Here is a 131,891-nt window from a genome sequence, read left to right on the forward strand (position 1 = left end):
GGTAAAGCATAGGGAAGCATTGTAAAGCACAGAGAGGTGTGGTAAAGCACAGGGAAGCATTGTAAAGCACAGTGGTCTGGTAAAGCATAGGGAAGCATTGTAAAGCACAGAGAGGTCTGGGAAAGCAGAGGGAAGCATTGTAAAGCACAGAGAGGTCTGGTAAAGCATAGGGAAGCATTGTAAAGCACAGAGAGGTCTGGTAAAGCATAGGGAAGCATTGTAAAGCACAGAGAGGTCTGGTAAAGCATAGGGAAGAATTGTAAAGCACAGAGAGGTGTGGTAAAGCATAGGGAAGCATTGTAAAGCACAGAGAGGTGTGGTAAAGCATAGGGAAGCATTGTAAAACACAGAGAGGTATGGTAAAGCATAGGGAAGCATTGTAAAGCACAGTGGTCTGGTAAAGCATAGGGAAGCATTGTAAAACACAGAGAGGTGTGGTAAAGCATAGGGAAGCATTGTAAAGCACAGAGAGGTGTGGTAAAGCATAGGGAAGCATTGTAAAGCACAGAGAGGTCTGGTAAAGCATAGGGAAGCATTGTAAAGCACAGAGAGGTCTGGGAAAGCAGAGGGAAGCATTGTAAAGCACAGAGAGGTCTGGTAAAGCATAGGGAAGCATTGTAAAGCACAGAGAGGTCTGGGAAAGCAGAGGGAAGCATTGTAAAGCACAGAGAGGTCTGGGAAAGCAGAGGGAAGCATTGTAAAGCACAGAGAGGTCTGGTAAAGCATAGGGAAGCATTGTAAAGCACAGAGAGGTGTGGTAAAGCATAGAGAAGCATTGTAAAGCACAGAGAAATAAATAATAATAATAATAATAATAATAATAATAATAATAATATTAATACCTTCGTAACAGATGTATGGAAGCTCAGTTTCGCAGGGCTGGTCGAACCAGGGTCCGAAGCTCAGGAACTTCACGCAGGAGTCGTCCGAGTTGTTGCTGTCGGGCCGGGCTGGGTACCAGTTCTGGAAAGTGAGCGGATCGCCGTTGGACCACTGGGACCAGTCCATGGGCCCGTCGAGCTGCTTGCGCAGCCCGGTCCAGGTGTCGTTGGTCAGGCCTCCCACCAGCAGGGCGGCGTTGTCCGGAGTGACACTCGCCAGCTCCCTGAAGCAGGAACGGCAGTGGTTCCGAGCCACAGCCCACTCCGTCGCATTGGACTGGAAGAAATACATCCTCTCCGACCCGACCGGGCCCAGAGAGAGAGCTGGAGGGAAGAGAGAAAGACCACAGTGTGCTCGACTGGAACAGAGCCCCACCCTGCTGTGTTGAAAGCGGCTCTTACAGTATTATTATTATTATTATTATTATTATTATTATTATTATTATTATTATTATTAGTCATTTAGCAGACGCTTTTATCCAAAGCGACTTACAGAGACTAGGGGGGGTGAACTCTGCATCATCAACAACTGCTGCTGCTGCTGCTGCAGAGTCACTTCCAATAGGAGCTTGTTTGTTTGACGTCTCACCCGAAGGATGGAGCACAAGGAGGTTCAGTGACTTGCTCAGGGTCACACACACACACACACAGGGAGTCAGTGGCTGAGATTTGAACCTCCTGGTATCAAGACCCTTTCTCTAATTCTGAGTGGTTCATATTTGTGTGTTAAATTCAAGAGCTGCTCTTCAGTACTAGCTGGCTGCCATAGACGTGTGTATCACAGGCTAGATCAGCCAGCTTTTATATTAGTGAGCAACAGCGCCATCTAGTGCACAGCTAGTGTATTGCCAGCAAAAGCCAAATTAACCTGATCCAAAGTGGCAGATACTGTACAGATCCTTCTTTCTTTATAAGGTACCTCTGGGTTTATTTTATTAGAGAGAGATTTTTTTTTATTACTACAAATTATGCATTAAACGATATGTCAATGTTACATGTTTGAGAATATTTCAAAACATGAAGAACACATGTTTCTCCAGAACTACAGCTGTGGCCAAATGTTTTGCATCATCCATAGAACCAATTTTGCTTCATAAAGTCGACTGAAACCTGCTGAATAATGTTACCTTAACATATTGAATTACAGACCGCTTTGTAGTTTTCCAGATACTTCACGAAAAACAGACTTGAAAATTGTGACATTTCGAAATCTAACATGAAATACTACTGTACTACTGTTATGGCTTCCGGTAGACTTTTTTTGCAAGATCATTTTGTAGTTTCTTTGATTGCATGATGTTAAATAAAAGATCTAAATTATGTTCATAGAGTGGTTTTATTTATTTTTATTCTGTCTCAATCCTAAAATTCTAGGTGATGCAAAACTTTTGGCCAGGTGTGTTAAGGAAATATCCTCTCAAGTTTAAAATCTTTATTTTTGTCCATTAGAACACAGAAGGAGCCGTTCTAGTCGTGTAAACTCACCCAGCAAAATGAAAAGCATCTCGCCTCAAGGCTTCTATTCAGCGAACTGGCAGAATCTACAAGGAATCGAATTGATATGGTTAGAAAAAACAAAACAAAACATCCTGATTCATTTCCTAAACTTTTGCATTTTAAAGCACAGGGAAGCATTGTAAAGCACAGAGAGGTCTGGTAAAGCATAGGGAAGCATTGTAAAGCACAGAGAGGTCTGGTAATGCATAGGGAAGCATTGTAAAGCGCAGAGTGGTCTGGTAAAGCATAGGGAAGCATTATGAAGCTCAGAGAGGTCTGGTAAAGCATAGGGAAGCATTGTAAAACACAGAGAGGTCTGGTAATGCATAGGGAAGCATTGTAAAGCGCAGAGAGGTCTGGTAAAGCATAGGGAAGCATTGTGAAGCTCAGAGAGGTCTGGTAAAGCATAGGGAAGCATTGTAAAGCACAGAGAGGTCTGGTAATGCATAGGGAAGCATTGTAAAGCGCAGAGAGGTCTGGTAAAGCATAGGGAAGCATTGTGAAGCTCAGAGAGGTCTGGTAAAGCATAGGGAAGCATTGTAAAGCACAGAGAGGTCTGGTAAAGCATAGGGAAGCATTGTAAAGCACAGAGAGGTCTGGTGAAGCATAGGGAAGCATTGTAAAGCACAGAGAGGTCTGGTAAAGCATAGGGAAGCATTGTAAAGCGCAGAGAGGTCTGGTGAAGCATAGGGAAGCATTGTGAAGCTCAGAGAGGTCTGGTAAAGCATAGGGAAGCATTGTAAAGCACAGAGAGGTCTGGTAATGCATAGGGAAGCATTGTAAAGCGCAGAGAGGTCTGGTAAAGCATAGGGAAGCATTGTAAAGCACAGAGAGGTCTGGTGAAGCATAGGGAAGCATTGTAAAGCACAGAGAGGTCTGGTAAAGCATAGGGAAGCATTGTAAAGCACAGAGAGGTCTGGTAAAGCACAGGGAAGCATTGTAAAGCACAGAGAGGTATGGTGAAGCATAGGGAAGCATTGTAAAGCACAGAGAGGTCTGGTAAAGCATAGGGAAGCATTGTAAAGCACAGAGAGGTCTGGTAAAGCATAGGGAAGCATTGTAAAACACAGAGAGGTCTGGTAAAGCACAGGGAAGCATTGTAAAGCACAGAGAGGTGTGGTAAAGCATAGGGAAGCATTGTAAAGCACAGAGAGGTATGGTAAAGCATAGGGAAGCATTGTAAAGCACAGAGAGGTGTGGTAAAGCATAGGGAAGCATTGTAAAGCACACAGAGAGGTGTGGTAAAGCATAGGGAAGCATTGTAAAGCACAGAGAGGTCTGGTAAAGCATAGGGAAGCATTGTAAAGCACAAAGAGGTGTGGTAAAGCATTGGGAAGCATTGTAAAGCACAGAGAGGTCTGGTAACATAGGGAAGCATTGTAAAGCACAGAGAGGTATGGTAAAGAATATAAAAAAATACGGCAAAACATTCTGTACATGCGATAGCATAGCCGTGGGGAAAGCATAAGAAAACTACCGTTCAGATCACCGTCTCCTCTTTAAAAAATATGCAAAGGATTTGAATGAGCGAGACATCTCACGAGTAGAACGCTCCCCCGAATATTCTCTCCTGTTTCCAGGACAGCAGCATCGCTCGGGACGGGGAGTTTGTTGCCGGATAACTTCACACAGACTCCTCGCTCACTAAATCTCTTGCTATCCCTGAATAGATAACTGTCTCCTGTTTAGAAATACGCCAAGGATTTTAATGAGCTGTCTGTCCCGCAAGCACAGCGGCACCCGAAAATATGACCCACTTACTGTACCAGTGCAGAATGATCGGACGAACGCGTGTTCTGTAGTTCTGTGGATTAAATAAACTACATAAAAGAGGTATTAGAACTGTATCAATCTGTAAAGAAATCAAATAAGATGAAGATATCATATGTCTGTTTAATTGATTTTTATTTTGAAGCACATTGATGGTGTCGATGTATCTCTCTGTTTTTTCAACAAAATAAAACTTGGTTTCTAACCGCTTCATTTTATGACTGGTATTTACCATATATATATATATATATATATATATATATATATATATATATATATATATATATATATATATATATATATATATATATACACACTACAAAATGATATCGCAAAAGTATTTAATTTTAGATTTCAAAATTTCACTTTTCAATTCAATATGTTAACATTATCCAGCAGGTTTCATTCGACTTTATGAAGCAGCATTAGTTCATTCTACATACAGGGTGATGCGAAACTTTTGGCCAGAGCTGTGTAATAATATCCTGTCCCGGGACAGGTTTTTGACAAGTAAAGCAGAACATCGACGCTACCAAACATCAGCTGCAGGTTACCCGACATTGTCAGGGTCCGACCCTGCACAGCACGCTAAAAAACCTACACACGATGATCAAATAAAACTACACACATTTTCTAATTCAGCATTACAAAACACGCCAGTGTAATCCATTTCAGATATCTAGCCGGGACGCCCTTGCAAACGAACAATTTGATAATTCTTGAACCTTACTTGTGAGTTTGGTTCTGCCAGATTTCCTTCCAATCTATTTAAAGAAATATTGAATTCCAATAAAAGCTAGAAGGAAAAAAAAATCGTCAACATAGCTATATAAACCGCGTGCGTGTTTACTTTTACCATATATGATGCGGTAATATAGGAAAATTAAACATTAGGGATAACTGTACCTCTTAATCCGCTTCTGTTTTCTGCCGAGCTGTTGAGAATCTCGCTTGATTTCCTGGTGAATCTACGAGAGGAACGCAATAAAAGCAGTTGATTTGCATATCACTGATTATAAAGGCAACGGAGCCTTTTTAAAAGCGGGAGGGATGAGCGTTTAATTAACTTCAGATCAAATTAAGATGATGACCGCGCAAAAGCATTTGAATCGAGAGACTGCTGCTTCGGACACAAATGATATTATTATCCACAACATTATCGCCATCTCTAAAGCGATCGTTGAGGGATTTTTTTTAAATTATCCAAGTTCTCTGTATATTCCCCGTTTAAAAAGTAGTCTGTTTCTCGAGCTGAAAAAAAACCAAAAACATCATAACTTTATCGATATAATTTTGTTGTTTCTTTGATTACACGATGTTAAATACACTGTCTAAATTATGTTCATATAGTTTTGTTTATACAGAATTCTAGTTGATGCAAAAATTTTGCTCGGTTTCCCTATGCTTTACCACACCTCTCTGTGCTTTACAATGCTTCCCTATGCTTTACCAGACCTCTCTGTGCTTTACAATGCTTCCCTATGCTTTACCAGACCTCTCTGTGCTTTACAATGCTTCCCTGTGCTTTACCAGACCTCTCTGTGCTTTACAATGCTTCCCTATGCTTTACCAGACCTCTCTGTGCTTTACAATGCTTCCCTATGCTTTACCACACCTCTCGGTGCTTTACAATGCTTCCCTATGCTTTACCAGACCTCTCTGTGCTTTACAATGCTTCCCTATGCTTTACCAGACCTCACTGTGTTTTACAATGCTTCCCTATGCTTTACCAGACCTCTCTGTGCTTTACAATGCTCCCCTATGCTTTACCACACCTCTCTGTGCTTTACAATGCTTCCCTATGCTTTACCAGACCTCTCTGTGCTTTACAATGCTTCCCTATGCTTTACCAGACCTCTCTGTGCTTTACAATGCTTCCCTATGCTTTACCAGACCTCTCTGTGCTTTACAATGCTTCCCTATGCTTTACCAGACCTCTCTGTGCTTTACAATGCTTCCCTATGCTTTACCACACCTCTCTGTGCTTTACAATGCTTCCCTATGCTTTACCAGACCTCTCTGTGCTTTACAATGCTTCCCTATGCTTTACCAGACCTCTCTGTGCTTTACAATGCTTCCCTATGCTTTACCAGACCTCTCTGTGCTTTACAATGCTTCCCTATGCTTTACCAGACCTCTCTGTGCTTTACAATGCTTCCCTATGCTTTACCACACCTCTCTGTGCTTTACAATGCTTCCCTATGCTTTACCAGACCTCTCTGTGCTTTACAATGCTTCCCTATGCTTTACCACACCTCTCTGTGCTTTACAATGCTTCCCTATGCTTTACCAGACCTCTCTGTGCTTTACAATGCTTCCCTATGATTTACCAGACCTCTCTGTGCTTTACAATGCTTCCCTATGCTTTACCACACCTCTCTGTGCTTTACAATGCTTCCCTATGCTTTACCAGACCTCTCTGTGCTTTACAATGCTTCCCTATGCTTTACCAGACCTCTGTGCTTTACAATGCTTCCCTATGCTTTACCAGACCTCTCTGTGCTTTACAATGCTCCCCTATGCTTTACCACACCTCTCTGTGCTTTACAATGCTTCCCTATGCTTTACCAGACCTCTCTGTGCTTTACAATGCTTCCCTATGCTTTACCAGACCTCTCTGTGCTTTACAATGCTTCCCTATGCTTTACCACACCTCTCTGTGCTTTACAATGCTCCCCTATGCTTTACCACACCTCTCTGTGCTTTACAATGCTCCCCTATGCTTTCACTGTGGTGAATGTTTAGATGGGTTGTGCCTTATTTGTATCAGCTGGCTAAAATCTGATATAAATGACATCAATATACTATTAAATTACCTATATATAAATGCGCGCTGCCAGTACTGACTTAGGAATGCTTTCATCCAGCAGTGGATTGAAAAAAAGGATGATGATAAATATATAGAAAATCTATTTTCCACCCCTTCAAATTGACGGTATTACTGTGTGCATAAGAACCGGAAAGCCAAGCTGAATCCGAAGCAGGTTTCAAGGGGAATGGCTTAAAATAACAGAATGCAAATAGTGTTTATAGTTACTGTGCAGCTAAACAAGATCAACATTATCAAGTGCGTGCGAAGCACAAAGGGACCTCTTTACAGCCCGTCACCGGCTCATTTGACTGCCTTTGTTTTATTGACCGTCCGACACAACAACGCAGTCAATTCATAACTACCTGCGGCAGCAATTTAGATACAGAACACACTGCGTCAAAAACAGGCAGGCTGGTCAGTCCAGCGGTTTAAGAAAAGGGCTTGCTACCAGGAGGTTCAAATCCCGGCTCAGCCACTGACTCCCTATGTGTGACCCTGATCGAGTCACTGAACCTCCTTGTGCTCCGTCCTTCAGATGAGACATCAAACAAACAAGCTCCTATTGGAAGTGACTCTGCAGCAGCAGCAGCAGCAGTTGATGATGCATAGTTCACCCCCTAGTCTCTGCAAGTCGCTTTGGATAACAGCGTCTGCAAATTGACGGATATTTAATAACTGCATTAAACTAGGTTCAATTCAGGTTCCAAAAGGACACTGTGACCCTGGAGAGAGTTTCCTATCTTTTGTCCTAAACGCTGGTCTGCTTGACTCAGTCTCTTCTAGTTTCAGTAACACTGATGAAGGCACTGGAGCCCAAACGTTGGTCTGCTTGACTCAGTCTCTTCTAGTTTCAATAACACTGATGAAGGCGCTAGAGCCCAAACGCTGGTCTGCTTGACTCGGTCTCTTCTAGTTTCAATAACACTGATGAAGGCACTAGAGCCCAAACGCTGGTCTGCTTGACTCAGTCTCTTCTAGTTTCAATAACACTGATGAAGGCACTAGAGCCCAAACGCTGGCCTGCTTGACTCGGTCTCTCCTAGTTTTATTTTGGAATTTGAAGTCAGGACAACACAATAGTTTCCAAGGTAACTTTATTGTTATTTGAATAGACATTTCATAAAAAAAAAAGTTTTTCTTTTATTAAAAAGTTACAAAATCTCACCCCTCCCCCTCACAGAACAACGGATGAAACAGAACTAATTTGAATAGTTACAAAAGGGAGGGGAGGAGAGGGCTGTATAAAAAAAACAACATATATAAAAAGGCAGTTTTCTGTTGGGGGAGGGGTTTAACTCAGCCACACCCTGTGGAGCTTAGCTCCACCTCCTGTTTTGCATAAGGGGCGTGGTTTAATCAGAATCGCTCTTGTCTTCCTTGATGAGCAGTTTTTTTCCTCTCTTGGGCGCCAGGCCCTCCCTCTCCTTGCGGCCGTTTTTATGCCTGCGAGAAAGGGTATAAAACACAATTTAAAAAATAAATCAATAAATCAAAAAAAGGATTAATTTTTAACCTTAAGTTATTTATTTGGCAGATGCCTTTATCCAAGGCGACTTACAGGGTTATAATGCAAGATTAATATTAAAAATAGTGTAGTTTACATAAAATTCAAATAATACCAAGTAAAGAACTAGGATGCAGCAAGTTAGGATTACAGCAATTTATATCTACAGTGAGAGATTAGCATTGCAATAGTGCAAGGATCAGATGAGGATCCAGTAACTAATCTGATAAGGAGCTAGAAATCAAAGCAAGCGGGCTAACATTCAGGCTGTGCAGAGATTCAGATTTTCCAAGCTGTTCCCTGCATGAAGTTTCAAGTTGTTGGGTTTGAATTAATTAAATGGAAACTAGTTAAAAACTTGCCACAACAATGCGTTCCCCTCAATTGCCCTCATTAATTAATCTAATCAATACCGAGCCGACAGTGCGATGGAATACAGAGCTTATCGTAAATCAGACAGATCCACTCATCAGATCATTTCTCTTACCCATTTGATATAACATTATAACACCTTTTCCTCAGAAAGGGGTCATCCCTGCAGTGAATTGTGGGATTGCAGTTCCCAGACCACATATCCTCAGATTAGACCAAAAAAAACTACATATCCCAGCATGCACAGCGGTAGGTCTAAGGAGATGACAGATCACTTGACATTTTCATTTTACAGCAGCAAAACGGTCAGTGACTTGGGAGAAAAAGCTACGTTTGCTTGCAATCCGCTTTTAAACCTCTCAGCGCAGAAGTTGATTGCCATGGATTGCTACTCCGTTGTAAAGGTGAGGGAAGGACGGCGAACGTGCTTGTGGCGTCATTTTACTGCATAGTTAATGCTGTCACGATCTACCATTCCTTTCCATTCAAACCTGCAGGCATCGTGGCACAGAGTCTATCCGTGTATCTGCCTGTATTCCTCTATAGTAGATTATCTAAGTTTCATTTCATGTTCTACTCATTTAATATTTGACTGGCGATTCTGTGTTTTTTATATAAACGCTGTCTCTCCTGCATGTTTCATTTTTAACAATTTTGGCAAAATCTACCATGAACGAGGTTGCTAGTTTTTGGATGACAGACAGGTCATGTTCTGTTCATTTTTTCGTAAAGCGTTGAACTATTACCGTAAAAACTAGTATATAAGTCACCTCGGTGTATAAGCCCCCCTTCCACAAACAAGCCCCCCAATTTTTGAGACAGCAATTACATGAAAAAGCCTATAGGTCACACTGGTGTATAAGTCGCTCCCCCCTTTTTAGGACCCCCTAAAATACCTAGAAAACAGACTTACAAAGGTTTTTACAGTAACTATTGGTTCATTTACATGAAAGCATCTTCAAGGGAATTGCTGTGAAAGCTGAGTCATATGGCAATGGGTTACCCCCCCCCCCCCCCCCCGCACTCACAGCTTCTCTCTGTACTTCTCCTGCTCACTCTGGGGAACAAGGTCTTTCAGCTCCAGACTTTCATTGATGCGTTTCAGCATCTCATACCGCTCCCTGCCGTGGATCTGAGAGAGAGAGAGAGATTCAGGACAGGTGCAGTCAGTCCGGCGAGATATCTTACCCAACCCAACCCGCAGAGCTCCAGTCTCATCTGTGGTTTTGTACAAGGGGAATTTTTCTACTGATGCAGATGCAGAGATAATCCAGACAGGGAAACTAGACACAAAACAGCATGTCCAGTATCTTTGAATAATAATAATAAATATATATTTTTTTAAATATTATTTCAGGACATTTCAGACAAAAGCCCTTCAGATGTGTAGAAAGTAAAGTGAAATCGCAGTAAACCTGTTATTTCTGAAGTGTACTTGTGTACACACACTTAAACAGGAACACACAAATAGGAAAGTGCAGGCACACACATTATTTCTGCAATTCCAATAAGAACCGTGCAGAATGATTTCAAATAGTATAAGTAAAAATGTAACTGATCTTCATTAATTTCAGTGTAATTTGACATGATGGAATACAGAGATGGAAATAAGACTCCTATTGCAGGTTCTACTACCAGCTTGATCAGCCCCAGTGTGTCTAGGTAACAAGCTCAGATGTGTCTTATTATTAAACTCCTAGTGACACCAGGACTGGATCACACTGCTGTGCAGCGGGAGTCTTGTTCTCAGCCCTGTCACATCACAGCATGCCAGGTTGCAGCCTGCACTGCGGGGGGAGGGTAGTATATAAGTCCGGGGGCAGTACCTGCAGAGTGAAGACTTCCTCTTCAGAGCCGGTCCGGCTCTTCTTGCTGGACCCGGGGGCAGGCAGGGTCACCTCCTTAATACCTGTAGGGGGGGGGTGAAACAAGGGGGCAGGGTGCGAGAGAGGGATGAGAAGTCTGGGATGGGACAGCTGGCAGAAAGGGAGCTTTGTACCGAACGTGAAGCCAGTATCTCAACGCTTATGATCTTTACCAGGGTTTATGTGAAGGCACTAGAGCAGGGGGGGGGGCAATTCCGGTCATGGGGGGGGGCCGGTGTCCCTCCTGGTTTGTGTTCCAACTGTACCCTAAATTAATTAATTGCACCAATGAAGTGCTTATTAGAAGCTGTGTTTAACATGCCTGTGTCGAGGGAAAGCGTGTTTGAAAACGACCGCTGGAGGAACTAGGATTTTGACGCCATGGCAACCACACTCCCTTATTTCTATTGAAATGTATTCATGCGTTTACTACATAGTTAATGATTTTTCAATCTGCTATGCCATTCTGTTTAAACCCGCAGGCATCGTGGTACTGAGTCTATAAATCCATTGAGATTTCTTTATTCTTCTGTGTCGTACGTTCTCTCATTGAATTTCTTCTAAAACTACCAATTGGAGGTTCACGTTAGTGTTGAACTCTTGGTTCATTTTCTTTATTTCTTATGCTTGACAGGGGACTCTGTATTCTTTTACAGAACGCTGTTCCTGTCTCGCCTACACTTGACATTTGATATGTTTGATTTCCACAAACAAGACTGTTAGTTTTGCATTGCGGGTATCCTTAAACTTCTGTTTGGGATTTTACCTTTACAAATATATTTGCATGTGCTCTTAGGGTTTTTAAATGTCCTTTTAAAATACATGTGTCCATGATCCACAGAGAGAAAAAGAGGAAGAAAGAAAAGAGAGAAAAAGGAGAGAAAGAAAGACAAAGGGGAGATAATGAGAAAGAAAGAGCAACTCACACAACTTCCTTTTAGATTTGGGTGATGGAAGAGACTCCCGTTGCATTGCAGTTTGATCCATTCCTGGTTTTACTTGGAGTTTAATATTAAGACACACCTGAGCTTGTTACCTAGACACACTGGGGCTGATCAAGCTGGTAGTAAAACCTGGAATGGGTGAAACTGCTATGCAATAGGAGTCTGATTTCCATCCCAGACTGCTGGAACTTACATGGCAGAGAGAAACACACACACACACACACACACACAGAGTCTGTAGTTCACAGGCCTAGCGATCCCCAGTCTCGGGTGAGGCACTCACTGCGCTTGGTGCTCCCTGCGGTGGCCTTGCTGCCAGCTTTCTCCAGCTGCTTGCGGCTGTTCTCCTCTTCGCTCTTGAGATCCCGGCCGGGACAGGCGCAGACGCGCACCTCAAAACAGCGACGCCCCAACAGCCGACCACTGCGCCCCAGAACAGGAGGAGCGAGACAGAGAGAGAGAAACAAATCAGCCCATCAGTGCTCAGCTGGTTCCTAGCAGCCGACTGATCTAAAAACTGTCAAGTGTCCTTTCTGTGTTGAGGAGGGAGCAGAACCGAACACAGTATTGTAAGAGTCCTCAGCGCGTCACACAGCCTCGCCAGTGCTCTACACTGCAGGGTGATTGGCGGTACTCACTCGCTGGTCTCCAGGGTTACGATGGTGAGGATGGGCCGACGGTTCATCCCACCCATGCAGCTGCTGTTGCACATGTAGTTATAGAGCACCGTGGTGCACTCCGAGCCCACCTGCGGACAGACAGACAGACAGAGACAGGGGTTAGGAGCTGTCATTGCAGGAGGGAGCAGATAGAGGGTGCTGAAGAGTAGTATTGAAGGCAGGGATTCATATTATTATTTATTTGGCAGACACCTTTATTCAAGGCTGTATTGAATTAGCTGGCTCTCAGATCCCCAGTACAGCACTAAGTTCTCTATACTAGACTGTATTGAATTAGCTGGCTCTCAGATCCCCAGTACAGCACTGAGTTCTCTGATACTAGACTGTATTGAATTAGCTGGCTCTCAGATACCCAGTATAGCACTGAGTTCTCTACACTAGACTGTATTGAATTAGCTGGCTCTCAGATCCCCAGTATAGCACTGAGTTCTCTACACTAGACTGTATTGAATTAGCTGGCTCTCAGATCCCCAGTACAGCACTGAGTTCTCTACACTAGACTGTATTGAATTAGCTGGCTCTCAGATCCCCAGTACAGCACTGAGTTCTCTATACTAGACTGTATTGAATTAGCTGGCTCTCAGATCCCCAGTACAGCACTGAGTTCTCTATACTAGACTGTATTGAATTAGCTGGCTCTCAGATCCCCAGTACAGCACTGAGTTCTCTATACTAGACTGTATTGAATTAGCTGGCTCTCAGATCCCCAGTACAGCACTGAGTTCTCTATACTAGACTGTATTGAATTAGCTGGCTCTCAGATCCCCAGTACAGCACTGAGTTCTCTATACTAGACTGTATTGAATTAGCTGCTCTCAGATCCCCAGTACAGCACTGAGTTCTCTATACTAGACTGTATTGAATTAGCTGGCTCTCAGATCCCCAGTACAGCACTGAGTTCTCTATACTAGACTGTATTGAATTAGCTGGCTCTCAGATCCCCAGTACAGCACGGAGTTCTCTATACTATAAAGTGTGTGTAATACATATATATCACACACGTTCCATACATACATAGAGTCTTCAATTTACATTGCCTTTTCATTATTTCTCAAATACTTTTTGCCAAGTCTGTTGAATGGTGTTTAGACTAGGAGTTCAGCTCTTCAGTTCCAGCTGACTGACAAACGCAATGCAGGCAGCCAAAGTGCCTTCATGCATTAGTAAGCACCAGCACCCTCTAGTGGCAACAGACATTTTTTACATATTATAAACAGTACATTCAGTGATGTAATTTATGATACAAAGGAATTTCAGACCGCATCCCATAATATTCAGGGGGTTCGGAGTGAATATCCACTGAAAGCGGTTGAAAATCCGAGAACGTTCTCTCAGTGTAAAACAAAACCTGGCGCTGTGAATGATTCAGCTTGGAAAGGGGTGGCATTGCCCTGGAATTGATCAATTATACAGCAATTACAATTACACAGGTGTGCCCGGGATCAATTACAATTACACTGCAATGGCGTTTCATTACAAAGGACTCTATTACAATTGGAACTGACCTCAGGCCTGACAGGAATCACGTTTTTGAAACGGGGTTTACCTGGGGCGACTCGTAAGGCACAAGGACGCTCTGCCTCCTGGTCCGCTGGTCCTCCACATACTGAGCCAGCTGGTTCCCCTCTATCCGGATCAGATGCCCGGGCGGGACAGGGCCTGGCACAGCAACAAGAAGACATTAGCACCCCTGCCCCGGCCGTGTTCTCTACTCCGCTCCCGGGCTTGAAGAGCAAGAGCGGGCCTTGCCTCAAAATCAAACTGCCTTCGGACACGGGGACAAAACCACAGCATGAAGACAGGGGATCGACACCAGGGGTCTCCAATCCCGGTCCTGGGGGGCCGGTGTCCCTTCTGGTTTTTGTTCCAGCTGTACCCTAAATCACTTAACTGGACCGATTTAGCGCTTACTAGAAGTTTAATTGGTCAAATTAAATTAATTTAGGGTACAGTCGGAAACAAAAACCAGGAGGGACACCGGCCCCCCAGGACCAGGGCTGCCCACCGCTGGTCTATACGGAGTAAGGGGGGGGGGGGTTGTTTTATAAAACACAGCTAAGGGGTGGAACGGGTCACTGCGTATCGACCAATCAGAACCCTTTCTTTACATGACGTAACGTAATAGGTGTGTTTGTATCGTGCTGGAAGAGCAAAAAAGCACAGCACAGCACAGCAACGCACAGCAACACACAGCAACACACAGCACCACACAGCACAGCAACACACAGCACAGAGCAGTTCGCTACTTGGTTCTTGAATGAAGGGTGTTTTATAATGAATGAATCCTCCCCAAACTCTCTCAAATCACTTTACAACAATGCAAACTCAAAAGCTCACTCGGCCTGATTGTCGTTACTTACCTGTCAGAGCAGGGGTGTCAAACTCAGCTCATGGAGGATCCGCAGTGGCTTTCGATCCCCCAACCCCCACCCCACCCCACCCCCTGAGCTCTCAATGATTTAATTCTTCTAATTATTTGATTAATTGGACACATGTAACACTTCTCTCCAGGCAGCGTACCTTGAAATGAAGTGCATTTTAAAAAAATCATCTGTGAAAGACCTTAGAAATATTAAAACACGTCCAATTGAGCAAATGAGATCAGTTACGTTAACCGAGAGCTTAAGTTGGAATGAAAACCAGCCGACCCCGCGGCCCTCGAGGGCTGGGGCCCGACACCGCTGTGTTAAAACTCTAACATTTTCCATGACAATGCTCGCGAGCCACACCGTGCCACTTTAAAAGCGACTATGCGCTGCTGTTAGGAATTTTTTTTCCAAATCTCAATGCAACGGTTCTGTATCACGCCGTGGTTTGGGGCGGGCGTCGTACCTTCGTTGTTCTCGGGGGTGCGCTCGTGGTGGGGGCAGCGCCTCACCACCTCGGCCACGTGCTCCGATTTCTTGTAGACGGCAGTGGCCCGGACGATGGCGCCGGGGGGAGGAGGGACCCTCACGTGCATCTGGACCGGGCAGGTCTTGGCGAGCTGGCAGAACAGCTTATTGAGGCCCGGAGAGTACTGGAGAGAGGGAGAGAGCAACACAGCCTGTGTGAGACACTGCAGGACGGGGCAGACGCTCTGAGCGATTCTCTAAAACAGACCAGCTTGACCGAGTCTCTTCTGGTTTCAATAACACTGATGAAGGCACTGGAGCCCAAACGCTGGTCTGCTTGACTCAGTTTAGTTTCAATAACACTGATGAAGGCACTGGAGCCCAAACGCTGGTCTGCTTGACTCAGTTTAGTTTCAATAACACTGATGAAGGCACTGGAGCCCAAACGCTGGTCTGCTTGACTCAGTTTAGTTTCAATAACACTGATGAAGGCACTGGAGCCCAAACGCTGGTCTGCTTGACTCAGTCTCTTCTAGTTTCAATGACACTGATGAAGGCACTAGAGCCCAAACGCTGGTCTGCTTGACTCAGTCTCTTCTAGTTTCAATAACACTGATGAAGGCACTAGAGCCCAAACGCTGGTCTGCTTGACTCAGTCTCTTCTAGTTTCAATAACACTGATGAAGGCACTGGAGCCCAAATGCTGGTCTGCTTGACTCAGTTTAGTTTCAATAACACTGATGAAGGCACTGGAGCCCAAACGCTGGTCTGCTTGACTCCGTTTAGTTTCAGTAACACTGATGAAGGCACTAGAGCCCAAACGCTGGTCTGCTTGACTCAGTTTAGTTTCAATAACCCTGATGAAGGCACTGGAGCCCAAACGCTGGTCTGCTTGACTCAGTCTCTTCTAGTTTCAATAACATAAATAAACAAGTTTTAAGTTAACAACTTAGCTGCACACACACAAAAAAACCCAGATCCATAATGATTGAACACTCAAACAGAGCTGACATTAGAAACACCAAAAGCAACTTAAAATCAGTGACAAAACATTCAATAAAAGACTTTGTCAAAAAGTTTGTCATTTTGAATATTGCATGAAATCAGACTTGTCTCTTACCTCTCCCACCATGCCTGCAGATTAACCCGTCTGATGATGTCCCTTTACAGGGCTCAAACTGCCCCCTCCCCCTATCCCACGGCAATATTAAAGCACACAGGCAAACAACCTCCCTCCTACTCCCTCCCCTCCCTCCTTAACCAGTAACATGTCCAGGCTTGTTCCTCCACTCCCACAGGTGAGCTTGTGGTACAGGAAGTGTGTGTGAGAGAGAAAGAGATAGAGCGCGAGAAGAAGCGAGAGAGGAGTGTGTGTGTGAGAGAGAGAGAGAGAGAGAAAGAGAGAGCGAGAAGAAGCGAGAGAGGTGTGAGAGAGAGAGAGAGACAGAGATAGGTGTGAGAGAGAAGAGTGTGTGAGAGGTGTGTGAGACAGACAGAGAGAGAGACAGACAGACAAAGAGATCTGAGAGAGAGACAGACACAGAGAGAGACAGAGAGATATGCGAGAGAGAGACAGACAGACAGAGACAGAGAGACAGACAGACAAAGAGATCTGAGAGAGAGACAGACACAGAGAGAGACAGAGATATGCGAGAGAGAGACAGACAGACAGAGACAGAGAGAGAAAGACAGGTGTGTGTGTGTGTGTGTGTGTGTGTTTCTCCTCATGATATTAACCACTGAAGCAGAGACTGAAAGGCTCCCCCCCCCTATAATACACTCAGCATGTTGCCTCCCAGGCCACCCCCTTTTAATTTTAAATACACACCCCCCCCCCCCCCAATCCAGCTCTCCAGTCTCACCCCCCTACTTCAAACCCTTTCATACCCCACAGCCCTCAAGTGCACGGTTTCAGATTTGAAAGCGGCTGCGTTTTAAACAGATTCATTTTTGGGCATCGTTCTGGAACAAGGACCTGACCAAAGGTAACGTTTCCTCGTTTTTATTTTTAGTTTAATGAATGATGGTTTGATTTTTTTTTTTTTTGGGGAGGAGAAATATTTGAATGATAAATGATGGTTTATATTAAATATATTGATTATGATTTCATTTTATATATATCTTTTTTTTTTAGTCATAAAAATAGTGAATGTTTTCATATTTTATTTCCACACAAACAGCATCCTCTTTATAATCTAAATAAAATGCTTTTTACATTGTAATATACTACAATATTGGAGATTATAAATAAATAACTTTTTGTAAAATTTCATAATTTTTTTGTAAAATATTTTTAAAAAAAAGTCACTTCTCTTTTTAAACAGCTGAAGGGCTTTTGCCCAAAACGTCCTGAAAATGAGATTTTTTTAATATTTTAAACTTTGTGTACATCTTTTAAAAAACCTTTTCTTTTATATGCCTTCAATTTTGTACACTGCAGTTTTATATATCGTTTTTTTTTTAAATTTAATATATAAATAAAACTGCAGTGTACAAAATTGAAGGCATATAAAAGAAAAGGTTTTTTAAAAGACGTACACAAAGTTTAAAATATTTTAAAAAATCTCATTTTCAGGACGTTTTGGGCAAAAGCCCTTCAGCTTTTTAAAAATAAATGTATATAAAGTTTTTTAAAGAGACAACATTTCGGTTTTCAAACATATAAGACATTAATAACTACAATGTTAAACACTTGTTTTAAATATATTGGCTAAAACAAAAATAAAAATGTTTAGTCTGTAATGTCTCTGTACAAACACACCTTAATAAATATACCTTCCTTCTAACATACTAGAACATTTAAGATGTATAGTTTAATATGAAATAATTTATATTTTAATACAGCGTGGGCAAAACCTGATGTCTGAACTATCTTTGTGACTACTGTCAGGACTTCAAGATCGATTTCTTAATTACAGAAACTCAATATTTATATATATTTAATCAATTCCGTTATAACATTGAAAAGGACATTTTGAAAACTTAACATATTTCATTTTCCAGCCAGGAATTCGTGTTCGTAATATGAACAGAATTGTATGATATTTAAGAAGGTTAAAACAAAGTCAATTAAATATACAAATGCGGACCGATTCAAGTTTGTACAAAAATAAAAAAAAATAACATTTTGAAAAATATTTTAAGATGAAGTAAATCCAGTTCTAGCGTTTAATTTCTACAGCTTAAAATAGGTTTTTGAATTTCATTTTTCAGCGCAGGCAGTATTTAATAGAAATCGGATCTGCCGCCGGGTATATTTTACAACACACAGCTGCAAACATTTACAAAAACTGGCCGATTCTCTCAGTAATTTTTAACAAAAAAGTAAAAAAGGATATGAAAATGAGTGTTCTGGTTACAATGCTCCCAGATTATGAAGGAAAAAAAGTACCACTTGATTAGAAATGCAGAGAATCACATTTTTAAATAAAACAAAAAAAAAAAAAAAAAACACTTTTAACAAGCACTTTATAAAAATAATTTTTTTTTGCCTCTAATATTAGATTTTTAAATTAATTTTACCATCACTTCTTCCTATTTATTTTTATTGTCAAAACGCTTTGGTGTGAACGGCACTATATAAGAAAAAATTAAAAATACAAACTTACTTAAACCCAGTTGATCTTCAGAAACTTCATAAATTCAGAGGTTTGGGTCGATAATTGAAAGTTTAACAAGCTTCCCACAGTGTGATAATCTCATTGAGGGGACATGTCCGGACATGTCTGAATCGAACCCCAAGCTCAATTCAAATCAAATTCGAACCGCGTTTACAACGGCTGACAAAAATAACCGCCAAAACAACAGAGCAGGAATTCATCAGAAACCACGTAAAATAAATAAATTAAATAAAATATGGAGTAATACAAGGCTTCAGTTTGTGAAGAATTAAAAACACAGGGGAGTCCTTCCGGTTTGCTATTTTGTATTCACATTTTGTTGTCATTTTTCATGTTTTAAATATTTTTTTACTATTTTTTTTATTGACAGCACAGTCGTGTACTATTCAAAAATAAAATAAACGTACGATGGTTTGTTTAATGACTCTGATTATGTGTGTTTCATTATTAATATTCGGTTTAATTTCCTGTATCATGGATATTTTTATTTATCATCTTGGAAGTGCCACCAGCCAAGTTAGCCTTTTAAAGTTACACTCTAATGTGTTTTAATTAATACCGTTAGTTTTATAACTGATGTCAATCATTTATTTTTATTTAAATGCGTGTGTGTGATATATATACACACACACACGTACCCCGTCTTTTAAATTACGACTGCATTCCTATCAGATCCTTTTTGAATAAGAAAACTGCATTTACGAGTTCCCAACTTTATTTATTCATTTGTTGGCGGGACAGAGATTAAAAACGCAAATCTAATTTCAGCTAAACCAAGCGTTAATCTTAACCAGGAGTTAAAACACACTTGTAAAAAAAATCCGCCAATGCGACTGGAGCTCAAATTAACCGACCGCCCGCGTCCCAGCGAAACCTCTGCCGTCTCCGCAGTTTAAATACTCGAGAGAAACTCAAAACAACAATATATATATATATTTAAAAAAAAAACAACAAAAAAATCCCACTGAATTTTAGTTTTTTTCAGTATTTCTGTCTATAGTGAAACTTCGGTCATTGAATGAAGTCTCGTTTCTGTATTTCTGTCTATAGTGAAACTTCGGTCATTGAATGAAGTCTCGTTTCTGTATTTCTGTCTATAGTGAAACTTCGGTCATCGAATGAAGTCTCGTTTCTGTATTTCTGTCTATAGTGAAACTTCGGTCATCGAATGAAGTCTCGTTTCTGTATTTCTGTCTATAGTGAAACTTCGGTCATCGAATGAAGTCTCGTTTCTGTATTTCTGTCTATAGTGAAACTTCGGTCATCGAATGAAGTCTCGTTTCTGTATTTCTGTCTATAGTGAAACTTCGGTCATCGAATGAAGTCTCGTTTCTGTATTTCTGTCTATAGTGAAACTTCGGTCATCGAATGAAGTCTCGTTTCTGTATTTCTGTCTATAGTGAAACTTTGGTCATCGAATGAAGTCTCGTTTCTGTATTTCTGTCTATAGCGAAACTTCGGTCATCGAATGAAGTCTCGTTTCTGTATTTCTGTCTATAGCGAAACTTCGGTCATCGAATGAAGTCTCGTTTCTGTATTTCTGTACCCCGCGCTGTTTTGGGGAGGTTCTAGTTCTAGAATAATTCTCTTCTGCACACGAGCCCGGGCTCCCTCGTCACTGATAGGACCTCGCTCTGGCAGGGAGGCGGAGCCACACTCACTGGTCACTGCAGCAGCCGCCCGCTTCTTTTCACTCTGCAGGCTCACCGTGCAGCCGCCTCAGAGATACAGCGTCGGAGGACCACGCAGCTCTGTGCAGCTTACAGGCAGGCACCCGGCCAGACCACAGGGGTCGCTGGTGCGCGGTGAGCGGAGGACACCCTGGCCGACCTAAACTCCGCCCTCGGGCGACGCTCGGCCAATTACGCGCCGCCCCCTGGGAGCTCCTGTCCACGGAGGGCTGTGGAATAGCCTGGACTCGAACATAGTGCCTTTACCAGCTGCGCCACTCGGGAGCCCTGGAATTTATTTACTTAATCATGTAATCGAAGAAACTACAAAATCATATCGCAAAAAAGTCTATACCGGAAGCCATAACACAAGCGTTTAATGTTAGATTTTGTTGAGTATCTGGCAAACCACAAAGCCGTGTGTAATTCAATATGTTAGCTTAACATTATTCAGGAGGTTGCATTTGACTTTATGAAGCACAAGGAGTCTGTTCTATGGGGGGGATTATTATTATTATTATTATTATTATTATTATTATTAATTTCTTAGCAGACGTCCTTATCCAGGACGACTTACAATTGTTACAAGATATCGCATTATTTTTACATACAATTACCCATTTATACAGTTGGGTTTTTACTGGAGCAATCTAGGTAAAGTACCTTGCTCAAGGGTACAGCAGCAGTGTCCCCCACCTGGGATTGAACCCACGACCCTCCGGTCAAGAGTCCAGAGCCCTCACCACTACTCCACACTGCTGCTAAACTTTTGTCCCGAGCTGTGGAAGGATGTGTGTTCTGGCAGACTCCTCCTCCTCCTCCTCTCCCTTACCGTGCAGGTGACAGACTTGGCCGTGCTGGACTGCTGGAATCGCAGCTCGAACCCCAGCTCCCCGGGGTAGTCCGTGGTGGAGGGGACGGTGGAGGCAGTGGTCGCGGTCGCAGTCTCCGAGACGTAAGGCAGGGGGTGCTGTTGCACAAGAGTGGGACCCCCCAACAGCACCTCCGCGCTGCTGCTGCTGCCGCCAATTGCATCAGTCTCCAGGCCGTCCAACTCAGGGAATATATCATCCTACCGGGGAAGAGCCAGGGAAATGCATGTCAACGCTGGGCTAATCACAGAGCCCAGACCGGGCTACAGCCCCGCCCACCACTGGATCACCCCTTATGTAGCTAAGAAACTCTTGGGTTTAGGGAGGGAGGGAAGCAGTGTGGCTCTAGTGGAGCTGAGGAGGGACTGGGAGGGAGGGAAGCAGTGTGGCTCTAGTGGAGCTGAGGAGGGACTGGGAGGGAGGGAAGCAGTGTGGCTCTAGTGGTTAGAGCTGAGGAGGGACTGGGAGGGAGGGAGGCAGTGTGGCTCTAGTGGAGCTGAGGAGGGACTGGGAGGGAGGGAAGCAGTGTGGCTCTAGTGGAGCTGAGGAGGGACTGGGAGGGAGGGAAGCAGTGTGGCTCTAGTGGAGCTGAGGAGGGACTGGGAGGGAGGGAAGCAGTGTGGCTCTAGTGGAGCTGAGGAGGGACTGGGAGGGAGGGAAGCAGTGTGGCTCTAGTGGAGCTGAGGAAGGACTGGGAAGGAGGGAAGCAGTGTGGCTCTAGTGGTTAGAGCTGAGGAGGGACTGGGAGGGAGATGTTCTGTGTTAGGTTGTCTAAACAGGGTGAAAATTAATAAAAAAAGTTTCTCACATTTTCCTGCCAGAATTCATTGCCTCTGGTTCCTCTAAAGAAAGAAACAAAAAGGAATTAATAGAGCCTTCAGTATGGCATCATGGCTTTACAATCAACGTTCTTACCTCTTATTAGCCCTGTTGGCATGATCACTGGCCTCCCCTTTAAAGCTGTGCTGACCAAGGCTCTAAAAAGCCATCTCTTATTATTGAAATTGAAAGAGAGTGGATGTGGCCAAGCTTGCAATAGAAAGCTGTGTTTAACATCACTACAAGACCCTAAGCACAAGCTAGCTGAAAACACTTCACGAAACACTTCCTGAAGGAAGAAATGCTTTTTATAAATTGCTATGAACACACACTCCCTGAAATCACGTCTTAACAAAACAGCTCAATTTCATAAACGCAAAAACGGCTAACGATCATTCAAAGCCAATTCTCATCATCAGGACAAACCCGGGGTTCTAAATGAATTTCATTCAGCACCCCTTTTGAAACGAAAACCGCCCTAGTTCGAACAGCCGCGTGCAAAGGATACTGGGAAATGTATTCACTAGCATTCAGATTAGCGCCTCTGTGCTGTAGCGCTGTTTGGGGACTACAGATCCCATGATGCACTGCGTGTCGCCATAGTTCCATGACGCACAGAAATGAGTGAAACGTGCTCTCATTACAGAGAAGAGGAGGTGTTGAAAGCTAATGCACCTCCGTAGAAGAGAAAGAAATGCTGCTGCAGATTAACATCCCCACAAACACTGTGAGCCGTTCTGAAAAACCAGGATACAACGACACAGGCCTACGAACAGCAGACTGTGGATGCAACTCGCCAGCGTTTCTGATCTGCTCAGTACCCTGCTGTTGAGAACGCCTCGCTTCTGTGGTTTAGCAGCGATCAGAATGCGACACGCAGGTTTCCAGTTGCAATGCATACCTTTTTAAAAAGAGTTCACTTCCCGTCACGCATTTTCAATAAACCGCACAGCGCTTTTAAAAAGTAGAATACTTTTCACAGCTCTGCAACTGAAATTTGATTTCAGCGTTACTGTAACTTCAGCGTGGTGGGCTTGGCTTCAGATTTCTGATAAGAATTACTGATCAGATTAATAAAAAAAAATAAAAGATCCATTCTTATTACTTGAGAGTCGACTATTTTGGCAGTTGAGTTATTATTTAGTAGATGCTTGTAACCAAAGCGACTTACAGAGACTAGGGGGTGAACTATGCATCATCAACAACTGCTGCTGCTGCTGCTGCAGAGTCACTTCCAATAGGACCTCGTTTGTTTTGCGTCTTATCCGAAGGACGGAGCACAAGGAGGTTCAGTGACTTGCTCAGGGTCACACACACACAGGGAGTCAGTGGCTGAGCCGGGATTTGAACCTCCTGTTTATTTTGAAATTCACATGAACGAGAGTCGACTCACGCCCTGCCAGGCGAGTTTGAAATGCACGCTGGTTTGTAAAAAGGGGCTCCGACTCTCGTTTCCTCTCCCCTCAGATACTCACACGATGTTCCACAGCTCCTGGAAGGACTCCTGGCTCAACGGTTCCAGACTGTCAGACACGGGGTCGGCCATCTCGTCTTGGAAATGAGTGCGGTTACCACAGTGACAGGCAAGCCACTCTGCACTGCTGAGGAGGGAGAGAGAATTCAGATCCCGGGATTTTAAAAAAACAAAACAAAAAAAACGCTTCACTGCCACAGAATTGTCAGGGGTGTGGCAGCGAGACTCTCGTTGCAGAGCAGTTTGATCCATTCCTGGTTTTACTAGGTTTTTCAAATCAGGCACGTATAGAAGTTTAAAAAAGGACAATGGGTAATTTGTACATCGATTTGTGGGCCCCTCCGATTCAATTGCTCCCCGTTCAGCCATTCGTGTACCTCAATCACACACAGAGAAACGCGTTCATAACAATATTGATTTATTTTACAGCTTTTAAATCGCAAGTCTGACTTTTTCACTTCCAAGCAGAAGCGACTCCTGAATGTAAATACAGTCACGCTGCAGAAGGACTGTTAGAAAGCGCGTCCCTCCTCAAATACTTTATTTTTCATTATAACTTTAATAGGAGTCGCTTACTAACACGTTTGTATGTCCTGCCTGTAAATGAAAAATTAAGACTGGGTCGATTTAAAAGCCAATTTAGTTGTTATACTTTTTTTTTAAATGAAATCAATTTTGCTATGAACGCGTTTCTCGGTGTTATTGTATTATAACTTGCAATGTGAATGTATTTTTGTTTACGACTGTAAGTCGCCCTGGATAAGGGCGTCTGCTAAGAAATAAATAAATAATAATGATAATAATAATCGGTGTGTGATTGAAATAGACGAATAGCTGAACAGGGATCAATTGAATTAAGGATAGTCGGTAAAACACCGAAAATCAGAATCAGTAATCGGAACACATCTATATATTAGGTACCGAAACCATTTAAGGTTTGGGAATTGTTTTTAAAACACCGGTTACTTGGTGTTTGGATCTTTAGAGAGGGTGACTATGTTTCTAAAGTGTTATTTGTTTATTTTTAAATAGGGATAAGTAGATTTTAAAACACACATTTTGTTAACAGCCGACTCGTCTCTCCTTCAGAGAGAAACGCTCGCTTGTCGTCCATTCGCGTGTACTGACCTCATCGGGTAAAACCATTAACCGTCAACATGGCATACCCGCTTCCACAGCATGAAAAATACGGTTTAAAAAGTTATTGGAGAACGAATGATGAAAAAAAACGCATTTGTTTTTCTTTACTGGAAAAATAAACTTTAAAAATTAACTGTAAACTAATTAACAACCTAAAAGAACTCCCCCGTCGGAAAATACAAATACACTCGTCCAAGTGAAGAGAAAATAGGACGAAACAAAACCAAGTTCACGAAAAGGGGAGAAAAACAGCGATACTTGATTCCCACGCCGTTAACAATAAATGTGTTTTAACCGCATTGGAATTACGTGTGGATTACTGCTGGACTGTTTAAATGACAGATATGAGAATTTTATACCCAAAGAAAGGAAACCAGAAACCGAAAAAGCGAGTGATCCGCCCCCCCCATCACAAAAAATGATGTTTCCCCGGGCAGCACCAAAACAGGAAAGGGAAGGAGGCGACTAGATAGACCAATTGAAGACGAAAAAAAAATAAAATAAAATCAAAACATTTGAATAACGCGAAGAAATTCGATTTTTATTTTGCATTTGTTTTAAGTCTGGCAAAGAAAAGACTAACTTCGGTTTAGAAATATACCGTTTAGCTTTCAACATACCTCCCTCAATATATTTTTTTGGAACCTTCTCTAAAGTTCAAGCCCCGTGCATTTTATTTAAATTTCTTCACATTTTGGGTGAAAAAGTTCGTAATTAAAAAAAAAAAAAGATAAAAACTTACCGAATTAAATATTAAGACGTGATTTATACACAGGCTCTTGGGTAAATAAATAAAAACACACTCCGTAAAAAACTAATAATTAGTACAAGTTAGTAAACTTTGCAACTATCAACGATACTGAAAGAAGCAGATAATTATATTCTTGAAACAAAACCAGCCCAGAATGTGTAGTTCAAATAAATCCTTGAACAGCTTTTATTTTTAAAGTTAGCTATAAATCAAAACTAGACGATATATATATATATATATATATATATATATATATATATATAATTTTGGTTATCACAATCGAACTAGTGATAGTGCGAGATTAATGGATCACTAAACACAGGAAATGTCGGTAAACAGAAAAAAAAACCAAAAAAACAACTTGATATCCGCTACTTTGCGCTGTTCTAGAATAAATGTCAGTGGAAAATTATCACTTGTCCAGTTAAAAAAATAAATAGTTTATCAATAGGTACATTTGCTACAGTGTTTCACACACACACAGACAAAAGTTGCAATGAAAAAAAAAAATCGACGTCCTTCAACTCAACGACTTGATTTTATATTAAGTTTTTTTTTATTCGTACTTTGAAAACAACGAATTAATAAAACAAATACAAAGTCGGTCCCCTCCTCCCCCCCCAATCTGGTGCCGTGCAAATGTGCTGAATAATATTATTACGCGGATACGGTCGGTTGCATTAAACGGGACTACAAAAAGAAACATTCTTAATTAAAAAATAAAATCAAGAAAAAATAACGTAAATGCCAATTAAACCCGAGCTGCTACCAACACACTGTAAAATTAGCAAGTTATGTTTTTACAGCTTCTTCATATTTCGTGGTGCTGGTACACTAGCAGTATCCGCATTATCTCAGCTGTGTTAAAACGAAACGATTGCGATGCAATTTTAAAACATATCGCATGTGATTCTGCTTGAATTAAACACTCACTCAGACTGTTAGGAAATGACTATATTTTTTCCAACAATATGACTCACTCTGTGTATCTCTGCTTCAAAGCGCTGCTTACCGTCAGTCCTGTCCCGCTTTAAACACTCGGGTCAAATGCCCAGGCGAGCTGGTCTGCTACAATGTGTTTGTATTTTTTTCACTCTGATTTTTAGACAGACCTCCACGTTTTGGGGAATCCCCGACTTAAACCGGAGGGGGAGGGGAACCTTGAAGCCCGCCACCGGTCATGTGATTTGGGTTGACCGTATAATCGCGAGAAAAAGCGCAAATGTTTATCCCTAAATAATACACCCCTTTTAATCTCTGCCTGTGTAATGGTGCCATTTTACATACGGGACGCAGTATCGACACAAACAAATGCACACCGATAATGAATCATTCTCTCAACACTACGACGCAGCTTGTTTGGCAGTCCAGTTTGTTTACATATCCATACACTTGTACTTTGCTTGAACAAAAGTTATTGTATTTCTTGCTCTTATTGTATTACTTGTATTGTAACACTTGAAATGTATTTGCTTACGATTGTAAGTCGCCCTGGATAAGGGCGTCTGCTAAGAAATAAATAATAATAATAATAATAATAATAATAATAATAATAATAATATCCTCTGCAGGTAGTGCCCCCTGTTCAGACTGCGCTTGTAGATCTCCTGATCCGCCCCTCCTACTCTGCACTGGACTCGCCTGACCTCAGCACCACGTTACTGGATCCTCAACTGATGTGCTATCCTTGCACTGCTAACATGTCACTGTAGATATAACTTGCTGTAACCCTAACTTGTTGCATCCTAGTTCATATTGTATTCTAGTAGTGTTATTAGTTGCACTGACTGTAAACTACACCTGTATTTAAATATGAAGCTTGCATTGTAACCCTGTGCTGCCCTGTAACACCTGCGTGAGTCGCCTGGGATAAAGGCGTCTGCCAAGTAAATAATAATATTAATTCCAGACGGTTGGCATGGTGATGCGTCAGAGGGGCCACGTTTTGATTGATCCCTGAAGCCAGCATTACACTTCAGCCAAGGCTCGCATTATAACACAGCAAAGCTAGTCCTTGGTTGGTCTCCACCATGCCTCTCTCACAATATTAGCATGCAAAGAACAGTCGCTCTCTTGCAAGGAAAGTCATCATGACCTGCTTTTATAAGCCAGCTCTCACAGAATCAGTTCATTCTAAAAGGGGATGCAAAACATTTCGCCAGAGCTGTATTATCCCATTTTATCTGAGTCCAATATGAAGTGAGCTACCCTCCTGTTATAAAAATCATACAAGCCATCTCTCACCCACTAAGGCTGTAGGCAGGCAGACGAAGCCACTGAAACAACTTGACCTGACAGGGAACAAAGCCAGTCAGAACAACAATGAATTGATTCATCCCAGATACAGGGAGCCCTGGAGACCGGAAATGACACTGAGAGTGATTCATGAAATCTGCTTTGCTGTAATCCTAACTTGCTGTATCCTCTTAGTTCATATTGTATTTTAGCAGGAGGCTGTGTGGTCCAGCGCTTAAAGGATCTTGATACCAGGAGGTTCAAATCCTGGCTCAGCCACTGACTCCCTGTGTGTGACCCTGAGCAAGTCACTGAACCTCCTTGTGCTCCGTCCTTCGGATGAGACGCAAAACAAACGAGGTCCTATTGGAAGTGACTCTGCAGCAGCAGCAGCAGCAGCAGCAGTTGTTGATGATGCATAGTTCACCCCCTAGTCTCTGTAAGTCGCTTTGGATAAAAGCCTCTGCTAATTGACTAAATAATAATAATAATAATAATAATATTGCACTTATTGTAAACTACACTGTATTTAAATATGAAGCTTGCATTGTAACCCTGTGCTGCCCTGTAACACCTGTGTGAGTCGCCTGGGATAAAGGCGTCTGCCAAATAAATTAATAAATAAATACTAATAATATTAATAGAGAGTTAAACCTCCCTCAGTAAAAACGCCATTTGACCCCTAATAAAAGTTTATTTTTTGAATTTGTGTGTGTGTGTGTGTTTTATTTTAATTATATCCCACCTTGTTGACCAGGTCTCTTGGATAAGAGATTTTATTCCACGTGGGGATGTTAATCTGCAGCATTTTTCTTTCTCTTCTATGGAGGTGCATTAGCTTTCAACACCTCCGCTTCTCTGCAAAGATAGTGCACGTTTGCGCTGGTCACTCATTTCTGTGCGTCATGGAACTATGGCAACTCGCAATGCATCGTGGGATCCGTAGTCCCCAAAAACAGCACTACAATACATTTCCCAATATCCTTTGTACTCAGCTGTTCGAACGAGGGCGTTACGTTTAATTCAAACTTTCCTTCCAAAATAATTCGCGCAAACTGGACATTGGTGTCGAGTGAATTGTAATTACATTAAGTCATTTACAATAAGCAGCTGTGAAACGACCTGGATCGTGTAGAAAAATCTTAGTATCAGGAAATTAATTTAATGCGTGTTCATTTTAATTAAAATACTGCACAGCTGTGACCAGAAATTCAGCATCGTCAGCCTCTCTCTCTCTCTCTCTATATATACTGTAGATTGAAGTAATTCTGCTTCATACAGTCGAATGAAACCTGCTGAATAATGTTCCGTTAACATATTGAATTGCACACCGCTTTGTAGTTTTCCAGATACTTAACTAAAAGACTTGACATTTCAAAATCTAACATGAAATACTACTGTACTACTATTATGGCTTCCGGTATGGACTTTTGCGAGATCATTTTGCAGTTTCTTTGATTACACGATGTTTATATATATATATATATGAAGGCACTGGAGCCCAAACGCGTGACTTTTATGAGATGAGAGTTTTGATTGTATTAAAATTATTTCATTAGAATTTCAGTTTAATAGATGCATCGTACAGTCTATTTGAGGGCAGTTTTTAACATTGCTGGAATTATATTAATTGTATTTGGCAGTTTTTAAAATGGCGCCATAATTAATAGTAATTATAATGATAACATGAATTATGAATAATATTACAAATTATCATAATAATAATAATAATAATAATAATAATAATAATAATAATAATAATAATAATAATAATAATGGCCACCTTGGATTAAAATGTTAATTGTTTTTATTACCATATAACACAAGACTGACAAAAATTGAAAAATGTGACATTTCGAAATCTAACATGAAATACTACTGTACTGCTATTATGGCTTCCGGTATAGACTTTTTTGTGAGATCATTTAGTAGTTTCTTTGACTACATGATGTTAAATAAAAGATCAAAATTATGTTCATATAGGTGTTTTTTTTTTAAATTAACGTCTCAATCTTAAAATTCTAGGTGATGCTAAAATCTTGTCCAGAGTCATTAAAACGACTTGATTACTACCCTGCTTTGCATCCAGTTTTTAATGCGAGCGGCGTCTTGAAACAGCTTCAGCCTTCAGTATATTGTTTAGCACGATCTGTCACATATTATACTCATATAAACACACAACTCTCCACTACACTGGACTATATGGCACCCAGCTGTACCAGCACCTGCATCATCTTGTACTCACACTGAAGGCTCCACACTTTGCTGTATTCTATACTGCTCTCAATCATAATTCTATCCTCTGTATCTTGTAGTTGATTTTACTCTTGTAGGTATCCGTATTCACATGGTTTCTTTGTAATCGTTCTTATTTGAAATCGTTCTCATCCATTTATTGGACTGACTGCTTGCTCTTAATGGAGTTTACTCAATAAGCAAATATTTGTACTATAAGTTTAACTGCTGTCAGTCAATATCGCTCTCAAATGTAATTATTTACTGTATTTTTTATTTTCTCTTATTTGATATTTATTACTGACTTTAATGTATTTTCTAACAGCTTTAATCTGTAATGTGATATTTTGTAACAACTGTAAGTCGCCCTGGATAAGGGCATCTGCTAAGAAATAAATACATACATATATATATATATATATAAAGAAAGCTATCGTCTCTCTCAGTTTATGCCAGCCAGCCTGAATGTTCCAACACACCTTTATCCTTCCGATTCAGGACTGCAGAGAGAACCTGGGCTCACACCTGGCGGTTTTTCTTAGTGATCCACACTATTCAAGTTATCCAAGATTCATTTTATTTATTTTGTTGAACTTCAAACTTCTGATCCACGTCCGCAACACGTTTCAACTTTTAGTTTTCATCAGGCGATGAAATACATATATATTTAGTGTGGAGTCGTGGTTAGGGCTCTGGACTCTTGACCAGAGGGTCGTGGGTTCAATCCCAGGTGGGGGACACTGCTGCTGTACCCTTGAGCAAGGTACTTTACCTAGATTGCTCCAGTAAAAACCCAACTGTATAAATGGGTAATTGTATGTAGAAACAATGTGATATCTTGTAACAATTGTAAGTCGCCCTGGATAAGGACATCTGCTAAGAAATAAATTTATATTATATATATATATATATATATATATATATATATATATATATATATATATATATATATATATATATATACACATGATGCTGTTTAAGATGACACATTAAAACAATGATGCAAATTAGGCAACACCGTTTCAAAACGAACAAAACTGTGGGCCTGCACAGGATTCAGTACAGGAAGACAGCAGGCAAGTTTTGCAGAAACTCTCCCTGAAGCAGCTCCATTAAAGAAGAAACATCTGTATTTACATAGTAGTTACACAGTAATTACACGTGTGCAACTTACACAGCATTACAATGTTATTATGCATGTAAATCTGCAGTATATAGGTGCACAATTGCATCAAAAAAAGGTTTAGGGCCAGTGTTATAGCATGCAAAAAAAAATGTACACAATTGTTCATTGTAACTATGCATAATAACATTGTAAGTACACGTGTATTTACTAAGTAACTACTATGGAAATGCATTAAGGGTCTCTCATACTGTGTAAGTGTCACTGTGGATCTGATATTGTCAAATCCAAGTCAGTCATTCTGAGACGCACACTAATTCAGTGACTCGAGAATATACAAATCAAAGAAACTACAAAATCATAGCGCAGAAGCCCCAACAGCAATACAGCAGTATTTCATGTTAGATTTCGAAAATGTCACGTTTTTCAATTGTGGTCACTTTTTCCTTAAGCCTATGAAAAACTACAAAGCGGCGTGCAATTCAATATGTTAACGTAACTTTATCCAGCAGGTTGCATTCGACTTTATGAAGGAAAAATGAGTCAATCCTACATGCAGGGCGATGCAAAACTTCTGGACAGAGCTGTAGGCTCCATTTCTTGTGCAAAGCACCCCCCCCCCACCCCCCCCGTCTGGCAACACATAATGCACTGGATATGAAATATTCTGGTTTGTGAGGCTGGATTAAAAAAATAACAATACAGAGTGCTGGATCAGGGTCGCATCACATGCGATACAGAAATGGGCATCACAGGGTTAAGTATTGATTACATCGGATTGATATTAGGATACCAAGCGTGTAATAGCTACCGAAACGCGACTGTATTGATTGCTTTCGTCTGCTTGACTGTGTTGCATCTAGTTTATCAGTAGCTCAGTAGCTCTGATGTGTAGTACCACGTTAAGCATGTATCTGCAATGATTTTAATGCAGCACAGCTTTCCTATACCACAGCTGACAAAGTTTAAACACTTATAAAAATCAAATTAAAAAAACCGGTGATAGATATATCTTTTTTCTCTGCTATACAAATATATAATTTAAATATCTTCCTTCTTATAAATATATCAAGGACACTTGCAACATTTGTGTCCGACTAATATATTTAAAAATATATTTCGACATAACAACAAGAAAAAAACAGATCATATCTTTAATATAATCGAACGTGGATTTGAGTTCAGTTTGAATATTTTTTTCATGTTGGTAAAATCATTCTGTAATAAACTCGTGCACATGCCTCTGTAAAAACACAAGCAACTCTCCCCCACTTTCCATTAAAAAAAAAAAAAAAAAAAAGGACAATATTTTTAACCACGTGAATTACCGCGTTTATAACGGCGCGAAGTCGCGGGTGAAAATACGGCCGAGAAAAACCAAAAATTCGGACCAGAAAAACAAAATCCAGTTATTTCAAGACTGGAGTGTTTGAGGAGGACAGGCAAGACAGCAGCTGAATTAGAGACCCACCTGCTGCAAACGAAGTCCGGACTAGCCCCAAAACCGGGTTCGAATCCGCCGTAGTCCGTCGAAAATAACGAAAACGTAGCGTTGTCGTCCGCATCCATCTTTAAAACGCGTGATAAATGGCGAAAATAGAACCCAAGCCGAATTTATACCAGAAGAGAAAGGGAGAAGGGAGGGAGAGAGGAGGAGGAGGGGGGTGTGCAGGGAAAACAAGCAAAAAACGTCTGAAAAACGTAAAATAATGTATAAATTACGTCGACGCCGCCAATCGGAAGCCGGAGAATTCTACCGCCGAAATTGGGGTCTTTTTCCCATTGGTTGGTCCCCCCAAATACTCAAATGACATCCCCAGAGTTGTTGTTTTTTTGCACTGCTTAGAGGAAGGCAGAGAGAGGCCTACCATTCAAGAATAAAAGCCTCAGATCCAGCACCGAAATTCCAATTAAATTAAAAACGATTTTATTTAAAGCTTAAAAAAAACACACACACACACATTTTCAGCCCTTCGCTATTCAGAAGCACCTCATTCATTAAAGACAAGGAAATGAGACAAACAGCTTGCGTACGTACCTCCTGTGATCCAGTTGGCTTCATTGAAACAGTGACAAGCTCTCTGACTGAAACGCAAGAGCCTCACTAAACTCAACTGCCTTGCTGTTACAATGTCTTTTGGTTTAGGGAAGATGGCAGCTGGGATCTGCTGACTAAGTTGGGGGTTTTTTTGGTATTCATTTTTTTTTTTTTAATTAGCGGCAGTTAGAAATGCATTGTCACAAGGCAACCCTCCCACATCTAAACGGAAACAGAAACACCAGATCACTCCCTCTCTCTCTCTCTCTCCTTCCCTATCTGCCTCTCTCTCTCTCCCTCCCTTTCTCTCTCTCTCTCTCTCAGTCCCAAGCTCTCTTTTAAACAGCCATGTAATCCAACAGCATTACACCTCGTTTGAAATATGCCTTGTTGAAATTCCCCTTCCGACACATCGACCGTGGTTCAGACCGACGCAGCCACGACACACAGACACACAGCCCAGCCTTGTCAGAGTTTGCTGTGCCGAGTGCAGCCAAGGTAAAAGCTCTTCACAGTGCAGTCAAGCGCAGTTTAACCTTTTGTAGCCAGCTGACGTTGAGGCACAGCTCAGGTGAGCAGAGCAATCACACACACACACACACACACACACACACACACAAAGACAGGCAGACACACACACACAGACAGGCAGACACACACACACAGACAGGCAGACAGGCACACAGGCACACACAAACACACAGACAGATAGACACACAGGCACACACACAGACACACAGACAGACACACAGGCACACACACACACAGAGGCAGACACACAGGCACACACACACACACACACAGACACACACACAAACACGCAGACTGACACACAGGCACACACACACAGACTGACACACACACACAAACACACAGACAGACACACACACACAGGCAGACACACTTAAAACCAGAAACACACACACAAACAAACACAAGCAAACACATACACACTGACTGACAAACACACACCACACACCACACAAACACACACACACACACACACAGGGGGAAAAACACAGACTAACAAACAAGACACACACTTAAAACCAGAAACACGGTCACATAAACACAGGCAAATAGAGACACTGACTAACAAACACACACACACACACACACACACACACACACAGACTTTACCTTTGAATAAAAACCCTGACCTTTTCATTTCTATTGACAGTTAGTTTCCAGAGCTTTTTCGTTTTCAGTTAGAAGTTTTAAAAAAAAACACACAGCGGTGATAACGTTTGACCTTTAAGTCTCCGACTGTTGTTGCATAATTAATTTCGATTCTGGGAATTAAATTCGTTTGCCAGAAAAAAATTTTCACTGACCACACTGATTATCTTAGGAGAAAAAAAAAAAATGCAATAAATTTTTTTAATTAACAGTGCCTAATTATTTTACACCCAATTTTGCCTGTCCAGTTATGTTCCCTCACCCAAACTCCCCACAGCAGCTCAGCAGAACCAGAGGCTGTCCTCCGATCCCTAAGCCAATCGCCTCTTCACACTCCCCCGCAGCGCAGGTGAGCCAGCGCCCCCTGGAGGTCAAGCCCTGCAGGGGCGGAGGTCACCGGGCGCCACTAGGGGTCGCTGTAGCGTTTGTGTATTTAGCAGACGCCTTTATCCAAGGCGACTTACAGAGACTAGGGTGTGTGAACTATGCATCAGCTGCAGAGTCACTTACAACTACGTCTCACCCGAAAGACGGAGCACAAGGAGGTTAAGTGACTTGCTCAGGGTCACACAATGAGTCAGTGGCTGAGGTGGGATTTGAACCGGGGACCTCCTGATTACAAGCCCTTTTCTTTAACCACTGGACCACACAGCCTCCTATATATCGGTGCATTACTGACTATGTGACAGAGCTGCAGATGAACGCTGATTAATATTATTTGTTTGTTTAGCGTTGATCGGATTGGCTCTGGCTCTGGCTTAGAGAGGCAAACTGGGACTGTTTCTCCTCACCGCACTACAGCGACCCCTACTGGCACCCGGAGAGCTCAACACCTGCAGGGCTCGACCTCCAGGGGGCAGTGGCGCGCATGCGCTGCAGAGTTTATAAAGAGGTGATTGGGGATCGGAGGACGGACGCTGACCTGCGTTCTCCTGAGCTGTGGTGGGGAGTCGCCGAGGTGAGGGGGCGTCACTGGACAGGCTAAACTGGGGAGAAAAAGCGACAGTTCAAATTCCCGAGTATACTGTGGGCAGCAGCAGTGATGAGTAGTGGTTAGGACTCTTGAAATAAATAATAATAATAATACAGTAGACCAAATATTCAAAAAGAAAAAATATATATATATTTTTTAATAATGAACACTATTGCAAATAACACCATACCTAACGTCATAGTTTATGTTCTAGAGCACAAAAGGCATCTCTCTCTCAACACTGTGTTTCAAAGCTTATTTTTTTTCCAGATTAGTGGTGAACTATCCCTGATATCTTTATTACCGTGGCCCCTTTCACAGTGATATTAAAGCTCCTGACTGTAATATCAGTTTCATACAGATTTCATGACACATTGCAGTGAAAAACAGAACACTTGTGGCTGAAAGTGGAAAATGAAAGCAAGACACGGAACCTTGAGTCACTCCAGGCCCCGCCCGCTGCCTGACCGCTGCCCAATCAGGAAGCTGTTGCCGAGGGCCGTGGTTCCAAGAAAGAAGATAACAAAAAAAAACTGGGTGACAACAGCACTCTCTCGGACGATAAACCCACAAGCTTCCTTTTCCTTTGAGGCTGGCTTTCTCGAGTGTCCTGAAATAGAATTAAAATAGGTAGCGCAATTGCCAGAGAAACTGACTTCCCCTTTAGGGTTGCAATAACATTTTTTAAAAAGTAGTATTTATTTAATTTTTTTGTTAATTTTCATCGACTGAAGCCAAACATATACAGGGCATTAAAATGAAGTATTTTTCTGTCAGATTTTATGATGACACAGGCAATCGTTTAACTCTGCATTGGTTCAGACAGAGAGCAGTTGAAAGGTCACGCTGTCACATGATTTGAATGGACCGAGGCAGGCTAACGCTTAAAGGCTATATAAGGACCTTTTTATTTGATTGTGTTTCATGTGCCCATGTGTTGCTACAACTGTTTACATAAGGTGTCTGTATTATTGTAATTATTTTTGACCACTTTTTTAACTTTTGAATTGCATTCCCTGCCTCAAGATGGCTTCCCATGTACCCGCATGGACCTCCTAAGAACTACATTTCCCATCATCCTCCTGTCACTGGAAGTGATTTGATTTGCCAGCGCTTTCACTCTGCTTTGTACAAAAGTAGTTTTCTAACTCATTAAAGGACAGCTAAAAACAACCTCTGGAGACCCTAAACCAACTGGACAGGGCACAGAACCCGCAAGGCTGAAGGGAAGCGCTAAACAAACACCAGTGACTTGAAGTTAGTGTCAAATAGAAAATACTTGAGGGCATTAAAATGACCCTCCCCCTCCCCTCCCTCCCCTCCCTCCCCTTCAACTGTTGTTAAATCTTCACTGTGAAATAAAACGTCTGTCCACAAGGTGGCAGCATTTCACCAAATGTTAAATGACAGCTCAAAGCGAACACAATACACTCCATCAATCTTCCTTTCGTCAGACAGATCGCAGATGTGCAGGTTCGCAAAGGCGGGCGAGCTTGTCTGAAACGTGGTCACTGCCAAATTCCAGCCCGGTCCACGGCCAGCGCTAATGCAGCCTGACCTTCCGGAAGTCACTGGCAGAAAACCAGTTCGACCAGCGCAGCCTGTCCCTCTCTCTCTCTCTTTCCTGAAAGGGGCTTCAGCTTCTACACCACATGCATCCTGTCTGAAGAATCCCAACATCAGATTTCATGCGAAAGTGCGACACTTTCAATATGCTGACAAACTACTCCGGTCTCCTCTGGTTTCCCGTAGCGAGGTGGGGAAGCATGTTAGCGTTGCGCCGTGCGCTAAAGCATTGTTCACTGAAGCTTGTGTAACACTGATAAGCTTCCCCACCTCCCTCTACCTCCTCTCCTCCTTCACTCTCTCTGTTCTTCACTATCTTAACCCCTCCCTCCCTCCCCTCCACTCCCCCTCCCTCCCCTTACTTCTCTCTCTCTCCCGTTGTCCCTCCACCTCCCTCCCCCTTTCCTCTCCCTGCTCCCTCCCCCACCTCTCTCTCCATCTCCTCTCCCTCCCTCTCCCCCTCCACCTCCACCCCTCTCTCTCCCCACTCTCGCCTCACTCCCCCTCCCCTTACTTCTCTCTCCCCCTCCACTCCTCTCTTCTCCTCCTCTCTCATTAATCCACATGACATTTAGGAAATGACTCAGCAATCATGTTTGAAACAACCAGCCACATTGTTCCACGACACCCTTTGGCAGGTCCTCTCCCCCCCCCACCCGGGAAGCTCAGTGGTCCAGCCTGCCAACACACAGCTCTTAGAATAGAACAGGGTATTGAAACCCCTTTAGAAATACTGATCCACAGTGCTTTAAATCCTGAGCAATCTGAGCATTGGAAGAGGGTGTCCCTAATAAAGTGGCCACCGAGGAGTAATAACTGCGGGTGTGTTAAACAGCATAGTGACATCAGCACTGTACCCCCCCATTGGAGTGAAATTGACCTACAGCACAGGACGTGATCGGATTCTAGAAAGCAACTACTTTAATTTCTGCTGTGCTGTATTGGGCGTGCACATTCTATCCTCAGTATGGTAAAGCACAGGGAAGCATTGTAAAGCACAGAGAGGTGTGGTAAAGCATAGGGAAGCATTGTAAAGCACAGAGAGGTCTGGTAAAGCATAGGGAAGCATTGTAAAGCACAGAGAGGTCTGGTAAAGCATAGGGAAGCATTGTAAAGCACAGAGAGGTCTGGTAAAGCATAGGGAAGCATTGTAAAGCACAGAGAGGTATGGTAAAGCATAGGGAAGCATTGTAAAGCACAGAGAGGTCTGGTAAAGCATAGGGAAGCATTGTAAAGCACAGAGAGGTCTGGTAAAGCATAGGGAAGCATTGTGAAGCACAGAGAGGTGTGGTAAAGCATAGGGGAGCATTGTAAAGCACAGAGAGGTGTGGTAAAGCATAGGGAAGCATTGTAAAGCACAGAGAGGTGTGGTAAAGCATAGGGAAGCATTGTAAAGCACAGAGAGGTCTGGTAAAGCATAGGGAAGCATTGTAAAGCACAGAGAGGTGTGGTAAAGCATTGTAAAGCACAGAGAGGTCTGGTAAAGCATAGGGAAGCATTGTAAAGCACAGAGAGGTCTGGTAAAGCATAGGGAAGCATTGTAAAGCACAGAGAGGTGTGGTAAAGCATAGGGAAGCATTGTAAAGCACAGAGAGGTGTGGTAAAGCATAGGGAAGCATTGTAAAGCACAGAGAGGTGTGGTAAAGCATAGGGAAGCATTGTGAAGCACAGAGAGGTCTGGTAAAGCATAGGGAAGCATTGTGAAGCACAGAGAGGTCTGGTAAAGCATAGGGAAGCATTGTGAAGCACAGAGAGGTCTGGTAAAGCATAGGGAAGCATTGTAAAGCACAGAGAGGTGTGGTAAAGCATAGGGAAGCATTGTAAAGCACAGAGAGGTCTGGTAAAGCATAGGGAAGCATTGTTAAGCACAGAGAGGTCTGGTAAAGCATAGGGAAGCATTGTAAAGCACAGAGAGGTATGGTAAAGCATAGGGAAGCATTGTAAAGCACAGAGAGGTCTGGTAAAGCATAGGGAAGCATTGTAAAGCACAGAGAGGTCTGGTAAAGCATAGGGAAGCATTGTGAAGCACAGAGAGGTGTGGTAAAGCATAGGGGAGCATTGTAAAGCACAGAGAGGTGTGGTAAAGCATAGGGAAGCATTGTAAAGCACAGAGAGGTGTGGTAAAGCATAGGGAAGCATTGTAAAGCACAGAGAGGTGTGGTAAAGCATAGGGAAGCATTGTAAAGCACAGAGAGGTGTGGTAAAGCATAGGGAAGCATTGTAAAGCACAGAGAGGTGTGGTAAAGCATAGGGAAGCATTGTGAAGCACAGAGAGGTGTGGTAAAGCATAGGGAAGCATTGTGAAGCACAGAGAGGTCTGGTAAAGCATAGGGAAGCATTGTGAAGCACAGAGAGGTCTGGTAAAGCATAGGGAAGCATTGTGAAGCACAGAGAGGTCTGGTAAAGCATAGGGAAGCATTGTAAAGCACAGAGAGGTCTGGTAAAGCATGTTAATAAACAAACTATTTTTGCATTCCTATATTTGTGGGGACTTCTCATTGGCTCTCACTATATTTTTATTTACCATTTCTAACTCCAGTTGGACAAAACTCCACACAGGATGAAAGTCGACAACAAACTAAAGCGTGTTTTTAAGTGGGGACGTTCCCACAACGTCGGTTTTTCAGGAGTTTCTATAAAAGGGACATTTTCTCAACTTTTGTCCGCATATTGATAGGAATACTTTACACACTTCATACTTCTCAAAAGTTTGGACCAACTTTTAAAACCAGACGGAACTCCCTTTACAACAGGGCCTTAATTATTTTCAAAATTAAACAAACAAACATACCTTTTTGATTCCCTTTGAAATGTGTCATTTTCCAAATACACCCGCGGTGCTTCACTTTCAAACCGTGTTTGAATGAGGGGATGACGTCAGCCGGGGCTGTCACGTGTGTACAATCCCTACTTTTGTCATTTCTGTGTGGTGTGAATAAAGTTAGTTTTGCATCAATACTACTACTGCTACTATTAATAATAATAATAATAATAATAATAATAATAATAATAATAATAATAATAATAATAATAATAGATAAACAGAAATACAATGAAACTGTCCAGGTGTGGGTGAATGTGGACACAATAAGTGTTATTGAATTAACTTTCTCTCTCTCTCTCTTCCTCTCCCTCTCCCTCTCTCTTCCTCTCCCTCTCTCTTCCTCTCCTCTCTCTCTCTCTCTCTCTCTCTTCCTCTCCCTCTCTCTCTCTCCCCCTCCCTCTCCCTCCTCTCTCTCCCTCTCTCTCTCTCCCCCTCTCTCTCTTCCTCTCCCTCTCCCTCTCTCTCTCTCTCTCTTCCTCTCTCTCTCCCTCTCCCTCTCTCTCTCTTCCTCTTCCTCTCCTCTCTCTCTCTCTCTCTCTCTCTCTCTCTCTCTTCCTCTCCCTCTCTCTCTCTCCCCCTCCCTCTCCCTCCTCTCTCTCCCCCTCTCTCTCTTCCTCTTCCTCTCCTCTCTCTCTCTCTCTCTCTCTCTCTCTTCCTCTCCCTCTCTCTCTCTCCCCCTCCCTCTCCCTCCTCTCTCTCCCTCTCTCTCTCTCCCCCTCTCTCTCTTCCTCTCCCTCTCCCTCTCTCTCTCTCTCTCTTCCTCTCTCTCTCCCTCTCCCTCTCTCTCTCTCTCTCTTCCTCTCCTCTCTCTCTCTCTCTCTCTCTCTCTCTCTCTCTCTCTTCCTCTCCCTCTCTCTCTCTCCCTCTCCCTCTCCCTCCTCTCTCTCCCCCTCTCTCTCTTCCTCTTCCTCTCCTCTCTCTCTCTCTCTCTCTCTCTCTCTCTCTCTTCCTCTCCCTCTCTCTCTCTCCCCCTCCCTCTCCCTCCTCTCTCTCCCTCCTCTCTCTCCCCCTCTCTCTCTTCCTCTTCCTCTCCTCTCTCTCTCTCTCTCTCTCTCTCTCTCTCTCTCTCTCTCTTCCTCTCCCTCTCTCTCTCTCCCCCTCCCTCTCCCTCCTCTCTCTCCCTCTCTCTCTGTCTTCCTCTCTCTCTCCCTCTCCCTCTCCCTCTCCCTCTCTCTCATACTCTTTCACTAAATGACTGTAGCACTGCACTGGTATAGTGAGTGGCAGCGCTGCGGTGTGTTTTTTTGTAAGGGTATACAGCTTGGTGTGTTGCTGAAGCTCTCGGCTGATCTCTGTGATATTGAGACTCGCACCGCGCCCCTCCCTCTCAGCCAATAACATCTAAGGTCATGTCAACTTTCTGTTTTTTTTCCTTCTTCACTCACACCCTCCTTGGACCCCCCCAAGGCAGATTAGGAACCTCCCAGCGTGACCGTTTCGCTCTCTTTCTCTCTCTGTGACTCACTTTACCAAACCGAACCGAACCGAACCGAACCCGGCGAGACCCGAGACTTATTAAATAGCGTCTCCCGACCCGCCTAAGAACACTGGCTCGAACTCGCTGGTTTTATATTCGCGTGGTTTAATCTGATTTATGTATTTAAGTAACTGATCTTGGACTAACCCTTACAGTTCTGCGTGTTACCACCAGCCCAGGGCTATGCCGGCAAGCTTTCAACAAATCGGAGGCGAGGTACAGTAATATTTATCATCGCTATATCTTTAAATGGTATTATTAGTTTATTTATGAACTGTTGTTTGATTCTGTGTTCTGCTTTATCTTTATTTAAAGTGTGTTTAAAATTCACCGTAAAACTGGTTCAATTTTTCATACAAGTATCGCACGTTTCAGTGGTGATTTTCACTATCCCTATTAATAATAATAATAATAATAATAATAATAATAATAATAACTAATATTATTTTATTCGACTGCTTAGTGGTAAAATAAAACAAAAACATCATTTCTTATCGTTATTAGCAGCAGTGTGGAGTAGTGGTTAGGGCTCTGGACTCTTGACCGGAGGGTTGTGGGTTCAATCCCAGGTGGGGGACACTGCTGCTGTACCCTTGAGCAAGGTACTTTACCTAGATTGCTCCAGTAAAAACCCAACTGTATAAATGGGTAATTGTATGTAAAAATAATGTGATATCTTGTAACAATTGTAAGTCACCCTGAATAAGGGTGTCTGCTAAGAAATAAATAATAATAATAATATTATTATCAATTTATAATTACTTTATGCTATTCGTTTTGTCATTTATTTTTCCTCAAAGAAAATACCAAAGCTGAATTATTATTTTTTAACGGTACTTCATAATTTTGCACTAGTTAATGGATAAAACATCTTTAAATATTTTGTTACGATCATTTTTAAATAGGAAATGAAAACTACAGACCTACAGTTTTTGCATTTATTCATAATCATAAATTTGAAAATAAATTTAGCCCAATAAAGTATATCTTTAAGGTAAAGTCACTTTCCAGTAGGCAATCTCCGCTGTGTTGCTGCGTTGCAGGGTGAAGTATAGGAGTTCACAATGCCGCACTAAGCTGCAGTTTTATTGCATTGCTGTCCTTAAAGGTCGGGAAGGACAAGCGTGTAGTTTACTACGCCTTTACCACGCCCGCCTGTCATTTACTGTGCGGTTACGCTTGTGATCTGCTCCAGTCTACCGCAGCGAACCGCTCTCTCACAACAAACGCAGCGGTACGTGTTGCTGTAGAGAACTGCGTAAATATATATGGAGGGGGCGAGAAGCGTCCAAAAAAAAAACAAAAGTAAAACTTTTTTTTAAAAATTTAATTTAAGAGACACATTTCTCCTGGATTTTCCCTTATAAACCTTCCCCATAGTAAAAGCACAGCAAACTGTAATAAAGCATAGGGAAGCATTGTAAAGCACAGAGAGGTCTGGTAAAGCATAGGGAAGCATTGTAAAGCACAGAGAGGTCTGGTAAAGCATAGGGAAGCATTGTAAAGCACAGAGAGGTCTGGTAAAGCATAGGGAAGCATTGTAAAGCACAGAGAGGTCTGGTAAAGCATAGGGAAGCATTGTAAAGCACAGAGAGGTATGGTAAAGCATAGGGAAGCATTGTAAAGCACAGAGAGGTGTGGTAAAGCATAGGGAAGCATTGTAAAGCACAGAGAGGTCTGGTAAAGCATAGGGAAGCATTGTAAAGCACAGAGAGGTCTGGTAAAGCATAGGGAAGCATTGTAAAGCACAGAGAGGTCTGGTAAAGCATAGGGAAGCATTGTAAAGCACAGAGAGGTCTGGTAAAGCATAGGGAAGCATTGTAAAGCACAGAGAGGTGTGGTAAACCATAGGGAAGCATTGTAAAGCACATAGAGGTCTGGTAAAGCATAGGGAAGCATTGTAAAGCACAGAGAGGTATGGTAAAGCATAGGGAAGCATTGTAAAGCACAGAGAGGTCTGGTAAAGCATAGGGAAGCATTGTAAAGCACAGAGAGGTCTGGTAAAGCATAGGGAAGCATTGTAAAGCACAGAGAGGTCTGGTAAAGCATAGGGAAGCATTGTAAAGCACAGAGAGGTCTGGTAAAGCATAGGGAAGCATTGTAAAGCACAGAGAGGTGTGGTAAAGCATAGGGAAGCATTGTAAAGCACAGAGAGGTGAGGGAGGGAGGTAGTATTTCACCACACATAGTTCCTGGGTCACACGTATTCACTGGGCTCAAAACTGTCAGTCACAGGAACAATTAGCAGTGTGATTGGATTTCAGGACAGAGTACTGCTTGAACCCGGCAGCTGCTGGCTTGAACTCTCGAGTTGTCCTGCGAAAGCCAAGCTGTCTCCTGACTGCCCGACACAAAGCCGTGTCTTAACATTGAGCAACAAACCACAGCATTAGAGCCACACTGCTTCCCTCCCTCCCAGTCCCTCCTCAGCTCCACTAGAGCCACACTGCTTCCCTCCCTTCCAGTCCCTCCTCAGCTCCACTAGAGCCACACTGCTTCCCTCCCTCCCAGTCCCTCCTCAGCTCCACTAGAGCCACACTGCCTCCCTCCCTCCCAGTCCCTCCTCAGCTCCACTAGAGCCACACTGCTTCCCTCCCTCCCTCCCAGTCCCTCCTCAGCTCTAACCACTAGAGCCACACTGCTTCCCTCCCTCCCATTTCCCTCCTCAGCTCCACTAGAGCCACACTGCTTCCCTCCCTCCCAGTCCCTCCTCAGCTCCACTAGAGCCACACTGCCTCCCTCCCTCCCAGTCCCTCCTCAGCTCCACTAGAGCCACACTGCTTCCCTCCCTCCCAGTCCCTCCTCAGCTCCACTAGAGCCACACTGCTTCCCTCCCTCCCAGTCCCTCCTCAGCTCCACTAGAGCCACACTGCTTCCCTCCCTCCCAGTCCCTCCTCAGCTCCACTAGAGCCACACTGCTTCCCTCCCTCCCAGTCCCTCCTCAGCTCCACTAGAGCCACTCTGCTTCCCTTCCTCCCAGTCCCTCCTCAGCTCCACTAGAGCCACACTGCTTCCCTCCCTCCCAGTCCTCTGTGTGTGTTTACAAGCCCTTTGCCTGTCGGCTGTAACAGTGTTTGTTTTTCTTGTTGTGTTGCAGAGGGTGACGGCGACGCTGGTTCTGAGTGTTTTCTCAGCAGTTTTGGGGTCCCTGCAGTTTGGGTACAACATCGGAGTCATCAATGCACCCCAGAAGGTAAGCTAATGAAGCCGGGGTGACCCCGTCGATGAGAGCCCCACAGCGTGGCAGGCCTTCGTGGACAGGACGCTGTCGCTATTGCAAAACCATCTGTCTCGTTCTGTCCATTAAAACAACCCTTTTCAAAACCCGGATTTACCTTGAACTTGTAACGAGTCAGCAGCTGGGAAACGTTTTGAGGAAATGTTCAAGCACGCTCACATACAATACAAGAGAAAAAAGCAAACCGCGTTATGAAACAGCTAACTTTTTACTTGTCGGAGCTGCTTGTAGTTTATCTGGACAGTGGCAGATCTCTGTGTGCAGGAATGTTACTCTACTGTCCGGTTCTCGGTTTGCTGTTGTCGAAACAGGACGTCTGGGGCTGTGATTGGCTGACTCGACAGTTTGCCGGTACACGATTGGTTGCTTTCGTCGGTGCAGACTATTGGCTGGTTTGGGTGGCTGATAAAAATAAATGTGGACCAATAGTGTCTTTCTTTAGTAATTGCTGTCCAATAGATGTGAACTGAGCGTTTAATGAAAAAGCTGGTACTTGCGCGGATTGATTTTGAGTTTGATTCACAGTCCATGCCGTGACGGTCCAGCGGTTTCTACTGTCTGATAGAAGCCAGCTAGAGCTGGAAGCTGATGGTACTGAGTCGTTTTCTAATCTGTGTTTTAAAGCGATCTACTGGTTCTAGTGGTGAGAGCTGAGGAGGGACTGGGAGGGAGGGAAGCAGTGTGGCTCTAGTGGAGCTGAGGAGGGACTGGGAGGGAAGCAGTGTGGCTCTAGTGGAGCTGAGGAGGGACTGGGAGGGAGGGAAGCAGTGTGGCTCTAGTGGAGCTGAGGAGGGACTGGGAGGGAGGGAAGCAGTGTGGCTCTAATGGTTAGAGCTGAGGAGGGACTGGGAGGGAGGGAAGCAGTGTGGCTCTAGTGGAGCTGAGGAGGGACTGGGAGGGAGGGAGCAGTGTGGCTCTAGTGGAGCTGAGGAGGGACTGGGAGGGAGGGAAGCAGTGTGGCTCTAATGGTTAGAGCTGAGGAGGGACTGGGAGGGAGGGAAGCAGTGTGGCTCTAGTGGAGCTGAGGAGGGACTGGGAGGGAGGGAGCAGTGTGGCTCTAGTGGAGCTGAGGAGGGACTGGGAGGGAGGGAAGCAGTGTGGCTCTAGTGGTTAGAGCTGAGGAGGGACTGGGAGGGAGGGAAGCTGTGTGGCTCTAGTGGTTAGAGCTGAGGAGGGACTGGGAGGGAGCGAAGCAGTGTGGAGAATGGAAATATCTCATGCTCTCATATGCAATAGAGGGCCTGTTGCCCGTGTATATGTGACGTGGGTGTGGGATTTTATTGGAAAGCGAAGGCCAGGTCCCCAGAGAAAGGTCTGATGAGAATCCTGCCTCAGCCCGGCCCGGCCGCTGGGTCTATTTGCAGACTGTGTGACCCACAGCAGAGCTCACGTTCGAGGGACACGGTGTTCCCTTTCACTGCTACCCTAGGACACACACGCTGGGGGGGTGGGGAGGGGTCAGGTGATCTCCCGAAACTACCCTGACTCGCTGGCAGCTCACACTGTAAACCAAGGCATTCAAACCAAGGCATTCAAACCAAGACATTCAAACCGAGGCATTCAAACCGAGGCATTCAAACCGAGGCATTCAAACCGAGGCATTCAAACCGAGACATTCAAACCGAGACATTCAAACCGAGGCATTCAAACCAAGGTATTCAGACCAAGGCAGGCTGAAGGATGACAGGCCAACTGAGAGTCCAATACTGAGCTCAAGACTGAAAGCAGTTCTCAATTCCAACACACACACACACACACCTACCTTAACATGGAGGTTGGGGGATGAGGTTGTGGGGATGGGGATGGGGATGGGGTTGGGGTTGGGTTTGAGGTTGGGGGATGGGGTTGGGGATGGGAATGGGGTTGGGTGATGTACTTGGGGTTGGGTTTGAGGTTGGGTTTGAGGTTGGGGTTGGGGGATGGGGTTGGGTTTGAGGTTGGGGTTGGGGGATGTACTTGGGGTTGGGTTTGAGGTTGGGGTTGGGGGATGGGGTTGGGTTTGAGGTTGGGGTTGGGGGATGTACTTGGGGTTGGGTTTGAGGTTGGGGTTGGGGTTGGGTTTGAGGTTGGGGTTGGGTTTGAGGTTGGGGTTGGGGTTGGGTTTGAGGTTGGGGTTGGGGGATGTACTTGGGGTTGGGTTTGAGGTTGGGGTTGCGGGATGGGGTTGGGTTTGTGGTTGGGGTTGGGTTTGAGGTTGGGGTTGGGGGATGGGAATGGGGTTGGGGGATGTACTTGGGGTTGGGTTTGAGGTTGGGGTTGGGGGATGTACTTGGGGTTGGGTTTGAGGTTGGGGTTGGGGGATGGGGTTGGGTTTGTGGTTGGGGTTGGGGGATGTACTTGGGGTTGGGTTTGGGGTTGGGGGATGGGGTTGGGTTTGAGGTTGGGGTTGGGGGATGTACTTGAGGTTGGGTTTGTGGTTGGGGTTGGGTTTGAGGTTGGGGGTTGGGTTTGGGGTCGGGATGGGGTTGAGGTTGGGGGATGGGGTTGAGGTTGGGGGTTGGGGTCGGGATGGGGTTGAGGTTGGGGGTTGGGTTTGGGGTCAGGATGGGGTTGAGGTTGGGGGTTGGGGTTGGGGGATGGGGTTGGGGCCATAGAAGAATTGCATTGGGGTGTGAATTGAAAAGCCTGAACTGCCCCAGTGTGCACGGAGTCATGTGGTAACCCTACTTAAAGGGGTATAAATGAAGGCTTGTCACAGAATACTAGAAGCCTGGCAAACACAATGCAAACTGGGCTTCACTTTCACAGTGCGGGCTCGTTGCTGTTGATCCTACAGTCCTGAACCCATTAAGAACCACATTCATTTATCTTTGAAACAAATTCACAGCCCGGTGCTGTATTGTGATGCATTTAAATCCGTGTGCTGCCATTCTAGAAGTTTTCCCATCTTTCTGAAGTGTTTGTTTACAGCATGTATTCCCAGCGTCCTGTTTTGAGGACAGTCCAGTCAGACGTGCTCCCTTAAGTCAGAGCCGTGAAATTTCACGCCGCCTATGAAGCTCAATGCATAGAAAACGGAGCCACTCTATCATCATTGCGAGGACGGGGAAAAAACGCCAAGAAATGGATCGTTTTTAGGCTTCAGTTTATTTTATATTGAGCTGTCATAAAAGCATCAGGGAGGGAGGGAAGCAGTGTGGCTCTAGTGGAGCTGAGGAGGGACTGGGAGGGAGGGAAGCAGTGTGGCTCTAGTGGAGCTGAGGAGGGACTGGGAGGGAGGGAAGCAGTGTGGCTCTAGTGGAGCTGAGGAGGGACTGAGAGGGAGGGAAGCAGTGTGGCTCTAGTGGAGCTGAGGAGGGACTGGGAGGGAGGGAAGCAGTGTGGCTCTAATGGAGCTGAGGAGGGACTGGGAGGGAGGGAAGCAGTGTGGCTCTAGTGGAGCTGAGGAGGGACTGGGAGGGAGGGAAGCAGTGTGGCTCTAGTGGAGCTGAGGAGGGACTGGGAGGGAGGGAAGCAGTGTAGCTCTAGTGGAGCTGAGGAGGGACTGGGAGGGAGGGAGGCAGTGTGGCTCTAGTGGAGCTGAGGAGGGACTGGGAGGGAGGGAAGCAGTGTGGCTCTAGTGGAGCTGAGGAGGGGCTGGGAGGGAGGGAAGCAGTGTGGCTCTAGTGGTTATAGCTGAGGAGGGACTCAGAGGGAGGGAAGCAGTGTGGCTCTAGTGGTTAGAGCTGAGGAGGGACTGGGAGGGAGGGAAGCAGTGTGGCTCTAGTGGTTAGAGTTGAGGAGGGACTGGGAGGGAGGGAAGCAGTGTGGCTCTAGTGGTTAGAGTTGAGGAGGGACTGGGAGGGAGGGAAGCAGTGTGGCTCTAGTGGAGCTGAGGAGGGACTGGGAGGGAGGGAAGCAGTGTGGCTCTAGTGGAGCTGAGGAGGGACTGGGAGGGAGGGAGGCAGTGTGGCTCTAGTGGAGCTGAGGAGGGACTGGGAGGGAGGGAAGCAGTGTGGCTCTAGTGGAGCTGAGGAGGGACTGGGAGGGAGGGAGGCAGTGTGGCTCTAGTGGAGCTGAGGAGGGACTGGGAGGGAGGGAAGCAGTGTGGCTCTAGTGGAGCTGAGGAGGGGCTGGGAGGGAGGGAAGCAGTGTGGCTCTAGTGGTTAGAGCTGAGGAGGGACTGGGAGGGAGGGAAGCAGTGTGGCTCTAGTGGTTATAGCTGAGGAGGGACTCAGAGGGAGGGAAGCAGTGTGGCTCTAGTGGTTAGAGCTGAGGAGGGACTTGGAGGGAGGGAAGCAGTGTGGCTCTAGTGGTTAGGGAGGGAGGAATGTCAACATTGTGGCGTGTGATCCTCGGAAGCAGTCTGAGCCAAAAATAGCTATCCCATTCCGAGGAATCCCTGCCCAGCTGACCGGGAATGTGGGCTCCAGTAATGAAAGGGATTATTTTTAAGGAAAGGTCGCGGGGTTGAATTCAGGCCAGGTCAGCTAGCCCACATGAAACTCCCCTGAGAAGAGTAGACTCATCCTGTATTAATCATGTCATCCTCCAAGAAAACCTGTCCTTGAGCTGCCCTATACTAGCTGCATTGCCATTGAAGATCATTTAAGGTATAGTTATTATTATTATTATTTATTTCTTAGCAGACGCTCTTATCCAGGGCGACTTACAATTGTTACAAGATATCACATTATACATTATTTCACATTATACAGATATCACATTATTTTTACATATAATTCCCCATTTATACAGTTGGGTTTTTGCTGGAGCAATCTAGGTAAAGTACCTTGCTCAAGGGTACAACAGCAGTGTCCCCCCACCTGGGATTGAACCCACAACCCTCCGGTCAAGAGTCCAGAGCCCTAACCACTACTCCACACTGCTGCCCTATAGTTAGCACACTGTGGTCCCATTCTACCAATGGCATCCCATTGCAGCTGCCCTATACCAGTGCTACAATCGCCCCTCAGTATAATACAGAACTGTATTGCATTGCCATTGAAGATCATTTAGGTTCTAGTTAGCATACAGTGGTCCCATTCTACCAATGGCATCCCATTGTAGCTGCCCCAGTCCTGTGCGACCACAGCTCTGTCATTGAAGATCATTTGAGAAGGGATGTTTCACTAGGGTGTTGCCATGGCCACCTGGGGTGTTTTTCATCATGTGACCCGATGCTGGAGGGCAGTTAGTTGATTTTTCAGCAGTGTCGAGTTCCACCCTGTCAGCTGTGATTGACGCAGGTCGTTCCCTCCTGAAATAGTGCAGGCGGAGGGGGTCAGGGGGTTCGTACTTGCCTTCCCTCGCACTCAGTCAGTGACTTGCGAATGGAAGCCGTCTGTATTGAGGTGTGTATTAATAGCTGCATGACTTGAACGCTGTACACTCAACTCGTGATCAGCTTTCTGAATGTGCTTAGCAAAGTCAGAAGGGTTATTGTATCTCTCTCACACTTCCTCCAGGTCTCACTAATCTTCACCCCTCTCTCCCCCAGTCTCTCACACTCTACCCATCTCTCTCCCTCCTCTCCCAGTCTATTGCTCTCCAATCTCTTTCCCAGTCTTCCCCTCTCTTTTTCTCCCACCCTCTCTCTCTCTCTCTCTCTCTCTCTCTCTCTCACAGTGTCTCGCAAGACAATAAAATACAAATCTACATTTTGTAGCACATTTCATATATGCTTTACATGATAAGTGAAAAGATCTTTAGTATTTCCAGGAGCTGAAACAAACAGGGAACTTAAAAATATGTATAAAAGAGTCTAGCTCAGGGGTCCCCGAGGGTCTCCCCTGGTAAAGGCACGGCCGTGTGGTGTGCAGGGGGGAGTCACACAGTCAGGGGAGCGCAGGGGTCCCCGAGGGTCTCCCCTGGTAAAGGCACGGCCGCGTGGTGTGCAGGGGGGAGTCACACAGTCAGGGGAGCGCAGGTTCCTGGCTGTGTCGATCTTCGCTGGGGATTCCACAGGGAGCATTGGCTCTGGCGCTGGGTTAGGGAAGCAAAATCAACAGCGACCCTAGTGGCACCCAGTGAGCTCAACACCTGCAGGGCTGGGTTTTGTCCTCCAGGGGGCTGTGGAGCTCCCGGGTGTAAAGAAGCGATTGGCTTGGGGATCGGAGGACGCCCGCTGACCTGCAGTTCTGCAGTTCTCCAGGCCAAATTGGGGAGAAAATACATTTCAAAAAGTCTCCAATCCTATCTCTCTCCTCTCGTCTCTCAGATTATCGAGCAGAGCTACAACGCCACGTGGATGCACCGCCATGGCTCCCTCATCCCCCCCGCCACCCTCACCACGCTGTGGTCCCTCTCCGTGGCTATCTTCTCCATCGGGGGCATGCTGTCTTCCTTCAGCGTGGGCGTGGTCTCAGAGTGGCTCGGCAGGTTAGTCACTTCCCCTCGCAGTATTTTCATTTCTCTCTGTCCCTTTCGCAGCCCAGCCCTCTTCCCTTACCCATCATGCCTTTCATTTCCCTGCCTCCATTTCCATCCCCTTCCTTTACCCTCCTCCCCTATCCTTCCCTCTCTTCATCCATTCCCAACCTGCTTCTCCTCTCTTCTATCCTTTCCTCTCCTCCATTATTATTATTATTATTATTATTATTATTATTGTTACTACTACTACTGCAGTCTTTAGCACAACTGTAGTACAATAATACAATGGCAAGGAACACTAATCTAATCTATAATCTGTTCGGTCTCTGCAGGAAGAAAGCCATGTTGATAAATAACCTCTTGGCTTTCATTGGTGGAGCCCTGATGGGCATGTCCAAGCTGGGCCAATCATACGAGATGATGATCCTGGGACGCTTTTTCATTGGCGCATACTCAGGTCTGGAAACGCCTCCCACTTTTCCTGTTGGTTTTGTTCTGACAAAGAGGGAAGTGCGCCCCCTACTGACCCTCCACTAACATTACAGCATCTAGTTATTATTATTTATGTATTTATTTGGCAGACGCCTTTATCCCAGGCGACTCACACAGGTGTTACAGGGCAGCACAGGGTTACAATGCAAGCTTCATATTGAAACACACTGTAGTTTACAGCAAGTGCAAATAATAACACTACTAGAATACAATATGAACTAGGATGCAGCAAGTTAGGATTACAGCGAGTTATATCTACAGTGACAGATTAGCAGTGCAATAGTGCAAGGATAGTGCATTAGCTATCTGTATGCAAGGATAGTGTGTTAGCTATCTGTCTGCAAGGATAGTGCATTAGCTATCTGTATGCAAGGATAGTGCATTAGCTATCTGTATGCAAGGATAGTGCGTTAGCTATCTGTATGCAAGGATAGCGCATTAGCTATCTGTATGCAAGGATAGTGTGTTAGCTATCTGTATGCAAGGATAGTGCATTAGCTATCTGTATGCAAGGATAGTGTGTTAGCTATCTGTATGCAAGGATAGTGCATTAGCTATCTGTATGCAAGGATAGTGTGTTAGCTATCTGTATGCAAGGATAGTGTGTTAGCTATCTGTATGCAAGGATAGTGCGTTAGCTATCTGTCTGCAAGGATAGTGCGTTAGCTATCTGTATGCAAGGATAGTGTGTTAGCTATCTGTATGCAAGGATAGTGTGTTAGCTATCTGTATGCAAGGATAGTGTGTTAGCTATCTGTATGCAAGGATAGTGCGTTAGCTATCTGTATGCAAGGATAGTGCGTTAGCTATCTGTATGCAAGGATAGTGCGTTAGCTATCTGTATGCAAGGATAGTGCGTTAGCTATCTGTATGCAAGGATAGTGTGTTAGCTATCTGTATGCAAGGATAGTGCACTAGTTCTCACAATGCAGTGCTTGTATTACAGTGTGTAAAACGCCCCTCCATTGCAGCCTCTTTCTCAAACCATTCTTCCTCCGCAGGTCTGGCCTCTGGCTTGGTGCCTATGTATGTAGGGGAGATTTCTCCAACCAGTTTGAGAGGGGCACTGGGAACGCTGCATCAGTTAGCCCTTGTGACGGGAATACTGGTGGCGCAGGTACGAGGGGTCACGTCGGGGTCACCAAAAAGCGAGGACAGCCTTTGCTGTCGCGGATGATAATGATAAACAGTACCGGTCACAGCCTTATATGAGAGTCCCATAGTAAAAGCACAGCACAGTGTAATAAAGCACAGAGAGGTATGGTAAAGCATAGGGAAGCATTGTAAAGCACAGAGAGGTATGGTAAAGCATAGGGAAGCATTGTAAAGCACAGAGAGGTCTGGTAAAGCATAGGGAAGCATTGTAAAGCACAGAGAGGTGTGGTAAAGCATAGGGAAGCATTGTAAAGCACAGAGAGGTCTGGTAAAGCATAGGGAAGCATTGTAAAGCACAGAGAGGTCTGGTAAAGCATAGGGAAGCATTGTAAAGCACAGAGAGGTGTGTGCTTTACAAAAAACATACCATGGTAGACTAAGCCTTGTGTAGCTGACAGCATGATCCAGTCTGTGTGACCCGCCTGTGCTGACCCTCTCTACCCCGTGCCGTCCCCAGATCTTCGGGCTGCCAGGGATTCTGGGTACGGAGGAGCTGTGGCCGGTCCTCGTCGGGCTGACCGTTCTCCCCACCGTCCTGCAGATGGCGCTGCTGCCGTTCTGCCCTGAGAGCCCGCGCTACCTCTACATCATCCGCGGAGAGGAGCAGCACGCCAAGAGATGTGAGCGACCGCTGGGAACATTTAACAAACAAAAAAGACTGTGTGCTTTTGAATGAGCTCCCCCCAGTGGGGGAGAATGGTGCGCTAACGAGGGGTGAGGCTGGAGGGCCTGGTTCCCAAACCTTTCTTATGTTCTACCCCCCCCCCCCCCCAGGTCTGAAGAGGCTGACCGGCAGGCAGGATGTCAGCGAGTTCCTGTTGGAGATGAAGGAAGAGAAGAGGAGGATGGAGATGGAGAGGAAGGTGTCCATCGCTGAGCTCTTCCGCTCCCCGGCCTACCGGCAGCCCATCATCATCGCCATGGTGCTGCAGCTCTCCCAGCAGCTCTCCGGGGTCAACGCCGTGAGTCTGTCTCTCCCAGCGCCTCCCAGGCACTCCCAGTCCTCCCCACTGTGTCCCGGTGTCTCCCAGTCCCTCCCAGTCCCTCCCAGTGTCTCCCAGTCCCTCCCAGTGTCTCCCAGTCCTCCCCACTGTCTCCCGGTTCTCTCCACTGTCTCCCAGGCACTCCCAGTCCTCCCCACTGTGTCCTGGTCCCTCCCAGTGTCTCCCAGGCACTCCCAGTCTCTCCCTCTACAGCAATTTAGATCTTTTATTATTTAACATCATGTAATCCAAGAAACTACAAAAATGATCTCGCAAAAAAAAGTGTCTACCGGAAGCCATAATAGTAGTACAGTAGCATTTCATGTTAGATTTTCGTTCATTATATGGGGAAAGACTCCAAAGCAGTGTGTAATTCAATATGTTAACAAGGTAACATTATTCAGCAGGTTTCATTACACTTTCTGAAGCAGCATGAGTTCATTCTACAGGGTGATGCAAAACTTCTTGTCCAGAGCAGTGCCACTCTGTGCTCCATTAGATGCATCTCTTTTAAGGGAATCTCACACTAGACCTGCACCCACTTACAGAACTACATACTGGTGCTTCAGTGGTTAACCAGGAGGTTCCCAGTTCAATCCCAGCTCAGCCACTGACTCCCTGTGTGCGACCCTGAGCCACTGAACCTCCTTGTGCTCCGTCCTTCGGATGAGACGTCAAACAAACGAGGTCCTATTGGAAGTGACTCTGCAGCAGCAGCAGATGATGCATAGTTCACCCCCCCAAGTCTCTGTAAGATCTCTGGATAAAAGCGTCTGCTAAATGACTAATTCATACTGTTTTAACCCTCAGATCTTTTACTACTCCACCAGTATCTTTGAGAAGGCGGGCGTGCAGAGTCCAGTCTACGCTACAATTGGGGCTGGGGCTGTAAACACAGCGTTCACTGTGGTGTCGGTAAGGAAATCAATGAGACTCCAGACCTCAGCTCTACAGACCGAGATGAGGAATGGCTGACATTTCTCTCACCTCGCAATGCTGAACGTCTCACTCGACAAAGTTAAATTTGAGTTGCTTTGACTGCGAGTTCAGGAGCTGCTCTTCAGATTTGTGTAACACAGGCTGGATCGATTTACGGAAGGAAGAGCCTGGGCCACTTCATCAAGTTTCATTTAGCTTTGCTGGCAATACCCTAGCTGTGCACTAGATGGCGCTTACTAATATAAAGATTGGCTGATCCAGCCTGTGATGTATATCTATGCCGGGCAACTACAACTGAAGAGCAGCTACAGAACTCAGACTTATCAAAAGTAAATTGGAATTCCATTCCATATCCACCCTCACCGTTCATCCACCATGAGCAATCTCTTCAGCAACGCTGGTTTATAATTGAACAGAGAAGATTAGTTCAGAGCGTGCAGATCCCACCACAGTTTTCCTACCCTGTGTTGTGTGTGCGCCATGCGCTGCCATTGCTGGTAGCGTCACGGGAGCTGTTCAGTGTGTTGAGCTGTAATAACTCCTCCTCGCCTGCGGGGGGCGTATCTCCTTCACCCTCCGTCTCGATCTCCTGCCTGTCACTCAGCAGCGAACGCACGCACCCACACGGCAGACAGCTACCCCGTCACAAGCATTCATACCCTGTATCTTTCTGAACAAGGGATGTAGGGGAGCTCCCGAATAAAAGCTGAATCTCCAAACAAGAATTGTGTGACTATAGTCGCTGTTTACAGCTGTGTGGAATGGGATTTAAAACAGGATATCTGACTTTTTACATCAACGCCCTGACCCTGGTCCAGTCGGATACGAGGCGGGTTATTGTATAAACACAATGTTTGCAAACATGATACACAGTTAAAAAAACGAAAACAGCCACTTTTAAATCGACCAATCGCGCTCGCTTCTATATCTCCCGCCCCCCAACACCACCTGATTTTTTTTTTCTTCCAATCACAGCTGTTCCTGGTGGAGAGGACGGGCCGGAGGACGCTACACATGCTGGGATTGGCTGGAATGGCCGCCTGTGCCGTCATCATGACCGTCGCCCTCGCCCTATTGGTCAGTCAAAAAGTTCTGTTTCTGCATGGCTGCGTTGCAACTGCCTGACAGCTTTTAAAATCTCTTTTCCCCCAACCACTTGACATAATTAACACCCATTATGTGTGTAACAAGGTTAGAAACCCTGCTGCTGCACCCAGTCCTGGGGTTCAGAGCTCCCCTCAATGAAGTCTGTTATTATTATTAATATTGAAATGATCAGGAGCCAGGAGTTTGAGCAGGGTTACAAACTCACACTAGCCCTGCTGCTGCTGCTGCTGCTGCACCCAGTCCTGGGGTTCAGAGCTCCCCTCAATGAAGTCTGTTATTATTATTAATATTGAAATGATCAGGAGCCAGGAGTTTGAGCAGGGTTACAAACTCACACTAGCCCTGCTGCTGCTGCTGCTGCTGCTGCTGCACCCAGTCCTGGGGTTCAGAGCTCCCCTCAATGAAGTCTGTTATTACTATTAATATTGAAATGATCAGGAGCCAGGAGTTTGAGCAGGGTTAGAAACTCACACTAGCCCTGCTGCTGCTGCTGCACCCAGTCCTGGGGTTCAGAACTCCCCTCAATGAAGTCTGTTATTATTATTAATATTGAAATGATCAGGAACCAGGAGTTTGAGGTAGCACTGTATTCCTTTTAAGCTGAGAGATCACGGAGCCCCTGTGCGGCTTGGAACTTGGTTTCAGGAGACGAGGTTTCAGGCCCCTGCGCGGCACACCAGGGGAGACTTGGGGGGGGTTTGATACAGCAAACCTCAAACTAGGTCTCCTGGAACCAGGTTTCAAGCCGCTGCTCCTGAAAAAGTGTCTTTGTGTTCCTTGAGCTTTAGGGTTTGAAGTGACAGCAGACTCACACTCTCTCTCTCTCTCTCTCAGGAGCGCGTTCCGTGGATGAGCTACATCAGCATGCTGGCGATCTTTGGCTTCGTGGCGTTCTTTGAGGTGGGCCCCGGACCGATCCCGTGGTTCATCGTGGCGGAGCTGTTCAGCCAGGGTCCCAGACCAGCGGCCATGGCCGTCGCCGGCCTCTCCAACTGGACGGCCAACTTCATCATCGGCATGGGCTTCCAGTACATCGCAGTGAGTCGCTCTCGCCACAGCGCCACCCTGTGTCTGGAGGCTGAATTACAGGGCAAATAAGACAGGGGGAGGGATGGTCAAATTCTCAAGTAATGTTTTTCGGAGGACGTCCAATGAACCTTCAGTTTTCCTGAGCAGCTTGGGGGGGGGGGGGGGAGGCATTCTAAATTGGGAAGAAAATCAGGGGGGTAAAATAATTGAATGCGAAGGCTGGGGTTTGCTCTCACCCCCTCTCTCTCCTCTCTTCTCTCAGGAGGCGTGCGGTCCCTATGTCTTCCTCATCTTCGCAGCTCTGCTCCTCTTCTTCCTCATCTTCACCTACTTAAAGGTTCCCGAGACGCGCGGCAAAACCTTCGACCAGATCTCCTCGGGATTCCGCAGCCGGCCAGCCTCCCTCCTCGACATGGAGGAGAAAGCCAGCACTGAGATGGAGTGCCTGGGGGAGGGGAGCCTGTCATAGCGGCTGAGACACCACCTCCCTCCCTCTCTCTCTCTACTCCCCCAGCACTGAGATGGAGTGCCTGGGGGAGGGGAGCCTGTCATAGCGCCTGAGACACCACCTCCCTCCCTCTCTCTCTCTACTCCCCCAGCACTGAGATGGAGTGCCTGGGAGAGGGGAGCCTGTCATAGGGGCTGAGACACGCTTCCCTCCCCCCCCCTCTCTCTCTACTCCCCCAGCACTGAGATGGAGTGCCTGGGGGAGGGGAGCCTGTCATAGGGGCTGAGACACGCTTCCCTCCCCCCCCTCTCTCTCTACTCCCCCAGCACTGAGATGGAGTGCCTGGGGGAGGGGAGCCTGTCATAGCGGCTGAGACACCACCTCCCTCCCTCTCTCTCTCTCTCACCCTCCTCTCTCTACTCCCCCAGCACTGAGATGGAGTGCCTGGGGGAGGGGAGCCTGTCATAGCGGCTGAGACACGCTTCCCTCCCCCCCCCTCTCTCTCTACTCCCCCAGCACTGAGATGGAGTGCCTGGGAGAGGGGAGGCTATCATAGCGCCTGAGACACCACCTCCCTCCCTCTCTCTCTCTCACCCTCTTCTCTCTACTCCCTCAGCACTGAGATGGAGTGCCTGGGAGAGGGAAGCCTGTCATAGCGGCTGAGACACGCCTCCTCTCTCTCTCTCCCTCTACTCCCCCAGCACTGAGATGGAGTGCCTGCGAGAGGGGAGGCTATCATAGGGGCTGAGACACGCCTCCTCGCTCTCTCTCTCTCTCTACTCCCCCAGCACTGAGATGGAGTGCCTGCGAGAGGGGAGGCTATCATAGGGGTGAGACACCACCTCCCTCCCCTCCTCTTTGCAGCTTCTCATCTAAAAAAAAAAAAAAAAAAAAAAAAAAAAAATCACAGTATTTGAGTGACTGAAAGGTAAGCATTGTAAAATTAAAAACGGCTTTCCTGACATTTCTGTGCGTCATAGAGACGTGGCTGGTTTTGAGAGAGAGAGAGAGAGAGAGAGAGAGAGAGAGAGAGAGAGAGAGAGAGAGAGAGGGAGGCTACAAAGGAAGGCAATGAAATCCAGCACTTTAAAAAGTCCCCACAAGCCAGAAAGCTACTACTGTCTCCCGGTGAAGAGACTTGCGTGTGCGTGTTAGCATGTGTGTTAAAACCGGGCTGTGGTGCGGTCCGTCAAAGCCATGCCCATGGGCAGCACATGTGCCAACCAGAAACTACCTGCTTCTGAATCTGCAAGCTGCATCTCGTATACAGCACAGGTCTTTTATAGATACATGTATTAGTCTTCACAGACACTGTCGGGGTTTGCTGTTGTAGACGTGTGCAATGTCTCTTACTAGTTTTGTTTGTTGTGTTTAATTTATTTATCAAGAGAGATAAAGGAGTCAATAAAACTGAATACAAGGGGTCCTCGATTCCTTTGGGGTGTCTTCGGGTGTGCCTGTGCAGAAATCGATTTTTAAACAGAAAATATGTTATTACATATATATATATATATTTTTTAAAAAGGTAGTATTTTTTTGAAAAGGCATAATATTTTATTTATCTGATGCGTATTTAATAGTCAGTTATTACTGTTCCTGCATGCAGCGATATTTGGTACGTTTAATTAAGCCCAGATCTTTATAAATAAATGGCAGATTATAACACTAAAAACAAAATATATATATATAGGACTATGAATGGATACTCCTTGAAAATAAATCTTGCATGCAAAGCCCAATAGCTTTAAGCAGTTATCCAAGACTAACTGGTGCAGTCCCCCCTCGTGGCCACAAGGGGGCACCAAAGCGACACGACTTGGAATCTCATCACTGAAACAGGGGGTGGCTTGCAGTAGGACCGCCCCCTTAGAGGGAGGAGTCAGCAGTAGCCCCTCCCCCAAAATGAACACACACATACAAGAGAAAATTGACTTTCGTTGTGTACATTTCTGTGTAAATACATTGTGTCGATAGACTGCCAAACCAGCCTCAGATTCGTAACAAAGCATACTGCGACCACGATCTGTAGATTTGTGTGACTAACCATTTGTATTGTAAATGAAATGCATATAAAGAATGTGTAATGAATATTTGTATTAAACTTAGAGTTCCATAAATATTGGCGTGGGCTATTGTTTTGTATGTCTTAGGATTCTAGTTAATAGTTGTGTAGAGGACTGGATCACATCAATATCAGGGTCTAGTGCTGTATATTATAAAGACATTTCAGAGGGCTGGATCGCATCAAGATCAGGGTCTAGCGCTGTATATTATAAAGACATTTCAGAGGGCTGGATCGCATCAATATCAGGGTCTAGCGCTGTATATTATAAAGACATTTCAGAGGGCTGGAACGCATCAATATCAGGGTCTAGCGCTGTATATTATAAAGACATTTCAGAGGGCTGGATCGCATCAATATCAGGGTCTAGCACTGTATATTATAAAGACATTTCAGAGGGCTATAGATTTAGCATTAAGTGCCACTGTCCTCATTTGAGGATGGATATTATGTAATTTTTTTAAGCATTTTGAACTAGCATCATCAACCTGTTATTCTCTCTACCTATTGTTATGCTAACTTACTCTCATTTATGAGAAAAAGTGAAGTCTAAATGTTTGTTCATTCTGCTGATGCAGCCCTTCAGATGCCTCCATATAAAAAAACTGAAGACTAAAAATGATCCATTTCTTTGTGTTTATGATAAAGCAGCTCAGTTTTCTATGCTTTGAGCTTCATAGCCGACGTGAAATTTCACAGCTGTGATTTACGGGAGCACATCTGACTGGACTGTCCTCAAAACAGGACGCTGGGAATACATGCTGTAAACAAACACTTCAGAAAGATGGGAAAACTTCTAGAATGGCAGCACACGGATTTAAAATCTAATCCCATTACAACAATACAGCTTATGTTCTGATTACAATTAATTTGGTAGTTTTAAAAAAAAAAAAAAAAGGATTTAAAAAACAAAACTCCAGACAGAAAGGCACGCCACACGCACACACATTTTTCAAACTAGAGATTTTTACTGACATTTATTGCACAAGATGCCCAGACAGTGCATTCAGACAAACAAAACCTTACAGTAGAATAAACAAAAAAATAACTAATAAAAATAAGCCACCAAATATTAAACCAGCACACGTCGCTCGCTCTCGATCTTCTCGGTGCTCTGGGGTCCAGGTTTCGGCTATGTACACACCCCTCTATTTCTTCAGCATTAAATTAAACCACAAACACCTGCTGGTTTTCTTCATTTTAGTTTTTTGGTTTAAGAAAAAGGAATTGAATGCAGAGTCTTTTGGTGTCAGCGCAGTTGTCCATGTGCATGTGTGTGCGTGTGCGTGTCCCGCCTGGTCGTGTGTTCAGCGTGGGCGTGTGAAAGACAGCACAGAAAACTTCGGGGCAGAGTCCTAAAATCCTCCCCCACCCCCCCTTGACCTACAGAAGGAAACGAAAAAAATCAATACAAGAAAAGAAAATTGCCTTACACTGAAACAAGTACAAAACAGGTCCTATTGCACCCCCTAGTCTCCAAGCCGCTTTGGATAAAAGCGTCTGCTGAATGACTAAATAAAACTGGATTGAGGATGCTGCTGTGTTGCTGCTCTGTGGGCGGCGTGTGCTGCGATCCGGGAGAGAATGTCTTACTGCCTGGGAAAGGGGCTATGAAACGAGCAGACCTGAGCAAGAGTGGTCTGCTCAAGACACTACTGACACACAGGGATAAACCTAGCAGCTAAGCTTGGCACACAGAGTTGTAGAGACTGTAGAAAACAGCAGCACTTTGAGAAGCAGGTTCTGTCCTCTCCCAAGGACAGACCATCCTCTGCTCCTCCCATTAGATAATTGATCACTATTCATTTCTGTTTATAATTCGGTGCTACCTTATTCATGTCTAAACAATTTAAGGTGTGTAACCATGCAATTCTCTGAAAACTCCTTGTAATGGTAAATCTGGCCAGCAGGGGGCAGTCAATGCAGTCTAGATGTACCAGAGGGGCACAAAACCGCAACAGCAGCTACTTTCCTTAAGGGAATATCGCCCTCTAGAGGCAGTTGCATGCCTTCCACTTTCCTAGTTTCAATTTTAATCTCCACTGAGTTTTGCTTTAGAACTTGACATCTGTACACAAGAGGTACTGGAATTGAACTGTGGTGCTCATGTAGGGTTTATGAAACTGAGCAGCGAGTGGTACAGCACAGGGCTGGTTCATTCCTTTAGAAGGCTGGATTTGTTTTCAGTGTAGTCACAGATTTCCGTGAAACACACCCGTGTAATATGCAGATCCTTGTGAATTCTCATTTCTGAAAGAATCGTGTAAATACACATTTTATCATTAAAATAAATATTTAAAAGTGTCTTTTTTACATGTATGTTTCCATTTCGTTTGATAATTCACTGCCAGTGGTATCAGAATGTCAAAACGAAATATTCTACAATTCAGCAGTTCCTGTTTTTCAAGTCAGCATTTAAATATTTAGGAACATTTGATGTTTCTGTAGAGAATGTGATCAATTTTGAATGTGACAACATTCAAAAAGTGGAATGCATGCAACTGCCTCTAGAGGGCGATATTCCCTTGAGGAAAGTAGCTGCTGTAGAGGTTTTGTGCCCCTCTGGTAAATCTAGACTGCATTGACTGCCCCCTGCTGGCCAGATTTACTATTACAAGGAGTTTTCAGAGAAATGCATGGTTAAATTGTGGAATATCTTGACATCTAGGCTGATCGTTCACAGATCACCGACCTCTCTCCCCAAATCTCACGATCCTGGACAGCCCAGCGCTGTCACACCGAAAGCGGGGTCACCGCGGGGTCAGCCTCGGAAGCAGGAACCTGCAAGGGGGGGGGAGAGAGGGTCGTCTAAACATTTTCAATTCGGAATGGAATTACAAAAACACAAGCAAAGCACCGACACCAAAATCAGAAGCCATCAGTACAACGAAAGAACCGTGTACAGAAAACAAAAGAAATGGAAGTTGGATAAGTGGGATTTAACAGCTAGGATTAGGGGCGATGGTCCAGCGGTTCGAGAAAGGGGTCTTGATACCAGGAGGTTCAAATCCCGGCTCAGCCACTGACTCCCCGTGTGTGTGTGTGACCCTGAGCAAGTCACTGAACCCCCTTGTGCTCCGTCCTTCAGATGAGACGTCAAACAAACAAGGTCCTACTGGAAGCGACTCTGCAGCAGCAGTTGTAGATGATGCAGAGTTCACCCCCTAGTCTCCAAGTCGCTTGGGATAAAAGCTTCTGCTAAATGACAAACACCACAAATGAGGTGGTAGGATCAGGGCTGAGGTTCTACAAACCAAGCCATATTACTTAGTTTCAACGCCTGGTTTTAATTATGCTCAGGTGTGAAATCAGTGTGAGATGAAGAGCTGGACTTACACTCGCAGCTGGCTTCTCTGCGGGCGTGACGGCAGGGGGCGGGGATTTGGGTGCTGGGGGCGTGGCTTTGGGTCCCGCCTCCTTGGCTTGCTCTGTGGGGGAGGAGGGTGTGGCACTGGGGGCGGAGTCAGCAGGCTTATCAGATCCAACCTAAAAAAAACAGTGCAGGGATTTTTAAATTGGGACCCCCAAGAATTGTAGCACCCCCTCTGAATCTCATGACGGATTTGCACTGTGCACTGCAGAACTAGTTGACAGCAATGCTTCTATTACAACACCATGGTCTCCCTCACTTCAGCTTCTTCCCACAAACTTACAAATACTGTTACTACTGTTGCATTAACTGGATAAGCGGTTTCCAGATGTATGGAAAAATGAGATCCTGTAAAACCATAAATATTCAACCCATAAAACCTATTTTGCTCCAGAAATGCTGGCGCCCTGTTGCAATATACGAAGTACGCATGGTTAGTGGAATTTGATATATAAAATGGCAGATTTCTCATAAGCATAAGGCTCACAAATATGTATGGCTCTACAGTATTCTGTACACAGGGTATCCAACCTCATAACTTAAGAGCAGAATAAATAAGTACAGAATAAAAAACAAATGGAGATTAGATAAAGGGGCATTCAGAACAGAAAATAGGAGGCACTTTTTTACACAGAGAATTGTGAGGGTCTGGAACCAACTCCCCAGTAATGTTGTTGAAGCTGACACCCTGGGATCCTTCAAGAAGCTGCTTGATGAGATTCTGGGATCAATAAGCTACTAACAACCAAACGAGCAAGATGGGCTGACTGGCCTCCTCTCGTTTGTAAACTTTATGTTCTTATTTGTGAATGTGGACTGCAGCAGAAGCATTAGCAGGAGGTTCCAAGCAATTCCTAAATACAATCTTTTAAAACCAGGTAAAGCAAGGCTCTGGACTTGGTCTGTGCTAAGAGCAGTTCCACGTCTTGCCCGTGTCTGCAGTCTGGTACCTTGTCCGTGGCAGGCTGCGTGGGCTCAGGGCTGGGGGGAGCCGCCCCGCCTCTCTGCTGCCTGCGTCGAGTGAACTGTCTGCGGGGTCTCTGGCCCCGAGGGCTGGGAGCCCCTCCTTCCTCAGCCGGGCCCTCTACCGGACCCTCACCCTGACCCCCCGCCTCCTCACCTCCGGGCTGCCTGGGGCGGAACGGCCTGGAGAGAGCGAGAGAGATTAAGCTTCTAGAATACTTGTTTAAAAGCAGATATTTGGCTCCAATCACAACAGCTCTGAACTGTTCAGCTAGTTTGTAGCAAACTGTCTTAAAACCCTCCTTCCATCTGTTAAGGAAGGAGTCTCGAGATTTCAAACTCAAATTCACCGCCACACATTGGGAAGAGAAGTCTAGACACCTTCAAAAACACCTCTGATCAAAACAGCTGTCATTTAAGTTGCTCGTTTTTTTAGTGTTTCTAGAGTCACTGCTGACAGCCTCATCCCACTGTAGGAATTCTGCCTGCAACAGACGGTCAGAAAAGTAACTCTCTGGAAGTTGTTTGGTCTCTAATGAAGCTACCATGAGGGGGGTATTTGCAAAGCTTGTCTTAATTCCCTCCCCCCTCCCACTCCCCCATGTACATGTAATAACTTTGCTCATTTTCCTACCTGCCATGCATCTTTTAATGCAAGCTCCATTTATTTATTTATTATTTTTGTTTAAAGTATGCATTTTAATATTCAGCCCATCTCAATGTGACACTGGCACCCCCTGCCTGTACCTGCGGTACTGCGGCCTGAAACGCCTCTGCTGTGGGCCACGCTGCTGGTCACCAGGCTGCTCCGCCCCTTCTTTGGGTTCCTCCCCTTTCGGTTCCGCCCCTTCCTTGGGTTCCACTCCTTGACCCTGGGGGGTGGGGTGGAACAAAAAAGGAAGATTTCTGGTTATTTAAAAACTCAAAGCCCTGATTTTACATGAGTTATTGGGATAGGGACCAATATAAAACAAGCGTTTGGGCTCTAGTACCTTCATCAGTGTTATTGAAACTAAACCGAGTCAAGCAGACCAGCGTTTGGGCTCCAGTGCCTTCATCAGTGTTATTGAAACTAAACTGAGTCAAGCAGACCAGCGTTTGGGCTCTAGTGCCTTCATCAGTGTTATTGAAACTAGAAGAGACTGAGTCAAGCAGACCAGCGTTTGGACTCTAGTGCCTTCATCAGTGTTATTGACACTAGAAGAGACCGAGTCAAGCAGACCAGCATTTGGGCTCTAGTGCCTTCATCAGCGTTATTGAAACTAGAAGAGACTGAGTCAAGCAGACCAGCGTTTGGGCTCTAGTGCCTTCATCAGTGTTATTGACACTAGAAGAGACCGAGTCAAGCAGACCAGCGTTTGGGCTCTAGTGCCTTCATCAGTGTTATTGAAACTAGAAGAGACCGAGTCAAGCAGACCAGCGTTTGGGCTCTAGTGCCTTGAATCTGTTATTTTCAGGATCATGAGTATTCGATTCAGGATCTAAAGCACAGCTTTACTCATTGCAGGTCACTAAACAGCTCTCGAATGAAGGAGAAGCGTGCTTTATAAAATGGGGATGAACACACTCCCTACTGCAATTGCAATCCACTACCAGGTGAATTACATTTCAGGAAAAAAATAAATAAATAAACCTTCACCTCTGGCTGCCCGTCCTGTCCTGGGGGGCGCCTCTGGAACCTCCTGCGGTAGAAGAACGGGGGCGGGGCTCTGCGGCGTCGGGGGGGCTGTTGAGGGGCGGTGCCGTCTCCGGACCCCTCCCCCTCGGGGGCAGGCTCAGTGGGAGACCCCTCCCCCGAGTCGCCCCCCTGCCCCCGCGGCCGGTTGAAGAAGCGACGGCGGAACCTGCGTCTGTTCGGGGCGTAGCGGCTCCCCTTCACCGGGGCCCCCGCGGGGCCCGTCACATTGGAGGCCTCCGCACCCTGTGGGGGGGGGGGGGCAGATTACTGGGATCAAGCTCTCCACAGACGAGGGTCTCTGGTGTCGAATCTGGCTGATTCACCGCTCCGAGGGAAACGAGTGCAGAAACAGCTGCTTGGGTTTGCGTGGATCGCTGTTCTCCGCAGAGTCCAAGAAAAACAGCGATCCTCAAACCCAATCTTGACTCGTTTCACTCCGAACGGCGAGTCAGCCCGACCGACTCCAGCGACCATCACCCGATTCCAAACACCCGAAATTAAATTGCACATTTATATTTAAAATCTATCATTCTTGTATTTAACCACTTTTGGTGACCTCCCATATTCTAGAAAAAAAAATTCTCATACATTTCTGTATTTGTGCCTATGATGAATGCTTGGTTATATAGAAAAAATAAATCAGATAGGAGTGAACATGTTAATGTGTGTAGTTGTTAGTTTCATTGCAATTCCTGCAGCATTATAGTATTATTAATTTCTTAGCAGACGCCCTTATCCAGGGCCACTTACAATTGTTACAAGATACCACATTATTTTTACATACAATTACCCATTTATACAGTTGGGTTTTTACTGGAGCAATCTAGGTAAAGTACCTTGCTCAAGGGTACAGCAGCAGTGTCCCCCCCACCTGGGATTGAACCCACGACCCTCCGGTCAAGAGTCCAGAGCCCTAACCACTACTCCACACTAACTGCAATAGAACACAACTGCATTGTAATGTCAAACATTTCTGCTGTAATTGGAATCACATTTGAACTCGGGTCTGGTAGCATGCATAGCGATGCTAGAAAAAGGAGCTTACCTTCTCTCCTTCCACCACATCGAACTCCACAATCTCCCCGTCTCCAACACTGCGCAGGAACTTCCTGGGGTTATTCTTTTTGATTGCAGTCTGGAAAGGGAGGAGAAACAAACGAGGGTGTGACCTGGTCCTTCAAAATCACACAGAGCCGTGTGCAAACCTAGCATCTTAAAACAACTTTTAAGAAGTCTTTTACCATTTGAGGCTGTGTGTTCCTTTTCTCTTACTATTTTAATATTTTTTTATATAGCGCCTTTCATAGTGTTCCACCGTCACAAAGCGCTTTACAGAGGCAGGCTGTGAACTGTGCGTTATATGCAGAGTCACTTACAATAGGACGTTGATTTAATATCTCATCCACAGTGACGGAGCACAAGGAGGTGAAGTGACTTGCTCAGGGTCACACACAGCGAGTCAGTCAGTGGCAGAGGTGGGATTTGAACCAGTGACAAGCCCTGGACTTTAACAACTGGACCGCACTGCCTCCTAAATGAATTGCATGTGTGGCCCATCAAGTCCACTGTTAGCGGTTTGATTGGCTCAGTGATCCGATCATTCAAAATATGAGTTCCTGTGTCTGGCAGCCATCTTGGCTCAAGAGTAGGGCAACAGTGTGGAGCCAAGATGGCCTCCTTTTGCACAGCCACATGGTTTTAAATTAGGCAACTGGGTTAGCGTGGTTCTCCAGGTGGTGAACTGACCGATTGAGCAGCCAAACAGGACCTGCCTGCCTGGCACTCTCGGGCTGATCAATCAGACAATGAACCTCCCCCAGAAAGACACAGCACCAAACCAGCTGCCTCATTTAAAACCATGCGGCTGTGCAAAGGGAGGCCATCTTGGCTCCAAGCTGTTGCCCTACTCTTGAGCCAAGATGTCTGTGCAGCTCACAGGCTCAGGCAGCCCAGTCTCAGTGCTGGAGGGCCGTGCCACAGCCGTCCATCCCTGTGCTTTCCACATGCCCGGCTCCAACAGCACAGAGCGCCTACCTGGTGGACAAACACATCTTCTTTGGTGTCATTCCTGTAGAGAAACGGAAACACAAAATCAGGACACGTCGCTGTGCAACACCGCTTTCACTGTGAAATCACTGCATGGAGCAGACGCCTTTATCAGAGAGACGTGCAGAAAATTAAACCACAGAAAAAGAATATCAACTGCAGGCAATAAAAATGCAAAACAAAACACATGTATACAAAACAGAGACATACATAGAGCAAGAGATAGATAGATATGTATAGATATAGATATAGCTATAGAGAGAGAGAGAAAGAAAGAGAGAGAGCAATAGATAGATTATATCTATTATTTTTTATTTCTTAGCAGATGCCCTTATCCAGGGCGACTTACAATTGTTACAAGATATCACATTATTTTTTACATACAATTACCCATTTATACAGTTGGGTTTTTACTGGAGCAATCTAGGTAAAGTACCTTGCTCAAGGGTACTGCAGCAGTGTCCCCCACCTGGGATTGAACCCACGACCCTCCGGTCAAGAGTCCAGAGCCCTAACCACTACTCCACACTGCTGCACTATAGCAGCATCTAGATAGATACATATATAGATACATAGAAAGAGATATATATCTATATCAAGATAGAGATAGATGTATATAGAGAGAGCGAGAGAGAGAGAGAGAGAGATAGATATCTATCTAGAGAGACACAGATAGCGACACACACATATAGCTACACAGATAGAGATATAGAGATAGATACATATATAGATATATACATTCACACATATAGATACATAGATAAATAGAGAGAGAGGGAAAAAGATAGTGAGATTGAGAGAGAAGGAGCGAGCACGGGAGGAAGGAGAGTGAAGAGAAGGCAGAACAAGAGGATGAGGAGACACGAGAGATCGGGGATACAGGAAGGGGCGGTGTGATGAATACAGCGATAGGAAAGAGCAGGGGATTGTTACTCTGAGATATAATCAAACCCTCACAGCAAAGTAGCTCTCGATCAGATAAGGAAAAAAAAAGTAGATTCCACTTCCTAAAACATATAAATATATTAGAATCAAACCAGTTTAAAAAAATATATAAAACCTGTAATACAATGGGAGCGTTCCATAACCAAACCAGAAAGCCCCTCCGTTACTGTTACTTCATGATGCCCTGCACCTCAAAGTAGAGAGCATTGCGTCTATGGAAAGGACTGGGATCAACTACTGAATAAAGAACTACACTGCAGCACACCCGCTACTGTGTAAACACAGCAGACTCGGGACTCCAAGACTAGCAATTAGGGGTACAGAGACTAACTGAGCATCACTGAATCCTGCTACTTCCTTTACATGTCTATTTGTTTATTTAGCAGACGCCTTTATCCAAGGCGACTTAGAGACTGGGTGTGTGAACTATGAATCTGCTGCAGAGTCACAATTACGTCTCACCCGAAAGACGGAGCACAAGGAGGTTAAGTGACTTGCTCAGGGTCACACAGCGAGTCAGTGGCTGAGGTGGGATTTGAACCGGGGACCTCCTGATTACAAGCCCCTTTCTTTAACCACTGGACCACACAGCCAGTAGCGTCTGAATTGCAATTTAAGACCAGCGCCTAGTTCACTGAGCTACTGTTCTTGAATGAAGTGCGTTTTTACTGAAAAAGTCATTTAACATTGGTATAGTTGGTATGAACGCATACTCTCCCCCATCTCAAATCACAAAATAGTCGCTCATTAAAATCAGTCTTACTCTGCATCACATAGAGCAGGGATGGGAATCAGACTCCTATTGCACAGCAGCGTCACCCAGTCCAGGTTTTACTACCAGCTTGATCAGCCCCAATGTGTCTAGGTAACAAGCTCAGGTGTGTCTGATTATTAAGCTCCTAATGAAACCAGGAACGGATCAAACTACTAGGCAATGGGGGGGGGGGTCTTGTTTCTATCCCTGCTGTATCAATGTGACCTGCGTATTGGGATACAGGGCATTAGGGTATTGCTACCCCCCTACCTCTAACAATGGAACGGTCCGGAGTTCTCAAGCATGTGTTGGTGTCAGAACTCACCTGTTGATGAATCCATAGCCGTTGCGAACATTAAACCACTTCACTGTACCTTGGACCAGCGTGGCTGCAGAGAGAAATCAGAGCCAGGAGGTTAGTGACCTGCATGCAAAAAAAAAATAAAAACTCTGCACGAGATCGGTGCTAGCAGTGTGGAGTAGTGGTCAGGGCTCTGGACTCCTGACCGGAGGGTCGTGGGTTCAATCCCAGGTGGGGGGGACACTGCTGCTGTACCCTTGAGCAAGGTACTTTACCTAGATTGCTCCAGTAAAAACCCAACTGCATAAATGGGTAATTGTATGTAAAAATAATGTGATATCTTGTAACAATTGTAAGCCGCCCTGGATAAGGGCGTCTGCTAAGAAATAAATAAATAATAATACTAATTCCTGGAATGGGGCTTAAAACGCAGGACCATTTTAGAGGGCAGAAGATCAACCAAAAAAGAAAGAAAGAAAGAAAGAAAGAAAGAAAGAAAGAAAGAATCTATTAGAAATCCAAAAACTGGAATGTTTTATCTCGGGTCTCGACTTACAACGCTGGTGTATCGGGACAGATTTATAAACAGCTCCCCCACCATCCTGCATTAATATCTTGCACTGAGCGTCCTTACAAACAGGCTTAAAACAAAAACCAAGGCAGCGATCATCTCGTCACAGAGCAGCCAAGCCCATTCACAGACATGCAGGGATGGGAATAAGACTCCTGTTGCACAGCAGTGTCACCCAGTCCAGGTTTTACTGCCAGCTTGATCAGCCCCAGTGCGTGTAGGTACCAAGCTCAGGGGTGTTTTATTAAACTGGTAGTAAAATCAGGAACGGATCAAGCTGCTAAGCAATGGGAGTCCATACGGTATGGGATTACCCCACTGCAAAGCATGAAGTGCATTTGGCTACACAGTAAATAACCCCCAGCTTTGCCATTCACAGTACTTTGCCCTGGCAGGGGCAGAGGTACCTGAACGTGCTGGGGTGTGCAAGACATCAAAGCCGATCCGAGTTATCTAAAGCCACACGGATTGGCTGGGTGAAGTTCAAGGTTGTGGGTGGCACAGTTAATCATCGACAAGGACTGCCTGCCTCAGATATAATGCGTTCGCACTTTGAGACGGGTTCGAAACGGCACGCATTCAACAGCCGGATCGATATCATGGTCAACCCCCGATGGGTTTTCGCAGATCCCTCGCTGGAGAAACAGCGACAGCCGGTAAAATGAGCTCGGAACAGTGCAACGTATGTTTCAGAGCGTTTAGTGGTAGAGCTGGGATTAAATAACCTAGAGCCACACTGCTTCCCTCCCTCCCAGTCCCTCCTCAGCTCTAACCACTAGAGCCACACTGCCTCCCTCCCTCCCAGTCCCTCCTCAGCTCCACTAGAGCCACACTGCTTCCCTCCCTCCCAGTCCCTCCTCAGCTCCACTAGAGCCACACTGCTTCCCTCCCTCCCAGTCCCTCCTCAGCTCCACTAGAGCCACACTGCTTCCCTCCCTCCCAGTCCCTCCTCAGCTCCACTAGAGCCACACTGCTTCCCTCCCTCCCAGTCCCTCCTCAGCTCCACTAGAGCCACACTGCTTCCCTCCCTCCCAGTCCCTGCTCAGCTCCACTAGAGCCACACTGCTTCCCTCCCTCCCAGTCCCTCCTCAGCTCCACTAGAGCCACACTGCCTCCCTCCCTCCCAGTCCCTCCTCAGCTCCACTAGAGCCACACTGCTTCCCTCCCTCCCAGTCCCTCCTCAGCTCCACTAGAGCCACACTGCCTCCCTCCCTCCCAGTCCCTCCTCAGCTCCACTAGAGCCACACTGCTTCCCTCCCTCCCAGTCCCTCCTCAGCTCCACTAGAGCCACACTGATTCCCTCCCTCCCAGTCCCTCCTCAGCTCCACTAGAGCCACACTGCTTCCCTCCCTCCCAGTCCCTCCTCTGCTCCACTAGAGCCACACTGCCTCCCTCCCTCCCAGTCCCTCCTCAGCTCCACTAGAGCCACACTGCTTCCCTCCCTCCCAGTCCCTCCTCAGCTCCACTAGAGCCACACTGCTTCCCTCCCTCCCAGTCCCTCCTCAGCTCCACTAGAGCCACACTGCTTCCCTCCCTCCCAGTCCCTCCTCAGCTCCACTAGAGCCACACTGCTTCCCTCCCTCCCAGTCCCTCCTCAGCTCCACTAGAGCCACACTGCTTCCCTCCCTCCCAGTCCCTCCTCAGCTCCACTAGAGCCACACTGCTTCCCTCCCAGTCCCTCCTCAGCTCCACTAGAGCCACACTGCCTCCCTCCCTCCCAGTCCCTCCTCAGCTCCACTAGAGCCACACTGCCTCCCTCCCTCCCAGTCCCTCCTCAGCTCTAACCACACGGATACCAGTACAACTTTTAAAAACAAACAGGAGGCCTTTCAACTTTAGTCACGTGGCCCGCCATTTGCCACACTATTGGCTACAGTCGCATTCCGCATTAATGTGTCGTGTAAAAAATTAATATAAAAATGAACGGCTAATAAATGTGAAAATAAAAAACCCTTCCTTACGACGTTCAGTAGTCACGCATTTTCTTGGCAGTTAATAGGTTTGTCTGTAGTTTAATGAGGACCAAACTCCGTGCGCCGCTCCCTTATAAAACAATTCAGTTTTAAAAAGCTGGTCAACTCGCTATTAATTATGATTTCAATTAAAAGCACATTCTAACTCCTCAACTTGTAGGCTCGGACCAAGACAAATAAAACATTAAAAGCCACCAGAATGACCAAAGAGAATTAAAATTAATTAAAAACTTAACAACGCGATAGAACAAGTAGAAACATTTTTAAAAAAACAGGCAAACTGTACTAACGGCCGAATTCTACGTCTTGGTCATTTAAACTAGAAAATAAAAAAAACGTACGGCCAGCAAGCTCAACAGCTTAGTTGACGGCGTAGTGTGACTGGGTTGTTTAAACTTGGGTTCAAAGTGTTAAAGTGTTTGTACGCACCGTGTACCGGGTGTGGAGTTTATATTTTTCTTACCTATAACTTTTTTTTCAGGCTGCGGGATCTCTGGCGCAGCCGGCGCCTCGGCTGTCGTGGCCGGGAGATCTTGCGTCGCTGTTTCGGTCATTGTCCAGGTGCTCGGACCGCAGTTCAACAAGCTGACATGAAAACCGTCCGTGTGATTTTAAATATAGATTTTTTTTTTTCACACAAAACTAACGCTGGTTATTTTTTAATTTGTATTTATCCCGGTGTTCCAGACTTCCCTTGATCGATTATATTCCTTTACGATGCTGGATCGTTCACGTTACCAGCTTTTTTTTTAACGTATTATTATTTTTGATGTTATTTTTAAATTCACAATCTTTTCCTCTCCGGACGCAACCAACTTTTATCCCAATCGCTCCCAACTTTTTTTTTTTCCACAACTTTCCTGCGATCTTATTGGCCGTTGTCCCAGTTCCAACCTCGCTCCCATTGGTCAGCCGGCGTTCAGCAATCACGTTCTGAACCGCCGCGGGAAAGACAAAATAAAATTAGGTCAAACTTTTATTTATCTATTTATTTATAAAACGCGCTTATAATTAAACTATGTAAAGCACGTAGCGGGCCAGAGCTAGCATTTTGCAAACGCTGTGATCTTTATCTTCGTTTTTGTATTGTTAATTATTGTAACGTATATGCCTACAAGTTGAGGGGTTAGAATGTGGTTTTAATTGAAATTATCATAATAAATTCCATCCATCGCCAGACACTACCCGCTTGAAATTGCCTAAAAATAAAAAATAAAATAAAACGCAAAATAAGGGTAAAATCTTATGAAAAAAAAACTCGTATTTTTTTTTTTTTTTTTTTTTAAAACAAAACTTCTGTCATTTGGCGCCCTCTGTGTGTGTGTGTGTGTGTGTGTGTGTGTGTTTTGAGGAATTAAAGTTAGGTACAACGGTTCATAGTAAACGTGTATTTTTACACAATGTAACCAAACCGAGGTCTATAAAACTAGGTCTGATTTGGTGGAACAACGCGTGAGAAAAGAGCACTGTCACATTACACGATTCGTGACAAATAAATTCTGCTTAATATATATATATATATATATATATATATATATATATATATATATATTATTTGTTTATTTAGCAGACGCCTTTATCCAAGGCGACTTACAGAGACTAGGGTGTGTGAACGATGCATCAGCTGCAGAGTCACTTACAACTACGTCTCACCCGAAAGACGGAGCACAAGGAGGTTGAATGACTTGCTCAGGGTCACACAATGAGTCAGTGGCTGAGGTGGGATTTGAACCAGGGACCTCCTGGTTACAAGGCCGTTTCTTTAACCACTGGACCACACAGCCTCCTTGGATATAGCTATATATCTTAATCTTAGCTAAAGAACATAAGATCACTCCCGAACGGCAGGTGGCGCTTCAGCCCATCAGAGCTTCCCCCCTGTTCAGACTGCGCTTGTAGATCTCCTGATCCGCCCCTCCTGCTCTGCACTGGACTCGCCTGACCTCAGCACCACGTTACTGGATCCTCAGCTCATGCGCTATCCTTGCACTATTGCACTGCTAATCTGTCACTGTAGATATAACTCGCTGTAATCCTAATTTGCTGCATCCTAGTTCATATTGTATTCTAGTAGTATTATTATTTGCACTGACTGTACTGTATTTAAATATGAAGCTTGCATTGTAACCCTGTGCTGTAAAGGCGCCTGCCAAATAAATAAATACATAAATAATAATAATAAGTAACTTATCTGATAAAAGTAAGAGCCAGCGCCATCTTGAGCTCTTCCACTTTGGATATTTTTTTATTGTTGCTGGTAATACACCAGCTATGCACTAGATGGCGCTTACTGGTATAAAGACTGTTTACCTGGTGTAGAAAGACTGGCCAATGTAAAACTGTACTACATTTTAATATTATGAAATTATTTAATTATTAATGAAACATTTAGCAGAAGCTTTTATGCAAAGCGACTTACAGAGACTAGGGGGTGAACTCTGCATCATCAACTGCTGCTGCTGCAGAGTCACTTCCAATAGGAGCTCGTTTGTTTGACGTCTCATCCGAAGGACGGTGCACAAGTGACTTGCTCAGGGATTGAACTGGGATTGTGAGCTGGGATTGAACCCAGAACCTCCTAATAACAAGCCCCCCTTCCTTTAACCACTGGACCACCGAACCGACACTGTGAAGAGAGGCGTTTAGTATAGACCGATAGCCCCACCCCAGTGGAGCCCGCACACAGCTGGTCGGGTATAATAAATTAGCTCCTTGGGGCAAAGCCAGATAGGGTGATATAATTAAAGCTACACCCCGCTTTGCCCCACACCGGCCCCCCTCCCTTCCCGTCCCGGACACAGATAGGTCAGGGGAGTCCGGTTGCAGGATCTAAAATTAGCGCGCAGCTGCCCACGTGATCTGTGCTCGGGGAACGGCCTACCGCCAGTTTATTTAAAACCACAGTTAGGGTTGCGTACTCGATTCTGACAATCCAATACACACCGTTACATTAAATCCCTTCTTTTTTTCTTTTAAATCCATTTCCTTACCTTCCTTGTTGGTTATTACCCCTTTAAAGGGGGGGACCAGTGATACAGTTGGTATATTGCCAGTGTTTTATTGTTTTTTTTCAAAGCCTCGCTTAAAAGATGCATCGGCCTGTTGCGGGTTGGATTTGAACATCTTTATTATTGTTATTATTATTATTATTATTATTATTATTATTATTATTATTATTATTATTAATAAACTACATTTTGTTTTTATGAGGTAATTATTTTCCCTCACCCAATTTTCCTAGAAAAAGCATGCGCTGGCATAAATTAATACATTACTACTCCAGCATATGATATATTTACATGTGCTATTATGACTAACATGACTTTTAAGGTGGAGCGGTCCCCGTTTTGCTGTTGTTTCTGAAAAAAACCCCTAACATTTCAGTACTGCATTGATATTGGCCTGTCACCATTACTGCGTCGTGATAGAGAAATCCCTGACAATGAAACAGCAAGCGCGCTCCCGACTCCGCTCGTTCTCGCTACCACACGTAACCGCAAAAAAAAAAGAGAGACACCGATATGAATAAATATCTATGACACAGATTGTCCTTTTGAAAGTGAGTTAAAAACGCGGTCGTAAGTCACTCCCAACCCGTGTGTTATATCTTTTAAAATATAAAATAATAAAATCTGTCACGGGGAGAGCCCGGTAGCGCGCGTCCTCGTCGTCGTCTCGCCTTTTCGAGTCAGAGGGCTGAGAGGTGACGCGCAGGCGCAGTGGCGGAGGCGCGCCTGTGTGTTAACGAGCGCCAGAGTTTCTGTGAAGCCGCCGCCGCCGCCTCACCCTGGACTTGACTGGGCAAGCAGCCGCAAGACACCGCCGCATAGGAACAGCAGGAGGGGCAGCTTCGAAGAAGAACACGCCGCAGCAGCGAGGAGAGCAAGCTTAGGTGGGGGGAGGAGAGACAAGCAGAGACAGACGAGCGCTCAATCACAACAAAAAAAAGGAAAGAAAGACAGCGGCAGGGCTTTACGGACGGGGTGAGTAAACCGCGAAACAACTTTTATTATTAGGACACTTGTACTGGTCGGGAGCGCGCACAGCCAGTTCTCCTCCCCTCTACGTTCTAATCTCGCGCTGAGTTAATTCATTATATTTGAGAAAATAACGGCTTTTGCGCGTGAGCGGCGGTTATTCGGCTTCGTTTTTTTAAATTTGATTTGATTGTTTCATTCTCACAATGGACCCGCTAGCCGTCATTGCCAGAGAGAAACAGATTAAATAAAACGTTTTTCACCCCCCCTCTCCCCTCCCCACCGACTGTGATTTCTAGAACAAGCCTAGGTTGGTTGTTCAATGTACAGTGTTATAATCACTGACATGAGGTGATTTTTTTTTGTCATGCTAGCAAACTGACTGAATTAAAATAGAATACCAGCATCTATATAAAAAAAGTCAGCATATTATTACAAACGGTCATAGTATATTTCCATGGGTGTGCGTGTTGGTTGGCATTTGGCTAGCGTCAGCCCGTTTTGGGCTCTCTCTCTGAGTCGCTGTCACTTTTTTCCTCCCGCTAGCGGTTGCCTTTTACATTACTTAAGTTACCGGGTAGCAGTGTGGTTTTTGCACCTGCTGTTGCTGCTGCGGGGCGGCGACCTTTTCCTTTGAATGACCCCCCCCCCCCCAGTCACAGTTACGATAAACCGAGGCAGCCTGGGCCCTGAGAATTTGAAGCAGTGTGGGCCTGACGACAAACGAGTGATTTTGAGTCCTTACACTTTTTTTCACCATTATATTTCCATAATTTAGACTGCCACACACACATATATATCAGTGATATTACTGTCTCATGTTTCTCTGAGTAACGTCAGGGCAATGTACCGACACCGTTCAGGCACACAGACAGCAAACAGTAGCCGGTGCTGGGCCAGGTCGTTTATAAACATTTACAAAATACAAATTCATTGGCTTTTTTTTTTTTTTTTTTAATGAAAAACACGTTGGCTTATGTACTTACCTTAATTTTAAACACGTTTCTGAGCCTATTTCGGAGTGTATTTGTAAGCGCAGGATCGTGTTTGGATATATTCAAGCATTTATATATATATATATATATATATATATATATATATATATATATATATATATATATATATATATATATATATATCTTTATTAAAACAGAATCAAGTTGGTCTGGTTCCTGTGATAGCAGTGCTGTGGTAGGTAACGTGACGTTACTAGATTTCGTTTAAAACATTATAGAGTAAAGCAATCACTGTTTAAAATAAGTTTCACACATTCGTTTTATTTGGCGAGTGATGTTTGAGTTAAAGTGATTAGCTTAACAATATTCCATAAAACTGAACTTTGGGCACATCCGTTCCTTATACATATATTGAAAGAAACAAACTATATAATAAATATGTATTTATTTAATTATTTATTGTATAAACACTCTTTTTGGAGGTACAATTTTAATTGGATTATATAGAATATTAGAAATATAGCCTTTATCCAAAACGATTTACAGAGACTAGGGGGGTGAACTCTGCATCATCAACAACTGCTGCTGCTGCTGCAGAGTCACTTCCAATAGGAGCTTGTTTGTTTGACATCTCATCTGAAGGACGGAGCACAAGGAGGTTCAGCGACTCGCTCAGGGTCACACACACACAGGGAGTCAGTGGCTGAGCCTTTTCTTTGACCACTGGACCACCAAGTGACTACCTAAACCACTGGGAACATTAAAGAACAATTAAATTCTGTCCTATTATAGGGATGGAAATAAGACTCCTATTGCACAGCTGCGTCATCCAGTCCAGGCTTTACTACCAGCTTGATCAGCCCCAGTGTGTCTAGGTAACAAGCTCTGGTGTGTCTTATTATTAAACTCCTAGTAAAACATGGACTGGATCACACTGCTATGCAACACTTTGTTCCCATTGCTGTATTCAATGAGATCTCCCTAGTCAGGGTGAATAGTGTGGTACGTCCTTCGGATGAGACAAACAGGGTCTGTTATAAGTGACTCAGCAGTTGTTGATGATGCAGAGTTCACCCTCTCGTCTCTGTAAGTCGCTTTGGATAAAAGCGTCTGCTAAACGACTCGTTAATAATGCTAACGAAGTGACCTGACGGGCTGACGGGCGTCTCCTCCCCCCTCCCTCAGACGCAGAGAGGAGTGATGGCGGACGCGGATTTGGATTTCCAGACGGGCGATGCTGGCGCCTCGTCCACCTTCCCCATGCAGTGCTCCGCCCTGCGCAAGAACGGCTTTGTGGTGCTCAAGGGCCGGCCCTGCAAGATCGTGGAGATGAGCACCTCCAAGACAGGCAAGCACGGCCATGCCAAGGTGAGGAGGGGCTGGCATCAGGGAAGAGACTGGAGCCTTTGTGTGTCTGTCTGCCTGCCTGTCTGTCTGCCTGCCTGTCTGTCTGTCTGTCTGTCTGTCTGTGTGTCTGTCTGTAATGCATTACATGGCACTAGAGACTGGAGCCTCTGTGTGTCTGTCTGCCTGTCTTTGTGTCTGTATGTCTGTCTCTGTGTGTGTGTGTGTGTGTCTGTCTGTGTGTCTATCTGTCTGTCTGTCTGCCTGCCTGCCTGTCTGTCTGTCTGTAATGCATTACATGGTACTAGAGACGGAAGACACTGTCTGAATGTCTGTTAAGAATTCAGTGAATGGGGAAATTGTTCTGCAATAAAGACTCCTATTGCACAGCAGTGTCACCCATTCCAGGTTTTACTACCAGCTTGATCAGCCCCCAGTGTGTCTAGGTAACAAGCTCGGTGTGTCTTATTATTAAACTCTTAGTAAAACCAGGCATGGATCAAAGTGCTGTGCAATGGGAGTCTGATTTCCATCCCTGGTGCCTGTCAGTCAGTCTTCTCTTGACGTTAAGAAACTGCACAGGAGCTCGCCAGCTGTCCCGGGTTCGACCCCCGTGCTGGCCCGCCTCCCCTGTCCTCACTGACCGCTCGGTGCGGGCCGTGTCCCCGCAGGTCCACATGGTCGGGATCGACATCTTCAGTGGAAAGAAGCACGAAGACATCTGCCCTTCAACTCACAACATGGACGTGCCGAACATCAAGAGGAACGACTACCAGGTACAGCATGAGGAGGGACTGGGAGGGAGGGAAGCAGTGTGGCTCTAGAGCTCAGAGCTGAGGAGGGACTGGGAGGGAGGGAAGCAGTGTGGCTCTAGAGCTCAGAGCTGAGGAGGGACTGGGAGGGAGGGAAGCAGTGTGGCTCTAGAGCTCAGAGCTGAGGAGGGACTGGGAGGGAGGGAAGCAGTGTGGCTCTAGAGCTCAGAGCTGAGGAGGGACTGGGAGGGAGGGAAGCAGTGTGGCTCTAGAGCTCAGAGCTGAGGAGGGACTGGGAGGGAGGCAGTGTGGCTCTAGTGGTTAGAGCTGAGGAGGGACTGGGAGGGAGGGAAGCAGTGTGGCTCTAGTGGTTAGAGCTGAGGAGGGACTGGGAGGGAGGGAAGCAGTGTGGCTCTAGTGGTTAGAGCTGAGGAGGGACTGGGAGGGAGGGAAGCAGTGCGGCTCTAGTGGTTAGAGCTGAGGAGGGACTGGGAGGGAGGGTGTGTATTATAGTTCTATGTCTATGCACAGAATGCCTGTTTCTCAGTTGTATTTTGAAGCGTCCACACGTCTTGCTTTTGAACACTAAAGTGTTCCGAGTGCGTGGATTACTGTTGGTTATTCCCGGTGTGAAGCGGGCTGGGTAGCAGGCTCTCTCTGATTGCTCCTCCCCCTCAGCTGATCGGGATCCAGGACGGATACCTCTCTCTGCTCCAGGACAGCGGGGAGGTGCGGGAGGACCTGAGGCTGCCCGAGGGAGAGCTGGGCAAGGAGATGGAGAGCAAGTACGAGGCAGGGGAGGAGATCCTGGTGAGTGGGGCTGGGTGCTGCACCCAAGTCGCTTCCTTCTTGTTCCCCCCCCCCTCAGTTAATGGCAGTGGATATGTTTTAAAGAATTGTATAGTGAAGCATAGGGAAGCATTGTAAAGCACAGAGAGGTCTGGTAAAGCAAAGGGAAGCATTGTAAAGCATAGGGAAGCATTGTAAAGCACAGAGAGGTCTGGTAAAGCATAGGGAAGCATTGTAAAGCACAGAAAGGTATGGTAAAGCATAGGGAAGCATTGCAAAGCACAGAGAGGTCTGGTAAAGCATAGGGAAGCATTGTAAAGCACAGAGAGGTGTGGTAAAGCATAGGGAAGCATTGTAAAGCACAGAGAGGTATGGTAAAGCATAGGGAAGCATTGTAAAGCACAGAGAGGTGTGGTAAAGCATAGGGAAGCATTGTAAAGCACAGAGAGGTATGGTTAAGCATAGGGAAGCATTGTAAAGCACAGAGAGGTATGGTGAAGCATAGGGAAGCATTGTGAAGCACAAAGAGGTGTGGTAAAGCACAGAGAGGTGTGGTAAAGCATATGGAAGCATTGTAAAGCACAGAGAGGTCTGGTAAAGCAGATTAAACCATGGGAAAGCATGGAGGAACCTGCAGTAATACAGTGTGAACGGATCACAGAGACCCTTTGTAAAGGTTACAGTGGTATATCACACGTCTCTCCCTCTCTCTCCAGATCACTGTTCTGTCCGCTATGAACGAGGAGTGCGCCGTCGCTATCAAAGCCATGACTAAATAAACAGCACAGGTAAGCAAGTTATTAATAAAAAAAACCTGCGCGTTCACCTTCTCGAAGAATCTGTCATTCTTATCTTACACTGCCCGGCCACTTTATTAGGACCTGTGTGTATCCATGGCTGCCGTTGTCTGATTCTTTTCTCTCTCTCTCTCTCTCTCTGCCTGTCTATCTGTCCATCTTCCTTCCTTCCCGACTGTCTCCTTCTCTCTCTGCCTTCCTGTCTTGTCTGCATGTGTCTCTGTCGCCTCCCTCCTCATCACAGGAGCTGGACGGAGAAGCGCTGGATCTCAATGCGAACAGAAGACAACAGCAAGGCTACGGTTATCATTTTCTCGCGAGTTGTCTTTACGTTCGAACCCTGTGGGATGAAATAATAAAAATAAAGAAATAAAAAAAAAATTGGCACCTCTCCCAAAGCCACAACCCATTGTATCAAGAAGCTTATGAAACCGAGTCCCTGTGTCGGCCATTTTGGATCTTCCTGCTGTGTAGTTAACACACAACGCCGTCTCTGTGTTAGAGCCACAATGGCTCCAGTTTCCTAACCTCCTGTACTCTACCAACCTCAAAGAAAACAGAAAAGTCGATTTTGCCTGCTTTAAAATCCTTTTTTTAACCAGCGATGCCAGGTGTTGCAATGAAGCAGAACACACACACATATACACACAGCTCTGGCCAAAAGTTTTGCATCACCTAGAATTATAGGACTGAGACATAATAAAATAATAATAATAATAATACTACTTTCTCAGTGTCTTCAATCAAACCTCATAAGGGGGGGCGGGGTGTTCAGGTCTGTCTGTCTTTATGTCTGTCTCACCAATTGTATCCGGTTGTTTTGCTTTTGCAATACAGTTATACACTTCTGCCATTGTTTTGTTTTTTATAACAGATCCCTAAACTAAAGTGTTAGCTATTACTCTGTGTGTCTCCCCCCCTCCGATTTGGCACGGCCCTGGTGGGGGGGCATGTTCTCCTGGTGTACCCCGGGGGCCCTTGATGACTCTGGAAGGCTGAACCAATAGTTTACTGAAGCATCCAGTCCAGCCAACAATGCTGAGCCCTGATGGCTGCTTTCAATAACACCCCCCTCCACTGAGCCAGAATGGATTGAGGAGCACGACAGAGACTTCTTCCACGGACACCACAGCGATCTCAATCCGACTGTGTGAAGGATTCGTCATCCCGATCCTCTGCACTCAATATTAACGAGGGAATGGATCTTCCAGCGCCTTGTGGAGTCTGGGACATGTTAACCTGAGACTAGGCACAGGGCCTAATAAAGTGTCCAGGCACAGTCAGGCTAATGCTTTTCAGAGTTACAGTTCGATGTATGAGGTTTACTCGTAAGACAACAATACCATTCTGATCAAGCTCCACATACGAGGGTCTCTGGTGTCGATCGGGCTGTTTTACTGTGCAGAGGGAAACGAGTGCAGAAACAGCTGCTTGGGTTTGTGAGGATCGCTGTTCTCCGCAGAGTCTAAGAAAAGCAGCGATCGTCACAAACCCGAGCAGCTGTTTCTGCACTCTGAATGCTGAATCAACCAGCGACCCTCGCCTGATCTCAGTGGACAGCTCCATCCCAGTAACCGGGATCGCGTCCTGCAGCTCCACCAGCGGGATTCAGTATTGGGGATCAGTTCAGGATTTGGAAATGAAGAAAAGTCGATAAGGAATAGCAGGGGGAAAAAAAAAAAAAAAAGCACTTGTTTTTTATTCGTTGACCACAAAAATATAAATGCTAGACATTATTATCATTGCAAAGCTATTAGACAAAGGCATTGCGAGGTACAAAAAGAGATTTAAAAGGAAGAAAAAAACACACACGTACAGAGAACATCAAAGCAGTAAATGTACACAATTATGTGGCCTTAGTTTACAATGACAGTAGCAATCTTCTGTAATGCTGTAGATCAGTTTTCTTTCTGTCCAAACACTGAGCTACTCAAACCCAGTGCAGCCCAGCGCTGTCACTAACCACTGAGCTACTCAAACCCGCTGCAGCCCAGCGCTGTCACTAACCACTGAGCTACTCAAACCCACTGCAGCCCAGCGCTGTCACTAACCACTGAGCTACTCAAACCCGCTGCAGCCCAGCGCTGTCACTAACCACTGAGCTACTCAAACCCGCTGCAGCCCAGCGCTGTCACTAACCACTGAGCTACTCAAACCCACTGCAGCCCAGCGCTGTCACTAACCACTGAGCTACTCAAACCCAGTGCAGCCCAGCGCTGTCACTAACCACGGAGCTACTCAAACCCGCTGCAGCCCAGCGCTGTCACTAACCACTGAGCTACTCAAAACCCGCTGCAGCCCAGTGCTGTCACTAACCACTGAGCTACTCAAACCCACTGCCTTCCACGCTGCAGCCCAGCGCTTTCTTTCTTTCTCTAACCAGAGCTACTCAAACCCGCTGCCTTCCACACTGCAGCCCAGCTCTTTCTTGAACCACTGAGCTACTTAATTCTGGTGCAGTGACGCAAACCCAGTTAATAATGATCTCTCTTATTATTTGGACACCTTCACTGCTACAATGTCATCATTAGTGGCCTATTTCAAAAAACACTGTACCGAAAAAGCAATCAGTCTGGATTTGTGTATCCTTTTAATGTGATTTTCTACAGTTTAATGCATCCAGAGACAAAGCCATTGTATTGTATTGTCTACAGAGTTCAATTCAAATCTCCAAAACGAGCCACGCTGGGTTCTCTTGATGAAAAGGCAGTGCGAGTGACTCGGGTCCGTGAATCATTTCCTTTGTAGCTGAAATTCTTGATACATTAAAAGAAACTTAATTTCATGACAAACGTTTGCGACTAGAAGTCTTTTCCAATGTCTTCTTTCGAAGCGTCTGGCGTGGAATTTGACATGGGCTTCTCGTGGAAACGTTTGCCAGTGAGTTTATTAAGTTTCTTTTAGTTTACTAAATTCAGCACTATTGAGTATTTAACAGGCACGGACAGGGTTACATTTTTTCAGGGTCTAAAAACAGATATTTCACGATTATAAACACATTTGTTCAACCAGAAAAAAGAATAGCGTTGCCTCATTCAAAACCCGTCAATTTTCTCTTACAGTTATTATACAGAGAACGTCACAGAAATTGTGAAATCCATTCTTCAGTATTTTTCCACCGAGCTAAGCTGGTGAAAAACTGCTGGCAGAAAACATCTTCCCTACAGAGAGTTTCGTGAAAAGTTAACAGAAAAAAGCTGCCTGTTGGAACACAGGCTTTAGGGAACCAGATCGCACAGAACCGAAAGAGAAAAATCTCACCCTAGAGACCCACAGAACTGAGTTCGCTTGGAAACAGGGAGCACTTTCAGCGCTGAAAAAAAAAAAAATGTAAAAAGCCACGGAAATGAAATCCACAGATCTTCTTAGAAAAACAAAACAGGACAGCAGAGGATTTTAACAAGCCCAGGGTGGTTAGGACACGCCCCCCTCCCCCTCTCTCTCTGTTGCCACGGTTACTTGTGGTAGAAGCGCTGTCCCGGTTGGCTGTGAGAGATGTAGGCGTGGCGAGGGGCGGGCTGTGGGGAGCTCTGGAAAGTCACCTGTCGAGGAGGGGAGAGAGAGAGAGAGAGGATCGTTCAGGGATCAGAATGGATACAGGATTATAAACGAGGTGCTACGTCTCAAAGGGTTAGAGCCACAGTTTGAAATAACAGATTATTAATATTATTATTACTAGTATTTGGCAGACTCCTTTATCCCAGGCGACTCACACAGGTGTTACAGGGCAGCACAGGGTTACAATGCAAGCTTCATATTGAAACACAGTGTAGTTTACAGTCAGTGCAAATAATAATACTACTAGAATCCAATATGAACTAGGATGCTATGTATAATAATAACACTACTAGAATACAATATGAACTAGGATGCTATGTATAATAATAACACTACTAGAATCCAATATGAACTAGGATGCTCTGTATAATAATAACACTACTAGAATCCAATATGAACTAGGATGCTCTGTATAATAATAACACTACTAGAATCCAATATGAACTAGGATGCTATGTATAATAATAACACTACTAGAATCCAATATGAACTAGGATGCTCTGTATAATAATAACACTACTAGAATCCAATATGAACTAGGATGCTATGTATAATAATAACACTACTAGAATACAATATGAACTAGGATGCTGTGTATAATAATAACACTACTAGAATCCAATATGAACTAGGATGCTCTGTATAATAATAATACTACTAGAATACAATATGAACTAGGATGCGGTTTGTTAGGATCACTGCAAGTTATATCTACAGTGACAGATTAGCAGTGCAATAGTGCAAGGATAGCGCATCAGCTGAGGATCCAGTAACGTGGTGCTGAGGTCAGGCGAGTCCAGCGCAGAGCAGGAGGGGCGGATCAGGAGATCTACAAGCGCAGGCTGAACAGGGGGGTCTTGAGGAGGCGGCTTTATACCGCGGATCAGGTTCATATGCGTCATGATCGTGGCTCCCGTTTGCCTCATAATTATTATTATTATTATTATTATTTTATTTCTTAGCAGACGCCCTTATCCAGGGCGACTTACAATTCTTTCAAGATATCACATTATTTTTACATACAATTCCCCATTTATACAGTTGGGTTTTTACTGGAGCAATCTAGGTAAAGTACCTTGCTCAAGGGTACAGCAGCAGTGTCCCCCCCCACCTGGGATTGAACCCACGACCCTCCGGTCAAGAGTCCAGAGCCCTCACCACTACTCCACACTGCTGCCCCATAATGCCATCAGAGCAGCGCTTTTGTACTTGTTATAATAGCGCAGGTCAAACAGCACACAGTCTCCTAACTAGGGCTCCTGGCTGTCGCGTTTTCTGTATCATGTGTTGTCTTTTCTGATGGAGAATGTGAGATGTATGAAGCAGTGATACAGGGTAGGTTAGATGCAGCTTGAGGCTGGAAGAGCAGCGCTGGTGTGTTTCGCTGTGTGAATGAATGAGGGAACGAGACTCACAGAGTGTGTGGGCTGAGGCGGGGTCCCGTGGGTGAAACTCCCTGGAGAGGCGGGGCGAGGGGGGTGGGCGTACGGCAAGCCAGACTGTCCAAAACACACAGAGACACGAAACGAGAGAGAGAGAGCAGAGAGGAGAGAAGAGAGTGAGAGAGAGAGCAGAGATTTTACTTCCATTCCAACTTCCACCAACTCATCCATATTAGATTAAAAAAAACAACAACGACCAAATTTCTCATGCGATACCAGTACAATTTTTTTAATGTTTTAAATATATTCGCTCAAACGCGAGAACTTCTAAATATATATATATATATATATATATATATATATATATATATATATATATATATATCTGGTTTCAGCTGATCAATGACTTTTCTTCTTCGTGAAGTATTTGTAGTGATTGATGAGAATCCTTGTCGGATTCTCCTTGGAGAGAGAGAGACCTGTCTGCTGGGTTTGAATTCTTGCAGAAACGCACACACACACACACACACACACACACGCACGCACACACACCCAAACAGACCAAAATTATCTAGCTATACTTGGTCATTTACCTGGTACAGAATTACATACAAAAATTCGCTACTTGTTTCTGTGTACAGCTGTGGTCAAAAGTTTTGCACCACCCTATAGAATGAAGTTTTGCACCACCCGGCACTCACCTTGGCGGGGGGGATCTGCACGGTGATGGGGGGGGTGGGCAGCAGCCCAGCGGTGGGGTGCAGAGCCTGGGGGTGCATGGGTCTCAGTGTGCTCTGAAACAAACAAACACACCCAGGGCGGGGGGGTTAGAGAGAGCTGGGGATATTTTCGCACCAATTTAATATCAGCGTTTCTCCGTTTCAGAACATTGTTCCCAGCGCTGAATCTCTTACTGCTTATATGGTTACTTGCAATAGGCTGCAGCACAGGCAGAATCAGAGAACACTGGACTGTACCACTGAGAGGGGAATGAGGGGTGCTGTTCTTTACCGAGTCAGTGAAGCCAGACTGCTGGTTGGCATGTTCCAACTGCTTCTGTAGGGGGATCCCTGTAGTCTGAATAAAACCTGCTGACACAGAGAGAGAGAGAGAGAGAGAGGTTAGTGAACACCATTCACCATTGTGAAGGTCATTCAGACATTTTATCACTAAGTCAGGGATGGAAATGAGACCCCCGTTGCACAGCGCTTTGCTCCATTCCTCTTTCTGCGGTGAGTTTAATCAGACACACCTGAGCTGGTTGCCTAGACACGCTGGAGGTAAAACCTGGAATGGGTGAAGCTGCTTTGCAACGGGAGTCTTATTCCCATCCCTGCTGTATCCTGGGGCTGGCAGGGTGCAGACTCACCTTGCTGGGGCGTGAAGTGGCTGTGCATGGCGTAGCCGCCCTGCTGGTGAGGGAGGTACTGCATGGTCTGGAACGCAGAGGCACCTGCAAGCGATACACAGCCTGAGTCACACGCTGCAGAGACACACAGAGAGACAGACACACAGGCGGAGACAGACACACACTCAGGGTCTCAGTACCTCTAAGCTGGGGGCTCCCTGCATAGCTCACTGGCACAGGCTGCCCGGGGGCGTATTGAGAGGCGTGCTGTGATTGGCTCACGCTGTAGGTGCCGTGTGCTGATTGGCTGCTCTGGTACTGCCCGTGTTCCGCGGTTCCGCCACTGAAGCCTGGCTGGCTCTGGTAGTGACGCCCCTGTCACGTGACACAAAACCACCAATCAAACGCTGCGGTCATGATTCACAGTTCATAGCTCTTGAATGACAAATACATGTGATTCAGAGTTGGTTACGTCTCAGTTAGTATTTGACTGATAATAAATATCATGCATAATGATTTTATCTTACACAGTTCATTCAAAGTAGCCGTTACCGTCTAATAAGTGATTTTAAAAGACCACTACCCCCAGAAAGGTTAGCTGGTAGTTTTGAGACGCCCTCTGAAAAAAACATCATGATGAGGTAGTTTTGAGACGCTCTCTGGGTTCTTACCGAAATGACTGGGGCCTGGAAGAGCTGCTTACTGCGTTCACTGAGGAGAGCGCTGGACCGATTGTGATTCACTGGACTCCCTGAAGTGGAGGGGAGGAGAGAAGGGGGAGGGGGAGGGGGAGGGGAGGGGAGGGGGAGGGGAGGGGGAGGAGGGGAGGAGAGGGGAGGGGGAGGGGGAGGAGAGGGGAGGGTAGGAGAGGGGGAGGGGAGGAGAGGGGGAGGGGAGGATGGGGGAGGGGAGGGGGGAGAGGAAAGGGGGAGGGGAGAGAAGAGAGGGGGAGCAGAGGATAGGAGACAGGGCAGGGGGGGAGGAGAACACACAACAGAATGAATCTGAATGAAATGGAACAACTGCACTAGGAAAATAAAAACTGAAGAAGCGAACGACTTCAACTAAAACAGAACTTTTGAAATATCCAAACGTTGTCCCTTTGTTCCTTTTCTCTCTCTCTCTCTCTCTCTCTCTCTCTCTAGAAGCATGTCGGGTCAGCCCCACTTTGTTCCTTCTCTCTCTCTAGAAGCATGTCGGGTCAGCCCCACTTTGTTCCTTCTCTCTCTCTAGAAGCATGTCGGGTCAGCCCCACTTTGTATTTAGGAGACGTGTTTTGAATAATGTTCTCCTGTAATCCCCGCTCTATGCTGTCCCGCGGAGCCTCTGTGCTGTTCTGTGAGGAGGCTTGGGGGGTCCAGCGCTTAGAGAAAGGGGTTCGACGCCAGGGGGTTCAAATCCCGGCTCAGCCACTGACTCCCTGTGTGTGTGTGACCCTGAGCAAGTCACTTAACCTCCTTGTGCTCCGTCCTTCGGATGAGATGTAAAACAAACGAGTTCCTATTGGAAGTCACTCTGCAGCAGCAGCAGTTGTTGATGATGCATAGTTCACCCCCCTAGTCTCTGTAAGACGCTTTGTATAAAAGCCTCTGCTAATTGACTAATTAATAATAATAATAATAATAATAATAATAATAATAATAATAATAATAATTAGTACTCACCCTGCATGATCAGGTGGTGCGGGCTGGAATGAAGGGGCATTCCCTGCTGGTAGGTTTGTGAAGTCAGAGTGGTCATATCACTGCCAAACACACACAGACAAAAACACGCCGCACTGCCCGTCAGTCTGGATCCTGTACACACTGTCTTTATGCTGACACCCAGGACTGAAGCCCCTGAGACAGCACCACAAGCAAATCTGAAAGGATCATCTACCCTTCCAGCTATTGGGCTGCTGGCACATCATTAGAGACACACTGAGCCACACCCGAGGTCAGTTCCAACTGTAATCGAGTCATTTGTAATGAAATGCCATTGCAGTGTAATTGTAATTGATCCTGGGCACACCTGTGTAATTGTAATTGCTGTATAATTGTCCGGACTCACCTCTGCTCTTTGCGTCTCCTCTTCTCCTCCTCGTGCAGGACCTTCTTGAGCTGCAGGAACAGCTGGTGCTTCTCCTCCTGCAGGAGCTGCAGCTTCTCCCCCATCTTCATGATCTGAGAGCGAGAGAGAGAACAAGAGAGAGAGAGAGGAGAGAGAGGGGGAGCAGCTCAGAGCAGGGTAAGGAAATTCAAGCACCAAGGGAAGAATATATGCTGTAAACATACACTTCAGAAAGATGGGAAAACTTCTTGAATGGCAGCACACTGACTCAGAATGCATCACATTACATCAATACAGCGCCAGGCTGTGAATTTGTTTCAAAGAATAATGAATGTGGTTCTTAATGGGTTCAGGACTGTAGGATCAACAGCAACGAGCCTGCACTGCCTCCCCTCCAAACTCTCTCACCTGCTCCTTGGTCTCTTCCAGAGACATCCTCCCCTCCAAACTCTCTCACCTGCTCCTTGGTCTCTTCCAGAGACATCCTCCCCTCCAAACTCTCTCACCTGCTCCTTGGTCTCTTCCAGAGACATCCTCTCCTCGATCTCCTTCTTCCTCTTCCTCTCCTCCTCCTCCTTCATCTTCTGCTCCATTATCTTATCCACCTCCTCTTCCTCTGCAAAGAGTCAGGAGATACAATGCTTTTTATTGATGTATTTATTCACTGACTTCCCATTCTGTGTACCAGGCCTGCGTTTGCTAGTACACTTGTATATGCTAGTGTTTGTTTATGCATGTGTATATCTGTGTGTATGTATGTATGTGTGTGTATGACACATGCATCCACAATGTCTAGAATTCACATCCTAGCCTTGTATTTAATTGTATTATGCCTGTATTTAATGTATTTGCATTGTTTTGTACTGTTGTATTTCATGTCCTGTATTTCACTGTATTTAATGTGCATTGCCCCTCACTGTCTTGTAAAGCGCTTTGTGATGGTGGTCCACTATGAAAGACGCTATAGAAAATAAATATTGATTGATTGATTGATTGAGGTACAGCATCCAGGGTTGGGGTAAATTCCTGTTTTTTAATTCCATTTCCTTCGAAGGAACTCGAATCGATATAATAACTGTCGCCATTGTTCACCAGCTTTTATCTGAAGCCAATTTAACTGACTAACAAACAGCAGATTCAATTTAAAAGTCGCCAGCGTCTGTGAGAATCTCATTTTAACCGGACGCTGCAATGTGCTGGAATTGATTACCGGGGAACGGGAATCGGGAATCAATTTGGAAAACAGAATTCAGGCCAGCCCTGACTGTAGCATCAGAGTACTGATACACCCCCACCTGATCAGTCGCTCTGTATATAAGCCCGGGCGCACTCACCTTGCCTCTTGCGTTCTCGCTCTCTCATGATGTGCCGGTGCAGTGCCCGCGCCATGGCGTTGGACAGCTTGGGGCGTTCCAGTAGGGCTGGCATGGCGTCTGTGGGCGAAGTTCACCTATAGGATCCACACAACGGGACGGTCAACATTATTATTATTATTATTATTATTTATTTCTTAAGCAGACGCCCTTATCCAGGGCGACTTACAATTGTTACAAGATATCACATTAATTTTACATACAATTACCCATTTATACAGTTGGGTTTTTACTGGAGCAATCTAGGTAAAGTACCTTGCTCAAGGGTACAGCAGCAGTGTCCCCCACTTGGGATTGAACCCACAACCCTCCGGTCGAGAGACCAGAGCCCCTAACCACTACTCCACACTGCTGCCCCTAGAGGGTGTAAGAGGGTCAAGTTTAAAAAGCAAGTCATTTTCTCTTATGCGAACAAGACACTTCTAATATAACAGTTTGAAAACCAGATGGAAATAAGACTCCCGTTGCACAGCAGTTTGATCCATTCCTGGTTTTACTAGGAGTTTAATAATAAGACACACCTGAGCTTGTTAGCTAGACACACTGGGGCTGATCAAGTGGGAAGTAAAGCCTGGAAATGGGTGAAACTTCTATGCAACATGAGTCTTATTCCCACCCCTGCAATATATTTCATATTCTCTAAAGTATTATGTAGAGACTCCATAGAATAGGATTTATTTTGCCATTATTCACTGCTATTCTAATTAGAAAAACCACATGCACAGTTTTATTAATCACATTACCAATTAAAATGATTAAACGAGTTAAATCTAAATTGTACTGCCCCACTCCAGAGTGGTTTGCAACAGTACCAGTCATGTTACTAAACTGGATGCATTTCACAGTCAGCGATTCACGTTGGGATGTTTTGCATACCATTTTTATATGGTTTAACAATGCAGGGATGGAAATAAGACTCCTATTGCACAGCAGTTTGATCCATTCCTGGTTTTACCCCTGAGCTTGTTAGCTATACACACTGGGGGCTGATCAAGCTGGTAGTAAAACCTGGACTGGGTGACACTGCTGTGCAACAGGAGTCTTATTCCCAGCCCTGAACATGTGTCATATCTGTGTCGATATTCCTGTATCTATCATGACGTTCAATTAATTACACAACTGTAGAATTAAAATGTGCTAAAGCCTTGGGGAGTCCTGTAATCGACGTTTTAATCTTTAAACTATTACAACGGTTTAATTTTCGTGCATTTTTATAATAGTTTAAATGGGACGTCGGGATGTACCGTATTTCGTAACGTCTCCGTGAAAACTCACTAAAATAAAATAAAAACGGTCCACTTTCCTGCGTTATTATAAAACTGTACAGGCCCAGCGACAAGTACAACTGTCCACAAATGCGGGTTTTGTTGCATAAAAGAACACACTTTATTTTAATGTCGATATTTACGTGTGGTTTTGTGTTTATTTCAAAGGGTGTAACTCTCCGGTACCTCAGAACTGCGCTCCACCGAGCCCTCTGTTTTGTTTTGATTTCTTTAGCCGCTCTTTTATCGTCACTACCTGGATTCCAGTTCGACTCAAGCCCGGTGTTTGGAGCTTTCGCAGATTTTCCCAGGCCTCGTCTCTAATTCCTCGGGTTTTCTCGGGTTGTTTTTTTATGTTTTTTTTTATCTTAATATTTACTTTCAGACGTCGCCCGCCATCTCCGGGAAACAATTCTCAGAGCACAACTGCGTCGTATTTCCGGCGACATGACCTGTACCGGAAACAAAGGCAAACGCCAGGGAGAGGTGTACTTCCGGCGCAAATATGAAGTTTGAGGGAATTGTGGTACTTGTAGTCTTTTAGAGTTTGTGTTTTGTTTTACACTGAAACAAAATGCAATACACAGCTGCAGACATTTGTAAATCTTTTTTTTTTAATGAGTGTGCCTGTCTGTCTGTCTGTCTGTCAGCCTGTGTGCCTGTCTGTCTGTCTGTCTGTCTGTCTGTCTGTCTGTCAGCCTGTGTGCCTGTCTGTCTGTCTGTCTGTCTGTCTGCCTTCCTGCCTGCCTCTGTGCCTGTGTGTCTGTAAATCTGTGCACATGTTTCCAAGTTAATCAAATCAACCCCCCCCCTTACACACACACACACACACACACACACACACACACACACACACACACACACACACACACACACACACACACACACACACACACAGACATAGGTGTGGGCAGCAGTGTGGAGTAGCGGTCAGGGCTCTGGACTCTTGACCGGAGGGTCGTGGGTTCAATCCCAGGTGGGGGGACACTGCTGTTGTACCCTTGAGCAAGGTACTTTACCTAGATTGCTCCAGTAAAAACCCAACTGTATAAATGGGGAATTGTATGTATAAATGATATCTTGTACCAATTGTAAGTGGCCCTGGATAAGGGCGTCTGCTAAGAAATAAATAATAATATATACTGGGGGATGCTAAACTTTTGTCCACAGCTGCACAGTACTCCAGCAGGTGAAATTAATCATTTTCTCAGACCCATTGCATTCTGACATTCCTGGTGAGCTGATGTCCCGGGGGATGCGTTGTTTTTGTTCTGCAGAGCCGGATCTCGTCTCCAGGCTGCAGGTGTCAGAGGTCACCGCGACGATGCTGAACCTGAGCTGGGCACGGCCGGAAGGTGGGCACGACGGCTACAGAGTGGACTGGACTGGCAACTGGGCCTTCCTCAACCACACCCAGACCGTCTTCACAGAATCAGCCAGACTGGAGAACCTCGAACCCGGGACCAACTACTCAATCTGGGTCACGGCGCTGGTGGCAAACCAGTCCGTGGAGGGCGACCCGGTCTTCATCACCAGCTACACAAGTAAGGAACTGGTTTGTAAGGAACTGGTTTGTAACAATTGTAAGTCTCCCTGGATAAGGGCGTCTGCTAAGAAATAAATAATAATAATACAACACAGGGACCGCTAGAGGGCGCTAATGTACCGATGTTCCATTCAAGACATGTTATTTTGGGAGAGGAATACCGTAGATTGAAAATGCGGAGTTTGAAAAAGCATTGACGGAAACTTTTATAAGCGTAATAAATGCTCTTGTTTGGGCAGTTGGACACACTGACGGAAACTATGCCTGCCGTGATAGTGCTGTAATAGACGCGGTCATAGTAACTCGACACACTGAGCAATATAGTTAAGGGTAATGTTAGGGTAATGTTTTATAAAAAATAATCTACACGTTTATTCTATGAACTGAGTGAGCCCTGTGCTGTAAAGAAACGTATTTTAAGGCTGTTGGAATGGAACCCTCAATAGTCCTGAATTCAGAAATACTCAATTAAACGTAGTAAAATGAAACGACAAACGTTTCGGGTCTGTTGCAACTCGACTGCCAATCGAAAAAGTGTGGATAACTCGAGCTGTCAATTATAGTGACGCGCGGGCCATGTTTAGGGTTAGTTTGAGTTGCCAAGAAAAAAATATATATACTTAGAAAGTTCCGGTGTGTTTCTGGAATAAGGGTTGTTGGTGTCTCATAGTCTTAGAATGAATGTAGGTTGGAGAACGAGTCCAGACAAAGAACAGAAAAGAACTGCCTTCTAAAGTTTTGCATCAGCTACAATTTTAGGATTATTATTATTATTTATTTCTTAGCAGACGCCCTTATCCAGGGCGACTTACAGTTGTTACAAGACATCACATTACTTTTACATACAGTTACCCATTTATACAGTTGGGTTTTTTACTGGAGCAATCTAGGTAAAGCACCTTGCTCAAGGGTACAGCAGCAGTGTCCCCCCACCTGGGATTGAACCCACGACCCTCCGGTCCAGAGTCCAGAGCCCTGACCACTACTCCACACTGCTGCCCTTAGATTAAGACTTTTTTTTTTTTTAAAGATATAAACATAATTTAGACCTTTTATTTAATCAAATAAATTTTTTTTTAAAGATATAAACATAATTTAGACATTTTATTTAATCAAATAAATTACAAAATTATATCTTGTAGGAGGCTGTGTGGTCCAGTGGTTAAAGAAAAGGGCTTGTAACCAGGAGGTCCCCGGTTCAAATCCCACCTCAGCCACTGACTCACTGTGTGACCCTGAGCAAGTCACTTAACCTCCTTGTGCTCCGTCTTTCGGGTGAGGCGTAGTTGTAAGTGACTCTGCAGCTGATGCATAGTTCACACACCCTAGTCTCTGTAAGTCGCCTTGGATAAAGGCGTCTGCTAAATAAAATAAAATATATTGCACAAAAAAGTCTACTGGAAGCCATAATAATAGTACAGTAGTATTTCATTTTAGATTTCGAAATGTCACAATTTTTTTTTTTTTTTTTTTATCAGTTTTCCGTTTATGGAAAACTACAAAGCGGTGTGCAATTCAATATGTTAAAAAAAACAGCCTTTCAAAACAGCACTCCATGTTAGTAAAGATGTTTATGCAAATTCCAACCCGCGACTCTCAAAAAAACAAGCCCAATCCCGTTTATTAAAAGCCGACTTGGCAACGATGTTAGCTACCCACTCCAGGAGGAAGGCGTGGGAGGCGGGCACACCTGGAGCAACGCTGCCCTGGCAGGTCTCTCTTCCACACAGGTGCTGGAGGAGGAAGGAAAGCTGCTCTGTAGCCCCGGGAGAGAGAGGGGGAGGAGGGAGGCTCAGCCCCGCGTTGCAGACACGCTTCCTGTCAGTCAGTCTTGCGAGTTGCAGCGAAGGTCTGAAGAGGGAGGTCTTTATGGAAATGCATGCTCAGATGTATTCCGTGGCTCCCTGTAATCGAGTTCAGTGTGGGTTTCATTCTATTCCACTCTTTGCTGTGTCTGTCATACAAAGACGGGAAGATCAAGTGTGTCTTTTTTGTAGTGACCAGAACTGAGCACACCCTTATCAAAGTTCCCTTTAGTTAAACCACAGCACAGTGTAATAAAGCACAGGGAAGCATTGTAAAGCACAGAGAGTTGTGGTAAAGCATAGGGAAGCATTGTAAAGCACAGAGAGTTGTGGTAAAGCATAGGGAAGCATTGTAAAGCACAGAGAGGTCTGGTAAAGCATAGGGAAGCATTGTAAAGCACAGAGAGGTCTGGTAAAGCATAGGGAAGCATTGTAAAGCATAGAGAGGTCTGGTAAAGCATAGGGAAGCATTGTAAAGCACAGAGAGGTCTGGTAAAGCATAGGGAAGCATTGTAAAGCACAGAGAGGTCTGGTAAAGCATAGGGAAGCATTGTAAAGCACAGAGAGGTCTGGTAAAGCATAGGGAAGCATTGTAAAGCACAGAGAGGTGTGGTAAAGCATAGGGAAGCATTGTAAAGCACAGAGAGGTGTGGTGAAGCATAGGGAAGCATTGTAAAGCACAGAGAGGTCTGGTAAAGCATAGGGAAGCATTGTAAAGCACAGAGAGGTATGGTAAAGCATAGGGAAGCATTGTAAAGCACAGAGAGGTATGGTAAAGCATAGGGAAGCATTGTAAAGCACAGAGAGATGTGGTGAAGCTTATTTAAAAACAAACCAGGGTAAATGATGGTAAATGCAAAACCACGGGAAACCTGAAACATGTCTGTGCTCATTTATGTGCTAAACGTTTATAAAGGGAGTATTCTTTGTGAGGTCTAACTCGAGCCTTGTATAGTCTCAGCACAGTCTCCACAATTTGGCAGCTGTGTCTGTTAGTCAAGTGCTTTACTGGTAGCAGCGTGCAGGACAGCTCCATTCGTGTAATCATTCACAGAGAACTGAAGAGTTTAGAAAATACCAGTTTCCGTTTTTACATTGCAGGTCAGGGACCTTTCTGGTTATTTCTCAATTCAGGCAACCCCATCCTACACACAGGAACACAGAGAGACACACACACACACGGGAACACAGAGATACACAGAGAGACACACACACACACACACAGGAACACAGAGAGACACACACACACACGGGAACACAGAGATACACAGAGAGACACACACACACACACACAGGAACACAGAGAGACACACACACACACGGGAACACAGAGATACACAGAGAGACACACACACACACACACAGGAACACAGAGAGACACACACACACGGGAACACAGAGATACACAGAGAGACACACAGAGTTACACAGAGACACACAGGGAGACAGGGACACAGAGATACACAGAGACACAGAAACACAGAGAGACACACAGGGACACAGCGAGACACACACAGAGACAGACACACAGGCACACAGAGACACACAAGAACACACAGGAACACAGAGAGACACACATAGAGACACAGAGATATACAGGAAAACACAGACAGAGATACACAGAGACACACAGGGACACAGAGAGACACACAGAGAGACACTGAACCCTGATGTTCCCTGAACCCCCCCTATCTCTCTCTCTCTCTCTCTCTCTCTCTCTCTCTCTCTCTCTCTCTCTCCCTCGCTCTCTCTCTCTCCCTCGCTCTCTCTCTCTCTCTCTCCTTCACTCTCTGACTGAAAGGGTAAAACGCAATATCTGAGAGCTACTCTAGAAACAGAGGCGAGAGGAGAGAATGGATTTTGATCCAGTTAGTTTGAGTTTCCCTGCATCAGGCTATTGCTGAGCTGACAGAGTCTGTCAGGATGATCTCATTTCTGGAGTGTGTGTGTGTGAGTAAGAGAACGGGGGGGGGGGGGGGGGGGGGGGGGAGGTTTCCACAGTGAACGTGCGGGCGGACCGGGCAGAGAAACAGAAACTCTACCAGATTAATGTTTACTGAGCAAAGCTGAGAATACACCACAATAGAAACTGGGAGAGATTCCAATACTGGGGGAAATCACTGCATTTCACAATGCACTTAGCGAGCTTGTAAAAAAAAATATATATATATATATATATACATGCTGTAAATACATGCTATAGACAAGGACCATTAGTCTCAGTTTTGACCGTGTTTTACAAAAGCTACAGGTCTGTACATACCAGGCCCCCTATACATGTAATGCTCTGTTTAATATATAACATGTCTGTCTGTATAGAGGAGCCAGCAACATCTAGTGATCTGCCACTGTGGATCAAGTTTCCTTTTGCTTTGCTGGCGATACACTTACTGTGCACTAGATGGCGCTTAGTAATATATAGAGGAGGGGTCCTGGAGCGCTACAGGGGGCTTCTGGTTTTCGTTTCAACCGAGATCCCAGTTTCTTAATTAAGAAGACCATAAGAACATAAGAAAGTTTACAAACGAGAGGAGGCCCCATTCGGCCCATCTTGCTCGTTTGGTTGTTAGTAGCTTATTGATCCCAGAATCTCATCAAGCAGCTTCTTGAAGGATCCCAGGGTGTCGGCTTCAACAACATTACTGGGGGTTCCAGACCCTCACAATTCTCTGTGTAAAAAAAGTGCCTCCTATTTTCTGTTCTGAATGCCCCTTTATCTAATCTCCTTAATTAATCTCTAATTAGTAGTGGCTTAATTAGTCAGGATTAACAGGTGTTCCAGATCGTTAGCCATTGCAAGAAATCCAGCAGGATTGGGTCTCTCCAGGACCAGGGTTGGAACCTGCATTACATATGCCTATTGCAAACGCTTGCTTTAGAAATTGTATCTAAATGTAAAAGATAAGACATGCATCACGGTGGTTGATATCATTTTTATTATAAAGCACAGACAGGTACATGAAATGAGCTGTTAGAGATGTGTTCGGCTCCATGCATGCTCCGACGCTGCGGAGGTGAGCCCAGAAGCACAGGTGGAACAGACAGCCAGAGAACACGGCATAGAAACTTTCTACAACCTGAACTAGCACCTCATGTTTTAGACTGAAAGCACACGTTTTTCTGTCAAAACTGCACATTTGAGACCTTTATAGTGAGGCTCGGGGGGTCCAGTGGTTAAAGAAAAGGGTCTTGATACCAGGAGGTTCAAATCACATCTCAGCCACTGACTCCCTGTGTGTGTGTGTGTGACCCTGAGCAAGTCACTGAACCTCCTTGTGCTCCGTCCTTCGGATGAGACGTCAAACAAACAAGGTCCTATTGGAAGTGACTCTGCAGCAGTGTCCCCCCAACCTGGGATTAAACCCACAACCCTCCGGTCAAGAGTCCAGAGCCCTAACCACTACTCCACACTGCTGCCTTATTATGAATTCATCATCATCATCATCATCATCATCATCATCATCATCATCATCATCATCATCATAATAATAATAATAATAATAATAATAATAATAATAATAATAATTGCATGGAATTATTGGGTAAGCTACACTTTTAAGAACGGAAGGAAGGAAGGAGAGTAGGGTGTCTAAAAGTGAAAAAAACGAGACCCGACAAACGCGCCCACCACGCAAACCATGACGAAAACCACCCAGAACGTGACGGAGAGCAGCTGCACGCACACAAGACCCTGCCTCTGCTGCAGTCCCCTGTCCTGGACAGGAGGGGGCAGTGGAGAGCCAGTCTCCACCACCCTCACCATCTGCTCCACCCGGAGACTCAGGGTGGGCAGGATGATGAAGCGGGGGTCTGCGCTGGACTCCACGGAGAAGACCAGGCGCTGGGTGACCGTCGTGCGTCTGAAAGGCAGGGCCACGGGCTGGCAGGGCAGGGAGAGAGCGCCCCCCGGAGTCAGGGGGGTGGCGTGGCGGCAGAGCGGACAGGAGATGGCGTTGGAAGGCACGGCCAGCTGGATTTTTTGCAGGCATTCTGTGCAGAAGATGTGGTGGCACTCCAAGAGCCTGGGGCGTCTCACACCCTGATTATATTCCTGGTAGCATACAGGGCATTCCACCTGCTCTGTGCTGCTGGCATCGGGCACAAACCCTGGGATCTCTGCCATCACTGGCTCGCAGGCTTAGCTGGCACACTTTTTTTAAATTATTTTACTCCTTGATTTTTCTCTCCAGTTTAGAATGCCCAACTGCTTCCCCCCCCCTCCCCTCCTCACCGCAGAGATTCCCCCCACACAGCTGCTCAGGAGACCCAAGGGTTCAGCAGATCCCACACCCGAGCCAGCTTCCTCTTCCACACCCAGGAGCTCGAGAGCGGACGTCAGCGACCTGCCAGCCTCTGGAGGTCAAAGGCCTGGGCCGGCAGAGCTGTGCCTGCGGTTAGGAGAGGTGTGATCGAGAACTGTGGAGGAAAGAGAATTAGAACTGAGACAGGAAAGCAACTGGGTGTTTTTTTTCTTTTTTTTTTTTACTGTCCCCAAATGTTAGCGATCAATCTGACTTTACTCTACATATGGTCTATATATATGTGTGTGTGGAGTAGTGGTTAGGGCTCTGGACTCTTGACCGGAGGGTCGTGGGTTCAATCCCAGGTGGGGGGACACTGCTGCTGTACCCTTGAGCAAGGTACTTTACCTAGATTGCTCCAGTAAAAACCCAGCTGTATAAATGGGTAATTGTATGTAAAAATAATGAGATATCTTGTAGCAATTGTAAGTCACCCTGGATAAGGGCATCTGCTAAGAAATAAATAATAATAATAATTATATATATATATATATATATATATATATATATATATGGCAATAAGACTCCTATTGCACAGCAGTTTCACCCATTCCAGGTTTTACTACCAGCTTGATTAGCCGCAGTGTGTCTAGGTAACAAGCTCAGGTGTGTCTGATTAAACTCCTAGTAAAACCAGGAATGGATCACACTGCTATAACATTGTGTATATATATATAGAGAGAGAGAGACTGAAAAAAACGTGTTTTTTGGGGGATGTACAGAAAAGGTTTAAATGATGGAAACAAAATATGATAATAATGATTTGAAAAGAAAACTCTCTTGCAGGTCCAGTCCCATATATAACATGGCTGGACAGTCTTTCTCAAAATAGACACATGAGTTTCTCATGAGTTACTACAGGCGTTGAAACCACGCAATGCTGTGAGCGTCGCCCTATCAATAATGAGCAGATAACGATTCCGATAGCAATCGGGTTTCCATTATTAATAATACAATTGTAAATCACAACGCACTGGGGAAATATATATATATTTCAGCTGTAAACTCAACACAGACAATTCACTCGTTGTATTATTTTGATAGATAATGCATGTTGCCAGCTTTTAATTTTACATTTCGACTAGAAGTCTTTCTATAGTCTTCAATAGAAATACTAAAAGAAACTTAATAAAATCAATGCCAAACCCTTAGACCAGAAACCTTAATCACTTTAAGACATTGAGAAAGACTTCTAGTCAAAACCTTTATCAGTGAATTTAAGTTTCTTTCAGTATTTCTAAATTCAGAACTATTGCGTGCTTATTATTATTATTATTATTATTATTATTATTATTATTATCACTGAAAGCTATTTAAATATCACTTACCTGGTCAATAGGAAGCAACGTCAATGTGTGTATTTTTCGCGCGTCTCATTTCTGTGGTCTTGTCGTTTCTTATTCTCGTCTTGCAGATTCTAGACCCGGCCAGACCTTGATAATATGAATTGATTTATTGAAGCGCGCAGGTCGCGCATCCCCGCCCTCTGTTCCGTCTCTCCTCGGTGAAGGTGAAGCGCAGAGACCTCGCAGGTGAGATGAACAGGTTGCCGGGTTACGGGGCCGGCGGGGAATACGCAGTTATTTTTGATGCGCAGGTAAACTCGGATTATTTTTTTTTTTTTTTTAATACGAATGCTTACTTTGTTATTGCAACATATTCATTATATTAAACTACCCAGCTTTGTTTTGCTATATATATTATATATATATATATATATATATATATATATATATCGGAGAGACAGGTACAGCGTTATATATTATTATTTATTAATCCAGGGTAATTTACAATTGTTACAAGATATCACATTATTTTTACATACAGTTCCCCATTTATACAGTTGGGTTTTTACTGGAGCAATCTAGGTAAAGTACCTTGCTCAAGGGTACAGCAGCAGCGTCCCCCACCTGGGATTGAACCCACGACCCTCCGGTCAAGAGTCCAGAGCCCTAACCGCTACTCCACACTGATGATGATGATGATGATGATGATGAAGAAACCCCTGTCAAACATAAATGAACCGAGAGTTCAACATAAGATGAATGAGCGACAATTTGTATTTTTTTTTTTATATAGAAAAAATACAATTAGATAATGTGTAACATCGAAGAATAAAGGAAAATAAACAGAGGGATACCATGATGCCTGAACGGGGAGACGGGCTGCCTGTCTGTCTGTCTGTCTGTCTGTACACCAGTCCAGCGGTATGCCTCTCAGATGCGTGCACCTATCTGGACTGAAGCTCCTATCCAACTGTCATGAAACTTGGTGCTAACATTATGTCATTATATAGCAGGCTGTGTGGTCCAGTGGTTAAAGAAACGGGCTTGTAACCAGGAGGTCCCCGGTTCAAATCCCACCTCAGCCACTGACTCACTGTGTGACCCTGAGCAAGTCACTTAACCTCCTTGTGCTCCGTCTTTCGGGTGAGACGTAGTTGTAAGTGACTCTGCAGCTGATGCATAGTTCACACACCCTAGTCTTTGTAAGTAGCCTTGGATAAAGGCGTCTGCTAAATAAACAAATAATAATAATATATAGCATATTGGGAATATCACACCCATACTGGGGATAAGGGGAGTGTTTGTTTGTCCGTGCATCCGTCTGTCTGTCACTCAGTAACTCAAAAAAGTAACATGTACACCCAACGCTGTCGTTCTTTTAAGAGAAGGGCAGGCTTTGCAATTAGGGTTTGCTGACTAATTGTGAGTTGAAGATTAACGCATCCCTTTCTTATTTTAAAGGGGTTGGTCCACAACTGAAATCTGGGAAGCTGTAAAAAAAACCCCCCAAAAAACCGTTAGTCGCTCATAAAACAGGATTTTATTTGAGCAACGCCTGTGAGTCACCGCCGGAAGACAGCGTTTCCGTGACGCGCTGCGAACTAACACCCAAATATGGGCATGGTGTCTGCAGCCGGATGTAATACGTCATCAAAGCCACGTTTAAAACGTGGGGCTGACCCGTCGTGCATCAGAAGGCGCAGAGCGGAGCAGCTCGGCTTATCACCTGTGACAGCGGTTTTGAACCTGGGGTCCTGGGGTCCTGGGGTCCCCCTGTGTCTGCCAGCTGAGCTCTCAGTTAACTGAACTTGACCCTTAACCGAACTCCCAGTTTGCTTGATTAGACCCTTTTAATTGTTTTCAGCTCTTAAACAGCTGCAGATTTTAAAGTTCGCTGAAACATTTTATAAGCAACTTGAACTCTGCCGCTGTTTAAGAGCTGAAAACAATAAGGCCTAATTAAGCTACTTGTTACTTCAATTAAGAGTGTAGTTCAGTAATTAAGAGCTCAGTTGGAATGAAAACCAGCAGACACGGGGTCCCCGAGGGCCAGGGTTGAGAACCGGTGTGCTATCTTACCTGTGTGTGTGTGTGTGTGTGTGTGTGTGTGTGTGTGTGTGTGTGTGTGCGCGCGAAGGGGAGTGTGCTGCGTGTGCCAGTCTCTCTCAATGTCACACCTCCCTGTCCCTGTCCCTCTCCCTGTCCCTATCCCTTCCCCTCACTTTTTGGGGTCTTCCAGTCCTGGGTTTGTCAATTACAGATGATGTTTCTCTGTGCTTGTGGATTATGCTTCGGATACCACACCTTGAAAATCGAGTGATGGGAGATATTTCACTCAATGTGTTTCCTTCTTTATGTGAGTCAATGTTGTTATAATAGTGAAAACACTAGCGGAGGCTTTGAGGAAATTGGCAAAATGCACACTTCCTTGTTTTGACAAAACAGGCAAACGTGTTATCTGTTTATCAAACGGTATTCTATGTAAAACCAGATTAAAATCTACATGGGTATATCACAGTGGCCTCTTACTCTCGGGGTTGGAGTTCGTTATCTCAAAAACACGTCTTATTATATATACGGCTGTGTACGAGATAATGCCAGCTGTTACTAATATAAAGGATTGTGGTGTCCGTGGAAGAAGTCTCTGTCGTGATCCTCAATCCATTCTGGCTCAGTGGAGGGGGCGTTATTGAAAGCAGCCATCAGGGCTCAGCATTGTTGGCTGGACTGGATGCTTCAGTAAACTATTGGTTCAGCCTTCCAGAGTCATCAAGGGCCCCGGGGTATACCAGGAGAACATGCCCCCCACCAGGGCCGTGCCAAATTGGAGGGGGGGGGGGGACACACAGGTCCTAATAAAGTGGCCGGTTTGTGTACACCCTATAAAACAAACCAATTTTGCTTCCTAAAGTAGAACGAAACCTGCTGAATAATGTTAAACATATTGAATTACACACCGCTTTGTAGTTTTCCATACACTTAACGAAAAACTACTAAGGGCAGCAGTGTGGAGTAGTGGTTAGGGCTCTGGACTTTTGACCGGAGGGTCGTGGGTTCAATCCCAGGTGGGGGGGGGGGGCACTGCTCAGCTGTTGACTCGAGCTGTAAATCCCCAGAGTTAATTAATAAGCGATTGTATATTTCTATGCTGCAATATACTTGTCGTTTATGATCTGTCTGGTTTACAGCCCATTCAAGAAGCTGTCTGTTTCTCTCGCTGGTTATCTGTCTGCGGGTTTCAGTCGCTTGGTGTGGTTATAAATTCCTTACTAGTTACATCAGCGACTTCCTTCACGGCTGCAGTTTACAACGTGCTAAAACCCACGCCGCGTTCATTCAAACGCAGATGTTTCCGAACTCCTTATCCTAGGGCCGTGTGTTGAAACAGTAAGCACCGGGGTTTCCAAAAAATACAGCGTTCTCCGTCCCCCACGTGTTGCTACAACTGTTTAAATAACGGAGCTGTCGTTTTTCTTTGTGAACAACCTTTTACACTTCAAAGTCTGTTTCAAAGCTCTTTCGAAAATGTCCGCTCTAGTGCTCTGATAGTGTCGAGATTGCTGCCCGCAGTGGGCCTGACAGCATCAGCGCTGAGATGCTGAAACACAGCAGCCCCCAGCTGCAGGAGGCCCTGCTCAAACTCCTCAATCTCGTACTGAGAGCTGGGTATTTCCCTGAGACCTGGAACCAAGGGCTTATAACACCCAGCTATAAAAGTGGAGACAAATTCGACCCCAATAACTACCGGGGCATCTGCGTGAGCAGTTACCTGGGGAAGGTGTTCTGCAGTATCATCATTGTTTAAATACTGGCCTTCCTTACCCAGCACAGCGTCCTCAGTAAGAGTCAGATTGGCTTCCTCTGACCCTATTTACAACCTACACACCCTAATAAACAAACACATCCACCAAACTAATGCAGGAAAAAGATATCTGCCTGCTTTGTTGACTTTAAAAAGGCATTTGATTCTATCTGGCATAAAGGGCTATGTCTTAAACTTCTTCAAAGTGGTGTAGGGGGTTAAAGCACTTCGTAAAGTCAGTGTATTCAGAAAATAAGTGCGATGTGAAAACTGGTAACAAAAGAATTCTTCACACAGGGGCGTGGGGGGTGAGACAGGGCTGCAGTCTGAGCCCGACACTGCTCAATGTCTATATCAACGAGCTGGCTACTGGAGCAGTCTGCAGTCCGCTGGCCTCTATACCACACGGTCAGCGCAGATGACCTGGTCCTGCTGCCACCCGCCAAACAGGGGGCTACAGCAGAGCCTGGCACTGCTAGAGCTGTACTGTCGCAGACCTGGACCCAGGCATGAAGCAAGGTTAAGACCAGGTCTCAGGGAAAATACAGCGCAAGAGAAAGCAGGATAGCTGAACTTGATTTGAGGTAGCCACGCGATTAACGCGTGTGACCTGTTTGTGTGTAGTCTGTTGTGGTTTAAAAATGCAGAATGCTTTGTCGGTGATAGTCTGCGTGCGAGATCTACAGTCAGCGATACCCGAAGCGTGGTAACATGCGGACGTGACACAGACAACAGCACCCCCTATCGCCTACGAAACGCCACGAAGATAGACAGTATGACGTAGCCCACTATATCCATGAGATAGATGTACATTTTGTTGTTGAAAAAAACAAAAACAAATAAACAACAACAAAAAAAACGGTTACAATTTAATTTCGGCACCTTAAGAGATATTCAAATTCTGTTTACAATGTGTGAGTGTTTTTTTTTTGTTTTTTTTCCAGTAATAAAGGAAAGGGGAATTAACAACACGGAAGGATTCGCGTTTAAAAATGAAAACAACAACAGGCTATGATTAATCTTGCCAAGAAATGATAAAAACGCCAACGCAAAAGCGACAACACGCTCTTTCGGGGATGAGGTCATTTTGCAAGTGCTTGTGTTGTGGGCAAGCCCGAGGCGCTGGACTCTATAAAAGCGCAAGAGCGCCGACCCGCAGCCAGTTTGAATGAACACGGTTTCGCATTCAGCAGCAGGCTGTCATTTGCAGTGAGAAGATGTGTACAGAGCTGGAGTGTGGCATTTGCTACCGGGGTTTCAACCGAACCCGCCGCTGCCCGAGAAAGCTGGGATGCAGCCACTCTTTCTGCGAGAGGTGCCTGGCGACTTTAGCCCGTCCTCCCCAACCCGACACGGAGGACGACGAGAACCGGCGGGGTTCGCCGGAGACCGGTCCGGACGTGCAGGCGTGCGTGGTTTGCCCGCTGTGCCGCCGCTGCACCTGGATCTCCTCGCCTGGAGCAGTCCGGCGGCAGCTGCCCCTGGACGAGTCCGTTCTGGAACGCATGGAGGCGGGCGGGGTGCAGGACGAGGAGGGGGAGAGCGACGGGGAGGAAGCAGCGGACTCAGCGGCTGACGGTTCCTCTAGTGCCGGGTCGAACAAACCCAAGTTCTGGAGGGTCGTGAAGCGATTTTGGAAGAAACACACTAACGGCAACAGCAGGCACAGTAATCGACAGAGAATCTGTAAGTAAATGTTTAATTATGTTTTTATTTGTGTTGGTATAGCCTGTTGCGAATTGTTATTATTATTATTATTATTATTATTATTATTATTATTATTATTATTATTATTATTATTATTATTTATTTCTTAGCAGACGCCCTTATCCAGAGCGACTTACAATCGTATCAGTATTGTGTGTGTGTGTATATATATATATATATATATATATATATATATATATATATATATATATATATATATAATTCTCCCTAAAAAAATAGTTCATTTTTATATACAGTGCAACAAAATAATTTGCTGCAAACGTTATCTGTTTTATGCAAGGGGCTTGAATAAATGTAAACTTGAAAAACGAAAAAAATACAAAAGAAATGATTGGACAACGACGAAGGGGTTAGTAAAATGTGTACTGAAGTTTACAAAGGGTAAAGTGTGTTTACAAAAACACACTACAACACGCGTGTAGCGCCCCCCGCAGGCTTGAATTAATAGCGCCTCCCTAGAAAGGAATGTCACTTTGCAGGATCTGCACGTTGCTTAGCTGCGGAGACATACTAACCGGTTTTTTTGTGTTTGTTTCCCGCTCTTATCTTGTTCCATCTACAGACTGCACTTCGGAAGATTTCAGAGATATCGCCCTCATGACGTGTTACTCCATGATCTAAACACGCAAACGAAGCCAGGAACACGCAACGGGACTCCAGCAACGACTCGCTAACCGGCCGGCCACGACTAGAGAGAACCGTCGGGGCAGAAGATAATCAACACTGGAAAGAAAAAAAAAATGACATTTATCTAGACTGTTTTATTTCGCAGTGGGTTCATTGCGGTTGTTTCTCCTAAGCGTCTTACTGTGACAGAGGCTGGTAAACCTGTCGCCTCCAGAACATAGCGGCTGGAGGTTTGACCTAGGGTTAAAGCTTGGTAACTTCATTCAATTTAAACACTTGGAGATCAGTCGTCCACGTCAGCTCAAGACGTGGTGAAGTATTTCTGATGGTGACTCATATATATCATATGTATTTATTTGGCAAGCTGTGCACTTATGCGTAATGCATTTAATTTTGGAGAGAGTTACACACTTAAAAGATTAAGGCACGGAGCCAGTGCTGAAAGAACGCCTCTCCACATGACAGCACCTGAAGTCATGTTTATGTCTGTTAATTTATTCTGTAGGGTCAAGTCCTTTTGAATTGTATATATATATATATATATAATATATATATATATATATATATATATATATTATATAATAAATATGAATGTTTTGAAAAACACCAGTGCACTTTTATTATTATTATTATTATTATTCATTTCTTAGCAGACGCCCTTATCCAGGGCGACTTACAATTGTTACAAGATATCACATTATTTTTACATACAATTCCCCATTTATACAGTTGGGTTTTTACTGGGGCAATCTAGGTAAAGTACCTTGCTCAAGGGTACAGCAGCAGTGTCCCCCACCTGGGATTGAACCCACGACCCTCCGGTCAAGAGTCCAGAGCCCTAACCACTACTCCACACTGCTGCCCCTGTGAAGTAATTCGCTGAAATGATTCATTTTAACTACCAATGACCTCCTCGCAGGAGTTGCCCCCGCTGCAGAATCAGTGCGTATGTCCCTAAAGGTCCGGCTTTTGTGGTCCCCAGGTCCGGTGTTACACAGATTTGTCTCCGGGTAGAATTCTGTATCCCCCGCTGCATTCCATGCCCGTGCAGCTGCAGGTGCAGTTTTGCAAAGCTGAACGCGCTCGAGCCCCGCCGTGTTTTCTAGCACTGCCGTGTTCTGCTGCAGTTTGCAACAGATATTGAAAACAAGACTAATAATTCTGTAGCAAAATAAAACGGCACATTTAACACCGCGGGTTTCCTACAGTACGCTCAGCCTCCCGCGTTGCTCGATACACACACACGCACAAAAAACACGATTAAAAGTAACCTTATAAAACATTTTTTTTTTTAAAAACACATTTTAATTTTATTGCATGTAAATACTGTTCAGAGACATCACGCGTTCACGTATAGCTATCGTGATCTACGCAGGCGTCGAATCTAAGGGGTACAGTAATTTGCTTAATACCTGTTTTAAGTTAAGCTAATTTTCGTCACATCTCCAGAGTCGTGAAAAACAGAAACAAATGCAAACTAGTACCGCATACGTCACCTTAAAGATGTAGAGTATAGTTCACAACACTGTTTAATTTCACCGCCATTGTTAATATAACATTATACGTAAGGGGTACGTAACACTAATTCGGCCGAGTGATCTTTTCGTTCGAATTCTGCATTTTTAAAGTGATTTATTTATTTATTTATTTATTTATTTATTTATTTTTACGTGAAAATCATTTTTTCCAAGCAAAATAACAGAGGGGGTCCACCAGTGCGTGGGTGTGAGGCGGCCCACGCGTGGGATCAGTCGCTTCCGCGGTGAACGCCCCGTGTAATCAGCGAGAGGTTCCTCGAGGACTTCGGTTCTTATTGTTCACAGTTCTTATTTACCGTTACTAAGGCAACCAAGCAGACAAACATCTGAGTTCTGCTGCATGACTAATGCTTTGTTTTCAATGGAAATACAGGATTTCATGCATGACATTGAAAAAAAAGCCGAGGAAAAAAATGTTTTGGACATAGAATAAATACAACGCAGCACCCATATATATATATATATATATATATATATATATATATATATATATATATATATATATATATATATATATATATATATATATAGCTCGAGCATCAAAAGAAACGTATCACTATTATAACACGTTTATTTTCGGAAATAACGTTATTTTCGGAAAAAAAATAAGGTATATAAATGATGGCCCTTGACAAAATGTGTTTGGTTTCTTTTTAATGGCTCGATCATTCATCCTTGACCACGACACGCTTCAGTGACCCTGACTGAAGCAGATGCACTTAATCACCTAATTAGTGAGACAGTTGAATCAAATCCCGGCTCAGCCACTGACTCCCTGTGTGTGTGTGACTCTGAGCAAGTCACTGAACCTCCTTGTGCTCCGTCCTTCGGATGAGACGCAAAACAAACGAGGTCCTATTGCAAGTGTATTTCAATATGAAGCTTGCATTGTAACCCTGTGCTGCCTTGTAACACCTGTGCGAGTCTCCTAGGATAAAGGCGTCTGCCAAATAAATACATAATTAGTGACTCTGCAGCAGCAGCAGCAGCAGTTGTTGATGATGCATAGTTCACCCCCCTTGTCTCTGTAAGTCGCTTTGGATAAAAGCGTCTGCTAAATTACTAATAATAATAATAAGTACTTTGTTTGATAGATTCAGTTGAAATACAAAGCCAGTGAGCTTCAGTTGATTTTGAACTGGCCTTTTTTTTTTTTTTTTTTTTTTTAACTTGGACCAGTTTAACCAGTTCCTCAACCAGCACCAAGTCTCCCGAACCAGTACAGGCAGCTGAAAACCAGTGCGGGCTGTTGCTGGTATTCTGCCAGAGAATAGCGTTCCCGTGGTAACCAGACTGCTGAGCGATGCAGTTCTCTTAACAAACAACAAAATACACACACGTCATGCTTGCAAGTCCATAAAAGAAGAAAAGGGAACATGAAATGCTTTATTTGAAAATAACAGATTAGTTAAACGCCAGACTCGGCAATTACTGTTCAGTACTGAAAATAAACGTGCGACGTCGGTCTCGTTCTGTCGAGTCAATCGCCTCTCGTCAGCAATTCTATAATCGATCCCCCTCTTTAACCACCGGACCCCCATACATTTCTCCCCTCCCATTAAACTTCCATTCACTATATAGGTCTCCCGTGCGGCGTTTTGAAAGATCTCTGTTTTCTTAAACATGTTCCATTTTAAAACCTGGTATCTGGTGGCACACTGGGTTGAAGAAAGTTATCAGTTTCTTTCCCTTGCCTTCCAGGAAATACCCTTGCACTGCACTTTCCTTTTAAATTCTCCTCCCGCCCCTTCAGAACCTTCATTCCTGTCATTAACCAATCAGCTGCCTCCTCTATTGACCGACAAGCGTTCAGCCTGTAACACGACCCCGGAAGACACTGCTGGGGTGAAATGACCTAGGAAGTGCAAGCCTAACAGGTTTGTTTGAAGACAGGGCAAGCAAACTGAGAACAGCTGCTTTCAGTGAAGTAGCAATGACAATGCATGAGATATGAGGATCCTAATATTGTTCAATGGGCTTACAGGACATGCCTTTATATTCTGATTTAAATAAAACGGGCACAAAATCTAATATTTGTTTTAAAACATAATTTTAATATAAAGGGAGATGAACACCGCTTTTTAAGCTATACTAACAAACTGGTTTATCTATCTATCTATCTATCTATCTATCTATCTATCTATATATATATATATATATATATATATATAGAGGGCTCAGCATTGTTGGCTGGACTGGATGCTTCAGTAAACTATTGGTTCAGCCTTCCAGAGTCATCAAGGGCCCCCGGGGTATACCAGGAGAACTTGCCCCCCACCAGGGCCATGCCAAATCGGAGTGGGGAGACACACAGGTCCCAATAAAGTGTCACTGCCTGTTAGACTCATCTGTGCGGTGTGTGTGTGTGTGTGTGCGTGCGTGTGCGTGCGTGTGCGTGTGCGTGCGTGTTTTGCAGGGGGAGATGCTTACAGGAGCTGTGGAAGGAGGGCTGTGTGTTTGCTGCTGCTGGCTGTCAATGCCGGACTGCTGGGATCCATCCTGATCATCGTTTCTCTCCACTGTAGGCACCGAACTCTCCTTCATTCTTCATTTACACTGATCTCATTTACTGCTGTTGTGCATTTAAAAAAAAGAAGTGTATTACTGTCTTCTTGTTATTACGCTGTGTTTATCTATCTATCTATCTATCTATATAGATATACATACATACATACATACATACATACATACATACATACATACATACATACATACATACATACATACATACATACATACATACATACATACATACATACATACATACATACATACATACATACATACATACATACATACATACATACATACATACATACATACATACATACATACATACGGGCAGCAGTGTGGAGTAGCGGTTAGGGCTCTGGACTCTTGACCGGAGGGTCGTGGGTTCAATCCCAGGTGGGGGACACTGCTGCTGTACCCTTGAGCAAGGTACTTTACCTAGATTGCTCCAGTAAAAACCCAACTGTATAAATGGGGACTTGTATGTAAAAATAATGTGATATCTTGTAACAATTGTAAGTCGCCCTGGATAAGGGCGTCTGCTAAGAAATAAATAATAAGAAGAAGAAGAAGAAGAAGAAAAAGAAAAAAGAGAAAAGGATATTTCAGGTACTTAAAAAGGTAGAATAATTGATAACAAATCAATTATCAGGACGTTTCTTTCCTTCATCGGCTGAATGCAAAAAAACACAGTGCTTTAAGAAGTTGATAAAAAACAAACAAGTAGTCTTTTAAACAAAATTCCCGAATGATGATGATGATGATGATGATGATGATGAAGATGATGATGACCTCAGAACAGAATGTTCATTCCAAATGGCTCCAAAGTGCCGAGTTTGAAAATAAGTTCACATTCCTTTTGTTTCCTGACAGCATTAGCTCCATAGCATTGAATATATATATATATATATATATATATATATATATATATATATATATATATATATATATATATATATATATATATATATATATATATATATATATATATATATATCTATCTATTATATATATATATATCTATCTCGAGATGGCGCAATGCTCTATCACATGAATGTTCCGTTGCGAAAAAAAAAAAAAGTGTGATGTAGTCAATAAAACCACATCCTAATATAGACTTTCAAAAGGAGAAATAGCCGAAGTAGCTGTCTGCGTTCTGGGTTTCAAAGTCAAAGTCACATTCGAGTACCGTACCGTGATATTGATATCGGAGCCCCGGATACTCGAGCCGTCGCGATGGACCGGAGCGGTGCTGTCGAACTGTCACCGATCGCAGTACCGAACGATTACCAAGACAGAGGGGAGACCAAAACAGAAGACGCTTACGAAACGCTACAGGTTAATAACCCAGCGGGGCGGAAAGCTCGGACACTGACCAGCCGGTGTAAGTAACTGCATTTAAATATTCAAAATATACTGTTGATTAGTCGGTAGCGGGGACCGGAAACAGAGACAGCTAACTTAGCCAAAGTTTCTGTATCTAAAGTTGTATATTACCAAATTGAAAAGTCCCGTGCAGGCTATAATTCGTGTCTTTAATCTCCTGACAATAACACCACTTTGGTTATTATCACAACCCGGTTAATATCACCCACATGATCATTATACAGTAAATCACTTTATGGAATAAAATCCTGCGATGGGACAGTTTACATGTAAGTGAATTGCTGTATCACAATGCTCTGACGTATAACGACCACGAGTCACTGCTTTTATTACAATGTGTATTACTGGACTGTACTAGTTATCATTCTATACCATTAACGTGTTTAATCAAACATATTGATCAAATGTTTTAAGGCACAGGTCCTAATAAAGTGTCATTGCCTGTTAGACTCATCTGTGCGTGTGCGTGTGCGTGTGCGTGTTTTGCAGGGGGAGATGCTTACAGGAGCTGTGGAAGGAGGGCTGTGTGTTTGCTGCTGATGGCTGTCAATGCCGGACTCCTGGGATCCATCCTGATCATCGTTTCTCTCCACTGTAGGCACCGAACTCTCCTTCATTCTTCATGTACATTGATCTCTTTACTGCTGTCGTGCATTTTTTTTAAAAAAAGTGTATTACTATCTTCTGATCTTGTTATTAAGCTGTGTGTTTTTTAATTTGTTGACAGATTTAGCCTCCATTACATCTACAGCTCTGGCTAAACGTTTTGCATCACCTAGAATTTTAGAATTGAGGAAAAAAAAAATTCTATGTGAACGTAATTTAGATCTTTTCTTTAATCACGGAATCAAAGAAGCTACAACACGATACTGGAAAAGTCTACACCGGAAGCCATAATAGCAGTAGGGTAGTATTTCGTGTTAGATTTTGAAATGTCACACTTTTGCATTTGTGTCTCATTTTCCGTTAAGTATTTAGAAAACTATACAAAGCGGTGTGTAATTAAATTTGGTAACGTAAAATCATTCAGCAGGTTTCGTTCGACTTTATGAAGCAGAATGAGTTCGTTCTATAAGAGGGTGATGAGAAACTTTTGTCCAGAGCTGTACGTGTTAACTTAGGCTGGCACAGCCAGTGTCTTTTTAGACGTAAGAAACAGCGCCATCTAGTGCTCACACACGACGGCGCACGTTTCCTTTAGTTTTTGTTGGGAAGAGGAGCCTGTTTTCTATTCAGGGATAGCAAGAGATTTAGTGAGTGAGGAGCCCGAGTGAAGTTATATATACATATACATTAAACATGGTAACTGTATAGTATAACCTTGGGAAAACTGCAGAAATACAATGCAAACACCATACAAGAGCAATGAAGGGAATGTACACCAGAAAGTTGAGTGGAAGGGTCCTGAGTGGAGGGGTCCTGAGTGGAGGGGTCCTGAGTGGAGGAGTGGAGGGGTCCTGAGTGGAGGGGTGTAGGTGTCCTGAGTGGAGGGGTCCTGAGTGGAGGGGTGTAGGTGTCCTGAGTGGAGGGGTCCTCAGTGGAGGGGTCCTGAGTGGAGGGGTGTGGGTGTCCTGAGTGGAGGGGTCCTGAGTGGAGGGGTGTAGGTGTCCTGAGTTGAGGGGTCCTCAGTGGAGGTGTCCTGAGTGGAGGGGTCCTGAGTGGAGGGATGTAGGTGTCCTGAGTTGAGGGGTCCTCAGTGGAGAAGTCCTGAGTGGAGGGGTGTGGGTGTCCTGAGTGGAGGGGTCCTGAGTGGAGGGGTGTAGGTGTCCTGAGTGGAGGGGTCCTGAGTGGAGGGGTGTGGGTGTCCTGAGTGGAGGGGTCCTGGAGGGGTGTGGGTGTCCTGAGTGGAGGGGTCCTGAGTGTGTGCTCTTGTGTTTCAGATTCTCACACTGCCAGGGGTCTGCCCAGCTCAGCTGCTTCACAGCACGGTGAGGACCGCGAACCCTTTCTGTGACAAAACAGCCTCTAACTCTACACAGAGCTGACACAAGCACCCCAGCCAGTCTCATCTGATACAAATCACCCTAACCCTAACCCTTTCTGTGACAAAACAGCCTCTAACGCTACACAGAGCTGACACAAGCACCCTAGCCAGTCTCATCTGATACGTATCACCGTCACTTTGTACAGCTCACATGTTCCTATACCAGATTATGACAATATGCAGCAGTGGAGCAAAGATATGCACCACACAGCATTCTAGGATTGAAACACAATTTTATATATATATATATGAACATAATTTAGATATTTTATTTAACATCATGTACTCAAAGCAACTACAAAATGATCTCACAAAAGTAGTACAGTAGTATTTCATGTTAAATTTTGAAATTTGTCAAATTTGTCAGTTTTTTGTGAAGTATCTGGAAAACTACAAAGCGGTGTGTAATTCAATATGTTAATGCAACATTATTCAGCAGCTTTCATTCCCCTCCTCTCCTCCTCCCCCTCCCCCAGGCTGTCAGTCCCTTGATGAGTGCTGGCTCCTGCACCAGGAGAAGCTCTATTATCTCTCCACTCAGAAGGGAAGCTGTGAGTTTGCCAGCCACTTCTGTGCCCAGAGGCAATCAGTCCTGGCTGCGGTTGGGCAAGACAGAGAGGTAATACAGAACCCACACCTCTCACAGCTTTCTTTGTGAAGTTTACATTTAGTCTTACTGTCCTCCGCTCGTGACGAGACCCCCTGCGGAGCGGGTATCGTGCGGGCGGGCGGGCGTACGCACGCGTGTCTCACGTCACAATCTTCCATATATCTAGAGAATCGCATATCCGATTGTCATGAAACTTGCTATCGACATGATTTAGCAGAAGTTAAAAAGGGGTTCGATTCCAGGAGGTTCAAATCCCGGCTCAGCCACTGACTCCCTGTGTGTGTGTGACCCTGAGCAAGTCACTGAACCTCCTTGTGCTCTGTCCTTCGGATGAGACGCAAAACAAACAAGCTCCTATTGGAAGTGACAAACTCTGTAAGTCGCTTTGGATAAAAGCGTCTGCTAAATAATAATAATAATAATAATAATAATAATAATAATAATAATAATATGCATTTCTCAGGGCTTCTTGGCATCTAGAACTGGGTCTCGGTCGTTCTGGGTGGAGCCCTCTGGAGGTGAAGAGTACACAGACTTAACATTTGAATCTTCTGGGGACAATTTGGAGGATCTGTTTCCTATAGACCAGGTAAACGTTCAGTTGTTTTGTTTTTTGTTTGTTTGTTTTATTTCTCCACAGAAACTTGCTCATCTTCTTATAGCAACCTATTTCAGTTTTCTGTGTTCCTTTCACATCCCGGGGACTGCAAACACCGGGGCTGATCAGGCTCCTAGTAAAACCTGGAATGGGTGAAACTGCTACGCAACGGGAGTCTTTGTGACGTCTGGATAATGAGATTTTAATTCCACTTGTCATGGAGGGCCAGCAGTTGCGATGTTACAATAAAACAAGGAGCCAAAGCATTCATCTCCAGAGAGGCACAACTAGCATTTTATTTCATGATAGCAGGTTTCCACAAGATGGCGCTAAAGTACTGTATTTAGATGCAATCTTGTTGAAATAGGAAACGACAGGCCTTATTAAAATATCCTGGTGTGAAAGAAACAGCTTTACTTCATAGGAGACAGGAAAGCAAGGAGTCTATGTACAGCTATGGCCAAAAGTTTTGCATCTCAGTTCTGGTCCTGGTGACTCCCTGTGTCTGCTGGTCAGGAGGACTCTTGACCGGAGGGTTGTGGGTTCAATCCCAGGTGGGGGACACTGCTGCTGTACCCTTGAGCAAGGTACTTTACCTAGATTGCTCCAGTAAAAACCCAACTGTATAAATGGGTAATTGTATGTAAAAAATAATGTGATATCTTGTAACAATTGTAAGTCACCCTGAATAAGGGCATCTGCTAAGAAATTAATAATAATAATAATAATAATAATAATAATAATGATAACGTACCTGTTTCTCTCCTCCAGGAGTGGGATTGGATGCTCTCAGATCAATCCTGCCCTTGTGCTTTGCTGTCTGAAGGTGGAGTTCACTCAGCCCAGCACTGCCAGGAAGAATTCAACTGGATCTGCCAGAGAGCTTGACAGGGTTTAAAATCCAGGTTTATCACCGGCCAGCTAAAACTCCTCAGGACCCGGAACTCTCGTCACCTTCCACAAAAGGTGGACGAATTCGATTCTGTCTGAAAAAAATAACGTAGTTACTCTTAGTTACATTTTAAAAAGGACTGCGGCTAACGCGTGAAATCAGAAAGCGAGAGTCGAGCCTCCCGCGTCACACGAACGCGCGTTTCAGATCATCTCGCTACAGGAGGGGAGGAGCGGGTTCGATAGCCGGGTCTTCAGAGAATATTTTCAGCTGCAGCCTGACCAAACTGGAAAAAAAAAAAAAAAAAATCTCTCTGTAAAATGACAGCCTGAGAAGTAACTATTTGTAACTTGTAACTGTGACGGATTACTTTTTAAAAGTAACTTCGCCCCCCCCACACTCACTGCAGTTCATGTAAGGCAAAAATTGAAATACAAAACCTTGTCCAAATTGTGTGTCATTTTTTGTTGTTCATAAGAAGTATGTAAACTTTATTAGGATCTGCCCCTAATATCGGGTCACCGTTGGCCCCCGATCACAGCCCTGACGTGACCCAGACTCCACAAGGCGCTGGAAGATCCATTCCCTCGTTAATATTGAGTGCAGAGAGGCAGGCAGAGGATCAGGATGACGAATCCTTCACACAGTCGGTTTGAGATCGCTGTGGTGTCCGTGGAAGAAGTCTCTGTCGTGCTCCTCAATCCATTCTGACTCAGTGGAGGGGGCGTTATTGAAAGCAGCCATCAGGGCTCAGCATTGTTGGCTGGACTGGATGCTTCAGTAAACTATTGGTTCAGCCTTCCAGAGTCATCAAGGGCCCCGGGGTATACCAGAAGAACATGCCCCCCACCAGGGCCGTGCCAAATCGGAGGGGGGGGGGGGCACACAGGTCCTAATAAAGTGGCCGGGCAAGTGGTAGTCTGTTATTTTAACACAGATTTTCTTCGACATCCCCCCCCCCCCCCCCAAAAAAATGACCTACTTCATATTACCAGTATTTCTACAAGAACAGATTCCTGTTCAGACTCTCTCTCCACTCCTCCACTCATCTGTGGAGATCAAACAGTTTCCAGCAGGCCAGCACTGCCTTGTGCATTCGCATCCTGTGCTTGGCTGTCAATGACGGGAGGTGAGTCAGGGCTCTACCCCACAGGATAGGGGGCTGGCATTCTGCCCAAACTACCACTCAACCACGATCAAAAGAGTGCCCGCTCTTAACCGCTTCACTGAAACCAAACAACACATTCCACCATTATTATTATTATTATTATTATTATTATTATTATTATTATTATACAGAGACTAGGGGGGGGGGGGGGTGAACTATGCATCATTATTATTATTATTATTTATTTCTTAGCAGACGCCCTTATCCAGGGCGACTTACAATTGTTACAAGGTATCACATTATTTTTACATACAATTACATTATTTTTACATACAATTACCCATTTATACAGTTGGGTTTTTACTGGAGCAATCTAGGTAAAGTACCTTGCTCAAGGGTACAGCAGCAGTGTCCCCCACCTGGGATTGAACCCACGACCCTCCGGTCAAGAGTCCAGAGCCCTAACCACTACTCCACACTGCTGCTGCTGCTGCAGAGTCACTTCCAATAGGAGCTCGTTTGTTTGACGTCTCATCTGAAGGACGGCGCACAAGGAGGTTCAGTGACTTGCTCAGGGTCACACACACACACACAGGGAGTCAGTGGCTGAGCCGGGATTTGAACCTCCTGGTATCGAGCCCCCTTTCTTTAGCCACTGGACCAGCAAGCCATTCCGTTCAGTAGCCTCTCAGGGTCAAGATAAAAGTGAAATAACAGCCTGGCATTATCAACTGAACTGGCAGGGCTGCAGAGACACTCAGTTTTTCCAAGTAATTCCCTTTAAGATGTTTTTATTGCCTGCAGATATGTAATGAAGCCAAAGAAAACGACGTGCTTTAATTCCACGGTAATAAAAGGCCCAGTACAATCAGCTGATTTAAAAGCCGATTTTGATTTCGCACGGTGTTGCCAAGACTCACGAGAAACAAAAGCGGCACTGCCTTTTAAAACAAGCCCAAAACAAGCGCAACCCGCGTTCCAACCCGCGACTCTCAAAAAAAAAACTAAGCCAAAACCCGCTTATTATAAGCGGACTTGCCAACTGTATGCACGGCAGAGAGAACTGGGGTGCGTTCACGGAGATCATTCTGCGCAGAATCGGACCGATTTAGCCAACGACCTTTTAAGAAGGATCTCCGTGACCTCGCCCACCTTTCTAAGGTGACGAGTCAAATCAAAGTGGTTTACAGTTCATGAAAGCAATGAAGTCTCCGATATATGGAGCTATCGCTGTTAAGAATTTAAAAATACGTTCTGGACCATAGCAGATTAAATCGCAGTTATTTTCGCTTCCTAGAACCATGCTTGATTAATTCCACTAACAGTGCCGTCATCAAAATAATGTTTCGTGGAAAAACCGCTGAAGTCCATGGTGCTATTAATAATTCCAGTAAACATACCCTACCTGATATGACGTCATTTCATGCACGTAGGTCTCCTATGTGAAAAGCACACGTCTATTTATTAATGCTAATTTATTTCAAGCTGTTCGTAAAGGATATTTATCGTGCGCTCCTTGCATACTCAAGGCTGCGTTTAATTTTCACAAATGAACATTGAAAACACGTGTCACAGAAAATGCAGCTGTTGGCACTCAAACTCACCACGTCTCGCTTCTTGAAATCTGAGTTTTTATTATTATTATTATTATTATTATTATTATTATTATTATTATTATTATTTCTGGAGAAATATCGACAGCTCTGGCCAAATGTTTTGCATCACCCTCTATATCGAATTAACAAATTTGGCTTTTAGTCGAATGAAACCTGCTGAATAACGTCACGTTAACATATTAACTGCCGCTGTGTAGTTTTCCGTATACTTAACGGAATAAAAACTGACATTGAAAAAGGTGACATTTCGAAATCTAACAGGAAACACTACTATATTACTGTTATGGCTTCCGGTGGACTTTTGCGAGATCACTTTTTATTACATAATGTAGGGTTACCATGTGGCTCCAGATTAACCGGACGCTGTGAGGCAGAACGAGATTTCAAACTTGCCCCTAAATTGAAATAAATGAAGGTGTAAATGAACCATCCTTAGCTACAATTAATAATGATGCTTAAATACCCGGATGCGCGTCAAATAATTGTATTATACTAAGAATGAATTGCAGCCAGTCGCTATTTTTTTCTGTTTGTTAAAATTCAGTCGCCCATATTATTCTGCAAATACAATCGCATCATCATCTCGTTGCTCTATCGATAAATTAGCTATTCGTTCATTAAGATCTGATCAGAAGCAGCTGATCAGTGTGAATTGTTTGCTGCGCCCAAGCAATTCCACCACAGCAGGATTAATCTCAGCAAAAGTGGGGTTCATTTATACGTGAATTACTTTCAATTTAGGGGGGATTTTGAAATTCAGGTCTGTCTCAAAGCGTCCGGTTAATCTCCATATGGTAACCCTACATAATGTGAAATAAAAGACCGAAAATTATGTTCATATAGTTTGGCCAGAGCTGCATTTTTAAAAAAATACCCACATGAAATAAAAAACAAAAAAGGTTTTTAATTGTTTTTCCTAAAAACTCCTTGAAGGAACCCCCCTGTTCATCCAACAGGAAGTGCAGCGTGGAAAAGAGCTATACTTCCTGTGTTATTGTTTACAAACGCTATGGAAAAAAAAGACCATTAATAACCACGTTTAATCGATTGCGTGCCTCTTTAGTACAGGAAAATATGAAAGTGAGGGTAATACATATTAAAACCCTTTCACGCTGGCACACTCTGCCCGGGTCGGGACCGGGAGTCAGGGTTGACCGAGGTGACGGAGGCAGCTGCACACGACGCAGTTATCAATGCCTCGGAAGCAGCTTCTCTGGATTGAACTGTCCGCCCGAATGCTGATGAGATCGTTTCTTCATCCCTCCTGCTGCGTCTCAAGCGACACAAATATGGCTAAACACTGAAACGTGCCTTGCAGAAGTGAAACTTTCACGCCGGGCGTGGCTTGCGTCGGCTCACGCACGGCCGTCGTGCATTCTGTCTCGCTCGACCCGGGTGGCGACCCACATCCGGAGGTGGGTCGCTGGGACGACCCAGTTATGTGGTTTCACACTAAAATTGGGTGAAATTGTGGACTGGGGTGATTTAGTTCGTTTTGTAGCCAAACATTTTAAACACAGCCTCGAGTTCTGCTGAGTTGCGGATTTGCAAGGTAATTGGACATTCGAAATTGGAGGCCAAAAAAAAAAAAACAGGAGCGAAATCTTTTTTTTTTTTTTTTTTTGTTTTTACCTGATTAAAAACAAAAGGTGATTTTAAAGTTTTGAGTTGCATTTTCCGAGCAGGGCAGAACGTGCTAGAGTCTGGTGTCGCAACGGGAGTTTTTTTCATTGGCAGACATTCAGTCCTCGGTAGCTGTGTGGGTCGATTTGGAAGCCAAGAAGGGAACAAAACAGAACGAAAACATCTGCTTCACAAGCTTCCGTCTACCCCATGGGTGGTCTTCATGCTTCAATCACACCCACCCTAAACCCCCTAACCCCCTCCCCCTCTCCCTGCCCCCCTCTGCTGGCCAGCTGTGGAGCCGCTCTGGCTCCAAATCCTGTGGTTTCTGTGGTCGGACCCTGGCTATGGTGTCGTAGATTAGGGGAGATACTAAAAGGGGCACAGGGTTGATCAAAATTGCGATTCTGGGATGTTCAGATGCGTATTGTAATGAAGCTTCAAATGCTGTTGTTACACCCCCCTGACTGTTTGGAGTCGTTCTGAATGCTTCTGGGGTCTCCACTATGGATTCATCATCACCTGGCTGTGTTGGGCTTGTCTGTAGAATCCTGATTGCTGGGCACTGACTAGCCTTTCCATTTAGATCAGGTGACAGCATGACCTGTCAGTCTCCCAGCCCCACATACTCTGTGTATAAGTAAATGTGGGTAAAAGCTTACGTGTGACAGACAGACAGACGCACAGACAGACAGGCACGCCACGCCCCCCATATCCCCGGGATGTGATATTCTCAAGCGCTTCTGCTAAATAATGTTAATACCACGTTTCATGGCAATCGGATAGGCGGTTCCTCTCTTTGCAAGGGATTTCATGCATGATGATAATGGTCTTTATTGTTTCTGCAGACAGACAGACAGACAGAGAGACTCACACACAAAGACACAGACAGACAGACAGACTGACAGGCACACACACACAGACAGATATACAGACAGACACACACACAGACTCACACACAGACAGACAAACAGACAGGCAGAGACAGACACAGACAGACTGACAGACAAACAGACAGGCACACACACACAGACAGACAGACAGATATACAGACAGACACACAGACACACACACAGACAGACAGACAGACAGACACACACACACACACATACACAGACAGACAGAGAGACAGACACAGACAGACAAACACTCACAGACAGACAGACAGACACACACACACATACACAGACAGACAGACAGACAGACACAGACAGACAAACACTCACAGACAGACAGACAGACAGACAAAAACTCACAGACAGACAGACAGATAGACACACACACAGACAGACAGACCGGCAGACAGGCAGACAGACTGACAGACAAAAACTCACAGACAGACAGACAGATAGACACACACACAGACAGACAGACAGGCAGACAGACTGACAGACAAAAACTCACAGACAGACAAACAGACAGATAGACACACACACACACACACACACACGTACGTGTTTGGTACACTCTCATCTTTCCCAGTCTTTGCATGGGCTCCCTCCCCTCCACTCACAGAGCGCTGATTCACACAGCAGGTGGGCGGTTCGCTCTATTGATCCAAACCCGCTGGGATCCGGAGCAGCTCAATCAGGCTTGTTTTTCTCATCTTTCACTACATTGACCGAAGCCTGTTATTTCCAAGCAGAAAATACTGGAAAAAAACAACTTAAAATACCTGGGCAACTCATCTCTCTCATCTGTGCCTTTCTGTCTAGTTCTGTAACATAAAACATTGGGAAAGCATTGTAAAGCACAGAGAGGTCTGGTAAAGCATAGGGAAGCATTGTAAAGCACAGAGAGGTATGGTAAAGCATAGGGAAGCATTGTAAAGCACAGAGAGGTCTGGTAAAGCATAGGGAAGCACTGTAAAGCACAGAGAGGTGTGGTAAAGCATAGGGAAGCATTGTAAAGCACAGAGAGGTCTGGTAAAGCATAGGGAAGCATTGTAAAGCACAGAGAGGTATGGTAAAGCAAAGGGAAGCATTGTAAAGCACAGAGAGGTCTGGTAAAGCATAGGGATGCATTGTAAAGCACAGAGAGGTCTGGTAAAGCATAGGGAAGCATTGTAAAGCACAGAGAGGTCTGGTAAAGCATAGGGAAGCATTGTAAAGCACAGAGAGGTCTGGTAAAGCATAGGGAAGCACTGTAAAGCACAGAGAGGTGTGGTAAAGCATAGGGAAGCATTGTAAAGCACAGAGAGGTCTGGTAAAGCATAGGGAAGCATTGTAAAGCACAGAGAGGTCTGGTAAAGCATAGGGAAGCATTGTAAAGCACAGAGAGGTCTGGTAAAGCATAGGGAAGCATTGTAAAGCACAGAGAGGTCTGGTAAAGCACAGGGAAGCATTGTAAAGCACAGAGGTGTGGTAAAGCACAGGGAAGCATTGTAAAGCACAGAGAGGTCTGGTAAAGCACAGGGAAGCATTGTAAAGCACAGAGAGGTGTGGTAAAGCATAGGGAAGCATTGTAAAGCACAGAGAGGTCTGGTAAAGCATAGGGAAGCATTGTAAAGCACAGAGAGGTCTGGTAAAGCATAGGGAAGCATTGTAAAGCACAGAGAGGTCTGGTAAAGCATAGGGAAGCATTATAAAGCACAGAGAGGTCTGGTAAAGCATAGGGAAGCATTATAAAGCACAGAGAGGTCTGGTAAAGCATAGGGAGGCATTGTAAAGCACAGAGAGGTCTGGTAAAGCATAGGGAAGCATTGTAAAGCACAGAGAGGTCTGGTAAAGCATAGGGAAGCATTGTAAAGCACAGAGAGGTGTGGTAAAGCACAGGAAAGCATTGTAAAGCACAGAGAGGTCTGGTAAAGCATATTGAAAAACTGCACACACCTTACCTGAAACCTTTTTAAGTCCTTTTAAAACCAGATCATATGTGTGGTATTATTTTGTAAGCTGCCATTACTTTCAAGAACAGCTTGGTAATGGTCACATGACACAAGAACTTAATCAAAAAAGAGCAAATGTGATGTTTATTACATCCACCAGGGGGCAGTGTTGCAGTGGGACAGGTTAATGGTTGCGCTCTGGTGTACCAGCAGCAGAGAGCGCTATGGAGGCCACAGAGTTGCTTTAATCTTTTAAAAAAGTCCCCAGGATTATACAAAGAGATCTTAAACAGGAAGATAACTCGTATATTTCACTACGTGTTGTTCTTTAATCCAAGGAGTTAAAACTCCATTTCCTGTCTCTCGAGGCCAGCTCTCGTGAGTCACAGGGGGGGTTTGTTTCCGGCGCGCACCCGTGCAATGACTTCCTGTTTCTTTGTGCAACGGGGAAACAATTAATTTGAACAACTTCCTCCTTTCTGCTTTTGGCCTGGTGACAGAGCACATTTTCCGAAAGAGTAAGTGACGTCAGATATCTGGCGTGCAGGGGGGAGTCACACAGTCAGGGGAGCGCAGGGGTCCCCGAGGGTCTCCCCTGGTAAAGGCACGGCCGCGTGGTGTGCAGGGGGTAGTCACACAGTCAGGGGAGCGCAGGGGTCCCCCGAGGGTCTCCCCTGGTAAAGGCATGGCCGCGTGGTGTGCAGGGGGAGTCACACAGTCAGGGGAGCGCAGGGGTCCCCGAGGGTCTCCCCTGGTAAAGGCACGGCCGCGTGGTGTGCAGGGGGGAGTCACACAGTCAGGGGAGCGCAGGGGTCCCCGAGGGTCTCCCCTGGTAAAGGCACGGCCGCGTGGTGTGCAGGGGGGAGTCACACAGTCAGGGGAGCGCAGGGGTCCCCGAGGGTCTCCCCTGGTAAAGGCACGGCCGCGTGGTGTGCAGGGGGGAGTCACACAGTCAGGGGAGCGCAGGGGTCCCCGAGGGTCTCCCCTGGTAAAGGCACGGCCGCGTGGTGTGCAGGGGGGAGTCGCACAGTCAGGGGAGCGCAGGGGTCCCCGAGGGTCTCCCCTGGTAAAGGCACGGCCGCGTGGTGTGCAGGGGGAGTCACACAGTCAGGGGAGCGCAGGGGTCCCCGAGGGTCTCCCCTGGTAAAGGCACGGCCGCGTGGTGTGCAGGGGGGAGTCACACAGTCAGGGGAGCGCAGGGGTCCCAGAGGGTCTCCCCTGGTAAAGGCACGGCCGCGTGGTGTGCAGGGGGGAGTCGCACAGTCAGGGGAGCGCAGGGGTCCCCGAGGGTCTCCCCTGGTAAAGGCACGGCCGCGTGGTGTCAGGGGAGCGCAGGGGTCCCCGAGGGTCTCCCCTGGTAAAGGCACGGCCACGTGGTGTGCAGGGGGGAGTCACACAGTCAGGGGAGCGCAGGTTACAATGCAAGCTTCATATTGAAATACAGTGTAGTTTACAGTCAGTGCAAATAATAATACTACTAGAATACAATATGAACTAGGATGCAACAAGTTAGGATCACAGCGAGTTATATCTACAGTGATAGATTAGCAGTGCAATAGTGCAAGGATAGCGCATGAGCTGAGGATCCAGTAACGTGGTGCTGAGGTCAGGCGAGTCCAGCGCAGAGCAGGAGGGGCAGATCATAAGATCAGTATATTGAGACACACAGTGAGACTGCTTTAGATCACAAAAGGACAGTGGAGGTCTGCGCCACAGTACATAGGAGCCGGCCTGGGGCATTGTGAAACAGCCCACTGTGTTTCTCAATCCCTTCCCCGAGGGTCGCAGTCAGGGAATAGTTTGCAAGGAGCGTGTTCTGTATTTCTAAATCGGCTCCACAAACATTGACACAGAGTCTGGGAGCTGCAAACACGGGGATCTGCAGGAATAACAGAATTTCTTTTTTTTTTTTTTCAGTGGAATGGTGTTTAACCCACTCGGGCAAAGTGGAGCACAGCGAAAGCACGGTTAATCCCCAGGCAGGCACAAACTAATCATTGTGGTGAAGTGCAGTCAAAATAGGAATTAGCTTCAGATGTCATTTTCATTGTTAGACTCTTTTATCCAAAGCGACTTACAGAGGCTAGGGGGTGAACTCTGCATCATCAGCAACTGCTGCTGCTGCTGCAGAGTCACTTCCAATAGGAGCTTGTTTGTTTTACGTCTCATCCGAAGGACGGAGCACAAGGAGGTTCAGTGACTTGCTCAGGGTCACACACACACAGGGAGTCAGTGGCTGAGCCGGGATTTGAACCTCCTGGTAGCAAGAGACCCCTTTCTCTAACCACAGAGCCACCAAACCTTATCCAGGGCGACTTACAATTGTTACAAGATACCACATTATTTTTACATACAATTACCCATTTATACAGTTGGGTTTTTACTAGAGCAATCTAGATAAAGTACCTTGCTCAAGGGTACAGCAGCAGTGTCCCCCCACCTGGGATTGAACCCACGACCCTCCGGTCAAGAGTCCAGAGCCCTAACCACTACTCCACAGGTTCCCCCGCACCAACAACCTCTTCAAAGGGGGGTGTCGGAGGAGAAGAAAACGAGGGTCATTTTTTATAAGGGAGCTAGTTGGTTCTGTGGCCCCTGCTTGACTTTTGAAATCTCCTTTCTTCTCCCTGTACTGTGAGGAGGCGCCTGTTGCTAGGTTACTTAATCAGAGATGCAGAGGAAAATGTTCACCTTTATTATCCTCTTTCAATATCCCTTGAAAAGGACTGAGCAAGAACCGTGACAGGGAGCGGAGGTGGACTATCAGGAGCTCAGTGATAACCTGACAAAGTCAACATCGAACACAAAAGAAGCGTGGAGGCGACAGATACGATCTGCACGGCACGGATTACAGTAGCCAGGAGTAATAATGTGTATTTCCCCTCCATCAGTGGGGTGGTAATCAGGGTGATATTAACTCAAGCGATATGAAGCTGACCTTGGACAGCCTGGCCAGTAGGGTGCGCTGTGAGGAGAAACAGTCCTTGCCGGTTTCGCCTCCCTAACCCAGCGCCGGAGACAATGCGAAGATTGACACAGCCAGGAAGCTGTGCTCCCCTGGTTGTGTGACTCCCCCCTGCACACCACGCGGCCGTGCCTTTACCAGGGGAGACCCTCGGGGACCCCTGCGCTCCCCTGACTGTGTGACTCCCCCCTGCGCACCACGTGGCCGTGCCTTTACCAGGGGAGACCCTCGGGGACCCCTGCGCTCCCCTGACTGTGTGACTCCCCCCTGCGCACCACGTGGCCGTGCCTTTACCAGGGGAGACCCTCGGGGACCCCTGCGCTCCCCTGACTGTGTGACTCCCCCCTGCACACCACGCGGCCGTGCCTTTACCAGGGGAGACCTTCGGTGAAAATCTCTTCGGAATTCAACTGCGTGACCTCACAATGGGCCGCCTATGTCATCCTCTTAAAGGTATTCTCTGTTCAATGAAAATCACAATGGACTAAATAAAGGCTGGTCAGGTACAGAAATCAAATACAGCTGGGTTATAACTTGTGTACAAACTAAAGCAGTGTAGAATTATGTCGCTACTTATAGGACTGGAAGCATCGGTACAAAACACAGGTCACATCAGAGCGTATACGTCCTGCTACGCAAACCATTGCAGTCCTTATAGCCCTACAGTATGTCACTTTAAATATTTAGTTTGTGGTTTCCACATTTTGAGTGAAGCCAATCTGGCACGCTGTAACCAGACTTCCTGTGCAGCAGTTATTAGGACCCCCCTGGAAACAAACACCACGAACAACGAAATCAACACTCAAGCAAACCAGCTGGTTTCAAACATCAGACTTTCTTTAATGGCTGAACAACAGAAGCATTCCATGTTTACAGCAAGCGTTTTTCTTAACTTTACAGCATTATAGAAACATTGTGTTTATTATTATTATTATTATTATTATTATTATTATTATTATTATTATTATTATTATTATTATTATTAACCTTTCCGAATATAATAAAGCCACAGGGATGGGACTCCTATTGCATAGCAGTTTCACCCATTCCAGGTTTTACTACCAGCTTGCCACAGTGTGTAGGTAACAAGCTCGGGTGAGTCTTATTAAACTCCTAGTAAAACCAGGAATGGATCACACTGCTGTGCAACGGGAGTCTTATTTCCATCCCTAAGAGGAGGAGATTAAAAAGGGTTTCTCTTTGTGTTTGAATTTTCGTACCGCGAGAGTGAACAACGCCCCCTGTCTATCAAAGCTGTACACTGCAGGGTGACACCTGGCCTGTATTTCTGAGGATTTCACACTCTAGTAAATTGGCTGGGTAAAGAGGCGTGTATTTGAATCAGAAATGTTATAATACATCCCTAGTTAACTGGCACTTCCTTATACATTGTCTGCTTTATCATAATACGTTTTTTTTTGTTTTGTTTTTTTAAAATAAAAGGTAACAGAATCCATAACCACTCAAAATAATTACAAACAACATGACACAGTAAGAGAAATGAAAAATACTGAACTGCGACACTGGCACATGAAGTATCCAGTAATTTCGCTTTTATTTTCAAACAAAAACGACGAAAACAACGAAACAGACCCTTAACAGAAGATACTGTTAGAGGAACCACTTTGAAATAACGGTCGCAAATTCATCTTAAAACATGTTGAAGAGAATTGCTCTGAATATATATTATATTTGTACAGCTCTGGCAGGAAGTTTTGCATCACCCTATAGATATTAACTGATTTTGCTTCCTGAAGTCGAATGAAACCTGCTGAATAATGTTAACATATTGAATCACACACCGCTTTGTAGTTTTCCACATACTGAATGAAAAAAACTGACAAATTGAAAAAATTTGACATTTCAAAATCTAACATGAAATGCTACTGTACTATTATTATGGCTTCCGGTATAGTCTTTTTGCAATATCGTTTTGTAGTTTCTTTGATTATATGATGTTAAATAAGATCTAAAATTATGTTTAGTTTAGTTAAAATTAGTTTTTTTTTTTAATGATGTCTCAATCCTAAAATTCTAGGTGATATTAAACATTTGGCCAGAGCTGTGTGTGAATTTATTACAGTACCATTCCACCCCCCTCACCCCCACAAGATAAACATACTTTTTTTTTTTTAAAACATACATATATTTACACAAGGAAACATTTACACAAACAAAACAAACAAACAAAAATGTTCAAAAGAGCACAACATGGTTTTATGACACTTTCGATTTAATTTAAAGTCTGTTCCAAAATGATTAGGAACTTCCGAAGCCAGCGATTTCATTTAGAGTGTTTTACAGCACTGGAAAAACCGCCCTACGCCCTAAATCAACCGTTGACAACATTTTATAATCTTAAAACAGAGGCCAGAGTTTGAAAACTAAGATTATTCCAAATCAAACACCCAGGCCGACGACTGAGGCCTTCTCTTGAGGGCCTTACAAAAAAGCCTGCTGTTAAATTTACAAAACCATTCATTATTCTGGCCTCTTATTCTAGGAGTTTGATCATCACAAACAGCAGCACTGTAACCATGGCAGCAACTAGGACTCTGATACGATGAACAGTTATTTCCGCCTGGATACCGATGATTCCGATTTTTGTGATTGGCTCCCTGGTAGCCCCGCCCCCCTCCTAAGATCAACATAACCTCCAGTTGATTTATTAGTTTTTTTTAAGAGTTTCTCAGCCAAGTAGAGGACGTTTAAGATTTAAATGCCGTGATTCAACGAAAAACCACAAAGTGAGCAGAAAAAAGGCTTTTTTTTTGAGAACATTGCAAAAGTATTTTACAATAAGGCAAGCCAGCTACAAGTTTTGACTGAACCCAGTTATGTCTGAAAAAAAAATGTCTTCGTTTTTTAATGGGATACAAAAACCCAACAGAGAAATACTGAAAGAAACCCAATAAATTCAATGTCACGCGTTTCGACGAGAAGTCTCTCTCAATGTCTTCCGCCACTGAATTTGATAACTTTTTTTCAGTATTTTTGAACTAGCTCGATTGACTGTTTAGGAGTATTTAAACGCAAAGCTGTTTCGTGTTTTAATCCACAACAAACAAAGTGAAACACGGGTTACAAACACGTTGCTTTGGGTTAAAATACAAGTTCTTAAGTATTGAGATTTTCCCAATACAATTTCATTAAGCAGACAACAAACTTGATTGTTTTACAAGTGTATTAATTATGACGCCATAAAACTCACAACCCTGCATCTGCGCGGTGTAGGAATTGTCAGAAGCGATACCAAAATGTAGATTGCTATTTACTTCATACATTTTTGTTTTTGTATCCCTCTTTACGACGTTTGCAGCCACCATCCTGCGTGCTTCTCGTTTCGGTTACTCAAATATCTCAAGTCTGTGTTGCTTTGACTAGGAGTTCTGAAGCTCCTTTTCAGTTCTGGAGTCGGTGTCAGTCAGATAAGAGAATCGCCTTCCCCATTCTGATCTAGTGTTTAGATCATTCAAATAGACCCTGTTAGACTTTCAACAGAATCTGGATTGCAGTGTGCATGGCGCTGGGAGCTCCCACAATTTGTATTTGCATAAGAAAGGCTCTCGATCTAGAATTAAGCAGACAGACAGACAGACAGGCAGGCAGACAGACAGACAGGCACTTGGTGTATTCTTGTGTGTTAGTGGATGTGCATAGGCATTTAAACAGGATGCAGACTGGTGAATTAGCAAGAAGCACAAAAACGGACACCATTTCTTTCAGGTGAGGGGGGTGAGGGAGGGAGGGAGCAGTTCAGTCTCCGTGCCTCAAGCCTGCCCTGGACTGGAGGGAGCCCCCTTTCTCTTAGGGAGGGAGGGAGCAGTTCAGTCTCCTTGCCTCAAGCCTGCCCTGGACTGGAGGGAGCCCCCTTTCTCTTCTGGGGGTGAGGAAGGGAGCAGTTCAGTCTCCGTGCCTCAAGCCTGCCCTGGACTGGAGGGAGCCCCCTTTCTCTTAGGGGGGTGAGGGAGGGAGGGAGGGAGGGAGCAGTTTAGTCTCCATGCCTCAAGCCTGCCCTGGACTGGAGGGAGCACCCTTTCTCTTAGGGAAGGAGGGAGCAGTTCAGACTCCGTGCCTCAAGCCTACCCTGGACTGGAGGGAGCACCCTTTCTCTTAGGGAAGGAGGGAGCAGTTCAGACTCCGTGCCTCAAGCCTGCCCTGGACTGGAGGGAGCACCCTTTCTCTTAGGGAAGGAGGGAGGGAGGGAGCAGTTCAGTCTCCGTGCCTCAAGCCTGCCCTGGACTGGAGGGAGCACCCTTTCTCTTAGGGAAGGAGGGAGGGAGGGAGCAGTTCAGTCTCCGTGCCTCAAGCCTGCCCTGGACTGGAGGGAGCCCCCCTTTCTCTTAGGGGGGTGAGGGAGCTGAAATTCAGAATATTTTTGTGCTTCTTGCTAAAGGCGAAGGCTTACAAATCAGACATTAAGAAGCAGGTGAGGTTTTCATTGTGTTTTAGAAGCGGATCTGTGTTCTACCCTCTTTCCCCTCTCCGATAAGCAGCTAAACGTCCTCCCTGACCCTCAAACCCGCACAGTAACTCTTCTCCAAATGCACAGCCCCTCGCTGCGATACTCTTAGCATTGCCAGGCCTTTATCAGCATGCAGGTCTTCCACACTCCTACTGTTGAAACCGACCAAAATCACGACAAAACAGGTATTTTAAAACCCCAACTGCAAAACGCATTTATTTTGGCACTTTCACGTCTAAATCTGTATCTAAATGTATTTATTTGAATGTGCCAAAAATACATTTTATATTATTTTTTTTCAAAATATGTTGCAATCTTTGGCACAATTTTTAAATGCTTTTTATTCAGCATATAAATAAGCACAGGGGTCTATCGGAAGAGAATTTTGAAGCAACAAATATATTTCAACGGAACTACCACAGGGAGGGATTTTTCCTATTGGTTTTGTAAGGCAATCGTCAAACAGTCTCTCATGTTAATATTTGTTACATCTCAGCATAGCCAAGTCCTGCAATCACACTGCTGTGGTAGCTCCATTAAAACTCTTGCCAGAAGTTTTGCATCCCCCTCTATACAGAATGAAGTGACTCTGCTTCATAAAGTCGAATGAAACCTGAACATGAAATACTACCGCTATGGCTTCCGGTAGACTTTTCTGTAGCTTCTTTGTTTACTGTATTCTCTTAACTGTATTATCACTTGTACTGTGATTCTTGAAATGTATTTTTGTTTACGACTGTAAGTCGCCCTGGATAAGGGCGTCTGCTAAGAAATTAATAATAATAAACTATCTGAATTCTAGGTGATGCAAAAACTTTTGGCCAGAGCTGTTGGTGCAACTCTAGACCCAGCGCCCGATGGCTTATCCGAGCCTCTGTATCGATTATCAGAAAGGGAGACCTGGATGGCATTTGGGATGGCAGTGGTAAGATTGATGGATAAAATTACATCTGATAACAGAGCCTTTTCCAAAGCATGCTACAGCGGTCAGACTGCTCCCCAGTGTAGGAGGATACTGGATCATCTCCAGCCAAATGAATCCGAGCCAATGACAGGGGTGTTGCAGCGTCTGCGAGGAGGGAAAGCTCTGGAACGTTCTGGAAAGTCTTAGAATGTTCTAGAACCCAGAGACTTGGCTTGAGGCACAGCATGTAGTAAATAAAGGCTTTTCTTCTTCAGTTTGGATTATTTTAGTTTTTAAATACTTAAGGCGGATATTTCTTCGCAAAGAAATGTCCAAGGTTTTGTATTTATATATATATATATATATATATATAGATATATAGATAGATTTAATTTGCAAAAAAAAAAATAAAAGACCAATTTCTCAAACTACAAAAAAAAATAGCTACAATTGTAAAAGTAAGAGGCACTTTTTTTGAGAATTTTGTTTTGTCAAAGTAGCTCCAGTGCTTCGGTCATCTTTGACTCATTTTTAAAAAAAAAAAATTCCTGGCAAAAGAATTTTGAAAGAAAAAAAAAAAAAATCTAAATAAATAAAGTTCTCACTCACCCCCCCCTGCCCCCTGCCCCCTGCCCCCCGCCCCCCAATCTGATTGGCTCTCCTTTTACACGGCTGTTCC

At 44.9% G+C, this 131,891-nt stretch overlaps 10 protein-coding genes and 1 long non-coding RNA gene across 27 annotated transcripts in view; 5 read left to right on the forward strand and 6 right to left on the reverse strand.

The window, feature by feature from the left end:
• LOC117404433 (receptor-type tyrosine-protein phosphatase eta-like) overlaps nt 1-1,197 on the reverse strand; it is an 8,565-nt gene extending 7,368 nt beyond the window's left edge. Inside the window, exon 1 of the mRNA XM_059014522.1 lies at nt 843-1,197. Coding sequence (XP_058870505.1) covers nt 843-1,173 — 331 coding nt within the window. The 5' untranslated portion in view covers nt 1,174-1,197. The remainder of the gene's footprint in view (nt 1-842) is intronic.
• Nucleotides 1,198-8,037: 6,840 nt separating this feature from the next.
• Nucleotides 8,038-33,284, reverse strand: LOC117404615 (cellular tumor antigen p53). Of its 8 annotated transcripts, none has more exons than XM_059014399.1 (11): nt 33,137-33,284; nt 23,616-23,741; nt 22,130-22,163; nt 21,282-21,521; nt 15,158-15,344; nt 13,872-13,984; nt 12,284-12,393; nt 11,929-12,068; nt 10,663-10,745; nt 9,865-9,968; nt 8,038-8,403 (listed from the first exon to the last, which is right to left on the reverse strand). In XM_059014399.1, exons 2-11 carry the CDS (start codon nt 23,684-23,686, stop codon nt 8,313-8,315), a joined length of 1,173 nt encoding a protein of 390 aa, XP_058870382.1. In that variant the 5' UTR covers nt 23,687-23,741; nt 33,137-33,284; the 3' UTR covers nt 8,038-8,312. The 8 variants fall into 8 exon arrangements, with proteins under 8 accessions (XP_058870382.1, XP_058870384.1, XP_058870379.1 ...); XM_059014401.1 differs by having other exon boundaries at nt 23,616-23,738; nt 33,137-33,282; XM_059014396.1 differs by lacking the exon at nt 33,137-33,284 and adding an exon at nt 26,518-26,649.
• On the forward strand, nt 16,436-28,445 carry LOC131721154 (uncharacterized). The gene is made up of 2 exons (XR_009319881.1): nt 16,436-17,144; nt 27,077-28,445. It is a non-coding gene; the product is annotated as an uncharacterized LOC131721154 (long non-coding RNA).
• A 7,579-nt stretch (nt 33,285-40,863) lies between the features above and the next one.
• Nucleotides 40,864-58,954, forward strand: LOC117404614 (solute carrier family 2, facilitated glucose transporter member 4-like). The gene is made up of 11 exons (XM_059014392.1): nt 40,864-41,371; nt 44,253-44,348; nt 50,533-50,693; nt 51,017-51,141; nt 52,178-52,293; nt 52,789-52,951; nt 53,106-53,293; nt 54,125-54,229; nt 55,229-55,330; nt 56,195-56,398; nt 56,652-58,954. Exons 1-11 carry the CDS (start codon nt 41,339-41,341, stop codon nt 56,856-56,858), a joined length of 1,500 nt encoding a protein of 499 aa, XP_058870375.1. The 5' UTR covers nt 40,864-41,338; the 3' UTR covers nt 56,859-58,954.
• An 804-nt stretch (nt 58,955-59,758) lies between these two features.
• On the reverse strand, nt 59,759-72,354 carry LOC117962621 (Y-box-binding protein 2-B-like). Its single transcript, XM_059014413.1, has 10 exons — nt 71,964-72,354; nt 68,981-69,044; nt 66,945-66,978; nt 65,956-66,045; nt 64,872-65,153; nt 63,980-64,104; nt 63,220-63,415; nt 62,236-62,385; nt 61,592-61,680; nt 59,759-60,282 (listed from the first exon to the last, which is right to left on the reverse strand). Exons 1-9 carry the CDS (start codon nt 72,052-72,054, stop codon nt 61,633-61,635), a joined length of 1,080 nt encoding a protein of 359 aa, XP_058870396.1. The 5' UTR covers nt 72,055-72,354; the 3' UTR covers nt 59,759-60,282; nt 61,592-61,632.
• A 2,878-nt stretch (nt 72,355-75,232) lies between these two features.
• LOC117962523 (eukaryotic translation initiation factor 5A-1-like) lies at nt 75,233-80,837 on the forward strand. Of its 2 annotated transcripts, XM_059014419.1 has the most exons (7): nt 75,233-75,483; nt 76,631-76,672; nt 77,619-77,801; nt 78,449-78,553; nt 79,208-79,339; nt 80,035-80,106; nt 80,360-80,837. In XM_059014419.1, exons 3-6 carry the CDS (start codon nt 77,634-77,636, stop codon nt 80,095-80,097), a joined length of 468 nt encoding a protein of 155 aa, XP_058870402.1. In that variant the 5' UTR covers nt 75,233-75,483; nt 76,631-76,672; nt 77,619-77,633; the 3' UTR covers nt 80,098-80,106; nt 80,360-80,837. The 2 variants fall into 2 exon arrangements, with proteins under 2 accessions (XP_058870402.1, XP_058870401.1); XM_059014418.1 differs by lacking the exon at nt 76,631-76,672 and having other exon boundaries at nt 75,239-75,483.
• Nucleotides 80,838-81,792: 955 nt separating this feature from the next.
• Nucleotides 81,793-93,612, reverse strand: LOC117404604 (G protein pathway suppressor 2). 8 transcript variants are annotated; one of them, XM_059014407.1, is made up of 12 exons: nt 93,536-93,612; nt 89,787-89,902; nt 88,959-89,068; nt 88,453-88,565; nt 88,068-88,147; nt 87,075-87,154; nt 86,604-86,778; nt 86,425-86,526; nt 86,067-86,146; nt 85,757-85,849; nt 85,089-85,172; nt 81,793-83,657 (listed from the first exon to the last, which is right to left on the reverse strand). In XM_059014407.1, the coding sequence occupies exons 2-12, from the start codon at nt 89,878-89,880 to the stop codon at nt 83,571-83,573; spliced, it is 1,098 nt and encodes a 365-aa protein (XP_058870390.1). In that variant the 5' UTR covers nt 89,881-89,902; nt 93,536-93,612; the 3' UTR covers nt 81,793-83,570. The 8 variants fall into 8 exon arrangements, with proteins under 8 accessions (XP_058870390.1, XP_058870392.1, XP_058870388.1 ...); XM_059014409.1 differs by lacking the exon at nt 93,536-93,612 and adding an exon at nt 91,347-91,552 and having other exon boundaries at nt 87,075-87,145; XM_059014405.1 differs by lacking the exon at nt 93,536-93,612 and adding an exon at nt 91,347-91,552.
• Nucleotides 93,613-96,983: 3,371 nt separating this feature from the next.
• Nucleotides 96,984-98,611, reverse strand: LOC117404519 (E3 ubiquitin-protein ligase RNF152). Its single transcript, XM_059014416.1, has one exon. It carries the CDS (start codon nt 98,562-98,564, stop codon nt 98,031-98,033), a length of 534 nt encoding a protein of 177 aa, XP_058870399.1. The 5' UTR covers nt 98,565-98,611; the 3' UTR covers nt 96,984-98,030.
• Nucleotides 98,612-104,972: 6,361 nt separating this feature from the next.
• On the forward strand, nt 104,973-106,721 carry LOC131721153 (RING finger protein 227-like). The gene is made up of 2 exons (XM_059014417.1): nt 104,973-105,516; nt 106,121-106,721. The coding sequence occupies exons 1-2, from the start codon at nt 105,048-105,050 to the stop codon at nt 106,177-106,179; spliced, it is 528 nt and encodes a 175-aa protein (XP_058870400.1). The 5' UTR covers nt 104,973-105,047; the 3' UTR covers nt 106,180-106,721.
• Nucleotides 106,722-111,371: 4,650 nt separating this feature from the next.
• Nucleotides 111,372-116,026, forward strand: LOC117404605 (natural killer cells antigen CD94). Of its 2 annotated transcripts, XM_059014414.1 has the most exons (6): nt 111,378-111,618; nt 112,110-112,214; nt 113,501-113,548; nt 114,081-114,223; nt 114,678-114,803; nt 115,584-116,026. In XM_059014414.1, exons 1-6 carry the CDS (start codon nt 111,471-111,473, stop codon nt 115,698-115,700), a joined length of 687 nt encoding a protein of 228 aa, XP_058870397.1. In that variant the 5' UTR covers nt 111,378-111,470; the 3' UTR covers nt 115,701-116,026. The 2 variants fall into 2 exon arrangements, with proteins under 2 accessions (XP_058870398.1, XP_058870397.1); XM_059014415.1 differs by lacking the exon at nt 112,110-112,214 and having other exon boundaries at nt 111,372-111,618.
• A 15,825-nt stretch (nt 116,027-131,851) lies between these two features.
• Nucleotides 131,852-131,891, reverse strand: part of LOC117968833 (insulin receptor substrate 1-B-like) — a 32,007-nt gene continuing 31,967 nt past the window's right edge. The window contains exon 3 of the mRNA XM_059014391.1: nt 131,852-131,891. This exon is cut by the window's right edge and continues 282 nt beyond it. The gene's annotated coding sequence lies outside the window, so the exon portion shown is untranslated.

This window comes from Acipenser ruthenus, chromosome 48 (assembly GCF_902713425.1).
Source record: "Acipenser ruthenus chromosome 48, fAciRut3.2 maternal haplotype, whole genome shotgun sequence".
NCBI lineage: Eukaryota > Metazoa > Chordata > Actinopteri > Acipenseriformes > Acipenseridae > Acipenser > Acipenser ruthenus.

Excerpts from the sequence above, each read along its gene's own strand:
- LOC117404615 (XM_059014399.1), bottom strand. The coding sequence starts at position 23,686 with ATGGCCGACCCCGTGTCTGACAGTCTGGAACCGTTGAGCCAGGAGTCC. Across the intron at positions 15,345-21,281 it reads CCAAGTCTGTCACCTGCACG|TACTCTCCGGGCCTCAATAA; the intron begins GTAAGGGAGAGG and ends CCCTCTCTCCAG. Across the intron at positions 9,969-10,662 it reads AGGAAGTCTTCACTCTGCAG|ATCCACGGCAGGGAGCGGTA; the intron begins GTACTGCCCCCG and ends TCTCTCTCTCAG.
- LOC117404614 (XM_059014392.1), top strand. The coding sequence starts at position 41,339 with ATGCCGGCAAGCTTTCAACAAATCGGAGGCGAG. Across the intron at positions 44,349-50,532 it reads TCATCAATGCACCCCAGAAG|ATTATCGAGCAGAGCTACAA; the intron begins GTAAGCTAATGA and ends CTCGTCTCTCAG. Across the intron at positions 55,331-56,194 it reads CCGTCGCCCTCGCCCTATTG|GAGCGCGTTCCGTGGATGAG; the intron begins GTCAGTCAAAAA and ends TCTCTCTCTCAG.
- LOC117962621 (XM_059014413.1), bottom strand. The coding sequence starts at position 72,054 with ATGACCGAAACAGCGACGCAAGATCTCCCGGCCACGACAGCCGAGGCG. Across the intron at positions 69,045-71,963 it reads GCCTGAAAAAAAAGTTATAG|CCACGCTGGTCCAAGGTACA; the intron begins GTAAGAAAAATA and ends TTCTCTCTGCAG. Across the intron at positions 66,979-68,980 it reads GGCTATGGATTCATCAACAG|GAATGACACCAAAGAAGATG; the intron begins GTGAGTTCTGAC and ends GTTTCTCTACAG.
- LOC117962523 (XM_059014419.1), top strand. The coding sequence starts at position 77,634 with ATGGCGGACGCGGATTTGGATTTCCAGACGGGCGATGCTGGCGCCTCG. Across the intron at positions 77,802-78,448 it reads GCAAGCACGGCCATGCCAAG|GTCCACATGGTCGGGATCGA; the intron begins GTGAGGAGGGGC and ends GTGTCCCCGCAG. Across the intron at positions 79,340-80,034 it reads AGGCAGGGGAGGAGATCCTG|ATCACTGTTCTGTCCGCTAT; the intron begins GTGAGTGGGGCT and ends CTCTCTCTCCAG.
- LOC117404604 (XM_059014407.1), bottom strand. The coding sequence starts at position 89,880 with ATGCCAGCCCTACTGGAACGCCCCAAGCTGTCCAACGCCATGGCGCGG. Across the intron at positions 88,148-88,452 it reads AGGAGACGCAAAGAGCAGAG|TGATATGACCACTCTGACTT; the intron begins GTGAGTCCGGAC and ends TGTGTTTGGCAG. Across the intron at positions 85,850-86,066 it reads AGTCTGGCTTCACTGACTCG|AGCACACTGAGACCCATGCA; the intron begins GTAAAGAACAGC and ends TGTTTGTTTCAG.
- LOC117404519 (XM_059014416.1), bottom strand. The coding sequence starts at position 98,564 with ATGGCAGAGATCCCAGGGTTTGTGCCCGATGCCAGCAGCACAGAGCAG.
- LOC131721153 (XM_059014417.1), top strand. The coding sequence starts at position 105,048 with ATGTGTACAGAGCTGGAGTGTGGCATTTGCTACCGGGGTTTCAACCGA. Across the intron at positions 105,517-106,120 it reads CAGTAATCGACAGAGAATCT|ACTGCACTTCGGAAGATTTC; the intron begins GTAAGTAAATGT and ends TTCCATCTACAG.
- LOC117404605 (XM_059014414.1), top strand. The coding sequence starts at position 111,471 with ATGGACCGGAGCGGTGCTGTCGAACTGTCACCGATCGCAGTACCGAAC. Across the intron at positions 111,619-112,109 it reads TCGGACACTGACCAGCCGGT|GGGGAGATGCTTACAGGAGC; the intron begins GTAAGTAACTGC and ends CGTGTTTTGCAG. Across the intron at positions 114,804-115,583 it reads ATCTGTTTCCTATAGACCAG|GAGTGGGATTGGATGCTCTC; the intron begins GTAAACGTTCAG and ends TCTCTCCTCCAG.